This window comes from Anabrus simplex, chromosome 5 (assembly GCF_040414725.1).
Source record: "Anabrus simplex isolate iqAnaSimp1 chromosome 5, ASM4041472v1, whole genome shotgun sequence".
Classification (NCBI taxonomy): domain Eukaryota; kingdom Metazoa; phylum Arthropoda; class Insecta; order Orthoptera; family Tettigoniidae; genus Anabrus; species Anabrus simplex.
The window spans coordinates 392,577,980-392,713,023 of NC_090269.1; the positions used below are offsets into that span (position 1 = coordinate 392,577,980).

The following is a 135,044-nucleotide window of genomic DNA, read 5'->3' on the forward strand; positions in this document are numbered from 1 at the left end:
GGTGGTGTATTGTTCTATTTGTTTAAACTTATTATCTTATCGTTCGTGCTGTATGGTCAACTCATTATTCGGGATAATAATAATAATAATAATAATAACAATTATTATTATTATTATTATTATTATTATTATTATTATTATTATTATTATTATTATTATTATTATTATTATTATTATTATTATTGTTCCGAGGTATCTGTGGAACGGCAGAGGTGAAAGAAGGTGCGGGGGTGAACAGGTCCCAAAATACGAAATTAAAGTTAAGATAAAATTTAACAAGGTTATATTTTCTTTTAAAGATTAAGAAATAACAAATAGAACAGGTACTCAGTAGCCGAAACACAATTCGAAAATGTACGATTACAATGATTACAGGATTTGGGCTCCGAGAGCCAGACACACAGTTCTTGAGCTATAAGCCCAACCTTACGATATACAGAATTCAACAAAGGAGCAGAAGACCCCAATCATGCCTAGGAGCACTTGCTCCTGTTTACACGGTAAAGCCTCATCGAGGCATACAACAACTCAATTTTCAAGAAAGAGCAACTCGCTCTCAAAATTTAAGCCTATCAAAGGCCACACCAAACTCCACATTCAAGTTGTCCTCCAAGGACATGAAAACAGGGGTAAACATACCCAACCTACTGAGGCCTATCAAGTAAAGAAACAGAAATATTACATGGCCTCGACAATACCAATTTGAAAGGAGGCGAAGCTGCACTCCTAATACATTTTGTTTAAAACCTACTTGGCACTAGGCCGTTAATGCAAGGGCTAATCCCATACTAAAGAGGTGACTTATATGAGAAGACAATTTACATTACGCTAGATTGGAAGAAACGGTTGAGAAAATAAGTTCACCTCAAAGCAATATGAGTGGGAGCTCGAGAGGGTTAAGCACTCTCTATCCCAATTTATAGTTTAAACAGATAGAATTGATACCGAGTGTCTTTACATTTTAAGGGAAAGTTACATGGTAAAAGGCTTCGGACCTGCCCCGAGAGTTAAACTGCTGAGCTAGCCAGAAAAGAAGTTATTAAAAGGCCATTACCTTGTGGTTGAACTGCTGCCCGAAGAAAGAGGCGCTTCCCGGCCCCCTGCTACGTACTTTACACACTGAAGGATGTTACTGAAGTGGCGCGGAGACCCGAAAATCAGCAGTTTATATACTCTCGCGGAAAGTTCGAGGCGTTTCAGGAATGAGAACACCCTCCCACAAGAATTTTATTGGTTAGGGTTAAGCAACATATCCAAGTTGAAGAAGATACACCTGATTGGTCATAAATTAATTAAAGGAATTCGGGATTGGCTAAATTCAAACCAGGCGGAAGGAAGGGGTTAATATTGCCAACATAAACAATAACTGAAAGAAATTTAACAAAGAACAAAACTTATGAACACCAAAATTCTTCAAAAACATAGTTCTTTCACTTCGCACTAGGGTGCATAATTGTATTTCTTCAGTAGTGCCATCTGAAAGAGAATGTCCACACTTCTTACTACAGGCAAAACAAAAATACATCGAAAACGACCCAGTTCAGAAACTTCAAAATTTACAAGTAGTGACATCTTCTGAGAAACTTGAAAATTTACGCAGTAGATAAAGTTCAGACTTCCTCCAGTAAAGGAGTTTCAACTGGCGCAAAGTTTGAATTAGCGGCATGGGGGTGTACCACCCGGTACAATTATAATAATAAATATTATTAAATTTTGGTCTGTATGTTCCTTTCTAATTGTCTTCGTTCTTTGATATTGCGTTCTAATTGTGCTGGTATTGCGTGTGTTGCCCGATGTTTTGTTATGGGATCGTTATTTGGGTTTTTCTGGGGTCCGAATTATAAAGCCCGCACTATTCAAAATTAACTGAGCTTTTGGCGAAGTATTTAATCAAATGTAAATGTAATTGTGTATTGTCATCCATGATAACAATAATAATAATAATAATAACTTTCTTTACGTCGAGTCTGTGAAGAATTGAAATTTGCTTGTCGACTTTAATTTTATAAATGCCATTCGGTTAACGTTCTCTTGTCACATACTCCCATTGTTTGCGGTGTTAGCCTTTGTCATTTATTGCATCACACATTATCTTGTTTTATCTGTGGTCATGCGTTTAATTTTGGTGGCTTTTGACTATTTTTGTGGATTGATAGCTTGGCGTCGGTAACGACTAGCTCCAGTTGTGTGCGTCCGTGTTCTGATATTAACTGTGTAATGTTTATATTATTTTTCCCTTGTAATATTTGACTTTGTTGGGAATGTTTCTGTAATTTATGTATTTGTTATTCAGCTTCGTTTACTTACTTATGTAATTTTAATTCGCGGTTGGAACCACATTTTGTTTTCGTGTGTGTGTCCGTGTGTTGTGTGTTGCTTATTATTATTAATGTAGGAATGTATAGAAAATTTAAATTTTAAACAATTTATTGTAGTTACGAGCCCGTATTTCATTTATTAAGTGGGTATTATTTTAAGTATGATGATCATCTATTTAGTGATATTAAATTATGAATTTTTCTTGATGTCCAAGCAATTATAATTTATCAATTTGTTTGCAACCTTTTCAATATTTTAGTTTTTCAATAATTTAGTTAAACATTATTTATTAAGTTATTTAAGGATATGAGTGTTTTGAATTTTCCAAATATTATTTAATTTTTATTGAAAGGGTCTATGTAGATATCAGCTTTTCATTTAAGCCTATTTAAAACTCATTGAGAGGTATTTGCTCCTCAGTTTAATTTTCTTTGATTTGTGGGTTTCTAAAGATATTTAATTGTACACATGCGTGAAATGAAATTTAAAGCTCAATTTATTAATTAAAATATTTTTTAATTTAAATTTTAATCACGCTTGTTATTTAGTAGTTAGCGATATTGGCCTGACAAACTCTCAAGCATTAGTTTTAAGATCCAGTCGTATTTAATCCTTTTTTTTTTGAGTCCTCCACGCGTTATAATTTATGTTACTGTCCTCATCGTGGGTAATTTGTGATTTGTGTTCATATTGGCATTTTATGTGTTTTCATTGTTGTGTCCGTGCCTTTTGGGGTTGCACATACCATTTATATATATATATAAGAAAACGTAAAGCTCCAAAAATACTGTCTTAAGGAATTCGCCTCTAAATTATTACAGGGTCAGATAAAGCTTCGCCTACTCTAATTCTCTGAGATCTATTTTCTAGAAATATACCAACCCATTCAGTCACTCTTTTGTTTAGTACAATTGCACTCACTTTTGCCAGTAGTCTCCCATGAACCACCCTATCAAATGTTTTAGACAGGTTAATCGCGATGCAGTATTATTATACTATTATTGACATATACTATTACTGACATTCTTTGAAAGAATTTATTCTATTACATTACATTTTCAACCGTGATATTCAACAGAGACAGCTCCCGAATGACCTGGAAAGCAGATAATCAGCTTCGTGCTCTACATTGCCTTCGGTCTAGAAATGTCAGCATGCTCCGCTACTCACGTGTCCGAACTACAAAGTTAGTTTAATTCTACTGCAGTTACTGTGTACTACACTAGAATGGCACTAGATAATTGTAGGAGGATAATGAAAATACACAGTTGCCAGTCATTCGATGGCTTCAGGAATGGGATGAATGAAGCCCTATATATCTTGCGAATATGGGAGTTGTGTCGGTAGCCTGTCGAACTCCTCTGGGGCAATGATTAATAACTGACAGTTGAAATGACAATATACATAGGAGAGTATTGCTGCAATGAAATATAGTACGAAAAACCGGAGTACCCGGGGAAATCCTTGTCACCCCTCCTATTTGTGTAGCACAGGCGTCACATAGGGTGACCGAGATTTGAACCAGGTAACCCAGCGGTGAGAGGCCAATGCGATGCCCTCTGAACCATGGAGGCTATTCATGGAGAGCGAATAGTTCCCCAAATTTTCAGAGTAAAATATTCTTTTCTGATTTTATCTTATTTTACTTGTGTTTTCCTCTTTGAGACTTTTGCCAGTAGTCTCCCATGAACCACCCTATCAAATGTTTTAGACAGGTTAATCGCGATGCAGTATTATTATACTATTATTGACATATACTATTACTGACATTCTTTGAAAGAATTTATTCTATTACATTAAATTTTCAACCGTGATATTGTTCTTTAGATAATGTGTAAAATTGTATAAATCATTGTAAATTTATAACCAGTTTAATGGACTTCTCTATTAATTGAACATTAGATACATTTATATTGCCAAATGAGTTGATATATGTGTGAGGTTTTACCTTGTAAATTACTCGTTCAAATCAAATAACACCCTTCAGTTATTTCCTGTTGTGTTTCATATGTAGTAGACCGCACAACCCAGGTGATCTACATGTCTGCAGATGGTTCTGCCATGGAACTGGCTTTTTGTATTAAACATCATACGGAACTTGGCCTTATACTGCTAAGTAAACAGCTACCAATAAGCCCGCAGATAAAAGCTGAAGTCCTTCACGCCGAGGAGATTGCAGGAGTGCCAGAACATATTAATATCTTCAAGTGGGAATCTGAGGTGATCTGTCCGTCCTCCTAATGTACAGAGCTACAAGAGGATAAAATATCAAAATTCATTTCAATTTTTTTATTTAATTCAAGTGCCGGTATGTAAAAATATATAAAAATATGTGAACATAAATTAAATGTATTAATTAAAATATTTGAAAGCAATTGTCATTAAAACATCATTCGCAGAATAGTTGTTTATATCTACGAAACGACACAAATAGGTAAATATAAAATGGGGTAGACTGTATTGCAAGTTTCTTCAACCCATAACAATTGATGTGAGATATTATTTGACCAGTGAAAATTTCATTGAGCAGCAGTTTCTATATTTTACCATATATCGACTGTACCCACCGTACATTCCTTCTATATATCCTGAGGACAGTTACAACCTAGGAAAAGGGATAAACTCCACGAGAGAGATAATAGTTTCGATGTGTTCTGTTAAATCACGAGCCACCACTCAAGTCTGCAGTGCGAACAGCTGAGTGCTTAATTTTACACTATCAGATTGTACTCGTATAATATACTTCCAGTTTCTTTGCACATACAATACAGAATAGAATACAATATTATAGAATAGAATAGATTAGAATACAGTGGAATAGAGTAGAATACTCCCATCCACCAGTTTCCTGAAACTGGCCAAAGGGCATTCATTTATTGCAATTCATTAACTTTGATACACGCTTTTAATTTAATCTTCTTGTACTTATTTGACAATTACTACGTTAAATATTGTTCTTAAAGCTAATAATGCCTATTTGCATTGCAAAAATTATCATTCCATTTCTCCTTTCTCTTTGATTACTTTTTTCCTAGATGTAGTATAATTCTACAGATTCTAGGACAAACAGTTATCCTATTTTTCATTCATTTAGTTAATGCCTTCCTTTCTTGTTTCATTTTGCCAAATATCTTTCTAAATACAAAAATATTTTGATATTCTTCCCTACATAATCTATTCTTTGTTTAATAATTTAATAATGGTATAAAATTCTTTCCAGTTTTGACTTTTATCCACCAACCGTATATTTCACTTTAAATGCGTTTGTTCACCTATAGTTCCTCAATTGAAGCGCCTCTTCCGTTACTTCTCCACAAAATGAGCAACGGTTTTCTTTATGTTTATCTCTCAGATACTTATTTTCATGTACCCCAGTTAGCCAGTTCACTACACCTGTTAGTTCCCTATTTGAAAACAGTTCTTTCCTTATTCACGTAGTTTGAATAATTTCACAGAATTCCGATACTTTTCTTTAATCCTACATTGTATTCAGTACAAATCGAAGGGTTGTAAAGTACAAAACAAGAACGGCCAATCACACACCATGTTGCATAGATCCTTTCCTACAGACCAAGTATAGCTCAGCAGGTTAGAGCATCTGTCGCGAAATCTGAAATTTCTGGTTTTGGATCCTAAAATTCAACGTGAGCGTCTCAGATTCTACTTTTCTTCACCCATTTTTCTTTACTTTGCCGATGCACAGTGGAAAGAAGGGTGTATCTAAACATATGTAACGAACACCGGGGATGATACCTAGGATTCAAAAAAGAAATAATATCTCAATGGACATATTTTTAACCTTAATGAAGAAATTTGCTGTTCGTCGTCCGTTTAATTCACTGACGAGTCGTTTCCTGGTAGAGACCTGGCCTTCTTGTGGGGCTGCTGGGATATGTACCTCTAGAAGTTCGCCACACCACATAGTCTATGCAATACGATGCCCAAGCACACTTCAGTTTGCATGAGCGTAAGTTGCTTGTATTGGTCTGCCCGGTCTCCAGCACACTTCTCTCAGTGGGGAAAATTGAAAAATAGGCTGTACGCTACTCCCATTAACGAATCAACGACCTGAAACAGTGTATCAATAAAGACTCCGCTGCTCTTCGTCAGGAGCCACGTATCTACGGGCGGCTGCTCATGGCGGATACACAGATCATCTCCGGTGATATAGCAAATGACTGTCCTATTACTCCGTCGTATGTAACTCGGTAAAGTCACATGATCATGGGGACACTTGTTCTTGTTTGATCTCAGGAATCATACCTCGTTATTTATCACAAATTATTGTTATCACTGGAATCCAGTATAGGGGACACTGACTGGAAAGTTATCGGTGAACTGCGAGTGATTTATAGATCCTAATAATGGACAGGCGATAGGGGTCTGTGCTTAGATGGCCTTCATTTGAACCGCAATGGTACGTATAAGTTGGGAAGTTTGTTTTGACGGGTTATAGGGAAGTAAATTCATGAAATGCGGAGCGGTGATAAGGGTACAAGAATCTGGAAGTCTAGTAGGGATGACATAAAAGTGTTTGTGTTGAACTGTAAGAGTATTGTAAGTAAGGGATATAATTATATAATGTAATACATATTATATATACCAGGTGATTCTATATGAATTGAATCTTGGCTCAGAAGTGATATACCGGTAATCGACTGAGGAAATTTTCTCATCAAACTGGAGTGTTTTTCGTAGAGACGGGACACGAGTAGCAGGAGGGAGACTATTAATTCTGGTGACAGATTAATTTGTAAGCTACGAGAAAGTTAAAGACGAGGAACATGCAATTCTAGGTGTAAGGCTCGTCTATAAAGGTAACAGGCAACTTGATTGTTTTGGTACATACAGACCAGGAAAAGGTGACATTGAGGCGGAATTATTTGATAAGATAATCAGCTTTGTGGGAAACGATACATAAAAGGATGCGGGTATTCAATTCATTTGTTAATTGGGAACATAATGCGAATGACAGGAACTATGACCATGAAATGGCGAATAAGTTAAAATGGGAAGGTGAGCTGAATCAGAAAGTTTATCTGTCGTATTTCAACCCAGAGACATAACTATGGGCTTAATGAGGGGCACGTGCCACGAGCACCAACCTGCGATGGTGGGGGTGTGGGGCTGGTCACGCCCAGCAGTGTTTCAACAGGCTTATCCTCAAACGAAATGTGACGGGAAATTTTGGCTCTACAAGGGTCGTAAAATCTATCTACCCTTGAATGCAGTACTGCCTTGTCCATTACTGTCTTGGTATTCTGTTGCAATGTTCCATTGGTGAAGCTTCTGTAGCTCGGTGTTTATGTTTTGCTCTGTCTTTTGATTTTCATTTCGTTCTCTTGATTTGCATTCAGTTGGTATTCCTTACTTAATTTCATATTTATTAACATGCGAACTAGTGGACAGGACGAAAATTGTCGAAGAACTTTTGTGGGGTTGATTTAGAGCAGAAGGTGACAGAATGAAACAAGGAAGCAACTGAGAAGTAGTTAGCTTCATGTCATAACGATTAACAACACTCGTAGGGAAGTACACAATGTACACTAAAGCAAAATCAAATTTTGGATTCATCTTTCTAACAGACTCGCGAAATATGGATAGACTTATATCGTTTTGGATACAGGTAAATAGTAAGTCTGTGGGGATTGTAACCGAACCATTGATGGGCTTTTGGTGTGTGTGACGTCACAAAGCGCGGGCGATTTGAAAAGAGGGTGGGGTTGTGTGCTACAACTACCACGCCAGGTAGTGATCGTGTGCTGTGCTCTACTGAGCGATGTTTAAACTAAGTGGCTACGTGTGCAGACTTCCCAACCTGGTAGAGAGTGAGCCAACTGCACAGACACACTTCCTCTTAGCCGGCTGCCATTCCCTACACTAGCTCGTAGACTTGTGGCGCAAGGGCTACTTGGTAAGATGGTTGATACGCAGGACCTATATGGAAGGTTTTATGCTCTTTCATTACCGGACAGTTCTTTTAAGATGTTGTCATTGTTGATTCTTTATTAGCATAGTGACATCGTGGTAATCAGTCCAATTTACTTATGTGTATGGGGTATTTCTTTGATAACCTGTGTAACTGTAGTAGTATTTTAAAATGTACTCGCGTCCGGGAGAGGGTGAAAACATCCCTTAAAATAATACATTATTTCCTTAACCGGTCGTCGTTGAAAACTGATTTTTAGTTTAACATTTATTAAACTTTTCCTCTAAGCGGTTATTTATAAAACAACCCACGCTTAACTGTTTCTTTTGAAACTTCTGGGGTAAAAATGACTTTTATGAAGTCTGGAATGATACTCATGTGAATTTTATATAAAAAATTAATTGGGGGATGAAAACGCCCCTTAAATTAAAAATTCTATTTCTCCTAAACCGTTAGTCGCAAAAGCTTATTTTAGCTTAGAATTTATAACGCATTATCTTCTAACAGGCGATGCATATCAATTTACCTTCAGATGTTTATTTTGGAAGTTACTGGGTAAACATGACCTCGAACGTTTAAAATTCCTTAGGTGGTACTTTAAGGACGTTTAGAGGATAACCATGTAGCTCCCAATTTCAAAATCATATGGGTAATGATGTATCATTCTCTATAATCACGAGCAATCGGCATTTTTCTTGATCAAGTAATGTTACTTTCTTGTGGAATCCTCCACAAAATATGTTGACGGTAATTTTCGAGCTTACTGGTGTTTCTGCTGCTTTACGGGTATTGTAATCACTTCGATCATGGATCAGAATTTACTCCTGTTTTGCGTAGATAATAGTTCATCTATAGTCTTCAGCAAAACCTACAATATGTTTTAGTAATACCATACCCGTCATGGTAGCATCCACATTAATCATCCAGTTATTGATACCTTTTGAACACCATCCTGCCATCCGTAAGTTATTACTTTCATCAGCACTCAAGGAAGGATACAGTTTCATTGCACTTGTAATACCACCAGTCTTTAATTTATCTACGTCTTAACTGTTTACTTCATAAAGCGCTTCAGAAAAGAGAACGGCTAGACCATGGTTGTATAGTTGAGATATGCTCGGGCCAGTTCCATCCACCTTATCTATGCGTCCTTCGATATTGAGGTAACTTTCGTTAGATAGGGTGTACAAAACTTAGCTGATTAATAATGAAGCAAATTTCATCAATGTTATTAGGTGCAAACGTAAAACATTGATAAGAATTGAGGTCACATCGGAGTTTCTGTCGTCCACATAATATCAAGCATCTCTTCCATATTGCCGTAGTGGATTATAACCTAAGTCTGGAGAATTTGTCTATGCCCATCTGTTAACTTAGTTTCTCTTCTAAAACTTGTGGCATGTCTCCTCGATGTATAATGTATACAATGTCTTTTATATATTTGTTTCATACCGCTTTCAGATAAAGTTTTTAAGCTACATACGTATGATGACATGTATGAATGAGCTAATTATGTTTATTGATAAGCCTAATGGTGATGTCAGTAATGTATGTTATTTACAGGATGATAGAGCTCTACTGACGGTATTTCACAAAAGCATTAACTACTTTCTTCTGTAATGATTGTTACTATATTTTTGTGGATCAGCAGAGGTGAAAGAAGGTGCGGGCTGGAATGGGTCTAACTACAAGGCCGAGAGATGAATTAAAATTTCAATAAAGGTTATATTTTCAAAACAACAATTTTCACATTAAAATATCAGATTTTAACAAATAACAACAAGTCAAATCAGGTACAAGACCAAAAAAGCCTAGATTTAGAGAGACTTTAACAATCTGGGCCACAAGCCCTAATTTTTACAATTCCTGAGCTCTCAGCTCACAACCACATATCACCAAACGGCAGAAAACCCCTCATTACATCGAGCACTTGCTCCCAACTTTTAACCTCAAACCTCCCAGAGGCACTTTTCAAACACAAGACAGAGCTGAGCCGCTCTCAATTTTCCAAGCCTATTAAAGGCAATAACAGACTATGACACAAATTGCCAACAAGGCACCACTTACATCAAATGAAACGGGGGTATCTCGTACCCAACCTACTGGGCCTTAGCGGAAAGAACAGATTAATTAAATGGCCCAAAATACTAAGATGAATGGAGGAGTTGCTTGCACTCCTACAATGAAACCGTATAAAACCTAAGGGGCACTATGCCGGTTATACAGGGGCTATTCCCAAACTAGGGAGGTGACTTGTGTAAGAAAATTTAAGACATTAAGAGTAGAAAATCGGTTATGGAAACGTAGTCACCTCAACTCAAGAAGAAGGGGAGCTCGAGAGGGTAAAACACTCTCTATCCCCGATTTACAGTTAAAGTAATGAGAAACTTTTACATAAGCCGGCACTAAGTTACATTTTTAGAAAGGTAGGTTTACATTGAAAAGTTTTGGACCTTCCCCGAGGGCTAATCTGCTGAGCTAGCAAGAAATAAAGATATTGAAAGGCCATTACCTTGTAGAAGAGCTGCTGGCGGATGAAAGAGGCACTTCCCGCCTCCTGCTATACTTCCCTACACTAAGCTAGATGTTGTACGAGTGGCGGAGAGCCAGGAAAATCAGTTTTTATACTCTCGGGGAAGATTCGAGACCTTTCATGAATGATTAAGACACGCCCATAGTCGTTTATTGGGTAGCTTACAGTTACACATAGACATTGGAGAAGAAAGACGCCATTAGCTGAAAATTAATCACAGAAATTTACGATTGGTTAATTTGAAAACTGGCGCAAAGAAAGATTAATATTGCCAACCCACAAATGAAAGAACAATATTTAGTAAAGAACAAACGTATGAATACAAAATATCTTCAAGAAAAGTTCCTTCACTTCGCACCAGGGTGCATGATCATAGTTTTTGGTAGAGTCATCTGTGAGAGAATGTCCACACTTCTTGATAATTAGAAAACAAAAACAATTCGAAATTAACACAGTGACATCTTCAGATAAACGGCTGAATTAATTCAGTTTTAAAGTTCAGAGTTTCAGCTGTAGAGGAGTACCTTAAGGTGGAAAATTCAAATGTGCGGCGTGTAGGTGTACCAACCTGTACAGACCCCCCCCCCCCAAAGTCCTTCCAAGGGGTGACGCAGAAGAATGTTGAAGATAATTATTTTCCAAAACAAAAGTCCAAGTTTTGTTTAACCCAACTTGAAGAAAATTTTTGCCTTCTTGGTGATAGATTTGTTGAAGTACATGGAATAAACATTAATAGATAAAAAAGTCTCTTAATGTTGAATAGAAGAACAATTTTGAAAAAAAGAAAACAATTTTTTTTTCAAAGTCCTTTTGGTGGACGACTAGATAAACTCCAGACTTAGAGTGTCTTTCTTGTGTTATGCTGCCAAATACATGTTGCTACTTATAACGGCAAGACCAGCCGCCGCTGCCAAAGTCCAGTCGAGGTCGCCCGGACCCCTCAAGTACCCTGAGATAACTCTCTCCCGCACTATGAGACGGGTAGTTGTGGTGAAGGACGCCGCAGTTGTGAAGTTTGTTTATAGTCCCCAGATAAGCTTGCGGTTGGTGCGCCGCACTTCAGCCTGTGCCGGGAGATAGACTCCGGCGCTCCGTACATTGTAGGACATCACGGGAGTGGAGTGGGCCCTTACCCCACCACTGTGGCGGTAAGGCGCCGAACGGCTGCGGGCACTGAAACAATTAAATCTCGGCGGCAGAATTGTTGTTGACATCTGATTTCTTAATTTAGGGTACGATCTTGTAGGTGAGGCTGAGTGGTCAGCGGCGTAGAATTTTTTTTATTATTTATTTTTTTACAGCCACTGGTATGGTTTAGTAGGAGACGGGAGCTTGGTAATGGCCGCAAGGAAGAGACAGCAGAGTGACCATAGGAGAAGGTTTTACATATTTATACAGAGCCGATAAGAAAACATAGGGCAGAAGGCCTAACATTAATAGAAAATATAACCTCTACACCGTTGCAAAACACAGATGGCAAGTTAACAATTACATTACACCGGTTTCACCTGAGACAGGTGAACCCTAAAGATCCTCTCGGTGGCTGGATTGCTCACTAATAATGTTACCGGAGTTAAGAAATCCAAAACAGTGCTCGGCCCATGAAATCTGGGGGCTAGCTTGCCCGCGGGAACAAAGTTTTCGATCATAACTTGGTCTTCTACATTTAAATTGGTGGGGCTCCGTCCACGATCATATCTTTCCCTCCTTTTCATGAAAAACTTTAAGATTGACCTTAGCCTTCTTCCAAAGATCTCTAATATTATCTGGATCTATTGTATCGGGTAGAATATCACTAAATAAGTTACAAGATTGTGAGCAACTGCAACGTGACCTCGAAAATGTTGTGAGAATGACAGCAGGCAATGGTATGCTGATAAACGGGGCTAAAAGTCAGGTTGTGAGTTTCACAAATAGGAAAAGTCCTCTCAGTTTTAATTACTGCGTTGATGGGGTGAAAGTTCCTTTTGGGGATCATTGTAAGTATCTAGGTGTTAATATAAGGAAAGATCTTCACTGGGGTAATCACATAAATGGGATTGTAAATAAAGGGTACAGATCTCTGCACATGGTTATGAGGGTGTTTAGGGGTTGTAGTAAGGATGTAAAGGAGAGTGCATATAAGTCTCTGGTAAGACCCCAACTAGAGTATGGTTCCAGTGTATGGGACCCTCACCAGGATTACCTGATTCAAGAACTGGAAAAAATCCAATGAAAAGCAGCTCGATTTGTTCTGGGTGATTTCCGACAAAAGAGTAGCGTTACAAAAATGTTGCAATGTTTGGGTTGGGAAGAATTGAGAGAAAGAAGAGCTGCTCGACTAAGTGGTATGTTCCGAGCTGTCGGCGGGGAGATGGCGTGGAATGACATTAGTAGACGAATAGGTTTGAATGGCGTTTATAAAAGTAGGAAAGATCACAATATGAAGATAAAGTTGGAATTCAAGAGGACAAACTGGGGCAAATATTCATTTATAAGAAGGAGACTTAGGGATTGTAATAACTTACCAAGGGAGATGTTCAATAAATTTCCAATTTCTTTGAAATCATTTCGGAAAAGTCTAGGAAAGCAACATATAGGGAATCTGCCACCTGGGCGACTGCCCTAAATGCAGATCAGTATTGATTGAGGTTAGAGAGCGGCGTGTTGGATACAAACTTAAGCATCAAGGAAGCTGGAGTGAACTTATGAGATTCATGAACCGTCGAATTCAAAGCGAAAGCTAACCAGTGCAAGGACGTGTCCCACCTAGAATGATCATCATGATGATAGGCAATTAGAGCCGACCTCAGATTACGATTGACCCGTTCAGCTAGAGATGGTTGAGGATAGTATGCATAAGTTGTTACATGTGAGATGGATAGATCAAAACAGAATTTACGGAAGAGATTGGAGGTAAAGGCTGTAGCATTATCAGACACTAAATATTGACACGGACCGAAAGAAGCAAACGTAGAATTTAAGCAAGAAATGGTGGACTGAGCGGTAGCCAGCTTAGTCGGAAATAGCCAGAAAAATCTTGTGAAACTATCTACACACACAAGGATGAATTTGTTGGCATTCCCCTTTGATTGGGGAAGGGTCCTACATTGTCGATATAGAGGCGTTCCATGGGGCGTGACGCTTGATGAGAAGACAATAGCCCTTGCTTTGTGGACATGGTGGGTTTACTAAGCCAACACGATTTACAGGCTTTTTAAAATTCACGAATTTCACCGTCCATACCTTTCCAGATGAACATTTCTCGGATCTTTTCTCGGGTTTTAAAAATGCCTAAATGCCCCGCTAATGGGGTCTCATGGTAGTACTTGAAGATCATAGGTACAAGGGCAGCTGGAACCACAACTTTCATCTTCTTATCATGCCTCGACGGCAACATAAAACACCATTCCTCAATACATAAGGGACATGTTCCCCAGAAGAAAGGGTTTCCATAATAGGGGCCAGCGTCGGATCTTCACGTTGATATTTTTCAAGATCCCTAATCAACATGGGAGCATCCGTTAGTATGGCATTTACACCAGGAGATATGGACTCGGGAAGTGAAGAACTGTCTTCCTGTTCAAGGGGCTCTACATCATTGAAAAACATACGGCTTAGACCGTCAGCCACAACATTTTCAGTTCCTCTTATATGCCTGACATCAAATTGGAAGGCAGAAATTCTAATGGCCCAGCGGGCTATGCGACCAGTGAAACGCGGCCTAGCTAAGACCCAACTTAAGGCTTGACTATCTGTCTCCAAGTCGAACTTGACATGTTCCAGATAGAGGCGGAACTTTTCTAGTGAAAATAAGACTGCCAAACCTTCAAGTTCATAAATGGAATACTTGGCTTCTTGAGCCGATAACGTTCTAGACGCATAGGCGATGGGTCGCCTCCCTAGTTCAGTCTCTTGAAGAACGACTGCAGCCACCGCCGACGACGGCGCCTCGATTTGGGCGATGAATTTCTTCGAGAATTCAGGCATGGCACTAACGGGGGCATTACACAGAGCTAATTTGAGATCTTCGAAAGCGGCTTGTTGAGAAGGCCCCCACTCAAATTTGACGCCTTTCCTACGAAGTAAGTTCAAGGGCGCGGCTCTATTAGCGAAGTTAGGAATAAATTTCCTGAAGAAATTCACCATGCCAATGAATCTGGCAATACCATTGATGTCCTTAGGAGGTTTGAAATCACGGATGGCCTGTGTTCTAGAATGATCTACAGCCACACCATCGGATGACACAATATGCCCTAGAAATGACATGGAAGGCTTAGCAAAAGAAACCTTGGACAACTTCACCGTTAACCCTGCCTTACGAAGGCGACTCACGACCTCTTTCAGATGATCTAGATGTTCTTCAAAGGTCTCAGAAAATACTACGACATCATCAAGATAATGGTAGATACTCAAATTTGATGTCGGAGAAGACCCTGTCTAGCAGTCTCGTAAGCACAGCTGCTCCCGTGGGGAGCAGGAAAGGCATGCGGTTGTACTCATACAAGTTCCAATCCGTGGCAAAAGCTGTCAGATGTTTAGATTCTTCAGCTAGAGGGATATGATTATACGCCTGATTGAGGTCTAAATGATGAAGAATCTAGCTTTCCGAAACCACGAGAAACAAGAGTGAAGGTCTGGAAGGGGCACAGATTGTAACACCACCTTCCGATTTAAAGCCCTATAATCAAACAGGCCTGAATCCACCTTGGGGTTTTGGGACTAAGAAAATAGGCGATCTTTTAACATCTGATCTATGATCTCTTTCAGAGCCTTCATTTTAGGTGGAGATAACCTATAAGGTGGAAATCGAACAGGAATCGAATCCGTAACTTCAATCTTGTATTCGATAAGGTAGGTAACGCCAAAAGTATCGGAGAAAACCTCTGGAAATGACTGACACAACCTACGAATACAGTCAGCCTGCTCCTCAGTTAGATGTCTAAGGTCTAACAACATCTCATCCTGGGTAGGCGAAACAGATGAACATGATACAGAATTACATTTCAATAAGCGGATTTTACAATTACAAGCGAATTAGAAGGTGCACGACTTGCTCTGAATGTCGAGCACAAGGCCGATGTGAGACATGAAATCCGCTCCTAATATAATGGGACAAGACAAATGCTTAGGTACCAACAGTTTAACTTTCCAAGAAAATTTAGCAATCCTAATTTTGGCATACAGAAAACCCAAAATTTCTAATGGAGATGAGTTGGCCGAAACGCATTGAACCGAAGACGAACAATAATCAGGAAGTTTACAAACAGATTCTAATTTAGAGTACCACTCAGCCGAAATAATGGAACACACACTGCCAGAATCTAATAGAGCAGTAACAGGTTCATTATTTAACTCAATCTTGAGAAAAGATACAGGTGCGGGGGTATCCACAGCAATCCTAAGGCATTCTTTGGGACCTTCAAATGATAAATTAGAAGACTGAATTTTCCCTGAGATTTGATCGGATTTAACCGGGGCTGAGCCTGAAGAAGGTGGGCACGCCGACTCAGCCGATGCCACTAGTCACTTTTGATTATTGGTGATGCACGAAGGTGCACCAGAAGTTGAGCAGGAAGGGATGCTATTAGTATACGGGCAATTCTTGGCTATATGGGAAAATGAGCCGCATTTAAAACAGCCTTGGGAAGACACTGCTCCAATCCTTGTCCCATTGGGTCTAATCAAGGGACACTTGTTCCGAAGATGGTCAGGCGACCCACCAGCATAACATTAGCGGGGTGTGACGGTTCGGCGAGGTGGAGGAAGAACATTACTTAAAGATGGAGGGAGCTCCTTCGCGACACGCAATGTGTCCGCATGTCTAACTCCTTCTGCTGATACAGCCATAGCCTCTAACTCAACAAAGGTTTGAGGACGCGACGCGAAACACAAGTATGACCTGTATAATGGGGAAATGCCTTCTACAATAGCGTGCACAATTTGGTCTTCAGGAAAATGAAGAGCAAATACCCTCGTGTAGAATTTAATGTCTTGGATGAAGTCTGCCAGGTTTTCATCCAATCGCTGTACTCTGTAATAGTATCCCTAGCCGGGATGAAGATAGCTAGCAGGTGGGCATGGAAGTATTCAATAGGTGATTGTTCAGCAATGGCTCTTACTATTTTGTCTGAGAGGACACCAATGGAATGAGGGTAAATAATCTGAAGTATTTGACACGGAGAAAGAAAAAAAACATGAGCATGATCCTGAAACTCAACTAAAAATCTTAAAAATGCAATGAACTAATTAGTAGAGTAAACGGAAAATTTAGAAATACCCCTGAGCAACTTTGCTAATCGGTGAGGCAAAATACTGAACCCGGGTGACATAGTAGGTAACGGCCTGAGGGGTGGAGAAGCTCTTTCAGAGGGTGTATTATTCAACACAAATGGAGGGATGGATGTACGACGACCTCACTCGGTTTCCAATGGGGCAGATGTTTGTTGAGTTGCCACGGATTTTCTACCTCCTTCTCCCGTGGGAGGATTCTCCTCGCTAACTATGTTAACCAGAGCGGGTTGGTCGGTTTTGGGGGGTACTGCCCCAGTTAACAATAGGCTAACCTTACTGGACAATTTAGAAATGTTTTCGAGAAGAGCACTGGCCTCCTTCCCTTCAATGTCATTTAACTTAAGAGACAATAGATCAGTAACCGTATTATAAATGTGGAACAATCTAGGTTGTACACGTTTAAGTTGATTAGGTGATGGATCACCCCGTTAAAGAAAACTAACTACAGATGCTAGCACATTAGCATTATCAGTGATCGTGGAGAGAGCGTTGTCAATATTGAACCCATGACCTTTGTGCCCTAAGAACATTATGCATAAATCGACAATCATTTTAAAGTTGGATTCTTGATAGCATGGATTTGACACGTGACGAGGGGGTGATTACCTTCGTTCCCACGCTCTGGGGTACGTGACGTCAGCCACACGTGTCAACGGCGGAAGAATCTCAAGTCATTTTGTGAACTATTTCAAAGCGCGTGTACATGGCGTGACCCAAGCCAAGTCAAAAAAATATAGTGCCTATCAAAGGGGGTCAATCATCTCGCAAATCGAACCCGTAAAAATTTTAAATGTCCATGAACACTACCGCCAGAAATGTAGCAAGCATGTAGTCACTTTCAAAACTCTTGAAATTACAGTTTAGGTAAGTCAGAAAATTTATAGAAATTTTCTTGGCGGCAAAGGGAGAGATCCGAAGAGAGGGGGTAACTGCTATAAATATGAAGGGACGCCATTACGAAGTCTCCTTCTCCGGCATTTGTGATACAAAGCGGACGAAAAATTGTTGAGCTGCTCTGCGAAATCAAACCAACGAAAGTAGACTGAGTTCAACTGCAGATTTTAGCCATTGTGGCTAGGTCTTGTCTCCATGAGGAGATAGTTTTGTTGAGTGAAATAATTGTACCAGATAGGACGGTCAAAGTACTGAATAAATTCTAATGTGATTAAGTAATTCGTGTGCGGAAATAATTATAGTCTATCGTGTGCGCTCAACAAACAAGTGAAGGGTATTTTTTTAATGCTTTATTCCAGGAAACCTGAAGATATATAAAAATGGTTTGTAAAGCCATGAATGTAAAAATGGCTAAATAAAATGCCAGGGTCGCAGGTGAGCCCTATGAGGACATGAGGTAGGTGACTTTCCATCTTACTACCTCTTATATCTTGTCTCGTGATCTCTAAAGGTGTATTTGAATGGGGATATACGACGCAGTGGTCACCCCTACTAAGTTTGTAAATGTGAGAATACGACTAAAAGAGTCATTTGTTTTATTTCCCACTTGGATAAATTTTTGAAGTCTTGCGAGTGCCGTATAATGTTGTAAAAGTTATTGAATAAGGTTTCGAAGTGATATCACGTCCAATGTAGATCGTCATCCGTGTGAGTGTACTGCCTACATTTTGTGATGTCAAATTAAGATGTTCATTCGACGTAAATTTTTCCTGTCTGCAATCTGACGTTAATAATAATAATCAATGGTTACTCATTTTCAATCGAGTGGAAGCGCGCTGTCGGGTGAGAACCTAGGGTGATGAATTTGGTCACGGAGAGAAACGTTTTTCTAGGCTCATTTTAAACTGTGTCTGACTGACAATAAAAAGATCTAGTAGAATGTTTCAGTCATTTCTCGTAAAAATTTAGTTATTAAATACGATCTCATTTATGCGAAGTTATTCATGAGTAATGCATTGTGCCATATTAGACGTCGAGATTTCTAGTGAGGATTTTATTCCAGTTCTTGGTCGAAGATAATTGTGGAGCTGGTAAACAGAGGTTAGTTTTGTTGATATGAGATAACAACGTATCGCAAACCTCAGTGCTACCATCTTAACGGGCCTAAACCTTAGTGGTACCAATTTAACCTCACTAGCGTGAGATTTGAATCGGTAAACAAATCCACGTGCTTTTTTGGCAGGGTAAATAAATCCACGTGCTTATTGACAGCCACGTGCTTTTTGACAGACAACAACGTATCGCTAACCTCAGTGCTGTCATCTTGACAGGCCTAAACCTTAGTGCTGCCAACTTAACCTGACTAGCGCGAGATTTGAATCGGTAAACAAATCCACGTGCTTTTTTGACAGCTGTCATCCGCCATCTTTAATCCATAGAGCACAGTGCTGCCCTATTTAGGTACTTACCTTTGAAATGTGGTGTCGGATAATTTGAAATTAGCTTTTTGACAGCAGCCATCTTTAATCCAGAGAGCACCGTGCTGCCCTCTTTAGATAGATAATTTTGAAATGTGGTGGCAGACAATTCCACGTGACAGCAGCCATCTGTCTGTCAAAAAGCACGTGGCTGTCAAGAAGCACGTGGATTTGTTTACCCTGTCAAAAAAGAACGTGGATTTGTTTACCGATTCAAATCTCGCGCTAGTGAGGTTAAGTTGGTACCACTAAGGTTTAGGCCCGTTAAGTTGGTAGCACTGAGGTTTGCGATACGTTGTTGTCGATAATAGCTGTCAAGAAGCACGTGGCTGTCAAAAAGCACGTGGATTTGTTTACCAATTCAAATCTCGTGCTTGTGCGGTTAAGTTGGTACCACTAAGGTTTAGGCCCGTCGAGATGGCAGTACTGAGGTTAGCGATGCGTTGTTGTCTGTCAAAAATCACGTGGATTTGTTTACCAATTCAAATCTCGCGCTTGTGAGGTTATGTTGGTACCACTAAGGTTTAGGCCCGTTAAGATGGTAGCAGTGAGGTTAGCGATGCGTTGTCGATGACAGCTGTCAAAAAGCACGTGGCTTTGTTTACAAATGTAAATCTCGCGCCAAAATTCAAATCTCCCGCCAAAATTCAAATTTCCCGCGGGAGGAGGAGGTCTCTCCCGAGAGCCGGTGGGGGAGGAGGCGGCAGAACTGTCCAATTATTCTACTGTTAGTCGATCTTGCAAAAACGCGCTGCAAAAATAGTGAAAGCCTAGTTGTTTACCAAACGTAAGAACTCTTTCGTGTGTAAGTGCTGGATGTGGCATTCCATTCAGTATACGTTTCTAGTCGGTATGTAGATATAGAGGCCTTTCGTATATGGTGCTACTTTCGTGTATACACATTTACCTCGCAATTCAATCGCCTCCATCATCTCATTATGACGTTGACTTGCTTTCAACTGCTGCTTTGCCTCTTCTACAGCCTCGACAGGTCTAGGTAAAGCACTCTCGCCATCTACTGGAGATCAGAAAGCCGCTAGTCCAGCAATCAACGCTGGAAGGAATCCACCTCGTTCTGGTACAGGAATAATTCGAGCGCCTGTTCTAAATATTTTTTTACTCTGTTCGTGAATTGTATTCTCCTCGACTAGATTTTTTAAGCCACCGTTACATCCACTTTCCATCCTACTGTCTTCGTTTCCTTCTCATTCTTCTTCATCCTCATCCTCTTCATAACGTTGTGTTACAGTTTTTTCACCATTCCGCTCTCGTCAAAGCGATTTACGAACCGATTCTTACATCTTATCTCATTCGTCATATATGCTTGTCTTATACTACTTCATCATTCAATTAGCAGAACAAATATAAAGCACACTCATTACTTTATCAAATGGCAAACGCTTCCAGAATATTTACATTTTTGCATAGTCACTCAACCACTGTACTATATATGATTCTGCAGGATATGCTTAAATCTTGTTAGAAATATTTTCAGTTTTACGGCCGTGAGCAAGTACTACTATCGAATTACGTGCTTCCCAATTTTCTCACGATCTTCGGCGATGTTGTGGCAGAAGAACAAGACGTCATTCGTGAATACTCAAGTATGGTACGTCAAAAATTTGTATAATGCTTTATTTATGTCAAACCAACTCTCGTGTGCTTAAGCTGTTGATACGTGACAACGCAATATCATTGTGATTTTTCGACAAGATGAGCGCAACATGCGACTTGTGTATGCCAAAAATGATATAACTGACATGGCATTCAATGACTGTAAAAGTCTAGGTGTTACATATTGATCATGTCAAAGTCACGGCTTCTTAGTTTTTGGTCAGCATCAACACAGCAGTTACGGACAGCATTTCATCTAACACTGACATCATGTCAACATCAAACAAAGTGATTACGCAACGTATAGTCATCCGAAACAATATTCGACCTAAATTTATATAACTTAAACGTCTTCCAGGAGATACTGATTTCTTTCTAAAAGTGCAACTCGGTACAACTCAAAAATATATTCTTAACACTATCACATCTCCTGCGCCTATTTTACTTTCTGTTACAACTCAAAACATGGAGAAGCAGGATGAAGAGGAAGTATAGGGGTAGGAAGAAAATCTTACCGTCTCTTTACCGTCCAAGTAAATCATGTTTTAACTACATATGTCATCGCAGAAACACCTACTACATCAGAACAACATCTACCTTCCTTGTCTGAGATTAAGATTATACCAGAGTACCGTTATCATTTGCAAACCTTTATTCAAACACCTATGGACGCACCGACACAACCCGTGGTATTCGGTACGAAAGTAACTCTGTTCGCATCGTTGAGGCTGATGTTAAGTTTAACAGTGACAGTCTCATCTGTTAACGCCACTCGACGTAATTACTAGATGGCAGAATCTGTAAACCAAAATAAGAGTTGCTAGTGTCGAGAGTATATTTCTAATCTGTGTCCTTCACATCAACTCTCTGCCTGAGGTCTCAGTTGTTATCTACAAACCTCTCTTGCTCTATATGGACACAAGATACTGCAATGATCCCAACCTACTCCTAGAACGTTTGCAAGAGCTAAGAGTATCTCAAGATTCCGGCCACACAGGTCCTGAATCAGAGATTGTAGAAATAGAGGAAGAATTACGTTATGCGGGTATTATTGAGTAATTCCTCTACAAGGCAAGACCTCACCTGTGACGCTAAGCATTGCGCACGTGTTACACAAAACCAGCTCGTCACCCGTACCGGCATGGACGTGTCATTACGAGTGGAAAGGATGAACTATGGCAAGCTGTCTTAGAAGAAATGATTCCTTTATATCTCTATTAGTAAAAGGTATAACAATCTACTTATTATCATAAGTGTGTATTCTAAGTTTGTTCTTGCAGAACCCCTGACTTCTAAAACAGCAGTTCAAGTCAAGGACGCCTTCAAAGGTATTGTTCAACAATCAATACGCTGCCGATTACTTCCTCTAACGGATCATACTAAAGAGTTCCTCAACAGTATTTTTCTCCTCATCTCAAGTCAGTCGGCATTCATCTCAACAGCAGTCTCAAGGCATGTATTGCAGAACGCTTTACTCGTATGCTCAAACAATGATGTGGCGAGAATGTACAGCTCAAAGTTCTTATCGATGGATTGATCTCCTGCCTAGACTTGTGTTTACCTACAATCTGTCTCACCATGTTTAAGAGGAGTATGCAATATTTACGAGGTTTGGTTTAAACACGCATTCTCTCTTTGAACATCTGCACAAAAATTAACGTTGCTTAACTTCCATAGTTTAGGAGAAATGCAACAAGCATAACATACAGAGCTCTTGCTCATTATTAGCAATATAATTTGAGTATTCCTTATTCTTCCCTCATGCATGTATAAATATGTTACATCTCCCAGACTTAGGGAGGAAAGTCACTTGACAGAAGGGTTTGCGGAAAGAAGCAATCTGTTTCGCAAAATCCGTTCCTTGAGCATAGTATCTCAGTGACTGCTGCCCAAAACACGTGTCCACTTTGTTTCTGACATGGACATATCATTATGTTCTTTCTCCTCCTCTCAACGTGTTCGACGTGGCCTGAAAGGCGTAGAAAATGTGTCAAATAAACTCTGCCCTTGCGGTATCTTTTTCAACTCTGTTTCTTGGTAACTTACTTCAAGTTTCACTTTTCTACTACTACTCTGTGTTGGCACTCTAGTGAGCAAGGAACTTAACTAATGCAGGCACCTTGTACGTGCTGATACCTACTCAGAAACCTTGTACTACGATGCTCCGCCCACTAGCCAATGGGAGCTCCCTAGCTCGGGGAGCTGATTGTTGTTTAGAGAGAGCGGCCATTCTTCTGTGGTGAGCTGGAGAAGATGCATCCCGTGTGTACTTGGTGTCTAGTGCTTGAGCACTTTCCAAACTACGAGATGGAGAACGGCTGAATATTACACGTGAGAGGGCTCTCTTGCTAGCCCTCAACTTCCATTGGTATTTTGTTCATCATGAGAACGTCCACAGACTGTGTGTATTCATAATTTAAATCTATTTGTCTGCTCTTGAAAACAGTGTACAAAAATGGCGAAGTGGCGTCGTTTGGAGCTTCTGTTCTACTTTCGATATTTGTGAACTAAAGGAAAACTTTCAGATGGTGTGATGACGTCTAAAACCTTATTACGTTGAAGGGGGTCACTCTCGGGTATATTTTAATGAACTCTTTTAAAAAACATTGTATAAAGAATTATTGAAGTACACGTTGTTTTATCACGTGCTATAATTGTCATTGAAACCTTGTAATGTTGTTCTGAAGGTTTGGAAAATTACAATCTAAATTATTTAATAGGGCATAGCAATATGAAAGTGTATAAATTCTTACGTTGCTCTTAAGCTCACCAGAATCGGGTCAGGCTTTGAACTACTTACCTCTAACCAAGGGGCGGTAATTTATTTATTTATTATTTGGGAGCTTATTTTATTCTTTCTTTTCCTTCTTGGTCCTTTCGACCTAAATATATTTTTTTTCCTTGTTACTGCCTTCTTTTTCGGTGGGTATCTTGATTTTGCGTTGTTTCGGCGTGGGCCTGTTTCCATGGCAACGGATGTTGTGGGGTGATTGTTGAAAATAATAATATCCCTTGGTGGATTAAGTTTGTGTTGTTCTACTACAAAAGTTGAATGTCAGTACTGATAGAAATAATGGAACTGAATAATGATTTCGTTTTGTCCGAATTCTTGGCTGAATGGTCAGCGTTAAGTCCTCCTGTTCTGTTCCCGGCGGGATCGGAGATTATAATCGCGTCTAATTAATTATTTTGGTTCGGGGACTGGGTGTTTGTGTTCGTTCCAACACTTTTTATTCATATTCAGACAATACACTGCACTTCCAACCATCACAGAAACATGCAGTTAACATGTGATTACTAGACCTCGGATTTTGGGTGCTAAAATGTTATTTAGCTGCCTAAAATAGGCTCACGAATAGGTTCTAAAATATTTTGGCAGCTATAATTTTACGTATTTTAATAGGCGTCAATTTAAATACCATGTTAATTTTGCTAAATTGATAATAACTCATTAGGAAGAAATATAAAACAAGTTTCACTCACCTCTTTGATACAAACGTCACACAATATAATTTTATCGATTCTTGGTGTAAGGGCAAGTTCAGGCTTACAAACACAAAAATAACATACCTCTTTCTATAATGGAGGTTGTCAAACCTGTGTTTAAAAATTTAGTTAAAACAGATCTCCTGAAGAGGTGTGCAGGAAGCCACACCCAGAACAATTATGAATCCTTAAACTCCAAAATTTGGAGAATTTGCCCAGAAATGGCTTTGCAGGGCATAAAGTGGTAGGTATAGCAGTAAATGATGCTGTTATGACCTTCGATGATGGAATGCAGAGTAGATTAACAGTTCTTGAAAAGCTACAACTTGTTCCTGGAGAGTACTGCCTCCAGGCTTTCAGCCATATCAATGCTCAACGAGTCACTTGCAGCCTTATAAGAACTCAACAATCGACAAAGGAGGCAAGGAAAGTAAGGAGAAGACTAAGGATGTAAGAAGCATCCCAGAGAAACTCACAAGAGGGAATCATGTATGCATCAGAGATGTTCTAGAGTTCATTCATTTCAGTTGTAACTTTACTGCTCATTTAGCGCAACTCCAGTTTTTCAAAACTGTTTCGCTTGTATCATGAACAGTTTTAAAGATATGAGCATGAAAGTTTGTACTTTACATTACTTTCTGGTGTTCTAAAAAGTGAATTAATTTTGTAGTAATATCATGGCTAGATCCTTTTTTTAATATTTCTTGAAAAAATACCTAAAAATTAATGACAGGAAGTATTGTTTCAAAAAAATTACTTAAATATAAAATGTTTTAGAGAACTTAATTCAGTTTGATCCTCAATTACTTGGGAGTATATAAAATAAAAATTATTAGAATCAGTCCAAAATTGTGGATGATATGAGGGAAACGCTACTCTTGTGTGAAAAAAATTGCAAAATTTGAAATGTCCAAAAACATCTTTAACAATTTTAATTTTCTAAATATTGTTAAATATTTAGGTTTACAAGGACCTTATAGTCATGAATGCAAAAGTTTAGCTAAGAAGGCCCTGTGGAAGCTGTAAAAATTGAAATTGAATATTACCTATTTTAGATAGGTTTAAGCTGTATGTGCCCCTTAAATCAGTTCTTAGATGACTTCAATATACACCTCTAATCATTCATTACATTCATTACTCGAAATCATCTCAATGGTTTCTTGATACATTTCCCTAACACTTCGTATACTGCATATTCGAGTCTATTTTTTTAATTACTTCCCCTCTCACGCCTGTCTTTAACGCACTCAACATAGCTACTGTCTATTGTCATATTTCCCCTCCCTCTAGATCGCGGATCCACATTCATTTGTCATCATATTATATCAGCGTTACGAGATAAGGATAGTTGTTTCTGACATCAACTATCCCTTCCTCATTCCATGTCCCCAACACCATTTGTTCAGTTAATACTTTCACTCAGTCCAGCGTCCTACATTCCTTTAAATTTAACCCCCCAGTAGTTTCACCTACTTGTCTTTTCTATTCCTTATATGTCGACCCGGGCTTGTTCGTATTGTAAAAATTCGCTAAGGTGGGTCACTCTAGCGTGAAGTTTAGCAACCTGTGTCCTTGTGTGTTTCCTATATATCCCGTGCATTAGTTACGTAATTGGGCGAAAATTACAAGGAGCCCAAACAACATTTCAAGAAGCAGAAGCAGAAGGTACGTAAACGCTTGTACATGTGCTACGTTTTTTAGTGAACTATATCGTGTGCTTTGCAACCACTTTTTGTGTACAATCACACACTGCTTAACTTGATTTGCAAGTTCTTGTCCATCAAGCAATTCTGAGTACATCATCTGTGAAACGTTTGACGCAGCACACAAAATCACACCCCACCTACCCCATTCATCATCTTCCGCACACCCCTACTACTGATAAGGAAAAAGCTGATTTGTTTGCTGACCATTTTTCCAAAGTCTTCTCTTCCTCCTTCTCCCCTACACTCTACCATCCTGATGAGCCCATAATTAACCATTATAGTCATCCAGATCGTCCTGAACTTCAACCCACCTTTCATCATTATCCTAATATTGATTATATTCACCCACTCAATTCCCCTATTACGCCTCATGAAATCCGTACTTTCCTTAAACATCGGAAAAATACTGCCTCCGGATCTGATTCCATAACCTACCGTCATATCCGTGAAGCTCCACCCATTCTCTTCGATCTCCTCAGTTCAGTCTATACTACTATGCTTTATACTGGTATTTATCCTTCTCATTGGGGTCGAGCTAACGTACTTCTCTTCCTCAAGCCTGGCAAACCTCCTTCCGATATTTCTTCCTATAGGGCCCCGGAAAACTGCTGCACTGGTGTGTCTTGATGTCCATAGAGCTTTTGATACTGTGTGGCACTCCGGCTTACTGTTTAAATTGCGCCATTTACCGCTTCCTCTTACTCTTATTCGTTTTATTTATCACTATCTTCGCTCCCGCACAGCTTGTATCTTAATTCATGGCACCTCCTCTTATATTTTCCCTATGACTTCCGGAGTTCAACAAGGTTCTCCACTTTCACCTTTGCTGATATCCTTTTCACTCATGATATTCCCCATCCTGATCCTCCCCTCCGCCTGTATCAATATGGAGATGATCTAGCTATTCTTGCCCTTTCCACCACGACTAACACCTTAACTACTCAACTCCAAGCCTACCTCACTACCCTCGGAACCTGGCTTCAATCCTGGCATTTGTCCGTTAATCCTGTTAAAACTCAATTTATTGTTTTCCGTAAAAAATCCCGTCTTTGCCGCCCCCGTCATTGAGTTCTATTAACTATGTACAATACATCCCTTGCCGGAGGCTAATCTATTAAAATATTTAGGCATTACCTTTCAAAATAACGTCCAATGGAATCATCACCTTGATAATATCTATAAAAAGTCATTTTCTCGCTTCCGTGCCCTTCGTTCGCTCACTGGGAATACCTGGGGTCTTCGACCCTCCCATATTATCCATATATACACATCCTTTATCCGTCCTGTCGTCACCCATGCCTCCCTGACGTGGTTGACTGCTCATGTTCGACAGTATATTCAGCTCTTGAAAGTAGACAGACATGCTCTACGAATCGCACATCGCCTCCCCCTTGACACTCCCTCTGCTAACTTTCAAACACTTTATTTTTCCCCACTATCCTTGGTCACCTTCACTCTCTACGCCTCAACTATCTCACCAAAGGTACCTGTAATCACAATCCTATCATCACCGAAGCCCTGTCCTTATCCCCTTTAGCTGATGCCATTCTTAACGACCGTCGCACACTCCAGATTTCTCATCTCTTTCCTCCCCCCATCACTTAGCTTCACCCCCTCCCACTCTCTCTCCACCACTGTCCTGTTACAAGCAAAAACTGATTTTTTTCATTTCTATGATGCTCCTGCGCACAGTGGTGCAGCCTATATTTCTGCAGCACGACCAGTGTCCGTCTCTTGTTTTATTTTTTTATTATTCTATTTGTTATTATTATTATCATTATTATTTTTATCATCACAATCTCTTCTCTGTTTCTACTCTGGCACAAGCAAACGGATTTTCCGTCCCATTAGTTCTAATCTTGTGTTTATTATTATTATTATTATTATTATTATTATTATTATTATTATTATTTATGTTTTTCGTCCGAAGTGAGGACATATTGTATTATGCGACAGTGTTTCCGTTTCGTTTTTCTGCAGTGCCACAAGGTAGTGCGTGTGCTTCTAATTTCTGTTTGTTTTTCTCAGTGCATTCATTCGTGCCGATTGACATTCTACCTGCGGCACGTTCTTTACTTACGTTATGTGGACTTGATTAAGCTAGCAATTGGTGTTCTTGAACGTTATTCAACCGACTTTTCTTCCATATTTTTTATATTCAGTGTTGTCTTTCCTTTATTTCTGCAATTTCGTCTGTTATTTGTAACAATTGTCAGTGCACGCCATGCTCATTTCCTACTCGGTATGTTGTGAACTTGACTAGTGCAGCGCTTACGTTGTCAGTGCATTGACGCCCAATGGACTATATGAACTCTTGCTCGAATATGCTACGATGCAAACATGTTCTCTTCGTTGTATATTCATAATTTTGTTATCCTATTGACGTCCGAAACGGGGGAGGAGCTTACCGTCAGCTGTTTCCAATATGGCGACGAGATAGTGACGGGATGTAAACACGACAGTGATCGGGTGTGCGTCTGTAGGATTTATTAAGTGTTCAAAATGTCTTTGGTGTCGTATGCGCAACTGTTAAGAGTTGTCGGAGATTTCATGCGTCCATTAGTGGAAGGGGAAGAAATATTCAAGCGTAATTACTTGATATGTGTAGGTAAAAAGTTTGAAACAGAAGATGAAACTGGTTGTGTTTACAATCATTCCACATCGATTCAAAACAGCACAAAGTTAATGTTGTCTTGAACAAGGGGGTGAAAATGTGAAGTGCAACTGTATAAGTAAAGCGGGTTTGTCAGAGAAATGTTACCGCTGACACGCTGATTCACCTTAACAGTTAAGCTACTGTAGTTTTCCACTATTAGAGGTTTTGGAGTAATTTCTTAGCCAGGTGACGGGGGAGTTACCTGTTTTGTAAACTGTAATCTTGGAGAAGAAAGAAAATAATAATTCTACTAAGTAAATGTTGTAAAGCAAATAAATCTAGGCTTTATACTGGCTTGTGTTGGAACAGCCCACATAAACTTAAATGTTCTTCCATTTTTACCATCAGCACAAAAGTTAGAACTTAGAACCGACAATAATAAGTATAAAAAAATTATAAGTACCTACAGAATATGCAGAGCAAAGTTGGAAAATTATAATTTAAGAGTACTATAACCTCTACAGTCACAGCTGTTTGGGGTTGAAGAATACTTGCTTTGTCCAATTCTACCAAATAATTAGGTTATGGCTTCTAATTTAGGATGGCCGGGCGAGTTGGCCGTGCGGTTAGGAGCGTGCAGCTGTGAGCTCGCATCCGGGAGATGGTGGGTTCGAACCCCACTGTCGGCAGCCCTGAAGATGGTTTACCGTGGTATCCCATTTTCTCACCAGGCAAATGCTGGGGCTGTACCTTAATTAAGGCCACGGCCGCTTCCTTCCCATTCCTAGACCTTTCCCGTCACATCGTCGCCATAAGACCTCTCTGTGTCGGTGTAACGTAAAACAAATAGCAAAAAAAGCTAATTTATGACGGCAAAATACTACATATTTTCTTTCATTGATAGAAGTATTATATAGGCAATTTAAATTCAGTGCTTAATTACTATCAGTTAAAGATATTACTCACATGTAGATAGTTAATTTACTGTCTGCTGTTACACATATGAAGAAGTTTACAAAGAGCGGATAACATTCTATGTGCGGCACAGAAGTATTAGGCTACAAGTTTATCAGTATTTTTGATGTAGCTAAATCTTTGTGAATACAAATTAGAGATAATAACTATCAATGAGTACAATAAACCGTACCGGTACCTACGCTGTGGAAAGAAGTCGTCTTCACGAGAATGCAGACTGCGCACTGTCATGTATCGCGCAACGCGTTTTCCAATTGACAGCGCGGAAACCCATCTTTCTCTCTGAACTTTTTGTTCAGGAAAGTAGTGACCAGATTTCGCATCAGTTTTATACGATTTGCAACCTTATACAGAGCAGTACCTCCTCAAATTTGACAATTTTCTTTCTGTTTCCATCACGACGTCAATGCTTCGCCATGTAAATATACCTCACCAGTCACTATGTTGCAGCTTCAACATTCTACCGCGTGGCTGCGCCATCCAACTTTTCTGACGTCAATTCTGTACATATCTGTATAACGGTGTATCCTAATTCGTTATCCTCCTACTTTTCCCTTACGTATGTCTATACATACCACTAAACATTCGATTTTCTTTACATATATATATTGTACACGGCCTAAGAGCTACTTTGTATAGCTGACGACCCGCCTACCCATAGGGTGGGAATGAAATAACCTTCTAATAAAAAAATAAAATAAAAATAATCATCTGTGTACCAATAAAGAGAAGTTTGGTGAAATCATACAATGAAATGTGGCGTATGGCTTTTAGTGCCGGGAGTGTCCGAAGACAAGTTCGGCTCCAGGTCTTTTGAATTGACGCCCGTAGGCAACCTGCGCGTCGTGATGAGGATGAAATGATGATGAAGACGACACATACATCCAGCCCCCGTGCCAGCGAAATTAACCAATTATGGTTAAAATTCCCGACCCTGCCGGGAATCGAACCCGGGACCCATGTGGCCAAAGGCCATCACGCTAACCATTTAGCCATGGAGCCGGACAATCATACAATTATTTATAAGCATTGCGTCTGGGTGACATAACAAGCCCATAACCATTTTAACAAGGAGAAGAGGAAGAACAACAATCTAGAAGACATTGTTACCGGTAGTATTTTTTCGCACATTTATAATAGGTTCGAACTTAATTAAAAATGCGACCGGTGGTGTTTCAATAAATATCCAATTTCTTTCAAATAATTTAAGAAAAGCTAGGAAACAACAGATAGGGAATCTGCCACCTCGGCGACTGGCCTAAATGCAGATCAGTATTGATTGATTGAAGGTTATCAGATACGTCAGCCTTGTGTCGGTAGATTTACTGGCACGTAAAAGATTTATGGGACTAAATTCCAGAACCTCGGTGTCATCATCAATCAATACTGATCTACATTTAGGGCAGTCGCCCAGGTGGCAGATTCCCTATCTCTTGTTTTCCTAGCCTTATCCTAAATGATTTCAAACAAATTAAAAATTTATTGAAGGTCTCCCTTGGGTTATTCCAATCCCTAACTCCCCTTCCTATAAATGAATATTTGCCCCAGATTGTCCTTTTGAATTCCAACTTTTTCTTGATATTGTTATCTTTCCTACTTTTATAAACGCCACTCAAACTTATTCGTCTACTAATGTTATTCCACGCCATCTCTCTGCTGACAGCTCGGAACATCCCACTTACTCGAGCAGCTCTTCTTCTTTCTCTCAATTCTTCCCAACCCAAACTTTGCAACATTTTTGTAATGCTACTCTTTTGTCGGAAATCGCCCAGAACAAATCGAGCAGCTTTTCTTTGGATTTTTTCCAGTTCTTGAATCAGGTAATTCTGGTGAGGGTCCCATACACTGGAACCATACTCTAGTTGGGGTCTTACCAGAGACTTATATGCCCTCTCCTTTACATCCCTACTACAACCCCTAAACACCCTCATAACCATGTGCAGAGATCTGTACCCTGTATTTACAATCCCATTTATGTGATTACCCCAATGAAGACCTCTCCGTATATTAACACCCAGATACCTACAATGATCCCCAGAAGGAACTTTCACCCCATCAACGCAGTAATCATAACTGAGAGGACTTTTCCTATTTGTGAAACTCACAACCTGACTTTTAACCCCGTTTATCAACATACCATTGCCTGCTATCCATCTCACAACATTTTCGAGGTCACGTTGCAGTTGCTCACAATCTTGTAACTTATTTATCACTCTATAGAGAATAACATCTTCCGCAAAAAGCCTTACCTCCGATTCCACTCCTTTACATATATCATTTATATATATAAGAAAACATAAAGGTCCCATAATACTGCCTTGAGGAATTCCCCTCTTAATTGTTACAGGGTCAGATAAAGCTTCACCTACTGTAATTATCTGAGATCTATTTTCTAGAAATATAGCAACCCATTTGGTCACTCTTTTGTCTAGTCCAATTGCACTCATTTTTGCCAGTAGTCTCCCATGATCCACCCTATCAAATGCTTTAGACAGGTCAATCGCGATACAGTCCATTTGACCTCCAGAATCCAAGATATCTGCTATATCTTGCTGGAATCCTACAAGTTGAGCTTCAGTGGAATAACCTTTCCTAAAACCGAACTGCCTTCCATCGAACCAGTTATTAATTTCACAAACATGTCTAATATAATCAGAAAGAATGCCTTCCCAAAGCTTACATACAATGCATGTCAAACTTACTGGCCTGTAATTTTCAGCTTTATGTCTATCACCCTTTCCTTTATACACGGGGGCTACAATAGCAACTCTCCATTCATCTGGTATAGCTCATCCGACCAAACAATAATCAAATAAGTACTTCAGATATGGTACTATATCTTTAGTATATCCCCAGAAATCTGATCAATTCCAGCCGCTTTTCTAGTTTTCAACTTTTGTATCTTACTGTAAATGTCATTGTTATCATATGTAAATTGTATTACTTCTTTGGCCTTAGTCTCCTCCTCTATCTCGATATTAACCATATAACCAACAATCTTTACATACTGGTGACTGAATACTTCTGCCTTTTGAAGATCCTCACATACACACTCTCCCTGTTCATTAATTATTCCTGGAATGTCCTTCTTGGAACCTGTTTCTGCCTTAAAATACCTATACATACCCTTCCATTTTTTACTAAAATGTGTATGACTGCCAATTATGCTTGCCATCATGTTATCCTTAGCTGCCTTCTTTGCTAGATTCAATTTTCTAGTAAGTTCCTTCAATTTCTCCTTACTTCCACAGCCATTTCTAACTCTATTTCTTTCCAGTCTGCACCTCCTTCTTAGTCTCTTTATTTCCCTATTATAATAAGGTGGGTCTTTAACATTCCTTACCACCCTTAAAGGCACAAACCTGCTTTTGCATTCCTCAACAATTTCTTTAAACCCATCCCAGAGTCTGTTTACATTTTTATTTACCGTTTTCCACCGATCATAGTTACTTTTTAGAAACTGCCTCATGCCTGCTTTGTCAGTCATATGGTACTGCCTAATAGTCCTACTTTTAAGACCTTCCTTTCTATCACATTTATTTTTAACTAACACAAAAACAGCTTCATGATCACTAATACCATCTATTACTTCAGTTTCCCTATAGAGCTCTGCTGGTTTTATCAGCACCACATCCAGGATATTTTTCCCTCTGGTTGGTTCCATCACTTTCTGAATCAGCTGTCCTTCCCATATTAACTTATTTGCCATTTTTTGGTCATGCTTCCTGTCGTTTGTATTTCCTTCCCAATTGACATCTGGCAAATTCAGATCTCCCGCTACAATCACATTTCTTTCCATGTCGTTTCCCACATAGCTGACTATCCTATCAAATAATTCCGAATCCGCGTCAGTGCTACACTTTCCCGATCTGTACACTTCATATATATCAAGTTGCCTGTTATCTTTAGAAATGAGCCTTACACCTAGAATTTCATGTGTCTCATCTTTAACTTTTTCGTAGCTTACAAATTCTTCTTGCACCAGAATGAACACTCCCCCTCCCACCATTCCTATCCTATCTCTACGATACACACTCCAGTTCGGTGAGAAAAATTCTTCATCCATTATATCATTTCTCAGCCATGATTCAACTCCTATTACAATATCTGGTAAATATATATCTATTAAATTACTTAAATATATTCCTTTCCTTACAATACTTCTACAGTTCAACAATAACAATTTTATGTCATCCCTACTTGATTTCCAGTTCCCTGTTCCCTTATCACCGCTCCCTAGGCCATCCCGTTTCCCTGAATGTACCTCCCTATTACCCTTCAAAACAAATTTCCTAACTTATACATACCACTGCGGTTTCAAAGAAAGCCATCTGAGCGCAGATCCCTATCTCCTACCCACCCATCAGGATCTAGAAATTTCACTCCCAGTTTCCCACATACCCACTCCATAGTCTCATTTAAATCCCCAATCACCCTCCAGTTAGTATCCCTCCTACACAGTATTCCACTAATAACAATCTCCGCTTTCTTAAACTTCACCCGTGCTGCATTTACCAGATCCCACACATCTCCAACTATGTTGGTACTTATATCAGCTTGCCTTACGTTGTTGGTACCAACATGAAATACTACCACCTTCTGCTTCCCCTCCTCCCTCTTTTCTCCTTTCCTCAACATCTGCCTCAACCTAATTCCTGGATAACATTCTATCCTGGTTCCCTTTCCTCCACACACTTTCCCCACGTGTCTAATGACGGAATCCCCCATGACCAGAGCCTCAACCCTACCCAACTCATTTGATCCCCTCCCCTCCTGGTCAGCCCTGTCATTCCTGATAGCTGCAGAAGCTACTTCCTCCTCCCTTTTCTCCTTCCCTTGACCCTGTTCCACCTGTCTTTTCCTATCCTCTACTCTACATTTCCCTTTCCTACCTTTTCCCTTCCTCCTACTTCCACACATCTCACCAACAGTTCCCTGTCCCTCATCTTCCCTCTCTTCTACCTGGAGTGACTCCTACTGATTTTGCACAGACACCTGTCCTGAATTCTGATCCTGAAGAGAGCCCTTAGCCTGCAGTCTCCTTCCCCTTAGAACATTAGACCACCTGTGTTCTACAACTCCCCCCTTCCCTTCCCCTCCCGCTTGTACACCTACTGTAACCTGTACATTGTTTGAGGGAGTCCTATCTTCCTTCCTGTCTTCTGTGAGAATCCTAATTATCTCGCTCAAACTTTCCAACTCCTCCCTCATACCCCTCAATGCCTCGCCACACCCACAGTTCGTACAATCGCGCTCCTTAGCCATTCTCTACGGAAAAAAATTAAATTAAAAATAAAATAACTTATTTGCAAAAAAAATGAACGGAGGGATATATTGACTGGGATAGTACTCAAATATCACACAATAAGGTAATTAATATACGACTAAACTACAATACTACTTAGTCGAGCTCTATTTTTTATCCTACAACCCCTAACAGGATAAAAACTGCTGTTAATTACTGAATTCGAATGTAAAACACAAGAACTGCACAATTCCAAACTGCAATTAAGCCTATCCTAATTACAACAACAGTATTTTAGTACGAGTTTCTACGGATACCTCTACTACACCAGTACTACACAAATATTTTACAATAATAAAATAAGCACACTAAATTATAATAGGATATTACTCGTATACTACTGTACAGTACACTACAGTCATTTTAAACTACTTTCAGACGTATCCTAATTACAATACCGGTACCGTATGTCACTACTAAGCACAAACAGAAATGAAATTTGCAAGACCTACTGTACTCTAAGATTACAACGAAGCTCAATGCTTGGACAAATTATTATTAGTATTACGGTCTAATACACACGAAAGATAACGCACGAATATAGCAGGCAAGATACGGCACTATCTAAAAGTACTGTATCTATACTACAATGTATCTACACTACCGGTACACTAGACTGAGTTTATTTAAATGCTTAAGTAGCGAAAGGATTGCCGTATACGAAGAAAAACACGAATATAACTGGCTATATACTGTCTAATATATTATACCTTATCTTCACTACAATTCTACTGAAATGTGGTTATGTGATTATTACAGCTGGTGGATTACTATTACTTTTCCCTACTCTACGGGACGGAGAATAAAAGTGTCCTTAATTAGGCCTACTGAAAAATACTAGGTTGTCTACAATAATTTCTCAAATATTTCTATCAAAACTACTACTACTTCAGGGACTTGAACTGCAATTACTGGGATATATGAACTTTATTATTATTAGCTAACCGCTCATAAATACTGAAAGATCGAGGGAGCGAAATATAAATTACGGATACTTTAACTACCTACTCAGAAGTACAAATGATTGGAATACAAGTTCAACCGATTTTTATTTATATTTACTGACTACACTACTCCCTTTGTTCACGACTGTAGCCAACAATGCAATATTTGAATATGAGGAGTGACAATAATCAATAACAATACAACGACTGTTAACTATTACCGTGTAATCTCTTTAACTACTTTTTGAATGGAAGTTTACAGGCGTATCGTGTTTTTAATGTAGTAAAATTATTACCTTCGCGATAGTTTGGACGGATATCTATACGAAATACCGGAGAAATTTCGGCGGAAGTTACGGTACTATTCCTTAAGATAATCTGCCTTTGTAAGTATTATACCAACGAACCTACAGATATTCACAAATATTTTTAAAGTTAATATTACCTAAAGTATTTCCTAAACCTAAATTCGAACAAGGTACACCTAGCTAGCCTACTTAACCTAGATAACGTAATTTACTGAAGACCAACTGAATTACTTGTTATAAAATTTAAATAAATATCACTACTCCCAATTTCTACCAACAAGCACTAAACACCACTATATAAATAGCACTAAATGAATCACAAATACAAAAAATTAAGCTATTTCACTAGGTTTTAACTACTTTATCACTACAATAATGCAAGAGCTCTCTCAACAGCCAACCGTTCTCAAGCGCTCCGAAAACCGTAACAGTAGTTAGTGGAACGTAAAGCAAATAACATACCGGTAGTTATTTATTCCTATCAGAAAGTGAGTATTTTCCTGCTAAATAAAGTATAATAAATATAGTTCAGTATTATTCCAATGAAGTAGCGTGTATGCGTAACTTCCAGTCTGTGTACCACCAAGCCTTGTTTGTATAAAATATTTATTGGCGAAATTCGTCTTAATTTATTACCTGGTCGTCGTTCATTTTCCTGTTTTGATTTACACTTGATGGTTTGCTTTTCGTACTCAAATATGCGGTATATGAACTTGTGTTTTCTTTACCACATCCTAACTTCACCCTGAAGTAGGTAATGCGAGAGCGGTTCCGGGGTGATGACTCACATCGTGGGAAAAGGGTGTGTGGTTTTTAGTGGGTAAGAATCCCACTGCCAACCGTTCTCAAGCGCTCCGAAAACCGTAACAGTAGTTAGTGGAACGTAAAGCAAATAACATACCGGTAGTTATTTATTCCTATCAGAAGGTGAGTATTTTCCTGCCAAATAAAGTATAATAAATATAGTTCAGTATTATTCCAATGAAGTAGCGTGTATGCGTAACTTCCAGTCTGTGTACTACCAAGCCTTGTTTGTATAAAATATTTATTGGCGAAATTCGTCTTAATTTATTACCTGGTCGTCGTTCATTGTTCCTGTTTTGATTTACACTTGATGGTTTGCTTTTCGTACTCAAATATGCGGTATATGAACTTGTGTTTTCTTTACCACATCCTAACTTCACCCTGAAGTAATGCGAGAGCGGTTCCGGGGTGATGACTCACATCGTGGGAAAAGGGTGTGTGGTTTTTAGTGGGTAAGAATCCCACACACTTGTGGAGTGCGGACCCTTCACAAGTGTCTTTTTGGAGATTTTCCACAATACCTCGTAAAAAATATTAATTTTATTATTATTATTATTATTATTATTATTATTATTATTAGAGTACTGTAATACTGAAGTTACAAATGTCCTACCTTTAAACGGTTCATTTTCGAAGTGGTCGGTTTGTTGTATATCATTGATTGTGGTCTAAGTTCTAGGTCATCCTCCCTGTTTAATATTGATATGGATGAGCTTTTTTGGGACCAATCCCTATACTTCGTTCATTTTGAATGCGTTAAATATGTTATTTCTGTATGGTTTGCTTCATTAAGGAATTGTGATGTCTTCAATTTTTCCCTCAGTTACCATGTGCAGGAATTTTAAGTGAGCACAATTTAGACTACCGGTATCTGAATGCTGACATCGTATGACATGGGATGTATAATACTGTACTATAATTTATATATACAGTACTAGATGCACTAGATAGAACCTAATAAGGAAGTCAATTTGGTTATGCCTAGTGCGTGATCTCTGCTTATGCCGCAGATCCAATCTCATATTTAGCCCATGCATATGAGTGGTACATTGCCTAGATATAGTAAGTCTCTTAACTCATATATGCATAATGAAGCAAAAAAAAAAAAAAAAAAAAAAAAAAAAGCAGAATAGCTGCTTTAGGATTTATCCTTGAAGTGTGGCTGCAGCAGGCACCCAGTGTTACCAGCACAGCCAACCTATCACTAGAGTCTCTCATCTCACTCACCTGTGATTTCACCGAATTTAAGATTCTCATCTCATCTGATCAGGAAGAACTAAAATAAGAATTGGAATTCTAAATCTATTATTAAGGTGATCTGCTGGATGATGCATAGTAAAACAGCCAGAGAAATTGTTGTCTAATTCAGTGGCTGAGACACAGGATAGCAAACAGGATGTGTATTTCAAAGTGACAGATGTATTCAATGCACTAAACTCTGGCATATTTTAGCCATATTTTGAGTCTTTATAACATCAACCCTTACTGAAGTAAGTAAATAATTCTTTTTGAACCCAAAACTATAAATATTTATCTCAGCCCTGACTTCAGTTGGTTCTATTGTTCTTCAAACTGCCATATGAAAGGAGACCAATATATTTTTCTCATTTGAAACTTTTTTCAGTTATTTCAAGTCACATATGTATTCTTTTCTGCATATTCTTATTTAACATTAGCATCAATATGTTATCTAACAGAAAAAAGGTGATTGGTAAGATAACCCTTTCCTACAGTCCCATTTAACCTTTTCACTCTGGTGGACTGCTGTAACAGTTGTGTTGTATGGTAGACTGTTGGAGAAATTTGACATTCATGAGATGTAGCGGTTGTTCCGATAGTGTCTACAGACTAACAGAGGTACCTGCTAGAAGGCAGGAGCAATCTGAAGGTAAGGGTTAAAATGACCTTCATGCTTGTCATTTCCCATGTAATTCTTCTTCACGGCCAATGTATTAGCTCTCCTATAGGTAGCTTCAACGCTTGTTAGTAAAATATTTCATAATGCATGAGAAGCTATGTACTGCAGATGAAGCTTTATTCTCATGTCAGGTACTGACTTTAAAGAAAATTAACACTCAGCCAAGTCTGTGTCCAAAGCTATGGATCTAAAAGTACCTACTATGGGAAGCTTTGTATGAATGAAAACAACTAATCCATGCACAAATATATTTGACAGAAATATACGTATTTTGAAGGAAATTCGTCAACCTGTCATGACTCAATAATGTAAACATGAAATAGTGGAGAGTGGAAAGTATCCCATATAGCGGCATGACCAGCCATCGTAGGCAACCGTTCAAGGCATATGTTTTCACTTTGATGGAATGAAATGTTCAAGAAAATGTTGACTGCCTCTGATAAAGAATAGATATTTAGGTAAACAGAAGGGTGTTGCATCTTTTCCAATAGCATTTCAACTGTTTCCTCGTTAGTTTTCAGTCACTTTTAATTACTTTCCTGAGCAAACTTTGCCCACATTTGTAGGTCTTGCCTTATGTTCTATTTATCAGGGTCTGTATCACATACTTGCTCAGAGAATCAAAACACTGTGATGTCATTGTAGAAATGAGAGGTAAAACAAAGTGCATGGAACACATGCTCAAAACAAGCATTCTATTTGGCAAGGTTCAGTTGTCCCATCTAGCAGCAGTATATTAACCGTAACACTGTCCTTCATGTTTACCAGAAGACATGGCTATATTTCCAGCTTGTGATGATTTATGAGTTAAGAAAACCAAACCCAAGTTGTGCTCAAGTACTGTGTTCATTGTGTTAAATCTCATTTCAATATTGATCTTACAGTGAACAATATTGATCACTGCTGTAGATGTAGAATGCCTCATCAGTCAACATATGAATTGATACCTAGCAGTGAACAGCTAGAGTGGTGAGGTTTATGAAGGACGTGATCGGTATGTAAAAAAGAGTTTACTCAAGGGTATCAAATGGCTGATAACAGTATCACTTACAGAAACTTGTAAGGGTGTATTAAATGCAGTTAGTGATCATTGGGCATTACTGAAGTTTGGATATGGTATGGTCGCATTGTGGTTCTTCTTTAAAGTGAGACCAAAGGTTATATTTACTCAGTGACTGAACTGAATAATCTAATGGAATCTGCAGGATGATGAATTGCATGATTTATGTTTGCCATGTGTTTGATCATAGTTTTATCCAGATTTAATTGTTTTTATATTTTGCTTATTTAATTGTTTAAATACTTTCTTTAAGTGCATGAGTGTTTATGTGTGTGTTATGGTGCTAGTATCAGTCAGTGTTCTTTTTCTCCAGGAAGATGAGGCAAGTATTCATTGTTGCTCTCAATTTATTTGTAAGAATATTCTGCCATACAGTTAGAACCATGTCCACTACCTGGTTCTGGCTGCGGTGAGGGGCTGAACACTATTCCTTCCACCATTCCCATCCCATCACCACACGTATTCTATTGAAACAGGCCCTTCCCTCTAGATCACAGTGCTTACGATGTTTTCATATAAATGCCGTCTGTCTTCCTGCACAGACTGTTGAATTATGGGCTGCTACGTGTCCTATATATCAGTGAAAGTTTGCTCACATCTACCATCCCATCCTCTGTGGTAGCACTTGATTGCTGTGAACTTGTCCCTTGGGACAGATCCAACGGTAGGAAAGGAGGTTGAGTAATTGTTATAGAAATGATTTGTAAGTCATTGTATGTTGTTCAGCTGGGACCTGAGTTCAAGTTTGTTGAGATTACTGTTAGCACAGCAAAAGTTCACAGTGCATTTGTCCTAAAGCTTGTGGCAAAATGACTGAGATGTTGATTCAACCTCCTGCCTATCCATGCACATGTAATAATCATAGGTAGCTGTAATATCAACCTAAAGTATGAATTGGCCCATATTGGGAAATTCGTAGATGTGATGTTTTTGCATAACCTGGCTATCATTTCTTGAAATCCTACTAATCACTTATTTACAAATAATCACACCTCATATATTAATCTATCCTACAGCTAACAATCTGCAGAAGGTTGTAAATCATGGCCAAATTCCTATTCCATCAATCTCAACTCATGACCTAATTTTCTCAGTCTACTCCCTTTGTGTACCCAAGTACAGGCTAAACTTCACCACCTGTAGAAATATGAAAAACATTGATTTGGGTCACCTAAGGTATGATGCCTAAAACCTAACCTGGAATGATACTCTACTTCTAGACAATATTGACACAACTGTTGACAGGTTTAATGCTCTTGATTCCGGACTGCAGGACAAGCATACTCCCTAACTTCTTGTGAAAGTTTGTCACCATCCCTAACCATGGTTAAATGAGAAAATTGAAATTATGATGGCTCATTATGATGCATGTTTGTAGATTACAAGAAAATCTCAGTGGATGTAATCTCCAAAGCTACCCTATGGTTCAAAACTCAGTCAAGTGAGTCCTGAGAAATCAGAAATATAAATATTTGACTCTCATTCAAGTAAACTAAATACAAGTAACACTTGCTCACTGGGTATTTGAAAGGTCAGCAGCAACAGAGGGAACCAACAAGCTTAATACATATTTCTTAGAATATAGAATACCGCCTAACCCAATTACCTAAACAGGCATGGATATGTATCAATAATTCACCCCACAGCGTAATCGCCTATGGTTTGTTCTGGCAACCATATTATGAAGGTACTTTATTCAAGTAAATCTGCAGCTGTAATGTAGATAACATGTTTATACAATTTCATCCATACTATTATGAGTGCCATTTTCCCTGTTGTGAGATATTTTCAAATACTGTCTTAAAACTGTTGCCTTTTCATCATTCTGGAAATGTACACATGTTGTTTTAATACTGTTCCCACTCAAAGCCTGAGTCCCAACCATCATTTATCTCAGGGGGTGTTATGGTCCAAATCGATCTTAACTAATAAACAATAAAAAAATTATGAAGATATAAAATCTACAATTAAGTATATGGGCGGCATCTAATCAGTACTACAGGGTTGAACGGGACACTAATCATTAACTTTAATGCTCATCATAAAAACACACAAAAATATATCAAATCTGATCAAAGGGAAAAGAATGGAAGGCTCCGTCCTAGGAATTGGGACGGAAATTTTAAACGGTCCCTGTTGTGAGACATTTTCAAATACTGTCTTAAAACTGTTGCCTTTTCATCATTCTGGAAATGTACAAATGTTGTTTTAATACTGTTCCCACTCAAAGCCTGAGTGCCAACCATCATTTATCTCAGGGGGTGTTATGGTCCAAATCGATCTCACCTAATAAACAATAAAAAAATTATGAAGATATAAAATCTACAATTAAGTATATGGGCGGGATCTAATCAGTACTACAGGGTTGAACGGGACACTAATCATTAACTTTAATGCTCATTCATAAAAACACACAAAAATATATCAAATCTGATCAAAGGGAAAAGAATGGAAGGCTCCGTCCTAGGAATTGGGACGGAAATTTTAAACGGTCACCAAGGGTGTACTATTCTACAAGAACAAGAACCTGGAACTGTTTCCTTGCAAATGCTAAAGGAGCATTTTATTTATATTAAAATTGAACAAACACAAAATTCGTTGACCCTTATTTGCCGATAATTTGGCAAATCATTCCTGAAAATTTCACATATAAGTATTGTACACTGTAGACCACCCATCCACTTGGGTGGTTGAACTGTGGTTTTCTGAAGGTTGCATTTCGATCCTCGTGACGACACAATGACCATTTATGGTCATTGACCAATTACCTGTTGGCCAGGTGGGCGCGATCACATGAATCATGTCATCACCTCCACCTTTATTTAGAAGAGACCAAGCCGGGATATTAGAAAACCGTCCCCGGGTTCCTAAACAAGATATGCAATCGTTAACTAAAGGAAACGACTAAGGGAATCTAACATAATGGTCCAGATGTAGGGTTTTGCCATCACCTTAAACATCACAGACTTAACTTATTATCTACAACAACTTGACATTATTACGTTATTTCGCCGGCTGACTTCCCTAGTATCCGTCAACATCATCATCCGAAATAATAAAAAATATTTTTTATTATTATTATCAGTGGATATTATCATTATCATAACACTTAATCATCATTGATTTCATATTTTAATTTCATTTTACACCATTGTTATTATTCTCGGAAATAATATAATAAATTCTTGTTTTTCTTCAAATAATTATTATGATAAATTTATTTCACTTGTTACACTGCAGTTATCTATTATCATGTTTAATGCATAACCCTTTACAATTCCTGTCTAGTTTGGCACTAAGCAAACAATTTAAGATATGATTTACTTGGAATATTATTATTATTATTATTATTATTATTATTGAAAATTTTATATTTTAATTTCCAATCTGTAGAATTTAGTCACATATATTAAATCCCACATTAGCCACCAAGATCGGAATTCACATCGGTCAGAACACAACAACGGTATTCGAAACTGCAACCATCGTTTCGTACTGTCGTTTATTTATGGGAACACCATGTCCTCCCAAGACAAATCTCAAATCCCATGGCACCTTGGGCTGGGAATCTACATCCAGTCCCTGCGATTGCTAAATTATTCCTTCCTCTTCATTTGAAGTCCATTTATTCCACTGGAACTCTTCACAACATTTAATTCACTAATTAATCCTCGGTCCGTGGACTCTTCTGCCATTCATAACACCGGAATCGGCATATAATATCGACGTAGGCCTCGGAACTCATCTATTTCTTCATCAACACCAGTACGACTCGATTTCATCTCATGCCGGATTTTTGTCCCGCACGAATTTTTAAAAAATGGACTTAAACCGTTCTGGGCCTTCAACATAGCGTGACCATCATCTACAAGTGCCTCTATCGCTTCTAAACAAATTATTATGATTATTGTGGAGTCCAAAAACGTTAAATCAACCATTAATATTAAAATAAAATTTACTGCCCGAATTAAAGTCTTCTACGCCACATGTTATCTCCATATCTATATTACTTTAACTTGCAATCATTCTATCAAACTAGGCCCGTGCCATTATTCATAATGCATTATTATTAAATACTCATTTAGACATTACCCGTGTTCATTTATCACTTCGATCATTCTACTGATTATTATATTTCTGTCCACTGGCGAAACTTTGTGCCACACACAATCACTAATATTTACAGAGAAACAAACGGACCACACTCCGGTTCTACAACATTTATATTCACTGGCTACCCTCTACCTCTGGATAGTCTTACAACATGCCTTAATATTTACAAAGTTTACGACAACTGACCTTAAGTCAGACAAACCCTTTGGAGTACTTTAAAATGAATATCAATTTATCGCTACGTGAAACGTGCTCCCATACAATCATTAACACTTCAAGCACTTGAACAAACAAAATCAACCCTAATCCCCTCTACGAAATAATCTAAAATCTTATGAGTGCTTGATATAATTATTTAGATAGTAATTTGTCCCTTTGTCTACCTATATCTGAATTTAACGAGCCGGGAAGCGGCTCATTTAACAATCAAGTTACCATAATGAAAGAATACGATTCCCTCACGTTAACGTTTGCAATCTACAAATTTATATTGATCCGGTACTCATCTCTGCCTTGTACTTCGCCTAACCGGACGAGCTGCACCGGCCCCGTCCAGTTTATCACTGCATCCTACTGGTTTTCATGCCAGCTTGAACAGGTAATCCAATGCACTTTTCAGATTTACACATATTAAATTTTACGTTAAAACATTAACATTTTAACAATTTTACACACAGTAATATTGAAATGAAAATTTACACTTCAGGCCTTTTATCTGACCCGCCTGATTCATATTCTTCATTCCTTCCCGGCACTAAGGAAATTGTGACTCCTCGATATCACCTTCAACGGCCCGGCGCGCAGTCGTTCTTCAAACCCGGCACTCCCGTAATTGTTTGCATCCTTGTATGCTAACGTCCACGAGACTGACAAGGTATCATCCCGAATCTGAATGTCTACAGGCGTCTGATTATGCCGAACAACCGCGAGTGGTCACACGTAACAAGTACTGTTTCCGAGACAGAATATCTCACTCCTACCCGTAGGTTTTCATTTCGTTATTTCCGTAACTATCGGAACTCCTGATACTAGAATGTTCAATTCCGTAGCGCATACTAATTCACAAACTGGATCACTGGGCTAACTGGCATAGTAACAGCTCGAATAAAAGTTTACAAGTGAGTGTCTATACGCACTCGCGTAGTAACAGCTCGAACGAAAATTTCCAAGTGAGTGTACGCACTCGCGCAGTAACAGCTCCAACAAATTCTAATTGTGAGTGACTTCCGTCGCCCGGACTTTCTGTTTATGTTAATCTCACCCCATCTCCGAGTTCACGAGAGGTCACCTTAGAGTGAGCAGTTCCACTATCCTCATACGACTATTTGCAGACCTGCCAGTGGTTTGAACTTGGGATCCACTGATGTAATTATATTATTATAGCCTCTATGCCAAATCTCAACTAATTTCGTTCTTTGGTAATTAATATAATTGTGAATTTAGCTCCCATATTTTGGGCGAGAAATTTCGCGCCGTTTGTAGCGTCTCTTGCCTTTAGCCAATCAGTGAATAGCGTCCTTGAGTCCCCAGAATTAGGACAGTCAATCTTCGTTAATTAATAATTTTTAATATATGGTTATGCTTCTAAATTTCACCTTATCTCGAATTTGTATTCCATTTCCTCCTATAAATTTAATCCGTGGCGTTACCTCTATTAGTGCCTCTTAAAATACGAAGTTGGCGTGACTGCTTCTCCCTGGCGAATTTTACTATTGGTGCAAGCTATGAGGGAGTACGACCCTCTATATCTTTTCCTTTGAGTGCCAACTGTTTGCTCCCTTCCCGTCTGCACTCTGGTGTTCCCCTGACGTCATTTCCAGGAATCTGGCTGGCCGTCCTTTCGTTGTTCTGTTCTCACATCGCCCGCGGCTAGGGGACTTTCCACTGACTCGGAAATAACCACACCTTTCTCTTCCCAACTTGGCAACAATTTCTGAGAAAACTAATGCTGCTGGTCATTGTATTTCCTAATCTCTAGTGGAGACATCAGTCTGTGGTAGGATTCACAATACCTTCCGATTTGGCTTGTACTTACAATATATAAAGTAAGATATTCTTGCTTATGGATATGAAATATGTATTCCTCAATAATTTATTACAATTGAATGACGCAGTTGACACCCCCAACAGGGTGCAATACCTAAGAAACTTGATCCCAAACTAACTTCTGATTATTGACCAACTCCATATTCTCCCGGTTCTTCCTAAAGTTTTGGAACAACATGTCTTCAAACGTGTATTGGAATATTTAAATTACCGTTCTCTCCTTGACCCCATAAAATGGAGTTTCAAGAAGTGGTACAGTACTGCACCTCCTCTGTCTGATGTGACACAAGACATCAGACTTGGTATGGAAACATGTCTGGTTGTGTCTAAGACACAATAGCCTTACAGCAGTTAGTTAGGGAGATGGAATCTTTCTGATTTGACTCTTTAACACTGAAGTTCGTCATCATACTTGAAGACCTTGGCAGCGGATATCAATTCGTGATGGTATTTTAGAACGGAAACCCAGGAAAGTAGGGACCCCACAGGGAAGTGCTTTGGGACCACTATATTATTTTTTGTACATCAGTGTGATATCATCTAAAGCCATATTCTTACAACGTAAAGTATATGTAGATGACCTTCAAAGATGTACCCACTGCAAAAATAAATGGATTATCAGATGTAGTCAAAATTATTGCTGATGTGAAACAACTAAAGAAATGTGCATGATCAAACAGGCTTCTCATAAACCTGAGCAATCATTATCGGTTCTCAGAAGCTCCTATGCGTTATCAACAGTACACCTATTCCTCTTCTGCTAATAAACGATAAAACCATTTCTTACAATACAACCATGAAAATCCTTGCTGAGATTATGACATAAACTCTAAATTGGATGGAAATACCAAAAATGTATGTCGGATATTTTTTGCTTTGCTTCATCCATTGAAAATAAACCTGGTTGTCTTACCAGTGGACATGAGACAAAGGCTTATCCAGTCTTTAATTCTTCCTATCCTCTACTACTGTGATGTAATTCTGGATGACGCAACTAAGGAATGAACGACGAAGTAGCAGTGAGCTTGAACTGTTACCCCAATCCTTTTTTTAACTTGAGCTGTGATGTGCATATGACTCCTTACTATCAAGAACCTCACTGGCTAAACCATGAAAAATGTTGTGTCACGTGAATTAATTCGCAAACTCAATAGCAACTCCTTTCATAATTTAATACTCGTGCTGGCCCTACCCTTGCTATTCCTCTTCATTCTGCATTAAGTTTAAGAATTATTTTACTGCAAACTGTTCCAACTTTGAAATTCCCTACCAGTCCGTGATTCATGCCAAGACTACCTGTTGAAAGCTGTGCACTGTACAGCTGTGTATCTCTTGTATGTGTAGACCTAGATGATAGTTGTGAAATCTGTGTTTATTTTTTGTATGTTTTTGAAGAGTTATTTCATATTGGTTAATGTACAGTGTACTGTTTTAATTTTATTTTACAGTACATGTGAGAGTGTTAGTACAGTGTAACTCTGATAGATTATACATTTGTATATCTGTAGATAACTGTAGTAGATGTGGTTAAGTGTAAGAGAAGGCAAGGAGCCATAACTTTGCCACTTGAAAGAAGCAAAATAAATAAAAAAGAAAATAATAATAATCATAAAGTGGATACATTAAGTACTATTTATTATCTGAGGGGATGTAATACTAATTTTTTGTGTTTAAATAATTGTTTTCTTGAAGGAATTAATTCATATGTTTATACATGTAAATAATATCCATTGTGTAAACTGTCTATGTTTTTATTATTGTGTGATGCGCATGACAAAATTGTTTAATTTTTGCTCCTGCAATAATGAATCCTCTGTTGGTGATATGTGATCTTCTGTCTGTTTCTGTGCCCTTTCTGAAGTGCATATAATCTTGATGCACAGCATCTTCACTATTCATTTTTTGATTCTAACCTCTTGGAAAATCACATCATTTCTGCACTTGGTGGGCAGACATAGCTTTTTCCATGATATCTGTATAAGTATAGACCATGTCCATGTATTTCCTTAGATAAGGTATCTCTATGTAGAACTCTTCGCATTACCACTTGTACAGTAACACTCATTCTTCAAATATTCTAAAGTTATGCTGCACCATATGGTACACTGATGGGATTACAAGCTAGTATGTATGTAAGTCCAGTGACTGTTCTTTTGTTTCTGTGGTATACATACTTCATGCATGTCTGTGTTGCTTCCTTTTTTGAAGTTGAGGATGTGACATCAAGAGCCTCCTTCTGATCAAATAAATACACCAACTGTCTTAGGACACTGTTCATAAGGAAGAACTAGAGCTGATAGTCACTGGCTAAAATTTGAAAAATAAGTCCTTAATATGACATACTTTTGATAAATAATATAAGTAATAGTAGAAAACCATTGTTCACCTCAAATACAGATATTTGTAAAAATGTTTTGAACACATTACTGTGCAGCATTCCCTGTATGGGAATAAACATGGATAAGAGCTGATATAGAAAGAATGATAAAAGAAACCTCTGAAATATGCTGTTACGAAAATGTGTCAAACATCAGATTGGAAGTTCAGGTCATAAATAAATAGCTGGTAAGTAAGGTTGGGAAGGGGAGAAAGTTTAGCCAAAGACCTTAAGAAGAGACTGGTATCAAGCAAGTTGACCATGTGGTTAGGAGCATGCAGATCCTAGCTTCCATTTGGGAGATAGTGAGTTTGAACTCCACTATTGGCAGCCCTGAAGATGTTTACCATGGGTGGTTCCCATTTTTACACCAGGCTGTACCTTAATTAAGGCCATGACAGCTTCCTTCACACTCCTAGCCCTTCCCTATCCCATCGTGGACATAATACGTATCTGTGTCCGTGCAAAATAAAGGAGCTTGTAAAAAGAGAAAAGCATTGGTAGACTGCATGCCGAGAAACCCAGGTGTCTTACAGCTGACTTCAGTGAAGTGTTTGGGGTGGGCATTAAGTAGGGCATTGGTACACATTATAGTGGATGTAGATTCTAATACATATGAAGGCATTTAGGAGCTTAGCACAGGATATGGTGATATGGGCACCTATATCAAAAAAGTCTTTAGACTTGGAGGGGCACTGGAAATATAGTAGCATTGTCACTGGTTTCTCACCAATGTGCCTATGGTTCAGTCCCAGCCAGTGCATGTAGTATGTTTGAAATAAAAGACATGTACCTGTGTGATTTGGATTCCATGCATGACAGGAGGTTGTGTGGCTGTGATAAGGAAATTGACAGTCATGCAAAGCTACAGGCTTGCTTCCTTGCTTAATTAGTTTATGAACTGCCGGGCTGAGTGGCTCACACGGTTAAGGCGCTGGCCTTCTGACCCCAACTTGGCAGGTTCGATCCTGGCTCAGTCCGGTGGTATTTGAAGGTGCTCAAATACGACAGCCCCATGTCGGTAAATTTACTGGCACGTAAAAGAACTCCTGAGGGACTAAATTCCGGCACCTCGGCGTCTCCGAAGACCTTAAAAAGTAGTTAGTGGGACGTAAAACAAATAACATTATTATTAGTTTATGAACTTACTGCCCTAACAATGATGATGATGATGATGATGGTAGTGATATATTTTCTGTCCCTTTTTTCATTAGAAAGTCAGTGGAAGTGGTTCACTACTTAAGCTGATCCAAATACTTCAGTTGCTGTGTGAAATGGACCACAAAGTCAAGATCAAGGAAGAACCAGTCGGGCTTCAAGAAATAGCAAGTAGGCCTACATCATCCGTAAGTATGCTTCCGGATTGATTTATAATGACTGGAATTTAATTCATGTTCAACAATTCTGTGTTAACAATGTATATTGGAAATGAAATCTTTTAATATCCTACTCTTTTAATTAGTAAACATTCAGAGTTATTCTAGGTGATTCAGAACAAGAAACAAATTCTCCAACTTTTAATAGGTATTTATGCTGGTGTTTAATTGTTTTCTGCTTCCATTGCATGACACACCTAGGTGCTAGTTTGACTGATCTCTTGCACATTGTAACATGTCACTGTCAATGCCCATGATATCCTGGGTGATAGCATCCTTTGATGTCGTTCAGTGTTATTGAAAATTGAGGGTAGTTGTTGATATTGGAACATTTTATTCATGCCATTTTTATCAGGGATAGCTTAAACTGTCAAAATAACTGAGCTAAAGCACCTACATCTTACCTGTATGGCCTGGGTTTTATTCCCAGCAAGTTGAAGTATTTTTTACCTAAAACTGAGGGCTGGTTCAAGGACAAATCATTGCCAAGGGCAGAAATGCTGGCCTCCTCTCAATGCCAAGCTCTCATTCGTTTTGATTTATATCACTAGAGCACAGTGTTTAAACGTTATTCTCAAAGCCCTGTTTACGTTCGTCTTATGGTTCGGCTGAGCGGTAAATGATGTTACATGTGGCTCAGTATGAAATGCACCAGGGACTGAAAATTCTGTGATGGGCACACCGGCACCTTTTATCAGGATGGAGTGTAAAATTTGTAGTGAGGATCTATTTAAAAGAAATTCTTTTCATTTTGTCAGCAGAATTTTTTTTTTTGTTATTTGCTTTATATTGCACCGACGTAGATAGGTCTCATGGCGACGATGGGATAGGAAAGGTCTAGGAATGGTAAGGAAGCGGCCATGACTTTAATTAAGGTACAGCACCAGCATTTGCCTGGTGTAAAATTGGGAAACCATGGAAAATCATCTTTAGGGCTGCCGACACTGGGGTTCGAACCCACTATCTCCTGGATGCGAGCTCACAGCTACGTGCTCCCAACCGCATGGCCAACTCGCCCGGTGTCAGCAGATTTCAACACCATGGAAGAGTACAACATGTTCCATTATAGCTGAATATAATGTAATTCAAAGTGAAATTGTTCTTCAAAATCTATGACAGTTTCATTTACTCTTCTCCTACTGGTAGTCTGTTTTCCCTCTGTGCAGTTTTATAGTGTTCCACTTATCACAACCAAATGTTGGCACAGAAAGGGAGACATTTATTGCAGTCAATGGCCATTTCCGAAATAAATCACTCATTATTACAGAACTGAGTTAGAGAGTTCCTTCGCTGTTTGCACCACATTACATGGTATCCATCACACTTCCCGTTGGAGAGCAGACGGTTGGTGATAATTCTTGTTCTGGCAAACTTCACGGTGAAATATCTTCTCACATATGACTTAATTCATACAATTGTTGAGTTCCATCTCATGATATCATTGTCAAGATTGGAAATTAGCTTTCGGGATGCATGTGCAGAGAGCAGAAGTACCTTCAGCCTCTATTCTAGCACAAAGTAGGGCTGTGGCCTGCTTGCTGCTGGCTGAATAGCTCAGATGGTAGAACGGTGGCCTTCTGAGCCCAGCTTCACAGTTTTGATCCTCGTCAATCCAGTGGTATTTGAAGGTGTTCACATAAGTCAGATTCATGCCGGAAGATCTACTGGCATGTGTAAGAATTCCTGCAGGACAAAATTCTGGACCCTTGGCATCTTCAAATTCCAATAAAACTTAGTTAGTGGGATGTAAACCAATAACATTATTATTAAATCCCACTCTGGTGAGATAAAGTTTGCACAATGCACTGTGTCTTTTGGTGTTGTCCAGAAAAAAATTTTCCCGTGTATTTTGTGACTCAATCTCATCCATGATTTGGTCAGTATGATACTGACTGAGGTATTCACATTCCCAATACAGCCAGATCCTGTATGAATACAGTGTTGTTACATGCCAGACAGCCAGGCCCACTGAAATCTATACATGAACCTACCTGTGATCTTAATATCTTTATATAGGCCTACATTGTAAACATATTTATTATCAAATGAATCGACTTTTATACAAATTCACTTATCCAGCTTCCTTTGCCTCTCTTATCATCTTTCTGATCGTTTATAGATAAATCAGGAGAATCACCAGCTTCAAGCATGATGAAGTTATGCTGTTTTGATATTAGTGTAAATTTATTATAGACCATTATTTGTGGCTCTTCTTAAAATGGTTTCTATTTGGACTGAATTTCCCAACACAAAAAGAGAGCAAATGGGTATGTTGGGCTCACACCCATGTATGTAGTGTTCCCATAGCCAGAAATCAAAAGGATTCAGGGCAAATGAATGGGGAAACTGTGTTACTGGTATCTCCTGAACTATTCATTCACCAATGAAATGTTTGGGTTAGATGCTGTTTTACAAGATATATAAGTTGGGGTATTACCTGTTTATGTATGAAATACATCTGTTGTCTTTCTGCAAGGGTAAAGTTCCCAAATAGTGCATTTCATTCATTGTAGAAGTGGAAATTGATGAAGAGATATACCCCGAAAGCCTGCAGTTCACGAGATCGTGGATGATCTGCGTTACAGTTACTCATGGCCTGTATTCTCGATTTTCTAGACTGGGACCCCTCTCTCACTGTAAGATTGCTCCTTATTGTTCTCTTGCAGCATGATTAGACCTTGAACTGGCCCTCAGATTAATGTACAAGTCCTCAAACTTGCAGTGTATTAAACCCCAGTGCCTGTGGGTAGAATTCAGACTTGCTTACCCCTAGACTGTGAGGCGAGCACGTAGTGCTTTAGAATCTGAATAAAAAATGTTGTAACTTTAGTAAATTTTGATAAAACCTCCTGTTGAGTGAAAGAAAATTCACAAGAACTGATCATTTGTAGAACAAACTTCGACACCGTAAGGAAATTATTGGCATGGGATATGATATCCGCTGTACCGTATGTTTGCTTGGTAATAAAATTCATCCAATGGAACACAAGTAATGGCAAGGAACAAACATGTGACATACAATAGGATGATGATGACATGATATTCTGGGAAGATAAGACATTGTATGAGGATATTGGGATTGTCCTTCTCTTTTACTGTTGCTCTCTCTTTCTGTGCTGTCCTCTTATTGTATTTATCCTGTTGTGTTCTTTTTCATGTTCCTGTATTATAGGTAAACTCGTGTCCTCACCCCGAGGAGGTTGCAGCTCTTTTCATATTCACCTCCAGCTGCATATACTATTTTCACCACGTACAAGCCCTCCTGCCTTTCTTAAATGTCTGGCAGTACCAGCAATTAGAACCATTCCTCTGAGGAGGGCAGTTAATAGCGCTAACCATTATGCTACAATTTTGACGTGATGCAGTATTTGTTGGTTCATTTCCATTTTTAAAATTTTAACATTGATGGTAAAATACTGAATTTATTGAGGAAGTATGAAATTTATTTTGTCAGCAGTTGAGATATGGGCCAATCTGTTATCTGTCTATTACGTAGATGTAGACACTGAGGAGGTGCTCCATGTGGATACCATGCATCCTTGCACATGCTTCAGACCCTCTTGTCAGTGAATCCTGAACTCTTGAGATCATCCTGGCTGTACTCAGATTTGGTTGCATGTATTTTTTATGCCCCTGTACCATGCATGTTGTGGATAGGTTGGGCTCATACCCATGTATGTAGTGTTCCCATAGCCAGAAATCGAAAGGATTCAGGGCAAATGAATGGGGAGACTCTGTTACTGGTATCTCCTCAACTATTCATTCACCTATGAAATGTTTGGGTTAGATGCTGTTTTACAAGGTATATAAGTTGGGGTATTACCTTTTTATGTATGAAAAACATCTGGTGGCTTTCTGCATGGGTAACGCTCCCCATTAGAGCTGTTAATTCATTGTAGGCATGGAAATTAATGATACTCAGTTAATGTTTGCGGTAAAATGTACGGTCTTACGAGTCTGCCACACGATTCCTGCCGACACATTGATACTGAAGCAAACCTAATGCCATATCTCCATGATTGTGCGGGAAATTTACGTCTGCCTGCACCGATATGGTTTGGTAAATTAATATGCCATCTCTTGTGAATCCTGCAACTTCTGTAAATAAAATGCTGTCTGTGAACTGTGGATCTTCATTGTCCTAGCTACGAGCCAGTGGCAGAACTCTAATCTTGACATATTTTTCTGGTGGCCAAAGGGCTTGCACATGTTGGGTAAGAAAAGGATAATGTAACTGATTGTGCGGAACTGACCATACGAGTGTGTGGTTATCTCAATTAGCATCAGTTCTTCAGGAAACTTGTGTTTGAAGAATAATGTTTTTTAAGCCGCAATACATGCGTCTCCATCTCCAGCATTTGGACTGTGTGAATCCTACTGGATCTGTTCTTCTTGCTGCGAATGATCCCATGTCTGTGAGTCACCAGGAGAGCCTGCTGAATATTACTACAAAAGGAATGTGGAATTGTGGATGTTGTTCAGTGTGCATGTCACGGGCCTTTAGCTAACCCATAGTGGAATACCATGTCCACCATTTCCTTCAAGAAATAGTAAGACTCAGTTTCACTATTTAAATTATACACTCTGTACAGAATCTCCAGTTTTGCTCTGATACATTACTGCACTAGCAGCACAACCTCAACTCTACCAGTACAACAGTCAGTGCACTGCAAACACAATCAACAGAAATGAACACTGAACTTCAACAGGCAGATGGTCTATATCACCGAATGCTACACATACTTGGCACAGATAGGATGGCCCAAATCTCCACAAGTGTAATTTTTGGATACGTAATTTTAGGGTTATTGTGGCATTGAAAAATATTACCTCCTGAAGGAATGTGGGAGACATTTAACATTTTTATTCTTGTTATCTCTTTACTATAGTTTTTTTTATTTACTTTCTGTATTTCTTATAGCCTTCAGCAGATGTGAAGGATGAACTCATCATAGAAGAACCTACACTTGATCAACTTCTACCATATTTCAAAGAAGAGGAGATGTAAGTACAATTTATATTTTACACCCCTAACACACACTCCCTCTGTGTGCAAGTCAGCTTCAGGATACCAAGATTCCAGGTGCAAAGCTTTTCCAGGTAGTTATTCTGTTGAAATTTGGATCCTTTGTGTTGTGCAATGTCAGCAAGTTTACGTGACCAAACTCATGATAACTCAGCTCTTGATCCTCAAGAAATTTGGTGTACTTTGCTATCTATTGTCCCTTACAGTGTGATAGACAAGAAGCCAGCTGGATGCCCTACATTCCTGCTTATCTCCCATAGGCTCAGGCTTGGATTTCTGGTCTGGTTGCGTATATTTACTTTGATCCAAGAAGTAATTCAAAGGCCACTCAGCTTACATGATTACAGTTGTGGTGCTATTTGACAGTGAGATGGCTTTCCAGGTCCAAAAAGCCAAGAATAGGGCTGAGAAGATTGATTGCACTGACCAAAAATCACCTCATAATGTGGAGGCCGTGAGTCTGAGTAGTGATCGCTTGGTAGGCCAAGGTAAGCCCATTATGGCTGTCACTGTGGGATCATGTTTTTTATGTTTAGAAATTCTGTCCAATTTTAACAACCCGCTCGACTTATTTGATGTGACGTTCATGCGAATATTGGCGAGATATTTCCCTGCCGTGGCATACGTACTAGTTTATATTTTGATCACCCCTGGAATGGTTTCACTTTTGTGATCTTCTATAAATAGAACAGGAATGTGGCTTATATTCAGCTCTCCTTCTCTGAACATGTACCATAATACATTGTGCAGTTGTAGCCTCTGAAAGCACAAATTTTCATTAGGTGTCAGTCAGTCTCCTAGCCACAGTTCCAGGTGTAGTAAAGGCCAGTGACAGCAATGCTCTTGCTGAGTTATTGAAAGTGATTTGGAGGACAGTGATGACAATTATCATGATAATGAAGAAGAGATTTTAAGTGAAAGTGACAGTTCTTCCAGTAAATGTTACTGTGAAATTGTATTGAAAGTTCTGTGTGCAGAAGCAAAACATAATGACTGGGTTGTGGTTTAGTAATAGTGATAAACAGCCAATTATTCATCACTTTACAGGCTCTCTCAGGGTGTCAGGAGAACTGAGAGATAGATATTTAGATAATTCTCTATCGGAAATGCCTGTGTTTTTTGGAGTTTATGGACCTGTTGTTTTCCTACTTTGCACAGGAAACAAATATTTACACTACGGAACAATTATTGGATCCAGATAGGAGAAGAAAAGAGTACATGATATCAAGTGGTTTGACACTAATGAGGATGACATTAAGGCCTAGCTTTGCTCTCTGCATTCTGATATCCCTGGTTCATAAATTTTGAAACCTAACACCATGGCACCACCGCCCTGAAGGTCCTTGGTGGAGTTGTATTTTTGGTGGTATTGTTTGCAGTGCAATACTCCAAAAGTGATATAATCACTTCACATAACACTTCTATTTGAAGAACTGTTTATAAGTGAAAAATATTTGCTTAACTGTTTGTCATAGTGCAGTGCTGAAAGCCTGGAGCTTGCAGCCATAGGTCTGCCACAGCGGAGGGATTTGTGTTGTGTTGTCAGACTGCCCATAGCTGATCAGTCATTATTGTGGTTGGTGCTTGACCTAAGTGAGGACATCGAACTGATCCCGGGTCCTTAATAGTGCACAATTTTCAGAAATAGCAGTAAGAGGAACCATTTATTTGTTCACTGCAATAGCTGCTCGATAAATGGCCGAAGAACCTGCCCGAAGCTTTCGATGTCTGTTGTCAGAAAAATAAAGAACGGTTTTCGGACATGGTATGCTGGCAGTATGTAAAATCGCCATTATCAGGCTCATTCTTTACAGTTAACAGTGGTATGCCTAGTCAATTTGTGAATATTTCTATATGTAAATAAACATCTATCACTTTTCACCTTCATTGTGTGCAGTATTATGCGAGACCTTGATGGTTACAAAATACCCATGTATCGCTTGAAAGCTTAGACTCTACCCTCATATGTGTCAGTGAGATGTGGTTGTCTAACAAAATTTATGACTTGAAATGTTTCCTGACATGCTGATATTGATCCGTAAGGCCCATTGCCATGGCTGTGCAGCTGGAGTTCTAATTGCTGCCAAGCCAGAATGTCAACCAACTTGAGTTCATAACGTGGAGATAACAGGCGAAGCACTGTGGGTAGAAATGACATGCAACAAACATAAATTCCTTATTGGAACAATTTGTCACGCCCCTAAGTCATCTCCAGAGGTGAACTAATTCTTCTCTCTCTCTCCCTCTCTCTCTTTCTCTCGGTTGTGTAAGATGTACAACAAAATTACGATGCCATTTTTATTATCGCTAATTTCAATCTAGAAATTATGTTATCCATAAATTCTGCCCCTGTTTCAAATAACGTCCTTGGAAATAGATTCCTTTCTGCTTTCTGTGATTTATTCCTTCTTCAATTAATATTCAAAGCCATGCATATCACGTGAACAACACACTCAACACTTGACCTTTTCCTAAGTAACATATCACAATGTGACCAATCCCTTCATATTATTCCAGGATTCTGCGACATTCAGGCAATTCCTACAGCACTGTCCCATATGAATCCACCAGAACAGCTTTTAATCTTTCCTGAAAATCCTGGAACAGTCTATGCACTTCACTATCAAACTGCTTCCCTGTTCTCATATAAATAATTCACAGTAGATTTTTCCACCTATTCAATACTAAGTTGTATTTACAATAATTACATTACATGGGACTAGTTTCAACCCTACTCGGGGTCATCGTCAGCCACATTAAAACATACACTATACTTGGCAAAATCCTACAACATGTTTCAAATGAAAATGTAATATTACATGTGATGTCGGTGAGTAATAATTAATACTAGTACATTATACATGCTAAGAATTCTGGAACAAAAGTACAAATAAGTTGCTCTGTGTTGTACGTATGAAGGACAGGCTATTCTTACTCTAATATATATAGCTTAAATCAAGATAATAATTATTCAAAGTGTACAGTGTTTGGAGTGTAAGTATGTAAATTTAAAATTGCTTACACATATACAAATATTCAGTAGAGTTTTTGTAAACATGCGTATGGGAATGGAGGCATTCTTGTGTATGTTCTCTCTCTATCACCCCAGGCTTGTATATGTATAATTTAAGGAGAATAAACAGTAATAATTTATGATACTTATTTCACAATGGTGCACAGTATTTCTGATGGGGTGGTTTACTCTTGTTGAGGGCAATTTAAATCTAATTTCTAACCGATCACATGGGAGCATTAAACCCGAAGCAATCGGGTTAAATTAACTCCACTTTCCTCGATAAATCAGCAATCTACAACTTCCAGTTACAATGCTCAGTTGCCAGTTGCTTCATTCCTTAAATTCAGAGGTTCACTTGCTGATATCATGCACTTCCATGATGTATTTCTCTCTCGATAATTGAAATAATCAATTGACTGACATCCAGTGTTAATATTACCTCGTGTCTTGCATGTCAGAAGAACTGCATCAGCTGATTGCTTGTAACACAAGGCAACTCAATGATTGAATGGCACCTTATCTGCAGTCCTTACAATAATCCCAGATTAATGTGGGATTTGCAAATTCTGATGTGAATCATCAAAGGATGCAAAGTTAATGAATAAAAATCTGTTCAGTAGTCTCATTGCTAGTTTACATGGAAATGTTCTCTTACCACAGACATAATTGGAACAAGTTTCCAGAAGCAGTGGGAATATAATAGTTAAGGTGAAGCATGTCCTTTTTTACAAATTTTGGTGAAATTTTAAGAGAGCAGTTGTCAGAATCTTGAGCTTGTGTCATTCCACAAAGGAACATTTACTAAATCCAATCAAATGAAACTGATATAGCATAAGGGGGGCGCAGGCATTTACTTCTACTTCTTGATCATACTAATGATGTAATGGCCCTCATTCTCTTTAAAAGGTAGTATTTTCAAAAACATGACTGTAAGTGACCTCATTTAGTTCATCAGCAACATAGTAAATATAGAAAGAAGTGCTCACTGGAAAGCAGCAGGATTTGCAACCAGTCCCTCCACACAGAATGAGACAGTTTTAAATCAGCCATACTGGACAGTCAAGGGAACCTTTCAGCAATATGAAGTTCTATTGTCTACTGCTGCTGTCAGAGTTAGGGGCAGTAAAATTATTTTTTATGACTGTTAGGTGTCACTTGTTAGCAGATCTCAGATGAACTTCATATTGGGTAAGCTTGCTGATGCACTAGGCTTAAAATGAAGCCCATATACAATGCCTATCAGTGGATGCTGCAGAATCATCAACAGCGATACAGGCAGCCAGACTATCCATAGGATCTCCTGGCAATTGCACACAATGACATCAAAGTAGTAAACATTTTTTTCAGAGCTCATTAATGAGAAACATTGGACCAATCATTCTACTCCACCTTAATGTTTAAAATGTTAAAAAAGCAAAGTGTGCCTATCTATCAAAATTCTTGCTGGACATTGATATTGGCATCATTTGGGGATGGCATGCTTCCAGTGAAGAACATTTCTGAAGTGCAGGATAAATTACGGAGTATACCACACTTGGAGCAACTAACTATGAGGGGTAATGAGTTGGTACGTATGTCTGGAGCAACATAGATGAGACCTTGCTGATTTCTGAAAATTTGGATGAAGATATACATACAGTTATCATGTAATATTGCATGGCTTCACTGTCACAAATATTTACAAGCTACCCAAAACATTCTGGCCTAATTATATCTTGCACACTGCAGATTACATGGACAACTTCAACAGTCATCATAAATTTTGACTGTACTCTGACAAAGATTCAAGTGATAGCATTCTTGGACAAATGGGCCAAGGAGAACAATCGTCATGTAGATTTTGATGCCAATGATTAATGTACTTTCAGGTCCGCTGCAGGGTTCAAGGATCCAAATCCTGACTTACGTTTTGTTAGCTGCAATGAAAGTGCTATCCCATGAACGTCATGGAAAAAGTGTTAGGTTTCTATCCTCACAGCGAATACAGACCTGGAAGTATTACGGTCCTTGTCATACAATGAACACCACATGTCTGATGGAACATCCAGAAAGATGACTGGACTGAGTTTTCTGTGTAAGTGTGTGAACAACAGCTAAAGGGTATATGCCATGAGGATACCATAAAGAAGGTATACCAAGATGGAATGATGAAAGTGAAATACTGTACCAACACTTCCAATGAAGTGGAGACCCTGATATAACAATTCAACATTGTTGAATTTTAACTTGTCTCCCAGGCAAAAATGGACAAACACAGTCAAAAAAATGGACATTAACCACTTCGACAAAGACAGATTTAGTCACCTTAGAAAATTGGGAAGATCATTTAGATTGTTTCTTGTTTCAAGGGGCCTAACATCTAGGTCATCAGCAGGAAAGAAGTCCAGCAGTATGCATAAAACATTCTGAAGTGTCACTGAACCAAATTGCTTCTCACATCATTAATATAACTAGAGTATCTCCTGATAAGAAATTTACCAGGTACATTCGACAACAGCTGCACAACATGAAATTGACTCTTATCTCACACATCCGATTCTGCATGTTCCTTCATGTTTCCAGATATTGACTCTAAATGCTCTTGGATTCACTTTCAGATTCATATACTGGTAAGTGCTGAACAATGGCAGAATTGTCTACTAACATCCTGTTGACTGGTCATTAAGAAGGTAATGATTAATTCTCATTTTGAAACTTAACAAACCAAGCAACTAGGCAGAAAGCTGTCCCCCCATAGCCTTCTTACCTATTCCTGTAAGCTCTTTGAAAGGCTTGTCTATAACAGAATGAGTAGCACTGTCTTAGAGCATATTGCATCTGATGAGGCAGGCTTCAGACCAGAATATAATTGCTATGACCAAGTGGTATCTCTTATATCCTGAAAACATCTGTGGTGTTGTTGACCTGACTCATGCCTTCAACATTTTTTGGACTTAATAACATGCTGAGTGGTTGGAATATCCAGTTAATTGTTGGAGGCAAGATAAGTCAGAAGAGGAAGTTTAATGATGGATTGACCCTAGGATCAGTTCATTCACCATTACTGTTCAACATGTACATATCTCACTTTCCTGACACTCTGGCCAGAAAATTCTCCGGAGCCAAAAATTTGGCTCTAGCCATACAACAAAAGCAATTGGAAGAGGCAGAAAGGTTGCTGACCAACAACTTATCTAGGTTGGATACTTACTTCATAAACTGGCAACTTCAACCCAGTTTTGCTTTCATTTGAATAATAATACGGCAAACATAAAACTCAGCATCAGTTTCAGCAGCAGAGTCCTTCATCATAATTGCAACCCAATGTATAGTTTCAGAAATTGAGGACTCATAACAACATTTTCCATAAATTATGTGGAACTACTTTTGAATCTTCAACAAGCACCCTGGAATCTTCAACCTTGGGTTTGGTGTATTCAAGTGCAGAGTATTATACAACTGTTTTGTTGAACAGTCTTTACATAAGGCTTGTTGATACCCAGTGCAATCCAGTCACTCTAGTTCACTGTTGATTGATATAATGCCACCTGATTTGTGCAGATCTACTGTCCTTATAAATGAATTCTGAAGGTTCTCATGGACTCCCACATAGAGACCTGCCACTTTTACATTTTCAGAGACTACAGAGATGTCTTCCAACACTGCATGTGCTGGTGATGTGGTTGCCAGGTGTTTTAAATCTTTTTAAGAATGGGAAGTTTGACAGGGAGTAGCAAGAGAAGTTCACCTTTATTATCGTCTTGTCAGGTGCTAAATTGCAAGTGTATTTCAGCTACCTCGCAAGACGTGTACTTCCCTGAACAGAATCAGATTGGGCCAAGGCAGGTGCAAATAGGCAGTACACAAATGGAACAAGCTGCCTACACCAGACTGTGCATGTGCAGCTCTATGCCTAACTATTCACCACATTGTCTTCGACTGCAAGGTTTGCGCCTATTATGGCAGCGAAGAAGACTTGGTGGTGGCAATTCCAGACTGTGAATGTGGAGCTCTATACCAAACCATTCACCACATTGTCTTCGACTGAGAGGTTTGCGCCTATCATGGCAGAAGAAGACTTGGTGGTGGCATCTCCAGAGGCTATGCTGTGGATTGTGGTACTGTTTAGCACATGTAACCTTGCTCAGTTCGTATATTAGTATGCATTTGTTGTTGATAAACTTATACCGGCAGTACGATCAGTGCTGTTTCAGATCCGTGGTCAGGTGCCACCTTCAAGAATTGATTGTAACAATTGGAACTTTCCTCAGTATTTTTGTAGCTTATTGCCAGTTTAGTCATTTGATGTGGCATGAAAAATGTGTTGATACAAGATAGACACCTGCTTCCAGAAGGCACCAACATTATCATTCCTAAATTATTACCCCAAATGATACTTGAAAAGATTAAATTTTAAATGAGATAGCAATAAAAGCAATGTTTATTGTAATTGTTGCTATCGACTTCTTAAGAGTATGTGAATGTGTGTGCAAGTGCCAGCAATTGATTTTAAACTGTCTCATTCTCAATGAAGCTTAGATGTGTAGCATTCTTTAAACACCATGTATTCTCTAATGACCTACCTGTTGGAATTCTCATTATTGAGCTGGACAGTTATTGTGCTCCTGGATATGACATAAGCAGTGGCAGTATCAATAATCTCTCCTGGCTGGCCTCTCCCTTCTCTGGAGGTACTCCCTTGAAACAAGCATTATCGTCACCTTCATACAGCCTGAAGTGTGGCCATGTAAACTCCCATTGTCTTCCTTGCATCATTTTAAAATTGTAGCACTACACAAAAGAACTATGCATTTTTGAAAGCTTGCTGACTCTTTGTAGGTAGTGGTGGTGGAGATTATTGTTTTCAGAGGAAGTACAACTACAATCCTCCATGTTTGAAATTGATCGATATGATCTAAAACATTATGATTGGTTAGATGGAAGGCATGGATGCCGGGCAGCAGTTTTTTGTAGACATGACCTAAGGAGCCAAATTTCATGTAGGTCATCCCAGGGTGTTCGAACATATCTGGAATTCACATTTGTTGAAGTAAATATTAATAGGCAAAAAGTGGTGATTTCCGTAATGAACAAACTGCCTGGTGTGAGAATTCTAAACACAACTACTAAGTATCCAGGCAAATAATTAGTGTGGATGACTTTAACCTGCTTAATATGATCCATGGCAGCAATCAATTTGTAGCTTTTTAAATTCCCATAATGTAACTATTCTCATGGTACAACCTACTAATTACTGTACATGAATCCAACTAACCATTCATCACACACTTATCATTCTCAGTAAAACAAAAACCCAGGTTAAGTAATAACCCATGGGCTAATCCATGTGCCATCAATTCTGACCAATGACCATACATATTTATCTTGTTCTCTGAGAGTACCAAAGTACAAACTTAACTAAACAACTGTCAGAAAAACGAAGCATGTAAACTTGGAGTTCTTGAATTATGACAGTTATCAACTACCATGGGGCAATATGCAATGTCTAAATGAAACATTGTTTAACACAATGTTAAATGTCTTCATATAACAAATATGCCCCTGAACAATGGATAAAGTTTTCCCACTCTTCTTGACATTGGTTAGATGATGAAACCAAGACACTGTGACTTGTCATTTCAGTGTTATAAACAAACCCTACAAGACACACTTTGGACCTTATTTCATCATAGGAATTACACAAAACAGTTGATAAGAAACAAAGTATATAGGTATTTCCATAATTTAGCTAACAATTTACTTTCTAATTTCACTTGGGATGAACTTCGGGCCCTGAGAATAAGGAACATCTGGAGCGACAGACAAATCCTGTCTTAACATTTCCCGAACTGAACTATTGAACCTATACCACATAACTGCACTGATTCACTGTCCTCTAATTCCCATACATCATTCACATTTCACTGCCTCACAGAGAGTCATGCTAAAAATGTCTTGTACTCTTATTAAATTAAATGCTCTATGTGCCAGTGTGCTTCCTAGTATTTTCACAAATAACTTTATGAGTGCTGTCCTGCCTGTATTGGCTGGCCCTGTGGTGTAGGAGTAGCAGGCCTCCCTCTAGTCCAGAGGCCCTGGGTTCGAATCACGGCCAGGTCAGGGATTTTCTCTTGACCTGAGGGCTGGTCAGGGTCACTCAGCCTACATGATTAGAATTCAGGAGCTATCTGACGGTGAGATGGCGGCCCCAGTCTCGAAAGCCCAGAATAATGTCCGAGAGTATGCGTCATGCTGACCACATTAATCCTCATAATCTGCAGGCCTTCGAGCTGAGCAGCAGTCGCTGGGGAGGCTAAGGCTTTGTTAAGGGTGTTAAGTGCCATGGGGTTTGGTTTTCTTGGTCCTGCCACATTGATGAACATTCTAAATTATTTTGTAAATACAGTGTTTCCTCATGGCTGGAAAACAGCTAATATTATACCGGTTCGTAAAAGTTCAGACCACCGAGCTCGATAGCTGCAGTCACTTAAGTGCGGCCAGTATCCAGTAATCGGGAGATAGTGGGTTCGAGCCCCACTGTCAGCAGCCCTGAAGATGGTTTTCCGTGGTTTCCCATTTTCACACCAGGCAAATGCTGGGGCTGTACCTTAATTAAGGCCACGGCCGGTTCCTTCCACTTCCTAGGCCTTTCTTCTCCCATCGTCGCCATAAGACATTTCTGTGTCAGTGCGACTTAAGGCAAATAGCAAAACAAAACAAAAAAGTTCAGACCCACAGTCACTCTCTGAATATCATCTTATCTCCATAATCCCTGTGCTTTCTAAACCCTTTGAACATTTAGGATATGATCAGTTTCTGGAATAGCTAAATAAATATGCTCTTTTTGACCCAATGCAGTCTGGATTTAAGAAGGGTCACAGTTCTGTGCCTGCACTTTTGAATGTTAGTGAGGTAATCAAAAATGCTATGAACAAACAAGTGCTCACTGTACTTAACCTTGACTTCAGTAGAGCCATTGACGCTATAGAAATTCACAATATTGTAGCGAGTTGGTGGGGTAGTATGATCAATTAACACTAGACTGGTAACTTCAGTTCTAAGATTTATTAGCTACGCATTAAACTACACAAGACTACACACAACTTTTGCTCATAACACAGACTTATGCAGTTCGCGCACTCTTTCCCCCTTCATTTCTCACTTGTTCTCACACTACACAGTTTTACACTCACACACAAGGTCCCGCGTCGCACGGCTACACGTTCTCTCCTTCGACGACAGTCCGCACTGTAGCACACTAGTTTGATAATCACGGCAGTTCACATACTGCACTACACTGGCAGTCGCCCACGACTGAACCACACCAACTTCTAACTCAGTCCAGCTCTCTAACTCCAGGCAGGTCGTTCCTCTCATATATACCTGCGCTGGCTCTTCTAGAATCGTCCGGATGCTGGATGGATCCAGGAACATCGCGAGATGGAACACTCCAGATTAACCGTGGAGTCATTTCTTTACTCCTCTGCTACAGGACCACGAGCGAAAGCGAGTGGGCTTGCCTGGCCTTAAGCGCTGCTAGTGATTGGCGCAGTTGAAGCATAAGTGGTGGGTCTATACGGTGCCGGGCCGAGCCCTGTGCCAGTTGAAATGGCGGACGCTATGACCATTACATTGCCCCCTCCTCAAGGCTGCTCGTCCCAAGCTGCTCCATATACTGTGCCAAGCGATCCAGGTGAACAACCATCATCTTCCCTCGGGGAGGCCACCGGATTCGATAGACGACGTCGTTGATCCTGGTGACGATTGTATATGGGTCTTCCCATTGTGGCTGCAGTTTCGGTGATTTCCCTTTCGTCCGCACCGGACGGTACAGCCACACTCTGTCACCTTCTTGGAAACCGGCAGAGTTCGCGAGCATGTCGTAGCGGGCTTTCATCCTGTCGCTGCCTACCCTTAGATGATGTCGGGCATAATCGTGGATGTCGTTGAGCCGATCCACCAACTCCCATGCATAGTCTGTCGCTGGTTGCTGCTGATCTGGTGCAGACCCGAACATTAGATCGCATGGCAAGTGGAGCTCCCTTCCGAAGACCATGTTGGCAGGTGTCATGCCCGTCGTCTCATGGGTGGGCGCTCGATAGGCCATCAAGAAGACGGGGACCCTCTCGTCCCAGCCCTTCTGGTGCGCCGAAACCAACTTCCTAAGGTGCTCTTCGACGGTTTTCATAAAACGCTCCTCCATACCATCTGACTGAGGGTGAAGAGGCGTCGTACGTGTCTTCCACACTCCTAAGCGTTGCAGGACCTCTTGCATCAACCTGGACTCAAGGTTTCTACCTTGGTCGCTATGAAGTTCCCTCGGGACACCGAATCGACAGAAGAAGTTCTTGACCAAGATGTCGGCCACTGTCGATGCCTCTTGGTTCGGAATGGCGTAGACCTCCGGCCACTTTGTGAAGTAGTCCATAGCCAGGAGTAGGTAACGGTTTCTGGCGTCAGATTCGGGGAATGGTCCAGCGACATCAATGGCGATCCTCTCGAATGGTGCTCGAACGTTGTTACTGCATCATTTGGCCCCTACTCCTGGTACGTGGACCTCGGCTCGCCGTGCAGGTGTCACACAGCTGGCACATCCTCTCAATATCGTTCCTCAAGTGCACCCAGTAGTAACGCTCTCGGGCACGATCTAGTGTCTTATTCACTCCCAAGTGGCCGGCAGTAGCGCCCGCATGCAACTCGGTGAGCACCTCTTTTCTCATGCTCCTGGGGATTATCAGCTGTGCAATGTGCTTCTTCCGTCGGTTGATTCCCACGTGCAGGTAAGTACCTCGTTACTAACCATGAGAGACGACCACTGGGCCCAGTACCCCTTATAGGTTGGACTGCGATCGGCGATGTCTTTCCATTCCGGCCTCTGCCCCGACTCTACTTCTTGTAAGATCAGCCCGATGTCGTCGTCCTTCAGCTGCTCCCTCCTGAGGGCGTCTCGATCCCATCCTTCAGCGGCGGTGGCCCTCACGGTCCGGACGTCCACGATGCCTGCCTGTCTCTCCACTTTCTGGCAGTGTGTACAGTTCGCAGGGCACGGTCTTCTCGATAGAGCGTCGGGGTTGCAGTGCTTCTTTCCTTGTCGCTGCTCGGTGGTGAAGTCGTACTCCTGAAGGCGTTGCACCCAGCGAGCTGTCTGACCTTCCAGGTTTCTGAAGCTAGGGAGCCAAGTCAATGCGGAATGGTCGGTGCGCAGGCGGTAAGGTGGCCCATACAGATACTTGTGGAAATGCTCCAAGGTCTTCACGATGGCCAGAAATTCCCGACGCGTCACGCAGTAATTATTCTCAGCTTTTGACAACGTCTTGCTGAAAGAGGCGATCACCTCCTGGCCGTCTTGGGCTTGTGACTGTACCCCACCATTTCCCACGTCGATGGCGTCGGTATCGACAATGAACTTCTCCCCAGGCTTGGGATATCCGAGGATGGGCGCAGTACACAGCGACTCCTTCCGCTTCCGGAACGCAGCCTCCGCCTCGCTTGACCATTGGATACACCTCCTCTCCTCGGTGAGCCGTGTAAGAGGCTTTGAGATGTCTGCGTAGCCAGCTATAAATCTGCGGTAATACGTGCAAAGGCCGAGAACACTCCTTAGTTCTCGCTTGTCCTTCGGCACCGGCCAGTCACTGACAGCTTCTAACTTCTCCAGATCCGTGGCTACTCCCTCCGATGACACGATGTGGCCCAGGTAGCGGACCTCCTTCTGGAACAGCGGGCATTTTCCGGGATTTAACTTTAGGTGAGCCCCACGTAGCCTCTCGAACACTTTCCGCAGGTTCTCCACGTGCTCTTTGAACGTGCGTCCCACAATAATGATGTCGTCCAAAGTACACGAGGCAAGCGTCGTGAGTTAGCCCTCTCAGCGGGCCACCATCAGTCGCTCGAAAGTTGCCGGCGCGTTGCAGAGGCCGAAGGGCATCACGGTGAACTGGTAGAGCCCTTGGCCGGTTGAGAACGTCGTCTTCCCCTTGTCTTCCGGGTGGAGCGCTACTTGCCAGTATCCAGACTTCAGGTCCAAAGTCGAAAACCACTGGGCTCCAGATAATGTGTCCAGGGTGTCATCTATCCGCGGTAACGGGAAACAGTCCTTCTTCGTGACGTCGTTCAACTTCCGGTAATCGACGCAGAAACGGTGTTCACCGTTCATTTTCTTCACCAAGACGACTGGCGATGACCACGGGCTGTTCGACTCCTCGATGACCCCCCGCTGCTTCATGTCATCTAGCATCTGGTCGATTTCCACCTTCTTCGCCAGGGGTACTCTACGAGGTGGCTGTCGGATTGGAGCGGCGTCGCCGGTGTTAATGCGATGGTACACTCTGTCCGTCTTTCCGTAGTCACCTCCGGTAGCAGTGAAAATGTCCTGAAACTCATGGATTAGTTCCTTAACCTCCCTGAGCTGTCTCGCCTCTAAATGTTTCCGGGCGTCGGATATAATCTTCCGGAGCTTATCCAATCCTTCGCCTCTTTCCAGGGTCTGTGCGTCTTCGTCGTCCACTGGTACGACGCACGTGACTGGTTCACAAGTCCTAAGCTCGGTCCCGCTGGGTACCCACTGCTCCCGTGACGTCGAATTCAATATTCGTACGGCACGCAGCTTCGTGCTGGAACGAGCGTCCTGGCCAGGTAGAGTCCTTGATCAGTGGTCGGCGAACCGGGTTCCACGAGCACGCTGTCCCCTTGTATGAGTTCCTCTAACCGTGCCATCATCTCGCTGTTGGCTGGAATCAATTCGTCGCTGGCCAACGTTAACCGCGCTACTCGAGGTTGCGTCCCTGGGCGTCGCAGCATTACCTCTCGTTTGCCGAGCCACAATACACGTCGTCCCACGACAACAGTCGCCTCGTATTTCCATAGCGTGTCTAGGCCCAGGATGACCTCATCCGTGATGGCGGCGACGAAGGCCCAGACTCGTAGGCGTCGTTGTCCCAGCGACAGTTGAAGTAGCGCCTCCATCAAGACAAGGATGGTGTCTCCTAAGGCCGTTCGCAGCAGATAAGGGCGGTGGGGTTCCCTCTCTGGCTGTCCCTCAGCGATGTCCGGCCTGGCGATGGTCAATGCCGCCGCCGTGTCTATCGTGACTCGGCACGGCCTGTCTCCGAGCCACCCGACGGTGATCAAGCTGTCGTCGCTCCGCTCGGTGACCACATTTGGCGTGAAACGAGGGGACGGTAGTGACGGTGCCGACGATCCCCTCTCCTTGTCGGCCCTTACTCGTTTCCCTGATCAGGAGCCGCCTCCATACGGCAGTTCCTCCGCAATTCCAACAGGTGATGTTGGTGCGTCGAAGTCTCAGCGGCGGCGTGCGTCGTTCTTCCGTAACGGCGCAGGTCTCCGGCGCGTCCTCGCTTCTCACGGCTCGTATTCTTGGTGACGGTGCCGCTGTTCCCTTCACTGCCTCCACCCTCAGAACTAACGTCAGGGCCTTTCTGTGGTCATGCTCCCCACTGAGCATCAGCTTTTGACGGATCTCAGCGTGGCGGAGCCCATCAATGAATGTATAGGCTGCCTCCCGCTGAATGTGGTCCAGAGGCAGCCCATCCAGAGCCTTGTGGGCTAGCTGCTCCACATCTTGCGCGAATTCTTGCAGCGTCTCATTAGCGCGCTACGTCCTCTTCCTTAGCTGGACTTGGTAGGGGGCTGCCAGCTGGTGGTCACCATATCGGCTGTCGAGCGCTCTAACGATCTCGTCGTAAGTGGTACCCGGCTGTAGGCTGTGTAGTACTTCCGCTGCTGGTCCTTGCAGTCCGGCAATCAGGTACACGGCCCTTTCCTCCGATGTCCAACCGTTGTGCCCGCATACGGTCTCGAATTGGGCCCGGAAGGTCCGCAAAGATGTCCCGTCGAAGCGCGTGGGTTTTACTTTCCCGGCTCTGGAGCCGCTGTCGCTGCAGGTGGCCCTAGCACGAGTCTCCACGGCTGTCACTCGTACGCAGGGCATTTACTTCTTCTTTCAGGTCTCGAACCCCTGACTCCACAACCTGCGGTATTTCTTTGATCTGTTTTCCAACCAGTTCCTGTACGTCCTGCATAATGTCACACTTTAATTTTCTTTCGAGGGAGCGCATTTCGTCTTCTAATTTACCTTGTCCACCCTTAAGTTCATTTAATTCCAGTTTCAGTTCGCTCTTAATTTCGTCCAGTTTGGATGAGAGTTCGGTGAACTTACCGAGGAGAGACTAAAACTGTTCGCTATCCACTGCTACCAGTCGATCCCGATTCTGACACCAGTTGTAGCGAGTTGGCGGTGTAGTATGATCAATTAACACTAGACTGGTAGCTTCAATACTAAGATTTATTAGCTACGCACTAAACTACACAAGGCTACACACAACATTTGGTCATAACACAGACTTATGCAGTTCGCGCGCGCGCTCTCTCTCCCTTCGTTTTTCACTTGTTCCCACACTACACAGCTTTACACTCACACACAAGGTCCCGCGTCGCACGGCTACACATCCTCTCCTTCGCCGACAGTCCCCACTGTAGCACACTAGTCTGACAATCACGGCAGTTCACATACTTCACTACACTGGCAGTCGCTCACGACTGAACCACACCAACTTCTAACTCAGTCTAACTCTCACTAACTCCAGGCAGGTCGTTCCTCTCTTATATACCTGCGCTGGCTCTTCTAGAATCGTCCGGATGCTGGATGGATCCAGGAACATTGCGAGATGGAACACTCCAGATTAATCGTGGAGTCATTTCCATACTCCTCTGCTACAGGACCGCGAGCAGAAGCGAGTGGGGCTTGCCTAGCCTTAAGCGCTGCTAGTGATCGGCGCAGTGGAAGCACAAGGGGTGGGTCTATACGGTGCCGGGCCACGCCCACTGCCAGTTGACATGGCGGACGCTATGACCATTACAATATGGTAGAGAAGATACAATTACTATACAGTGGAACCTTGGATTGCGAGCATAATTTGTTCCGGCAACATGCTTGTAATCCAAAGCGCTCGTATATCAAGGCAAGTTTTCCCAAAAGAAGCAATTGAAACGCGGATGATTCGTCCACACCACAAAAATATTTATTGGCATACCATTTATGAAACAAAATATAACTTAAAAGAAATTAAACTGCACTTTGCCTTACAATAGAATCATTGTTGGTGTGAGGGAGGCGGGAGATGACATGAGAAGATTTACTGTGTAGCACGAATTTTACTAACGGAATCACTGGTATCTGTTGGCTCACTGGAATTGTTTTCTTTTCGTGCAACTTTAACGAGGAACCTGTCCAATGACTGCTGCTTTTGCCTCATTTTGAGGATTTCATGAAAATGTGACATAGCATTGTCATTGAACTGATTCGCGCTCGTGCTGCTACAGCGTTATTCTGCTTATGTTTTTCTACAAAATATTGCACCGTTTCCCACATATTGCACTTTTTCCGAATCTCAGTTGAAGTGAGATATTCAATTGACTTTTCCTCCCCCTTTTCCCACGCGAGATCTCCTCCATAACCTCCTCCTGTTGTTCGCGATGCAGGCCCATCAGTTCGTAGGTACATAGTTCCTGGCTATGTTCTTCCAACAGCTCTCTAATGCCCACATCATTCACCTCCAACCCCATAGTCTTCCCTAAGGACACAATGTCATCGACAATCGGCGGCTCACTGTCAACAACAATCCCCTCAAAGTCACGTCCAAGAACACAGTCAGGCCACAGCTTTCCACAAGCGGAAGTGAGAGTTCTCTTGGTGACTCCATCCCAGGCTTTATCGATGATCTTCAGGCAGTTCACGATGGGGAAATGCTTTCTCCCAAACTCTCGCCGGGTAAGATTTGTTCCTTCAGCCACTTCGAAGCTTCGCTGAAATAGTGCTTTTGTGTAGAGCTTCTTGAAGTTCGAAATGACTTGCTGACTGGAGTGGTGGAGTAATGTTGGAAGGAAGGAACTTAACCTTAACGAACTTGAATTCCTCCAGTAAGTCGTCCTCAAGGCCTCAAAGCCTGTAGGATAAGCAGGAGCATTGTCCATAACCAGTAAGAACTTGAGTAGCGGATTATATTCTGAAATATATTTCTTCACTACAGGACCAAGGACCTCGTTCATCCATTCAACAAACGAACAAGGGAGGGGAAAACATAGGCACACGTGACGCTCGTATTGTGGAACCTCACTCACTTATCAAGTTACAATTTATTTTAAATTTTTAGCTCGTCTTGCAAAACACTCGTAGACCAAGTTACTCGCATTCTGAGGTTACACTGTATTTCAATCCATCTCTATTTTAGTTTTTATTTGAGTTACCAATGACGGCAGGTAACAGTAAACGAGAAGGCCTCTAAATGGAAAATGAAATTCAGTGGCCCCTTACTTTCGGTATTTATATTTATGATGAACCATCTGTGATGGGAAACAACATGCTCCATCTCCCTGCTGATGATCTTTTATATATATCAACACTGTGAGACTTTAGATTTAGGTGAAAGAATAGAAAATATTAAGAATGACCACTCAGTTGACTGAGTGTATATGCACAACAAAATGCTGAATGCCACAAAGACTCATGCACTTAGGATCAGAAAGATTACTGAGCTGCCCATCCTGCAGAGTGGTAACAATATTCCTGACATGAAAACATGTGGAAATCTTTTTGTAATAATTAACTAAACACTTGATTGTTCTTATCATGCAAAATAAATGCATGAAAATATTTATGAAGTGCTCTACGCTATTAAACGACATGGAGATGTCATTCCGTATGAAATAAGGGCCATACTAATACAGACACTGGTTCTCCCTAGTCTTGATTATTGTGACATTAGTTAACATGTCAAAGGGACAAACTCGTAAAATTTCAATGAACACTGAACTCTCACCTGTAGTTTGTTTACAGTATCAGGTATGATATTCATGTCATGCTATAATATTCTGCTCTGTCATGGCTGTAGCCTGACAAATTTCAGCAGGTAAGCATTTTATCAGTGGTGTTTATTGTGTTGGCTGGAAAGCAGCCACTGTACCTTTCTTCTAAATCCACCTTCTTTCCATTTGAGTTCCTTCCTTGTGTACCACATAAATAAAGATAATAGGTTATTTGTGGTGACTGGCACCAGATGATGGAATTCCCTGCAGCTCATGTTATAGAAACTAGATCATTATCAAGATGTGAAGTTTTATGCTGAGACTACCTGCTGAGGAATGCTGACTGACTGGTTGAAGAATGAATAAGCGTGTGTCTGCTGGTTAGTTGCTTATTTTTACCGAGCTCAATAGCTGCAGTCACTTAAGTGTGGCCAGTTTCCAGTAATGGGGAGATAAGATAGTTGGTTCGAGCTTGACTGTCGGCAGCCCTGAAGATGGTTTTCCATGGTTTCCCATTTTCACACCAAGCAAATGAATGAATGAATGAATGAATACTGATCTGCATTTAGGGCAGTCACCCAGGTGGCAGATTCCCTGTCTGTTGCTTTCCTAGCCTTTTCCTAAATGATTTCAAAGTAATTGGAAATTTATTGAACGTCTCCCTTGGTAAGTTATTCCAATCCCTAACTCCCCTTCCTATAAATGAATATTTGCCCCAGTTTGTCCTCTTGAATTCCAACTTTATCTTCATATTGTGATCATTCCTACTTTTATAAACGCCACTCAAACTTATTGGTCTACTAATGTCATTCCACGCCAATTCTCCGCTGACAGCTCGGAATATACCACTTAGTCGAGCAGCTCTTCTTCTTTCTCTCAATTCTTCCCAACCCAAACTTTGCAACATTTTCGTAACGCTACTCTTTTGTCGGAAATCACCCAGAACAAATCGAGCTGCTTTTCTTTGGATTTTTTCCAGTTCTTGAATCAGGTAATCCTGATGAGGGTCCCATACACTGGAACCATATTCTAGTTGGGGTCTTACCAGATACTTATATGCCCTCTCCTTTACATCCTTACTACAACCCCTAAACACCCTCATAACCATGTGCAGAGATCTGTACCCTTTATTTACAATCTCATTTATGTGATTACCCCAATGAAGATCTTTCCTTATATTAACACCTAGATACTTACAATGATCCCCAAAAGGAACTTTCACCCCATCAACGCAGTAATTGAAACTGAGAGGACTTTTCCTATTTGTGAAACTCACAACCTGACTTTTAACCCTGTTTATCAACATACCATTGCCTGCTGTCCATCTCACAACATTTTCGAGGTCACGTTGCAGTTGCTCACAATCTTGTAACTTATTTATCACTCTATAGAGAATAACATCATCTGCAAAAAGCCTTACCTCCGATTCCACTCCTTTACATATATAATTTATATATATATAAGAAAACATAAAAGTCCGGTAATACTGCCTTGAGGAATTCCCCTCTTTATTATTACAGGGTCAGATAAAGCTACACCTACTCTAATTCTCTGAGATCTATTTTCTAGAAATATAGCAACCCATTTGGTCACTCTTTTGTCTAGTCCAATTACACTCATTTTTGCCAGTAGTCTCCCATGATCCACCCTATCAAATGCTTTAGACAGGTCAGTCGCGATACAGTCCATTTGACCTCCAGAATCCAAGATATCTGCTATATCTTCCTGGAATCCTACAAGTTGAGCTTCAGTGGAATAACCTTTCCTAAAACCGAACTGCCTTCCATCGAACCAGTTATTAATTTCACAAACATGTCTAATATAATCAGAAAGAATGCCTTCCCAAAGCTTACATACAATGCATGTCAAACTTACTGGCCTGTAATTTTCAGCTTTATGTCTATCACCCTTTCCTTTATATACGGGGGCTACAATAGCAACTCTCCATCATCTGGTATAGCTCATCCGACCAAACAATAATCAAATAAGTACTTCAGATATGGTACTATATCTTTAGTATATCCCCAGAAATCTGATCAATTCCAGCCGCTTTTCTAGTTTTCAACTTTTGTATCTTACTGTAAATGTCATTGTTATCATATGTAAATTGTATTACTTCTTTGGCCTTAGTCTCCTCCTCTATCTCGACATTAACCATGTAACCAACAATCTTTACATACTGCTGACTGAATACTTCTGCCTTTTGAAGATCCTCACAAACACACTCCCCCTGTTCATTAATTATTCCTGGAATGTCCTTCTTGGATCCTGTTTCTGCCTTAAAACACCTATACAAACCCTTTCATTTTTCACTAAAATTTGTATGACTGCCAATTATGCTTACCATCATGTTATCCTTAGCTGCCTTCTTTGCTAGATTCAATTTTCTAGTAAGTTCCTTCAATTTCTCATTACTTCCACAGCCATTTCTAACTCTATTTCTTTCCAGTCTGCACCTCATTCTTAGTATCTTTATTTCTCTATTATATTAAGGCGGGTCTTTACCATTCCTTACCACCCTTAAAGGTACAAATCTGCTTTTGCATTCCTCAACAATTTCTTTAAACCCATCCCAGAGTTTGTTTACATTTTCATTTACCGTTATCCACCAATCATAGTTACTTTTTAGAAACTGCCTCATGCCTGCTTTATCAGCCATATGGTATTGCTTAATAGTCCTACTTTTAAGACTTTCCTTTTTATCGCATTTATTTTTCACTACCCAATGCTGGGGGTGTACCTTAATTAAGGCCACGGTCGCTTCCTTCCATTCCTAGGCCTTTCCCATCCCATCGTCACCACAAGACATATCTGTGTCAGTGCAACATAAAGCAAATGGCCAAAAAAAGGAAAAAGAAAGTTGTGTAATTTTAGAATCATTTGGTAATAGGATTCATGGAATAAGGTTTCATTATAGTTGTGAGAAAAACAAATTAGGGTATCATTATCATTATTTCTTATTAGTGATTTAAGCTCACTATGGAGTGCTTATGACTAGTTCTTTTTAGATGTTCGTTATTGTTCTCAATACCTGTTGAGTCCTGCTATTACTTTTCTATTCTTTCCTGTTAAGAGGTTTTTGAGATTTAACAACTTTTGGTAGAGGAGACCACGAGTTTATCATTTTACAACATTTAGGGCTCTCTGAGACATCAGTATCACATCCTAGTGTAAGGTATCAACGAAGAGTACTCAACTGTTGTCGCTGACAAGATCAACTTAATTATGTTTCAGAACATCAGAAACTATATTTGGTATAATTTGATGTACTAGGACTACTGGAAGTGGAAGGAGAGTGTTGTATGGAGTGCAAAGAAGGGAGTAGACATGGGACAGCTCTTTGATGAAGAGGTTCTTGTTGGCAAGTATTAAACTTATTTTACAAGAAGAATTCACCGATGAAAATTATATTGAGTGGGGATCTTGGGGATGATCCAGCTTGAAGATAAGACAAATTCAGGAAGCGGTCCAGCAGTATGTGGCAGTGGCTCCTTGTATTATCCTTCACCACAAAAGAAGACTGGAACAAACTTTCCTGAAGGTTACTTGGCTGATGCTTACAAAATCTAGACAAAGCCATCAAGAGGATATGATCTTCCACAATGCTGCCCTCCTGTAGTATCCTTCGGGTCTTATTCACTACTGTGATGGCACAATAACAAATAAAAAACAAGACAGTTTTGCAAAACTTTGAAAAGTTGTTGAAATGACTTCGCATAAACAGGAAGGTGCTACAAGAAAGAATAAATAACGACGTACGTGATCAGTTCATTGCAGTGCAAAAACAACATGAAATTATACATGACTGATGCTACGAATCTGGTCGATGTCTTTTAAATTCTAAATTGATGCAAGCAAAACGTTGACATTCAAAGGTTCCAAAGAATGTCTGCAGAGGTTCGAGAGAAAAACAAGATGGTTTCTTGCAAGATCACGTAAACATTTGGCAGCCAATCTATTGGTGATACCGCTGATATAGAAGAGAAAACTGTTGAGTTTGCTATGGAAGTAACATTGATGAGTATAATTTTACACCAGAGCAGGTAATTAATGCAGATCAGTAAAGATTTTGTGAAGAGTTACATTCTCGGAGAACTCTTGCCATTAAGGGAGCAAACACGATTTGTGGTACCGAGAGTTTAGTTGCAGAAACCACCTGTTCATACATGGAAATGCCTGTTATTTTCATGGATATCATCCCTATTCCACACAATTATGTTATCATTTCGAAATACAGTGGGATATTTCCAACAAGCATGACACTTGAATTTCTCAGTGTGAAAGCATATGCTATCATATCATCGAACATGAAAAAACTGGATTTGAAAGTGTTCCTGGAACAAGTGTTATTTCCGGATTTGTATGACAGAAATAGACTTGTTATTGTGGTTGATTCTTCGACAGGAAATAAAGATGATGTTGAATTTCACAAGAAATTGATCCCTGCAAAATGTACTGGATTGGTGTAACCAGCGGATGCTTTCTTTTCCGCCCATTTAAACTTATGTACGGTTTATCACAGGTAAAATAGTTATCGTCTACGGTGAATTTCGTGGCAGCCTTCATTCGAAGTGCTCACTGTGAAAGTTGTTTAATTCTAGAGCACGGATTACTTATCGACCTTCATGTTTACTGAACTTGAACTGCCATGGGAGCATAGTGTGCTTTATATCCAGTATTTAAATGTTACTGAGTGCATTAGCTAGCCAATGTACAATATTCCGCCGTGTTTGGACTAATCTTCACGGGGATTCCTGTACTTACGTGTATTCATATTCTATGTTGGGCAGCTCGTATCTCCTATGTTTCTTGTCCATAAGAGCTGTAATTTGCTTGGTATGCATATTTCAATATTTTCTGTGCGACACTGGCGTGCATTTCAATGTCCCGTTGTATCGAATTGTGGTTTAAGCTTTGATTTTCATGCTTCTTTTAGCTGTAGTTTCAAAGGAACACTTGTAAGAATATTCGTGGACATATTAGCTTGCATTTGGTTTAAAAAATCAGGTTATCATAACATTTTAGTAAAACACTACAACGTAGGCCATATTCTTTGTCGCCATTGTAAGGTCTAGGACAGTATTAGCTGTAGTTGATGTGGAAGCGTCGGAAGTTAGGAAAAAGGCCGTCATCTGCTTGTTATCTTAACGATTCTCCAAGATTTCATCAGGACTAGTGGTTTCCATGTTGCATATGGCCACTGTTAAAGAAAGCAATTAAGACATAGACTGATGTAATACATGGTAGTGAGTATGAACTTCTTTGTATTCTGTACTATATTTAAGGTGGCTCTGTTTGATTGCACAATAAAGCTATGTAATTAGGTGGGACTAAATTGTGACATAATAGAATGCTACACTGGCATGATAACAATGAACAAGTTTAATACGTATTGTTACATTCATGAGTACCGGAAACGTACGTCAATTTCTTTTCCGTAGGAATCTCTGTGGCACCATTTCTTGTAAATCTCATTACCAACTTACAAAGTTAACTGTACACACACATTCACACTAATCCTAATAATTTAAAAAAATCATAGACCAGTTCCAAATCATCTTTCATTCACGAGTACATAAATTTCCTTGCCTTGGAATACAATATGACATTCAACAACACACAAAAGATAATTCTCACTTCTGCAGCGCATTCTCTCTCCTCTTGCTTTTTAGCTTAGCGATCGTCGCTTGTCTCTTTGTTCAGCTGAGGGAGTTATTTCAACTCCTTGACTCGTAATACTGCCCCGTCCTCAAGACTGTTCCGTCCTGGATCAGTTCGCAACCAGTCTTTGATTACCCGTTAGTCAAGGAATTTGCTCTTTCGTATGGTGCTAGCCGATTTAAATGCTCCTCCTTTTTCATTCCCCTGGAATGTCTAAGGATATTATATATGAAGTCTTTGACACCTCGTACGGTCCATCCCGTGAACGTTGGAGTTTAAGTGGCAGAGCTGGCCGCATCCGTGGGTTAAAGAGAGACACCAAATCCTTGGCTTCGAACCCACCTTCAACCCGCGCGTCGTAGACATGTTTTATTCGGCCAGTAACAGCTTCTTTGTTTCTTCGATCGAGTCCGTGAATCTGACCCATTCTTTCTCTCCAACACCTCATGTAGTCATCCCCAGTCATCCAGTGCTCGCCGGGTCTACTGCCAAACTTCAGATCGCAGGGAAAACGCATCTCCCGCCTGAAGAGAACACTGGCCGGAATCTGTCCTGTCGCTTCATGGACCAGAGGCCGATATGCCATTAAAAATAATGGCAAGTGTTCATCCCAGTCAAGTTGGTTGTCGGATACAAGGTGTTTTCCAATCGTCCTGTCCATCCGTTTAGCTTTGTTGGCAAATCCGGGTACGAAACATCGCTAGTGGAAGCATAGTCCTAAGAAACTTCGGAGTTCATGAGGACAGGCCATTCTTTTGCTGCACGTATCTTCTCTGGATCTACGACTACACCGTCTTTTGAAACGACATATCCAAAATAACTTACATTTCTTCCGGAAGAAGTGGCATTTCTTTAGATTCAGCTTCAGGTTGGCTACCTGCAGTCGCTTAAAAACTTCCTCCAGGTTCGATAGGTGTTCATCAAAGTCTTACCTATTTCAGTGAGGTCATCAAAGTAAACGAGACAGGTTTCCTACGACAGACCTCGGAGTAATGTTTCCATCAGTCTTTCAAACGTAGCTGCAGCATTGCACAGTCCAAAATTCGTAACGTGCGGTGCCAAAGTCCCGTACCAATTGAGGACGCTGTCTTCTATCTTTGGCCTCCATTTCTGCTCGCCAATATCAACTTTCCAAATCCAGTATGGAGAACACTTGAGATCCAGACAATATGTCTAGAGAGTCAATTATCCTCGGTAATGGATGTCTTTCACTATCTTGGTGTTGAACTGTCGCCAGTCCACAAAATTAGGTCGACCCGTCCTCTTTCTTTATTAAAACCACCGGTGACGTCCAGGGACTACTAGACTGTTCAGTAACACACTGCTTATACATGTCTGTCTAATCGGTTGTACATTTCCGGTGTTTATTTTATATTTCACGACACTCGTCCTGAAGTACGGACAGTTCTCCATTGCGAAGACATGTTGATATTTGAAGAACATTACTTCGACTTTGACCTTTTGATCCTGCGTCATCTTAGTATGTACGATGCTTCGGTTAATTTGCAAAGGGTATCCTTCGTATTCTCCACACGTAGAATATATAATATCGGATTACAAGAGGCCACCTGAGTGCCTCTCTTCAATGATAGTGGTAAATCATTTAGATTCATCATTCTGATTGGAATAGGCCTATTAGCATTTAAACCTCTTCCCTCTAATACTGCTGGGCAGACTTCGTGTTCGGCGACGGGCTTGACAATTCCCGTCACTTCTCGTTCTATGTTGTGGATTTGACCCACATCACATTATTGCTTCTGGGATGAAGAACATCGTCTGTACTTTAGACACTTTGAAAGGTCGGACTGCTTCATCCGCGATGAAAGTCTTGATTGCGAATTTCAAGCATCCTCGTTTCAGATCCAAAGTGAGCTCAGATTTAGTCATTACATCCATGCCAAGAATAACATCTTGTGTGACATGAGCCATTATTACTCGATGTTCTATCAACTTGCTCCTCTGCCCGATGTAGAATTATTTCTCGCTGTACGTGTTCACTTGGTCTTCGGTTGCGGTTTTCTTAAAATTGTCGTAGGTTTCAGGTCTTCTTCTACGGTGTCCTTGACTACGTGGGTTTGGCCAAGATGTCCAGAAGCGAAGTACGAACAAAACCATTCACTTATCCGTCGACAAAAATACTGTCTAACCGACGCACATGTGAAATTATATGTACCACCTTTCTCGGGGTAGGAGGGCTGACACGTGGTGCTTGCCCTTTAGCACCGGCCCTTTGTAGTTTTCCTGAAACTTTGAGTCTTTATGGCAGCGGCTACTGATATGCCCAAGCTCACCACAACTCCAAGAGCGAATCTCCCGCCTTCGAAGTTGTCCATCCTCATTGGAGTGGGTTATCAAACACTCCCCTCTACCTTTCCGACTGGAGGTCCCTCTTCATCCAGCCGTCGAAGCTGCTGTAGATTTGAGGTCTGGGTAGCAGTTTCGAATTAAAATGCATGAGCCACCGCATTATCTAACCTATTTGGGTGCGTCAGACGAAGAGCTCGTTGCAATTCTTTCTCAGATATATCCATTAAAAGGGACTCTACAGGGTTTTAGCTGTTATATGAAATCGTTTGTAGGTGAATGATAAGTTTTAGAAGAAAGACACGCGATGTCTGCATAAAATACTTGTTGTGTCTCGCCACGTTTCAGACGTCTGCTAAGAATGGTAAATTTGTTGAAGTTCTTTATCACCCTATCCCATCTCTAATCGGGCCACCAGAGAATTGAAATTACTTTGCTTCCTGTCTGGAATCGCTGGGAGTATATCCAGCGCATCACCTCGCTTCGCAATATCCGAGGCAGTGACGTTTTCTTCTCTAGTGAACCCATTGGCGGCGGCTGCGACTTAAAATTGCCTTCGATACGTAGACCATGGAGATTTGCGAACATAAGGTGGTGGTTTCACATGAACCGTCCCGGCAGCATTCTCTGCTTTTTCTGAATTCAGCGATATGCCTGTTCTTTCGTATAGACTTATTTTCTGGTGATGCAAATCGGTCTTCTGCAATCGTTGTTTTACGCTCTACATCAGTTTCTAATTGTTTTAGTGCTTGATCATTTTCAGTTATCTTAGATTCTACAAATCCATATTTTTCAGCTTGTTTCTGAGAAGAACATTTCGCCATCTTTTTCTTGAATGAACTAAAATTTTCGGCTTGTGTTTTAGACCTATTTACGAACTTCTAAATTTTGCGCAAATATGTTAGCATCACCCGCCATTTCAAAATGTCTTTATCTGTATCCGTACCTTCTGCTGCTATTTCTGCTCGAAGTCGTGACCGTGAAACGGCCTTCGTTCCGGAAATATCCTCATCACGTTCTTCCAGCTCGCACTTCAGTTCGGCAACTTTTAAATAGTTCAAATTCACTTTCATCAAAGCCATCTCTCCTTGTATTGTCTTCCTTATATCATACTATCTTTTAACGGTCACGAATTTCAAAGGACTATCCCACTTCTGACACAAGTTTTTACATTCGTTGGTTCCGGTAACTTACGTGAATTTCCTTTCTGTAGCATTATTAATATCACTCTACCAAGAAAACTGTACACTGGGCGAGTTGGGCTTGCGGTTTGGGGCACGCAGCTGTGAGCTTGCATTCTGGAGTTATTGGGTTCGAGCCCCACTGTCGGCAGCCTTGAAGATAGTTTTCCGTTTTTTCCAGTTTCACACAAGCTAATGCTTGGCCTCTTCATAACGTAAGGCCACGGCCGATTCTTTGTCACTCCTAGGTCTTTCTTATCGCATCGTCGCCATAAGACTTCTGTGTGTCGGTGCGACATAAAGAAAACTTATTCACGCTAATACTAATAATATTAATCAAAATAACATACAACAATACTCAAATCTCCGTTCATTCACAAGTGTATATATTTCCTTGCCTTGGCGTACAGCATGACATTCAAAACGAACGATAAATTATTATTCCCATCTCCGCCGCACATTCTGACTCTTCGAACTTTATGCATAGTGATCGTCACTTGTCTCCCTTGTCCAGCTGAGTGTGTTATAGTTGTTTGTGTCACAGTACATTATATTTAAAAAGTATTTGCCATCGTTGAGCAGATCTTGCTGACTGTCGGCAAAGAATGCTCTCAACTTTATTACAACTTACAACACTGGGATTCTCTCAAACGACAACAAGGGCTTTTACAAAAATTAAATACACGCCTGCCACAAAACACAATGTGGTTGAATAAGATCAAATACTCCAAATCATCAGCCGTCCCTTATGAAGGAGTGTAGCCTTTTACGGATTTCAATACATAAATATTTGACAGGTGTATGAGCTTCTCCTTTCTGGTAGACTACTCCTCCTCGTTCGTTCTTTAAATGAGGTAGTCCATGAGCTCGTACATTACTAAACTGTAAGAAGAATATTGCACTTCATATTATGATGTTAAGCATTTGAGAGAAAGGAGGCAACACCTTGTAACAAGCAAATGCTTTTGAAATTGACGACTACACTCTGAATTTGAGTGAAGATGATGTTCACCCTCAGGAATTTGATGGTGATTAGTAACGAGCTCACTGCATGGGGTATTAGTAAATGAAATGTTTAGTATCCTTTCCTCTGTGTGAGACTTGTAGTGAGGTTGACTGTTGAAATATTGGTCATATGGTTTCAATTTGTCACTGTAGATGTACAATATTATAGGTTAGGATCCACCTTTCAATACTCCGTAATAAGATGGTAAAAAGTAGTTACAACCTGTTTAATGGGACCGGTTTCAACACATTTTAAGTGTCATCATCAGCCAATTTGCGAAGATCTTACAACAACTAGCACATTGAATACAGGCAAAAAATTAACATTGTATCATAACGTAGCAATTCAGTAAATGTTCAAAACACAATACTGTGATTATTGTGTTTTGAACATTTACTGAATTGCTACGTTATGATACAATGTTAATTTTTTGCCTGTATTCAATGTGCTAGTTGTTGTAAGATCTTCGCAAATTGGCTGATGATGACACTTAAAATGTGTTGAAACCGGTCCCATTAAACAGGTTGTAACTACTTTTTACCATCTTATTACGGAGTATTGAAAGGTGGATCCTAACCTATAATATTGTACATCTTATTTCTCTATTCAATACGGAACAATAATGAAGTTTTTAACTTTAAATTGTCACTGTAGATCGAGCCCAGATGTGAGCCATGCAGATCACCCACCTCCGGATGGCGGACGACATCTCAATAGACACATAGAGGTTCGTTCCGTCATTTGCGATCACTGCGGTAAGCTGTTCGGTAGCGACAGCAGCCTGTCTGAGCACGTTGTGATCCATACGGAACACTTCCTTCACGTTTGCGAAATTTGCCAGAGATGCTTTACAAATAGCAGCAAGCTGATGGTGCACATGGGGTTGCATACAAAAGAAAAGAGATTTCAGTGCTCAATATGCCTGAAAATATTCAGAAGTCCGTCGGCTTTGACAAGCCACATACGGACGCATACAGGCGAGAGGCCGTTTATTTGCAGTATTTGTGAGAAATCCTTCAGCAGGAAAGTCGATTGTAGCACGCACCTGATAAAGCACACAGGAAGGGAACCGTACGCATGCAACATTTGTGGTAAGGCCTTTAGCAGGGCAAGTGCTCTAACTATACACTTGCGGACTCATACAGGTGAAGCGCCGTTTTCATGCAATACGTGCGGGAAAGCCTTTAGACAGAAAAGTCACGTAACCAGACATCTGCAGAAGCATACAGGTGAGAAGCCGTGTTACTGCAATTTGTGTGGCCAGGGCTTTAACGATAAATACGATATAACCAGACACATGCGGACCCATACAAAAGCGAGGCCATTTTCCTGCAATGTTTGTGGAAGGGCCTTTAGCCGGAGGGACCATCTTACGAAACACCTGCGAACGCATACACGAGACAGGACAATGTATTGCAATATATGTGGCAAGGGCTTTAGCCAGAAAGCCGCCTTAACCAAACACTCTCGGTTACATACAGGTTAGGAGCCATACTGGTTTCTCCCAGAATCGCACGCTGTTGAAACGTATACGGAAGCATACACGTGCTATGCTAGAAGGCATTAAAAGTGCTGAGTATTGCTATAAAATATCAATTCTTGCACCTTGAAAGTGCCCTTGGGCTCTCTCATTGGCGAGAAGCCTCACTGCTGTATGTTTCTTGGCAAGCCATTCGTTCGCCGCACCATGCTGTCCATAATAATCATAAGAATGATAAAGAAAATAATTGATTGAAACCTCTGGCTGCCGAATTGATCAAATAAAGACAGTAAGAATGAAACATTTGAAAAATTCGCGTATTTTAATAACTTCTAATATCCCACTTACTCTCATAATGAATACTCCACTCACATGCTCAGTAAGATTAAAAAATAAGGTATAAAAAATAGTCATAATTTCAGTGAAGAATCAAGAATTTAGCCACACACTTCACTTGGAGAATTTTTCATGTGCACGAGCTGATCACGCATTTTATGTGCATTAAGTGGCTTGTATCGAAATTGGACATAATAAGTAAATATATTGTATTTTAAAATATGTTTCTATTTACCATTTAAAGCTTTTTGGGTAAAAATAAGTTGCATTCCGTTTTGTTTCCCCTAAAAGCAGTAACATTTATGAAGTTCCAAGTATAATTCTTCTCTTCAGGTATTTCATACACCACAGTATGGACATCAGAGAGTCAACTTGCTAATAGGTAGAAATTTTACCTACGACGCCAATTTAACCCTGCGAAAGTCATTCACATTTTTATGTTGAAAAAGTTCACATTTACCGGTGCATTTATTAGGAATAAGGACGATTTATGGATGTTGTGTGCTCTCTATTCTGTGTTAAAAGGATTATTAACATATTAAAGCAGATGGATGATTTGAATTATTATATTCATGTCCTTATTGTTTGTTTTGTTTTGAAGTTCTCTACAAACGTCTTTTCCATGTTTTCTGTTTTAATTCTGTGGCTTTGTCTGTTAAAACTAGAATGAGTGCGGAGAAAGACGTCTCTACATCTACGGATGTTGCAGGAGAATACTTCAATTCGGGAGCGAGTGTAGGTGTTAAATATTCTGGTGGAAACTCATTAACTGAAGTTTTATGGAAAACCTTCCAGTTCACAATTCACGCCCCCCAAGAAGCAATCCACGTGTTTCTAGCTTCTTGACTGATATTGGTATGATTTCGAGGTGTTTCTTAATAGATGCATGTGTCTTTCAACTGTTTCCTTGCCAAAAGAGTTCAGGCATTAATTACTTAACTTTTTTAATATTGCTTGTAGAACAGGTTAAAATATGTAAAATAAAAGTCGAAAACATGCACAAGTGCGAGATTTGAAATGTATGCCCCAATATGTTATATATATGTACTGAACCCAGTTGGTTCATGTATTTGGTATATAATTGTAAAAATTGTTTAGAAATAATATTATATGAAGCAAAGTCTGTATGGGAAGCCGGAATCATGTTCTAATCCAGCCTGCTGAATTTATAAGTCCAAGAGCGCACGTGTCAAGGTTGGCGGATATTACACAAGAACGGAGGCAATGGAATCTTCCACTCTAGAGAGAGAAGTGTAAGAGTTGGCGACAGAGCTATCCAAATCTAGCTGATGTACCCGTCCTTCGCTACGGGATTCTCAGAAAGGCCGCCTTTGTGGTTTTCTACCTGAAGTCGCCAGTAGGAATGTAACAATTAAAAGCAATGTTATCGTACAAGATACTCGATCAAATGAAAAACAGCACATTTTCTCACTTTCAGCGAACAGCACTAAGCTGCCGATCTAACAGTCGAAGGTTCCAGTGCTGTAATGACCATACCGCAGACAGCCGTGCACACTTCTCTGCCATTATTCCGTTAAATATGCACACTGCTCATTCCAGTCAGTGCCTCAGAGTAGGGATTGAATAGTTCGAATGCTATGATGAACCCGTTTGTTACGTATCAGTAGTATCAGAAAATTTACGAAACAGAGCAACAGCATGCTCAAGAAAGTTATCTAACCTCCAAGCTATTTCCCGCCAATATTCATGCAGGCTGTTATTTTCAGTACGACCGGGTGATTTGGGCGCGCAACTGTGAGCTTGCATACGGGAGGTAGTGGGTTGGGACCCCACTGTCGACAGCCCTGAAGATGTTTTTCCGTGGTCTCCCATTTTCACACCAGGCAAATGTTGGGGCTGTAACGTAATTAAGGCCAGAGCCGCTTCCCTCCCACTCCTAGCCGTTTCCTATCCCATCGTCGCCAAGTGTCCTACCTGTGTCTGCACTACATAAAGCAAATTTAAAAAACTCCTATACAGCAGTAATCCCATCTATCGGAGATGAGCGGCAGCAGACACAAAGCACATCTCAACAAACAATGGTCAATGTAATGCTTTGTTGATCAATGTTATGAGCTTTCTGTATTGTTGGCCTTCACATTGTTTTCTTTCGACTCTGTAATATTAGGGTGTTTTATAAAATTAATTATAGACTAAACTGTAGTTACTTTTTCCTCGACATTGCATAACGATTTTCATTAATTTATGTTTACCCATTTTCTCGTGGCAGCGCTGAAATGGACTTAGCAAAAAATCCAAATTCATGAATATCTCCGTTATCATAGCCGGTACAGTAACAATGTATAAGACATAAATTATCGGAAATGTAATATTATATAATTTAGTTATATACTAATTTGTCAATAGGACCACTAATAACAAATATTTGATTATTCAATTTTAGGACGGCTCCTAAACTGCCATTTCACTCAAAGTGATTAAAATTATTTATGGCTTAGATTGTACCGACTTATTCTCCGACTTTGCATACCGAGTTTCATTTATATAGGACAAATAACATTAATATTTGAGAATTAAATTTTAGGCCTTCCCCTAAACTACCATTTCTCCCGGCGTGAAAGCGATTACTTACGGCTTAGATAGTAGCGACTTATTCCCGGACTTTACATACCGATTTTAATAAAATTCTCTTCAGCCGTTTTCTCGTGATGCGTGTACATACAGACAGACAGACAGAAATTATTGAAAAGTAATAAGTGCATTTCCTTGTTAGTAAGCACATATCCGATAAATAAATACCATTCTTTTAAAATTCTGAGCAATGTACCGATATAACTCTTATTTTAGATATATATAGATTAAGTTGGGAAGACTTCTGAACCAGCGAATCGAAGGGAGCGCGCGAGGAGCGAAGTGATGCAGTAGCAGGGACTCCAGTGGGAACACGCTCTAATATTACCTGAAATCCACTAGATGATAATATAGAAGAAGAATAAGACCTCCAAATTGTTAGAAAAAGTAAACTGAAATATCCTGGTTAACTCATGACATCGCTATCGCCGCAATACGAGGTTCATTTACCATACTCCGCAACCATCTATATAACACTTGAAGAAACATACATCATGCCACATTCCAAATTTGTTCCAAACCTATTCCTGAGCCTTGTGATGGGTATTTCCGTCTGGCATATTAGCAAACTTAGAAGACAAAATACTGTGTAGTTGATATACTTTGTCCTTGTGGCAGTCTCCTCATGGGGCAAGTTGTATTAATCAATACTAATTAATTTATGTGACTACTGGAAGCAGAATATGGTGAAACTGGTCAGGGGATCGCCCGGATGCTGCGCCAGGGGGAACGCGGACGGAAGAACGCCAAGCAGGGAAGAAGACTCTCTTGTGTGATCGCCGTCGGAGGAACGCGGACCTGAGCATTTCTTGACTGAATGAATAATAAATTGCTAAAGTAGAACTTAATCCACCGGAATTACTCCTATAAGGGAATTAGATACTCAAATTGTCATACATTTGAAATATTAAAAATCGAGCGCTGATAACCTCTTCGCCGTGCAGCTGTAAACGTGATTATGAGTGAAATTTCTGGACGCGTTTGGAGTGCGGTTGATTATCGAATCGTGGATTCTTGTCGTGATATAATTCTGACAAAAATGTTATGGAAATTGCACGCGTGTGAGAAGTTTATAAATTTTTGTATAATTTGTAATATAATTTAATTGTAATTTTTTGTGTATGATCAGTGTCAAACGAGTGCGGAAATGTGTGTTATGCCGTATGCAAACTGTGTTATGAACATGGACTTAAAGAGAAGAATCTTCACAGAAGGTAACGCCACCGTCATGATGGTGTGAGTACAAGGTCGGTGGGCTGATTTGATGGCCGCGATGGTGTGTGGTTGAACGTGGAACGAGGCCAAATTAAGATGAGTACATTGTAATTTTATATACTTTATATATGCATGACCAGTCTGTCATTTAAATTAGTAAATATCATCTTCTTGCAGACGATGGTTAAATTTCATTTTTATTTTAAACGTAGCAAGGGTCAGTTAGGATTAGATTGTTCATTTATAGTACTAATGCCTTGGGGCGATGAGTATTTTTACATATGATTTGCGTGTGTTAATGTTCTTGTGATCTTTAAAATATTTTTCATAAGCATGTGGTTGTAATGTAGTCTTCTGGAATAATATAAGCGTGTGATCTTCTGAAATAATACTCTTGAGTGTGAATATTATGATGAGGATAGATGGCATTTAGTACCATTTTTAGTAATTCTTGGGGCATATTATTTATAGTAAGTGGCATGTTAATAGAATATTCATAATCTTCGAGAAAGTTCATTAATATTGAGTTTCGGATATGAACTAGGGACTATCTACAGACATTACAGTGAATATTAAGATTGGTTGTAGTGACTTGGAGAGAAGATTTGGAACAAAACATTCATTCATTTAGGCATTCTCTTTCTCATTCATTCAAAATGGAACGTTCATCTCAGTCCACCAATTCATTCGCTCACTCATTCATCAATCAATGCTCTCTCCCCAATTAGTGGCTATCCGTGAGCGGGTAGAAGAGTAATATTCACTCATCCATGACCACAATTCAATCATGAATTTATCCATTCACTAATTCAAGCAGGCATTCGCTCATTCAGTACGGTCATAAGATATATTATAATTGTGGAATAACATTATGAGACTTGTGACACAAAAGTAAGCACTAAATAAGCTTAGTAAGGGGAAGATACATGTTATACTCGGACAAAACACATAATATTTAGTAATGATCAAATAATACTGTTCTAAACAAAATCGATTTCTGGAGCAAAATGTGTGGTTGTTATAGTAATTTTAACGCTGAATTCAAATATGTTTATACTTTTCATACTTTAGGGATAGTTTAAGAGTAATCCGATATTTAATTTATTTTAATATTTTCATATTATTGCATAACTTTAATTTAGCCACAGACATACTGACATAAATTTGATTAACGGGGCCTAGAAACATTATAATAGTAACAGAAGGTGATAGTTGAAGTGCACATATCTTATTCTCACTTTTTAACAGTCATTCATGGGAATGTTTTAAAATGTTCATAAAAATGGGAAATATGGACAGAAATATGTCACCACATAGTTTTGTGTCTTATTTCTTAAATTTGTTTTCAGAATCCTTCTTACCCCGAATTACACTCCAGCCATGATTGACCAACATTGTGGGCATTCATGTCCCTTCATTCCATTTCTCCACGGTAGCTCTGTCTTTAAGAAATCTTTCTCCATGCTCATCTGATATATCACTACATCTCTCTGGAAAGAAGTCCAGATGAAAGTACAAGAAACGTACTTTCGAGGACATATTGCAACCTAAATCTTCATAAGGTTTGATTGATCCTTTATTTCAGAGACTCTTTATATTTAGGGTCTTTTCTACTTCCAAGGAAGTTTTGTGTTACTCTCTTGAAACATACCCAGGCCCGCCTTCTTACGTCAGACATACAGACATATCGAAGGGAAATCCAAAAGAAGAGAATATTCAAAGAAATATTCACTCGGTATATATGAAAAAGCAAAATACGAACATTTTAAATTGATAGAAATCGTTGCATATTCACTGTGATTTTAAGGTTAACATGCCACAATATCTGAACAATAACATCAATGTCTGAAAGAGAATTAGAATAAAGTTAGTGTTGCACTATTTAATTTTCTTTTTATAAAAGTACCATATTTGTCGCAAACAGTGATACCACATATCCTATATAACTTCAGATGAATGGGAAACTATCTCTGATAGTGCCATTCTTATTTCAGGTTTCAATTTGGCAATGTAAATTCCTTTAGAATTACATATTTTCATATAAGAAATAAAACATTTGTAGAATAGTGCAATTGTAATTAATTGTAATGTAATACAGGTATATAATGAATTGCAATAAACACTCTCTCCCCAATTTCAGGTGATCCTCAACTAGAGTACCGGAGTATTCTATCCAACATGAAGGGGTTGCACTTAAGAGTTTATAGAACTATTCATATGGTTATGAGCAGATTTAGGGGTATTAGTAAGGATGTTAAAAGATATTGTATATATGTCCCTGGTAGGAATACAATCTAAGTATCGTTCCACTGTGTGGAACCCACACCAGGATTACCTGAATCGAGAATTGGGAAAGATCCAACGTAAAGCTGCACAGTTTTTTTCTAGGTGATTTCCGAAAAAATAGTTTTACGAATATGTTGTAAAATTTGTACTGGGAAGACTTGGGAGTAGGACGATGAGCAGTTCATCTGAGCGGTATGTTCTTAGATGTCAGTGGACTGGTGACACGGAATAATGTAAGTAGGCGAATAAGCTTGAATTGAATTTTTAAATGTAGGAAATATCTTATTATGAAGATCAGTGTGATTTCAAGAGGGCAAATTGATATTCATTAATTGGAAGATGAGTTACGGATTGTAGTAATAGTCTTATAAATAAAATTCTAGGGATTCCGCTGTTTGTAATGTCATTTATTTCTCCAAAGTTTGATATGTTTATCCATTTTAGGTCAATTCGTGGTCAAATCAGTAGTGTTTAGCTTTCATGTCTGTTTTTATGTATGTTTGTTTGTTCCAGCATCACGAGTAAAAGGCTGAATAGATCTCATCCGATCTTCATATTTAGAGCCTATTCGTCCAGGAGAAGTTTTCTGAATGTATAACATTTAAAAATCACTGAAGAGACTGGGGGTTCAAAGGAACATTGGGATATATTTTTTCAGTTTCCTCTTATACTACTGATTATATGTTGACCAAACTCCATACTTAGTCTTCTCATCTAGGATCAGGTGTTCCACATGCATATCGTTTAAAAAGCCCTGAACAGACTGAGGGCTATAGGAAAACTAGTAGATTGTTTTCAAGATTCTATTACACTCTACATTATGTTGATTATATCTCGACCAAATTTCATATTTGGAGTCTACTCATCCAAGGCCAGGTTCCGATAAGCATATCATTTAAAAATCACTGAACAGGTTGTTCTTTTTGGGAAGACCAGAAGAGTTTCTTTCAATTGTTTCCTACCCTACTGATTATATATCTCGAACAAACTTCATATTTAGAGTCTACTCCTCAAGAAGCAGGTTTTGAAATGTATATCACTTAAAAACTACAGAAGAGACTGGGGTTTTATACGTCGTCTAGGGGAGCGTTTGTAATTTTCTTTTACATTATTGATTGTATATAGACCAAACTTTATTTTACAGTCTACTCATCCAGGAGCAGGTTTCGATTTGCGTATCATTTAAAAATCACTGTAACGACTGGAGGTTTATAGGAATACCAGGAGAGTGTTTTCAATTTTCTCTTAAACTATTCAGTATAAAATATGAATAATACAATGTGCTAAACACCTCTTCATTTTAATTAGTTTTAATTATTTACAGAATGTCGCCTAATCTCCAAATGACGGAGAAAAATACTATTTTCTACGGGCTCCATGCTCTGCAGCCAGTGTAGGACACACTCGCAGACCTATAGTTATTTGAATCATCCATAACAGGAGAAAATCAGAGGATGCATAATATTTCGCTCGACTTGAAAATTTTCTGCACCTAATGTAAGTGAACACCTGTGTCTGTCTGTCTGTCTGTCTGTCTGTCTGTCTGTCTGTCTGTCTGTCTGTCTGTCTGTCTGTCTGTCTGTCTGTCTGTCTGTCTGTCTGTCTGTCTGTCTGTCTGTCTGTCTGTCTGTCTGTCTGTCTGTCTGTCTGTCTGGTTATCTATATGTATACTCCTAAAAATGGAAAACTGCTGGACTTATTTAAACAAACCTATGTATTTGAAATCTACTCACTCAGGATTGTGAAATCTGGTGCACATGGTAATCATATGGTGTTGGTATATATAGGAAGATTATTCACAAATGTTTGAAAAATTAGGGGTATGAATTTATGTGGAAGATAAGTGAAATATTTAAAGGAGGAAATTTTGATGTGAGTGCTTTTAAAGTGGAAGATCTAATTCACTATAAGCATGACCTTAACATCCGTTCATGTGTAAAGAATTTTCTCGATGTTTTATAACGTGCTGTCTGGAACCAGACAATCCTTCACACCTAAGAACAGGGAGAAGCCTATTGTGATATACCGCAAATCAAGCTGAAGTAAGGTTTAATCATTCCAACTTCAGTGGAGAATACATTTCATTCTAAATTAAGCAAGTACTTTTTATCAGGCAAGGAATTCCTTCTTTACAATTATGTTAATCTAAAGTATATAATGTCTGAAAGAAGTAGTATTTCAGACATTATTTTGGCACTGTATGTTGCATGCCACATGAATTATATATTTAAAAATATTGGATTTCCTCATTAAATATAATTAAAACAAAAATTAAGAATGTATTTGTATTGCGTTATCACGTCCTTTAGGCAGTTTTTAGTCCTTTTTGATATTATAGCTCTTTTTATAGGGCTTTAACTTCCGAGTCGTAGTTGTTATCAACAGAAGGCAATTTCTAGAATACGTTGTTTTTTGAATGAGATGTCCGTTGCACAGTCGTTTTTTATGAATTTTAATATTATAGAATACCCATGAAGTTCTCAGAAGTTATATCTCCACTATAACGGTTTCATTAAATGGACCTTCAGGTACACATAATTATTAATGTCTGAAGGTCATTTCCACAAAATATGCCGTGGATTACATACAGAAATTATGATCGTAGAAAGCACTTTTTGAATATTCCTTTCTCCCTTTCTTTCTTAATCCGTTTACCCGCCAGGGTTAGTTTTCCCCTCGGACTCAGCGAGTGATCCCCTCTACGTCCTCAAGGGCAGTATCTTTGAGCGTGAGACTTTGGGTCGGGGGAATGCAAGTGTGTAGGATGATCAGTACCTCCACCAGGCGGCCTCACCTGCTATGCTGAACAGGGGTTTTGTGGGGGGGGGGGATGGGAAGTTCGGAAGGGAGAGACAAGGAAGAGTGCAGGAATCGGCCGTGGCCTTATGTTACGTACCATACCAGCATTTGCCTAGGGGAGAATTGGGAAACAACTTAGGGATGGCTGATGCGGGAATCGAACGCCTTCTACTCAGCTGGCATCTCGAGGCTGAGTGGACCACGTTACAGCCCTCGTACCACTTTTCAAATTTCGTGGCAGAGCCGGGAATAGAACCCTGGCCTCCGGGGGTGGCAGTTAATCACACTAACGTCTACACCACAGAGGCGGACTTTTGAATATTTGATCTATAAATAGTTTGGGAATGATTGAAGATTACAATATATCCACACTTTATATACTACTGCGCACTTCAGTGATTAGTCTGCAAGCATCTGTGCATTCACTAAGTCTCTCCATAGCACTAGGGCCTCGTTTAGTTGCACACCTCGTATAATTAAAAGATTAAAAACTGAATTTACAACCCTTTGGCCTCTCTCTACTTCCCTTATCCGTCATGGCCGAGTTTTGATTCTTCTATGGTCACAGAATCTTTACAAGTTCATTGCTGACCTAGCCTTTATTCCTCATTCCGTGTGCCTTTCTGTACAATGATGATGATATAATACTCGTAATAATATTATTAATAATAATATTTAATCATTGCTTCTTTTTTGGTGGTACGCAGTACCAGCACCTTTTCCTCGCAAAAAAAAAACAATGTTCTAGCCAAAGAGGATAGAATAGAATAGAGATGAAACTCAATGATAAATTTCGGTTCCAAGCCACTTGGCGCTAGTAGTTTCAGTCTCTTTTCCAAGATAGCGCCACAGTGTGCATTCTGGTGCAATACCTTAGTATTACTATCAACAGATAGCGCGGGGAATTAACATCCGGTGCAGTGACGCACATCCGGATATGCTTACGGCTCCTCCCCCCTCCTTTCCCTGCCCCTCGACGACATCATCCTAAAACGGCGTTAATAATGTAGTTCTACTACTTCCATGCCCAATACATTGTAATTCATATATTTTTATTTCCAAGTACTTACTACGTTGTAAATAATGATCTGATACCCCTAGTTTGTATGGCATACTATGTTACTGAGAACATAACCACACACCTCAAAGCAGCTTTAACTTCAAATGAATGATTGACACATTAACACAAAGCTGATATTATAACAAATAAGAAATCCCTTCGAAAGCAAGACAGCAGAGCACACCATATGCAAGACAATGGGGTATCACATCAATATCCAAGTACCACATGAAAATAAAAATAACAAAATTAAATGCACTGAGACAGGAAATATATAGAACTACATTAATAGAACCATTCAGCTTTCAGCCCCCGATGTGTACTCAAACAGGAAATACAGGATTTCAGGAGGACTGGCGAAGATATATTTCAAATAAACAAGCACAAGGAACTAAGATTTACAGCACAAGCACATGAGCACATGGAATTCAAACAACACAAATACTGTAGCATCATGGGAACTATCGATTAAAATCGATATAAGTTCGAACAAGGTTAATCGATAGGGTAGAGTCGAATTCGATGCAATTCAGCAATATTATCTCCACAATGCTTGACATTTTATGACTAATTAATTTGTTAGAAGTGCCCACTGATTGAGGTTAGACTTGAAATACTTGAAATACTTCACTTCGAGACAAACTGCCTTTAATTATTAACAACGCTCATTTCATGCTTACTTGCGTGCCATCTACAGAACGTGTATATAACTATTTGCACGTTATGAATGACCTCCAGCGCCATCTAGAAAAAGAGACTGAAACTACCTGAAACTAGCTACAGATTGGAAGCAAAAGCCCTATTAGAGTTTCACCCCCCTGGTTCTAGCCATTCACGCAAGTGGCTCAATATTGAAAAAATCCAAAGAATATGAGATAGGAAGTTTATGTAAATAAAATTGTATAACATATGCGAATATAATTATTACTTATTCCTAAAATCATCAAATCTTTTCTTAACCCGTGAGTGGCAGCCAGCCAAACTATAACACGAGTGGTCGTACGTGAGACACTCTCACGTTGAACTTAATTTAAATTAAATATATCTTCCACAATTTTGCGGGGAGTAAAAGTGAAATGAATTACTGAAGTGAGACGCAAAGTCTGCGTTATACATTTTAGAAAAAAATTATCCATGATTAGCCCTATATTACAGAAACCAATTAATACTTAAAGGAAATTATTCATTAGTTCAGTCACATATCAGTTCGTATTATTCAGAAGAGTACTGGGCTGAATGGCTCAGGCGGTTAAAGCACTGGCCCTCTGAGCCGAGGTTGACAGATTCGCTCCTGGCTCAGTCCGTTGGTATTTGACGGTGCTCAAGTATATCAGCCGTAGATTTACTGGCAGGTAAACTGTGGGACAAGATTCTGGCACCTCGGCAAGTAAAAAGTAGTTATTGGGACGTCAAACCAATAACATTGTTATTAATATTGAACCCATTTGGTTCATGTCATTGGCATATAATTGTCAAAATTGAATGGAAGTAATATTATATGAGGCAAAGTCTGTACGGGAAGCAGGATGCATGTTGTAAATGAGCTTGCTATAAGTCCAGTAGCACACGTGTAGAGTTCGGCTGATATTGTATAAGAAAGAAGGCAATGGAATATTATACTCTAGAGAGAGAAGCGTGAGACTTAGGCGACAGATATATCCTAAATTAAGTTGGCAGAACTTTCGAACCAGCGAATTACAAGATAGCGCGCGGAGAGAGAAGTGATGCAGTAGCAGGAACACCAACATGAACGCGCTGCAATATTACCTCAATTCCACAAGAAGATATTATCAAAGGTGAATAAGACTTTTACATGAATAGAAAAATGAAATTGAAATATCTTGGCAAACCTTTTAATTTAAATATGTGGCTACTGGAAGCAGGATATGATGAAATTGGTCAGGGGATTCCCTAGATGCTGTGCCACGAGGAAAGCGGACCGACGGACGCCAAGTGGTGAAGCGGACACTCGCTACTCTCCTAACTTCGGGACGATACGGTACGGAAGTGTATGGTGATCGCCGTTGGAGAAACGTGGATCTGAGCATTTTCTGACTTAATAAACAATAACTGGCTAATGTAGAACTTAATCCGCAAGGGTTATTCCCATAAGGGATCAAATATTCAAATTGTAATAGATTTAAAGTATTAGGTATTGAGTGCCGAAAAAACCTGTTCGCCGAGCGGCAGCAAATGTGATTAAAAATTAAGTTGTGGGACACGTTGGAGTGCAGTTTATCACGGAATCGTGGATTGTTGACGAGATTTAATTCGAATTCACTGCTACGGGAATTGTATGCAAGTGAGAATATTGTATTTTTGTGTATGATTTGTAATATAATTAACTTGTATTTTTCTTTGTATGCTCAGAGCATCAAAGGTGTGCGGACAACGTGTGTACGAATGTACCATACGTAAAGTGTGTCAAGAACAGGGACCTTAAGAGGAGATTTTTCACAGACGGTGAAGTCACCGTCATGATGATATGGGAACCGTGCTGGTGGGCCGACCTCATGGTCAGAGTGGTTTGTGGCTGAACATGGAACGAAACCGTACTAAGATGAGTACATTTGAGTTTATTTGATTCCAAAATGCATGATGAGCAAATTAGCAAAATTTTTGCATGTGATGATTAAGTTTCATTTTTTATTTTAAATGTAGCAAGGGTCAGTTAGAGTTAGGTAGTTCATTTATAGTTCTAATGCCTTGGGGGAGTGAGTACTTTGTATATTGAGATGCGTGTGTTAATGTCATTGTGATCTTTAAAATATTTTAAAATGCGTGTGTTGTGCTATATTATCTTCTGAAATGATGTAAGCGTGTGGTGTTGATCTTCTGAAACGGTACTCGTGTGTGTGGTTATATTTAATCAGGATAGATGGCACTGAGTACATTTTTAGTAGTTATTGGGGCATGTTAGTTGTATTGCGGCATGTTGCATGAGTATTCAGACTCTTCCAGAAAGTTCATTGATATTGTGCTGCGGATATGAACCAGTGACCATCTAAGGGCATTTCAGTGAGTATTTAGAGTTTTATTCATCGATATGTGACTTGATTTTGTCAGGATGATGATAGGTGCTGTGAGTTAATTTATATATTTTATATACTTCACCCTGTAGTTTATTTTCGAGCTTAGTTGAGATAAGGTACTTTAAAACACAAAAAGCTCAGTGAACCAATGCTAATATGGAACGAGGTACCGTAAGAATATTGAAGATAAAGAGATTAAGTGTTCTCGATGAATAATGATGTGAATCCTGGTGGGATTTGATTATAGGCTAGACATTATGTATTTGAAATGCAAAGAACAATTGAGATTAAAAGCCCAGTGAAGGCTAAGTTATTTGGAGTACTATGATATTAGTGTGTTGCCAGATATATTTGCTGAAACCGCGAAGGAAATAAATGTGCTCAAGTTCCAAGATACGATTTCTCTACTGCTCTGCGTTTCGTGTTAAAAAATAAACCCCGTTGAAATAGGGTCAAGGGATAGTTACAATGTCATTTATTATTTGATTCTGATTGACGAGTTAGGTAACCGCACATAGAGATTTAAAGAGTTAAAATCATTTGTAATGCTCTAATTAAAGGTAGGAATTTTTAGGTCACTGTGATGTCACTTCTGACGGTCGTTACTTCGACTCTCCACCAGGTCAATGGATTTAGGATTTCCTGATGGTTATTATTGGTGAATGAATTTATTTTGTTGTTCATGTGAATTTGTTTATTGCATATTTTTGGCCACGCAAATTCTGATTTGTGGTTGTAATGATTTTTGATCTGTGGATTTAATTTCATGTGGTTGTCATGTTTGAAGCAGAGATTCTGTCCCACTGCTGTAGACTCAGTGTAGATATAAGCTTTAGGGGGACTTTGTGTTAGTTGTAGGGTTCTTCGCTATCATGTAGCAATTGAGGCTTTCACGGCCGGCGTTACAAATCATGTCAGCGTTTTCCGGGCTTGTAGGCCGTGGTCCAGGAGCGAGTGAATGTCCCGACGTTTCACCGAAGAATGCGTTCGGCATTGTTAAGGGTTCCGACTGACTTCGATAGCAGCGAAGCTCTCAGTGGAATGAGAACAAGGTACCGTAAGAATATTGAAGATAAAGAGATTAAGTGTTCTCGGTGAATATTGATGTGAATCCTGGTGGGATTTGATTATAGGCTAGCTTTGCTGCTATCGAAGTCAGTCGGAACCCTTGACAATGCCGAACGCAGTCTTCGGTGAAACGTCAGGACATTCAGTCGCTCCTGGACCACGGCCTACAAGCCCGGAAAACGTTGACATTCTTCGCTATCAGTTTTTTGTTTATTTAGTGTGAAATATAAAAAAGCTGATTATATATATATATATATATATATTGAGTTAATATTTCTCAGTAAAAATCAAATGATATTCGTAATATTCGTGTCTGATATACTCGTGGGTCCGGATTTGTTTCATGTTAGTTGTTTGTACATGGGAGGTATACAGCCATGATAGAAAGATTAAGATTTAATATCGATTAAACAATTTATGGAAAGAATAAATGTAATTATATTTTGTATTGAAATGTGACTCAAATGAAGTTGATATAGATAACACAGGTCAACCATATTTGGAAAAATATTAATACATTATTAATAACGAAACACGATAGGTGGTAATTAAATGAATGAACTAATTAAGTTGACATCGGCAGTATCTTGTTATAACGAAGTTGTCAATATGCATTTATTAAGTGATGCGAAATATTTCAATCACTCAGTATGCATTTATCTGGATTTGGAGTTTACGAAAGTTTTTTTTTTAATGTTAATAATTTTATGAGTGGAATCGGATTAGCTTGAAATAGGCCGACTTGTTTAATTCAACATATAAAGCATTGATGCTAAGTTGAAACAAAGATTAAGTGGGTCAGAGCGATTTTGTAATATTAATTAATTATTAAGTGTTTCAGCTGACCTAGTGTGTGAGTGATAAGTTTTTATAGTGGAGTGTTATTCAAATGTAATTTATTTTCGGTATATTTTTATTTACTTTGCCAAAGTTCATTTTTCAATAACTTTGTTTGCAACAAAAGTTCTCATTCATTCCTTCTCTCCACACCCTTACCTTATCTTTCCTGCTTAGTAACTTAAGTTTAGTTATTTCTTTTTAATCGAGGGTATCTCTGGGATCACCCATATAGCGACCCTGGGATTATTGCCGGCACCCAATATCGAAGGCTGGAAGGGTAGAGGGTTGAATATAGAACTTTCTGACAGTGTCAATGCTAATGTAGGAATAAAGCACAATAGATCTTCTCTCTAATATTTGAGTTAGCTGGAGTTTGTAACAGGGCTTAATACCCAGCATTCTTCATTGACTCATAACTTTTGGAGACTCATTTTCAGCAACTTTGTTCCGACTAGAGCAGGGGATGCTTACCCTTCAAACGTGAATCGCGTTACTCACGACAGTTATCAACTCAGCTAGATGAGGGAACAGTCACCTCCCTTGCATCACTGAGAAGTGAACTCACAGCACAAACCGCTTTTGATAAGACTAACCTAACGGTATCCGCATTGCCGTTAATATCAATGTAACAGCAAATAACTAACAAATAGCTAACCGTTATAGCTAATCTGGAGTTACTGTAGGTTTAATTTCAACTGCTCTCGTTGTTTTTAAATAATTTGAATCTATATATATAAATGTCATTTAAAAAGTACACAGTGTGTTTAATTCATCATTATAAATGTCCTTTAATGTGTATGTATGTGGTATGTATTACATCTCCTCCTAAGCCATTGGAGCGATTTACACCAAACTTCATACATTTCTGACTTAGTATCAAGACACAATCCGCGTCGGGGTAAGACACTCCAAGTACACTTACGAGCGGGTGGGGGGGCGAGGGGTGTGAGAGATAAAAACATTACGAAATAGTGTCAAATCCATGCTTTTCGGGGTCGTTGTGATGAATAGTGGCACTCCGGAATTATTTAAAGTCCAAGTTCACCCCCATTTGGGGTGGAGGCAAGGGGGGAGTGATATATCATATTAATCGAAAATAGTGTCAAATACATAATTGTCGGTGTCGCTGAGATGGATAGTGACACCCCGGAAATTTTTAATGCCCACGTTCAACCCCATTTGGTGGGGGCGAGAGGGTGTGATATATGAAAAGTAGTCCAAAATTGTGTCTAATCCATAGATTTCGGGTTCGCTGAGATGAATAGTGACACTCTGGAATTTTTTTAACGTCCATGTTCAGCCCCTTTGGGGTGGGGGCGGGGGGAGAAATATATCAAAATAATCCAAAATAGTGTCGAATCTATATATTTCGGGTTCGCTGAGATGAATAGCGACACTCCGGAATTTCTGCAAGTCCAACTTCAGCACCCTTTATGGGTGGGGGCGACGCGTGAGTGATTTATAAAAGTAATCGACAATAATGTCGAATCTATACCTTTGGGGGTTGCTGAGATGAATAGTGAAAGTCCCGATAAGTACAAGTTCGACCACTTTGGGGTGGGGGCTTACAAATATTACCTACCATCTCTAACAAACACTTTTGGGGCAAGGCGCCCCTATAACCTCTCAGGAAGGGGGTGATATACAATCTATATTACCTACCATTTGTAAAAATACTTTGAAGGCAAGGCGCCCCCAATACCACTCGCGAAGTTGGTAAATATTTATTTATTTATTATTTCATTTCAATATAGGCACCTGAGTCAAGGATCTTCTTGGTGCAATACAAATAAATTACAATGGCAGCTATATTCACAATGTAATTACAAAATAAAATACAGTAAGTATGTAATTTAACATGATGTAATAGATAAGATAGGAGAAAGCTTCCTAACCATACTACTTCAAGTATTTAGTTACATTACTCTTGAAGATAGATAAAGTTGGTAACATTTTTATACTTTTTGGAAGCGAGTTATACATAGTTATAGAAAAATGCCAAAGAGAATTTTGACCATAACTAGTGGAATGAATCTGATTGTAGTGAATATTATGAATAATAATGCTTGTTTCATAATAATGAATCTGTGAATTAGTAATTACTGATGTGTTTGAGCGGACCAATTTGTTTTGAATTTTATAGATCATAATTATAGAAGCCTTTATGCGGAGGTTTGGAAGTGATAATATATTACAATGTTTATACAGATCATTAGTCGGTGTCAGAATGGGCAGTTTGAAAATTATTTTTAGTGCTCTCTTCCTAAGGACCTCTACCTTTTCAAATAATTCTTTATTACAGCATGCCCAGACATGTATCATATAAAGGATGTGGCTTTCAATAAGAGCATAGTCAATACCCTTCAACAACCCACGAGAGAACTTATATCGCAATCTACTGAGGATACCAATCACAGGGATAATTTTATTACAAATGGTCTCCACGTGATTACTCCACGACAGATTTTCATCTATAATCAGTCCTAAGAATTTAATACTGTGTACGTTCATTACTCTGTGATTGAAGAAAAGCAGATTTTTATCCAAATTTAATACACGTAAAGGTTTGTGAAAATTTATGTAGTTTGTTTTTGTTAGATTTATCGTTAATCGGTTGGAATTAAGCCATGTTTCAAGCAATTGAATATCCTGCTGCATATTTTGTTCAAGTTCCTGATTGCTAGAGCCTGTATAAAAATATTGGTGTCATCAGCAAAGATGGATAGTCTTCCATTTAATTTAAGGTGACCAATATCATTAATCAAGATAATTAACAATAAAGGCCCCAGCACAGAACCCTGAGGCACACCAATGGATATCACCTTTACATTACTCTGAGTATTATTACATGTAACAAACTGCTCCCTATTAGAGAGGTAGTCAACAAACCAATCCAATGCAATACCTCTAATGCGTGCTACTTCTAATTTATGTAATAGAATTTTATGATCAACTGTGTCAAAAGCCTTTTTAAGATCTATAAATAAGCCAGCTGCTAATATACCTGAATCTAAAGCTTGTTGTAGTTTAATAATAATATCCTCTATAGCATTATTTGTACTCGAGTGAGGTAGGAAACCATACTGAAATTGATAAAAATATATATTATTTAACAAAAAATCTAATAATCTTTTTTTAACCACTTGTTCTAAAATCTTAGATAAAGGAGGTAGTACTGAGATTGGTCTGTAATTACTTACATTAAATTTACCCATGCCTTTATAGATTGGTACAACTCTGGCGATTTTCAGTTTGGCTGGTACTTTACCCTCTGATAGAGATTTGTTAACTAATTTTGTGATGTGAGGTATAAGAAATTTAGAGAGTCTCTTTATAAGAGTATTACTAATACCAAAACAGTCAACACTACAACTGTTTTTAAGATTATTAATTATTTGTTCTATTTCATTTTCATTAGTAGGGGTTAAAAACAAGGAATTAGATGGGCCAGGTTCAAGGTGAGGGTATTTACACTGAGGAATGTTCTTAGCTAAAGACAGACCCATATCAGTGAAATAGTCATTAAATATAGTTGAAATTTGACTAGAGTCAGTCACTAACTTATCATTTACTTTCAATTGTATTTCTTCATTGTTACAGTTATTAGTTGTTAAAATATTATTAATAACTTTCCACTGATTATTTGTTCTGTTTAACCTATTGATATAATAATTATTTTCTAGATCTCTTTTCATTCTAGTAACCCTGTTGCGTATGTCTTTATAGTCTTGTATTAACTGCTGTGAAATATAGCCACATCCCATACTAAATCTCATCTGTTGTCTTTTAATTTTATAATATAAATTATTTTCTTGTTTGATTAAATTTAACAGCTCTAAAGTAAACCATGGGCAAAAGGGTCTAGCTTTCTTATTTAGATTAGGACTTTCATTTTTAACTAAAACAGTACTTTCTTTAAAATATGTCATTAATTTATCTGTTATGATATCCGAGCCATCCTCTTCATTTATAGTTAACGGCGTTTGAGACTTGTATTTTTCCATAGATGGGACATGGTATTTTGTAGGCTGCATTACATAATTTCTTTGTGTATTCATTTTGGGTGTAATATTAATATCCAAAATTAATAAATTGTGATCACTCAGATCATTTATTATGTTATATATTTTGTATTTGCAGACTCTGTTTACGTAAAAATGGTCCATAAGTGTACTAGTTGTCAATGAAATTCTAGTAGGAAAGAGAGTGTTACATGAACTCTGATTATAACACCCACACAGATTCTGAAGCTCAGCAAATATATGACTGTGTTCTAATTAATTTATATTAAAGTCACCAACAGTAATACAAAATGTTTTGCCACCTTTATTCCAAATACCTTCTAAACATTTTAGAAAATCTTTCGAAAATGTAGTATGAGGGTTATATAATGCTACTAAGTGAATGTCATTCACAAAACCCTTTATCTCAATTAATAATATATTATATGAACTAGCATTACTGTTAATAGATAATAATACATTAGCCTTATACGGTTCCTTTATATAAATGGCAATTCCACCACCCCTATTATGTGATCTAGAGCAAAAGAGACCATCATATCCATTCAGATTGAAATATTTTTCGGTTTGTAACGATATATTGTGACCGTATAGGCACAATTAATATTTATTTCAAAGGATATGCTTGGGAAGGAAGCTTGTAGCAAGCTTTCTTTGTATAGATGTTGGGAGCAGCATCAGGTTGTGCAATAGGACGCCCGCCAGACTGGAGCCGTACACACCCAGGGGGTGGCTTATGGAACCCCCGAACTAGGCACGCGTCATCGAAGAGGCAGCAGAAGAACACTATTTTAGCGACTCCATATTGAAAACAAATGCCAGCGTACAGCGATGCCAGAGCGATCGTGCCAAATTTAATGCATTTTCGGCGTAAATAAGGCTTGATTAGCAAAACAGCATCCGTCGGAGCAGTGTGCAGAATTTTGGTTGAATTATGAAGTCAGGAGTTCTGATAGAAAATACTCTCCAAGCGAAAGGCGTTGGTAAACAACTTATGTAACTGGCTTGGCGTACTGACGCTTAGTGTAAAGCCAGATGCCTTCGGGGATTCCCTACTTCCCCTCCAATGTGATCAAATTAATTACTGGAGATCCGCCGAACATATTCAACTCCGCACGGCATAGCGCACTTGTGCATAACCAAGTCATACAATCTAGCGTATTGCGAATTTCAACAAGCTGGTTTATCCAGGAGAGATCAGAATAAGAGAGAGGACGAGGCACGCTGGCCACCCCTATCCCTGGCTTTGCTATAAGTTGTTGCACTTCCTAGGGGAAGGTAGTAGTCGAGGTCGAGCTTCAGAGGAGGAACCACGGTCGGTTCGCGAGCGATAATTACCTCTTCTTTGTCTGAATAAATGACACAAAGCGGGAGTGAAGTTTTAAAACTGTTTTTCAAGTGTGCAGTGATATTAGGAAAAATAACTGTATCAGAATTAACATTTGTGCGACATCCGACCCCGACATAAACGCTAAATGCAAAGAAGTATATTATAGGTTGTAACTGTATCAAATTGAGTACGCCGTGGGGATCAAACTCCGGACGTAGAACGCTCATCACGAGGTTGATGTCGATAGCAGTGAGGAAACTCATTTTTCTAGGAGTATGATAATCATTAGTGACGAAATACTATAAAGAACGGTCCTTGTAAATTTGAAAACAATAATCACCACCAACGATCTAGCCAGAAATTTAGAAGGACGGTTGATCTATATCACGGGAGTAAGAGGCGATAGACTTGGGAAGCAGGAGATCGTGAATGTTCAACTTGCCTAATTTGAATGCAACAAACTAGATGAGGTGTTTATCATAATTAGCAGCACGCAACTTGCATCGATCATAAAACGATAGAGGGGAGTTTGAGGGTGTCGTGTGATCAACAAGTGTGCGAGATTGTGAAAATATAATTTCAGAGATCTGTGTACCAGGAATATGGATTACTCCAGCAACATCATCGAGCGCCTAGAACTCAGGACTGTACGAGCCAGCGACATGAAGTGAGCACCGATGGCAGGCCCCCGGAGGACCGAGCTGGCCAAGATGGACCAAAACCGTTGAGTACCGAACTACTTTTCTTCCTATGTTAGTATTTCCCTTCGTAGATAAAGTTAAAGTAAAGATAGGGTTAAAGATGATGTAAATTGATAGGTTAAATAACCCGGAGTGGTCGGAAGACCCCTTGTTCATTTTGATTCAATTAGATATATATGGGAAGTGTGTGATCCAGTAGTAATGTATAGGTTTTGGGACCCCTTTTAGTGCCCATATTCGCATGCCATACTGGTTTTTGTTTATTAGTGCTGAGAAGGAATTGAAGGGGAAAAAGGAGTAGAAATTTGTGTAGATTAATGGTGTGGATCTCATCTGCGTAACTGCATAAGACGGGCCGGATTAGCAGGTGACAGTTTCTTTAACAAGTGCCCATTCAGAGAAAAGAGGTGGAATAGATGACAGCACTATATTCGTAAAAGTAGAAGCAGTAGTTTGTTTGCATGCTAGTATATAAGTTTTGGCTGTAACTGAAGATGTACGAAAAATGCTATGCCGAGGTTCGAACACTATCCTCCTTACACTAGTGAGGTTACTCGTAGAAAGTCTGTTTAAATTATTATTATTATTATTATTATTATTATTATTATTATTGTCATTATTTTCTTAATGTAATTTGATCGGTGATTTTATACCGATATATTTCGAGCAACAGGTTAGATAATTTATTATTATTAATATTATTATTATTATTATTATTATTATTATTATTTTCTTCATGTAATTTGATCGGTGATTTTATACCGATATATTTCGAGCAATAGGTTAGAGTACGGTAGGTACACAATCTCGCCTCAGAAGGCAGAGAACAGGGAACATTGCCGGGGTCGGTGGTTGACGGTATTGTGGTAAATTTTATGACGAAGAGAATGTGCGATGAACCCCAGACCTCTAGAGATATGAGTTAATTTGATGTAAGTTAACGGCTTAATTTGAGAAATAATTCTGGTGTATTGATAGTGTATGGGCTGGCTTGAGCAATGAATGGATTGCGCCAGTGTCAAATGAGTTAAGTTTTATAGACACAATGTCCTAATGTAAGTGGGTTGAATAGTGTCTTTAGTCTCCGAACAGTGGAACGAATGTCTGCCGTGAGTTATGACTGAGAGGGGAGAGTCTGGAAAGGGGAGGACCAGACACAAGCAGAAAGGTTGGTCGTTCTAACAATCTGCTTTCTCTTGAGAATAAAGATAGCAAGTTCTTTAATTACCACGCCGTAAACCATGGCCCACAGAGCAATGTAGATGTTTCTGTTGTATGACAATGCTCACATGATTAGGGTAAATTAGGGTTTGATTTCAGGATCCTAGATGGAGACAAACATGGTCTCCAGTTCGAACCTCGCTTGCACAAAGACAGAATGGCTGCTTGCACGAGTAGCAGATTCTACGAGATGAAATACAGCCATTGATATTTTGTGATTGTGTATAATATACGTTTCTTTTCAGGGTGTAATCTTGATTTGTGTTAAGTACTGTTCTGCGCGAATTTAGACTTCGTTAAATTTCACTAATAGTTGTTGTAAGTGACGAGTTCGTTGTCAAGCCTGTGTTCGTTTAATTTTAAATTTTATTTCATTTTTCTTCTAATTCGTGGAGACGCGTAACCTTTGTTTTCTTTTCTATGATTTAAGTATAGCATATGATTATCTCTCCGGGATACTTTTATTCATGTATAGATATTTGGTGGCGGTAGATGTAAGATAGACGACCACTCTGGGGTTTAGCTGAGTTAGTGTAAGTAAATTTTAACTTAGTGATGTGGGATTCGGTCCCAGGGAATACTGGCATTTGGAGTAAATGGTTCGTAACTGTAAATAGGTAATATTTGTTATGTTTGATTTTTGTGTAACACTCAACAGTTTTTAATGGTCAACGGGTGATAGACAGACAAAAAAAAACAGTGGTGGAAATGTAACATGCTTACGAGTATGGTTATCCCTCGGGGATATGTTTGTTTTGTTTTACGTAAAATTGGGTATCCATCAGATGATTGGTCTGGATGGAAGTTTTCCTTTCATTCGAAATGTTATTAGGAACTGTGATCATCCACGTAGATATTCCTGCGGAATGTGGATGAGGTTAGCCGATGGATAGCAGCACGGATTTTTCCATCGCTAAGTGATTATATTTAATGTATCAAATCTATATAAATTCTACCAAGGTTGTAATCTTATTTGTATGATGTTTCAACGAGCGCCTTAGTAAATTGGAGAAACTTGTTTGTGCCTATCTCTACCGAAAAACAAGCATCCAAAAACCTCTTCCGTTCATTGTAGGCCTTTAAGATAGTTTAAGTTTGATAGCCGCTATATGCCGCGAACGGTCTTCAGCCCTGAGGAGTCTGTGCGCAGACCTCAGGAACGGGAGAGTAGCTTTGACCTAGCTGAGCCGCATGGCCGATAACTTCTCATGTGAGTGGATTAAATATACAATCCCAATGAGGGGAAATCGGCACAGGCCGAAAAGGTCCCTTGACTATCGACTTCCGTGGAGCACGGTCCCATGTGTTCGTGACCCGAAAGGGTTGATTTGTTGTCACATGGTCCCATGAGTCATGGGGGACGGTGGGAAAGGTCCCATATGAAGCCCTCCGTGTTGGCATTTTCGGCATTTGCGTGTAGGCATTTTCGGCATTTTCGATAGGTATTTTCGGATTTTTTATCTTTTTGTCTTTTATTGGGCGCATGGCACATATGCCTAAGTTAAAATATATAGGAATGGCCAATAATGATAAGGAACTGATTTAGTTCATATTTTGGATGCACGTAATTGGACCAGTAGGGAAATATGAATGACAAAGTAAATAATAAAGTTAATTTGAGAAGTTTTCGGTAGGTCATGGTTATTATGGCAATAACCATGACGGTCATTCAAAGCAATGGACGTACCCGGAAGGTAACTAAGGAATCAATCGAGTCCAGGAAACAGTAAAATGCTTTTCCAGAATATGGGGAAAAATGAATATCGATGCCCTTCAGGTAATCGAATTCGCGGGTTCGAGTCGGATGGTACTGTGTGATATAGGCCTCATTGCTAGTAGTGAATGTTATTTATGTATTAAAGTAGATTTCTCGCGTTTCAGCAAGGGTAACCACAGGCCCTCGAACTCAGTATAAAATGGCAATAAACTAGGTGTCGAACGGAAAGTCTTGGGACAGTATTACCCATTGTATCAGGTGTATCTGCCTCAAGATTGGACGAATGACCTGCTTTATTGGCATATACCACCAGTGTTGGTAACTTTATTTGCGCGGATTAATTTATTCAAAATTGATTCTTGATGAAGAAGGCTATATTTTTAATCTTGATTATGCTCTCGGTGAAATAGGGGTGTATAGGTTAGGCAACTTCGAGTCAGCCGTATTTGAGGCGATGTTTTGGAATTAATGTTTTGATTTTGAAAAGTTTTCGAAGTTGACAGGGGGGAAGCAACCTTGAATGAACCATGGTTTTGTGTCTATCAACCCCGACCCTAGTCCGAATCAAAGGGGGTCTCATTTGAATGAATACAGTTGTGTTAAAATGGATATGGAACTAATGAAGGAACTGTTGCGGGAGTTGAGTGAGGAGATGCCGGATAATCTAACGGAAAAACTGAATCAAACCAGTGAGGAGATGCAGGCCAAACTGAATAAGAATAGTGAGGATATTCAGGACAAGTTAACGGAAAAACTGAATAAGAATAGTGAGGATATTCAGGACAAGTTAACGGAAAACTGAATAAGAATAGTGAGGACATTCAGGAAAGAATGACGGAAAAACTGAGTCAGGCTATTGGAAATGTTCAGGAAAATATCAAAGAAATGATAGACCAGGTACAGGCAGAGTGCAAGATAGGAAGGGGAGAAATTAATAAGCGGTTAGAGCGAATCGATGAAAGGCAGGACGAATTGGTAGAACAATTGAGAGTCGATCGCGAAGGCTGTATTAAGATAACCGAACATTTAGAAGAACGAGTAGGGAGCGTAGAAGCAAAGCAGGAGGAGGTAGATAAGACCATGAACACGGCAATTGAACGCATTGATTGTGTTGAGGCTCAAAGCACAAGTATCGCGGAGCAGTTAGACCAACATATGAAGGCGACAGTTGAATACAGGGAAAATCAGCGTAGGGAAACGGAGGCAATCACTAGGGAAATCTCCAAGACCCAGTTGAAGCTAAATGAGGTATGCCAGAAAACTGAAACGTTACGACAGGAATTTGCCGACACGATCGAATTGCGCGTAGCAGAAGAAAGAGAGCTAACGTCCGAAAAGATGATCGCAATTCGGGACGAGATCGACAAGAGGGACGATAAAATGGTAGACAGGATCCAGAATTGGTCACATAAGACCCAGAAGGTCAAACATGAAGTAGACATCCACGACGCCATGATTCAGGAATTAAAGGAAGAGTTTGGAAAAATAAAACTAGGGAAGGATTTTCCGGAAGTTGGGAAGGAATTTAGCCCAATGAAACCAAATCAATTTAATCCGTTCGAAGCAAAACTCGAATCCGAAGGAGCTGGACTCTTTCAGAAAATGAATATGAGTCAAGATCAGATAGCGGGGACACCAGGTCGTAACTCAACATTGTTTCCTGTCGAACCCATACCCATCTATAACATGGTGAAGATGGCGGACGACAAACCGAAACGCTTCAAACCCGGCGGAAATATGACGCCCAAGAAATTTCTGATCCAGATGGACGGTTACATGAGCGACAACCGGATCTCATCCGAACGAAAATTACGGGTTGTCGAGAAATTTTTAGAAGACCAGGCCCTTGTATGGTTTCAAGTGTTTCGATATTGCTTCGATGGGTACGAAAGCTTCAAAAGGGCATTTTAGACAAATATGGGGGGATGCAAACGCAGCAGGGGTTGCGCCTCGAACTATACTCACGTCGGTACTCGATGACGGGACCAACGCGCTTCTGCGAATACTTCACAGGACAATTAGTGAAGATGAGGGAGTTGGACAACCCTCCGGCAGAAGGCGAACTATTAGCAGCACTCACGATACAGTTTCCCGCTGACGTGCAGCGTATTTTATTTGCCGCTGATGTAAAAAAAGCTGTTGAGATGGAGCAAGTGTTACGGCACCTTGAGCAGACGTCAGGTGGCCAGCACATGCGGACCAGGCAGACTGAGATGGTGAATATGGTGATCTGCCAAGAAAGTGCTAATTCGGTCAGTCAGAAGACCAAGGTACTAGTACACGGGAGCTGCACGCTGCAAATAATGTTTCAAGGGATAATAGGTGGAATCCTCGTCCGTGGAGAGAGATAGGAGAAGTTATGGTCGGCCATCCTATAAAGGGGAGAGTTGGATCGGCGACCCTTTCCAAAATGGCAGCCTAGAAATGATAGGAACCAGCAACCACGGGGAGATTATCGTCAGGGAGACCAGAACGACCGTAGGAAGGAATCACAACGGTACGTTAAAGAATTGCGCGAGGCGCGAAGTAATGGTGATATATGGGAGCAGCCCATAAAGCAACTCACCCAATCAAATGAGTGTAAAGGGGCAGAGAGCCTTGCGTTGCAGCAGCATAAGGCGAATCAAGGGAGGTTGAACCCCGGTGCGCCAGAGTATGAGGCCACTGAGGGGAGTTGTCTTAAATAAGCCGAATTACTAGGGGAGCAGATAGCCGGATTTTCGGAAGCTACCGATCCTCAGGAGACGTCATGGACCGTCATTACGATAGACACATGGGTGGTGCAAGCTGACGATTTACTGGAGGAACAGTTGAAAACAGACGTCAAGGTCATAAGAGAACTACCCATCGTTTATATCAGGTTAACGGGGTCCGAGTTCGTTGTCTTGTGGACACGGGAGCCAGCGTGAGCGTTGTTTCTAGAATACTATTACAAGAACTTCAATCCAAAAATGATATCCCGGTTATCCCAATATCAAACGTCAAAGTTCGTGGAGTAATTCTTGACAGGACCACGATCTGCAATAGTCAAGCGTATTTGGATCTGGAGATTGGGAAGGATATTATTTCCCATCCACTTATCGTATTATCCAAAATTGAGTATAATGTTATCATCGGTTCAGATTTCCTAAGGGAATATAAAGCCCAGATCAATATGGAATCTAACGAAATTTGTCTAAAATTGGATTCGGCCAAAATTGAGATAAAATGAAATGATTTTGAAGACTTAGGAACCGAGGAAAGAATTTGGACGACACAGCTCTGTTCAGGAAATACGGAGGGAAAAGAAAACTGGATAGGATTGGACGGGATTTGCCGCAGAGTTTTTGAGGAATCTGGAACGACAATCGCAGCATTGGAAACAGACGAAGAACCATCATTGGATTCAACCATTCAAGGAAAAATTCATGAGGCCAAAATTGGGGAAAATGAAAAGGATCAATTACTCAAAATTTTAGAACAATGCAAAGAAGTTTTCGGTTCACGACCAGGGAAGATCCCAAACTTCCAATATATAGTAAACAATTGGGAACCATTTATGCAACGCCCGTATCCGGTACCAGAAAAGTATCATTGACAAAGTCAGTCAAATAATTAGCCAGATGGAGGCTAGTGGTTTGATTATGAAGTCCCCAACGCCTTTTCTGAACACGCTCGTAATCGTGGAGAAAGCGAATTGGTCTCTACGCGTTTGCCTCGACGCGAGGGCTATAAATAAACGCTTAGTCCTCGAGTACGATCAAGCCCCTTGTATCAAAGACATCCTGAAGAAATTTCGGCATATGAAATTGTTTACCGGGGTCGACCTGACTTCCTCGTTTCACCACGTAGAGTTGGACCCGAAAACCAAAATTTTGACTGGATTCATGTTTGATCAAACGACTTACGTCTTCAACCGGCTCCCATTTGGTATTATGAAAGCTGGATCGGCTCATATCCCAGCTCTCGATAGAAATCTTAGCGACGAAGTAAAGGCATTCACTGTAAGGTACATTGATGAGATTTTGGTGGCATCTGAGACAGTCGAGGGTCATCTCGAAAAGATCAAGAAGCTCCTGCTCGATCTGGATCGAAACAACTTTAAGGTCAACCTTTCAAAGTCACAGTTCTCTCAAAGGAGTATTTTATTTTTGGGACACGTGATTGATTCTGATGGCGTGATCCCAAACCCCGTTAAAATTCAAGCAATCCAAAAATTTCCAAGACCGACTAGGGTCAAGCATGTTCGGCAATTTCTAGGGATCTGTAACTTCTTTTCTGATCATTGCCCTGGGTATACCGAAGTCGTAGCACCCCTCCAAAATTTGCTAAGGAAAAATAACCGTTGGAAGTGGGACGAGGAATGCGAAGCTGCTCTCAATAAGACGAAGGAACTCCTCGCCAACAGCGTTAAATTAGGGTACCCAGATTATTCAGAGGAATTCATCGTGCAAACGGACGCATCGAAAATTGGGGTCGGTGCCGTGTTGTACCAAGAAGACCCGGAGGCACGACCAAAAATAACATATCTGGCATTCATGAGCCGCAAATTGAGAACTCACGAGCTCAAATACACAGTAACTGAACTCGAGATGTTGGCTATCGTCACAGCCCTAGGTCACTGGCGGAAGTATATATATGGCTTCCCCATCGTCCTACGGACAGACCATCAGGCGTTAACATTCATGCTCAAGTCGACAATGACGAGCGAAAGGGTCAATCGTTGGTGTCTTTTCGTCCAGCAGTTTGATTTAACAGTAGAGCATTGCGCTGGGACGAACAATATTATCACAGATGCATTGAGTCGAAACCCGGACCCCAACGAAACATCCATTTTTCACATCCAGTTAGAAGATGAAGACCAGGCCACTCTAGAGAAGTTGAGGACTATAGGGGAGGAGCAAGAAAGATATCCGGAAACGGGGAAATTGATCGAGTTCTTTAAACGGAAATTACAACCGGCTACCGCCGAGTACTCAGAAATAGAGAAAAAGGCAGAACGATACAATTACCTCAATGGGATTCTACACAAGTTTGTCGATGATAACCACACCCAATACAGGATAGTAGTGCCGCCCGTCTTACATGAAGACTTAATCTGGTTGGCCCACCGAGCCATTGGTCTCGCCGGGATCGACAAGGTTGTATCCACGCCAAAGGAAACTTTCATCTGGCCAAATTTGAGGAAGATTGTCCGCCGTGTATTGATGACCTGCGATATCTGCCAGCGGGTGAAATACAACACCTTTTTGCTTAAACAAATGCCGCGACCTTTGTTGCCGAGGAAGCCTAAAGAGCTCTTCGCGCTAGATTTTTACGGTCCTTTGCCCAAGGCACGACGCGGAATGCAGCACACTTTGGTTTGCGTCGATGTCTTTTCAAAATTCGTCCAACTTTGCCCTGTACAGAAAGCGAATACTAGAGCTGTCATCAATCAAATAAAGAATAAAATCATCCCGAGGATGGGCAAACCGGAATGTATATTAACAGATCACGGTTCCCAATTCACTTCCGGAGCTTTCAAGAGGGATATTGAACGGCTAGGGGTGAAGCATCATTTGAGTTCGATTCGCCACCCCGAATCCAATCCAGCTGAGCGGATCATGCGGGAAATAGGAAAATTATGCCGGATCTACTGTTCCCGTCAACATTGGCGATGGGTGGACGTCCTTCCTGTTATGGAGGAATGTGTTAATGGGACAGTCCACGAGTCAACTGGGATGATCCCAAGCGTCGTTCATTTCGACGAAATCCCCAAGAGACCTTGGAATAATGCGATCCAATGTCCTCAAGACCCCCGATTATCCGCGGAACTCTGCATCCAAACGACGGCGGAATATTTGAAAGAGCAAGCAGAGAAACGATTAAGGCGATTGCGTGGAAAAGTTACCATCGTCCGCTACGAGTTGGCGAACTTGTTCTTGTCAAACGACCAGCGATTTCCGATCCCGCAAATAAAATCTATCACAAGTTTGCGGAGCTATACATTGGACCGTATAGAGTCATCGAAAATCTGGACAATAATTCGTATAAGGTCCAGAGCATGGACGGCACAACTGAGACTGTGTACAACGCCGAAAATCTGAAATTATACCATCCTCCAGGAAGCGGCAGGGTCGACGCAAATCACGTGGACGAGAACGCCGAAGAAGAGGAAGATGATCTGGAGAGAGACGACGACGAGGAGCCAGTGGACGACGAAGAAGATAGTCAAGAAGATCCAGCAGTCCGCGTAATGAAGGTGGAGAAACAAGACGATTTGATTGATCAAAGTTGCGAGGAGTGCGTAGAGCTATACCAGAGACGCGACATTTTGGCACGAATATGCTTCGTACTGCATAGAGAAAATGTACAGTTGACGTTAGAATCACAGATGCTTAAAGCGCCTAGAGGAGATTGTTCGTAAGGCAGATTGGGTAGTAATTGTTCAAGAAATTCGCAACTCCGTTTCAAATTTCTTGAAACCAACGGAGGGGCAGATGTGACCGTATAGGCACAATTAATATTTATTTCAAACGATATGCTTGGGAAGGAAGCATGCAGCAAGCTTTCTTTGTATAGATGTTGGGAGTAGCTTCAGGTTGTGCAATAGGACGCCCGCCAGACTGGAGCCGTACACACCCAGGGGGTGGCTTATGGAATCCCCGAACTAGGCACGCGTCATCGAAGAGTCAGCAGAAGAACACTATTTTAGCGATTCCATATTGAAAACAAATGCCAGCGTACAGCGATGCCAGAGCGATCGTGCCAAATTTAATGCGTTTTCGGCGTAAATAAGGCTTGATTAGCAAAACTGCATCCGTCAGAGCAGTGTGCAGAATTTTGGTTGAATTATGAAGTCAGGAGTTCTGACAGAAAATACTCTCCAAGCGAAAAGCGTAGGTAAACAACTTATGTAACTGGCTTGGCGTACTGACGCTTAGTGTAAAGCCAGATGCCTTCGGGGATTCCCTACTTCCCCTCCAATGTGATCAAATTAATTACTGGAGATCCGCCGAACATATTCAACTCCGCACGGCATAGCGCACTTGTGCATAACCAAGTCATACAATCTAGCTTATTGCGAATTTCAACAAGCTGGTTTATCCAGGAGAGATCAGAATAAGAGGGGGGACGAGGCACGCTGGCCACCCCTATCCCTGGCTTTGCTATAAGTTGTTGCACTTCCTAGGGGAAGGTAGTAGTCGAGGTCGAGCTTCAGAGGGGGAACCACGGTCGGTTCGCGAGCGATAATTACCTCTTCTTTGTCTGAATAAATGACACAAAGCGGGAGTGAAGTTTTAAAACTGTTTTTCAAGTGTGCAGTGATATTAGGAAGATAACTGTATCAGAATTAACATTTGTGCGACATCCGACCCCGACATAAACGCTAAATGCAAAGAAGTATATTATAGGTTGTAACTGTATCAAATTGAGTACGCCGTGGGGATCAAACTCCGGACGTAGAACGCTCATCACGAGGTTGATGTCGATAGCAGTGAGGAAACTCATTTTTCTAGGAGTATGATGATCATTAGTGACGAAGTACTATAAAGAACGGTCCTTGTAAATTTGAAAACAATAATCACCACGAACGATCTAGGCAGAGATTTAGAAGGACGGTTGATCTATATCACGGGAGTAAGAGGCGATAGACTTGGGAAGCAGGAGATCGTGAATGTTCAACTTGCCTAATTTGAATGCAACAAACTAGATGAGGTGTTTATCATAATTAGCAGCACGCAACTTGCATCGATCATGAAACGATAGAGGGGAGTTTGAGGGTGTCGTGTGATCAACAAGTGTGCGAGATTGTGAATATATAATTTCAGAGATCAGTGTACCAGGAATATGGATTACTCCAGCAACATCATCGAGCGCCTAGAACTCAGGACTGTACGGGCCAGCGACATGGAGTGAGCACCGATGGCAGGCCCCCGGAGGACCGGGCAGGAAAGAAGAAAAGTATGCGAATAAGCTTAAGTGGAATTTTTAAATGCAGGAGAGATCATAATATGAAGATAAGTGTGATTTCAAGAGGGAAAAGTGGTATTCGTTTATTGGAATATGAGTTAGGGATTGGACTAATAATAAATAATAATAATAATAATAATCGTATGGCCTCAGCTACCTTGTGCAGACATTTCGATTTGACGCCATTTGGCTGTCTGCTCGTCAATTTACTCTAGGCCCACTAGATGGCAGACCCAGTAAACCGGATCTCTCTTGGGCGTCTATGGCTGAGATATAATGAATTTTGTCGGGTAAATGTTAAATGTATCACCTGAGATCTTTTACATGCCTACATCGTACGACATGGAGTATCGAATGGACATTTTTCCGCCCTTCAAAAATCCGACTACCTCTGCCGGGTTTGAACCCGCTATCTTGGCATCCGGAGGCCGACACTCTGCCACGGATCCACAGAGAAAGATATTTTAGAATATTTCTTCTTTCATTCTTTATTTCTTAACCCGTTTACCCGCCAGGGTTGGTTTCTCCCTCGGATTCAACGAGGAATCCCACCTTTATCGCCTCAAGGTCAGTGTCGTGTAGTCACAGTCTAATATATACAGTCGCGAAGCTCTGATGATATTTTGCATCCGATGCGACTACAGCTCTCCAAGCAGCGAGGTAGATGCATCTTGCTAGCAGACAACAGGGAACGAATTACCACTAGTCTAAAATGGTCATAACTTCTGAACCATTCATGCAAATAATGTCCTGACAAGTTTATTGTAATCCATATGAAATAGTGGAGGAGGTCAAACAATTTATTTCGAAGAGGAATTCGAGGATAATATCGGAATATTTATTTAATCTATAGCAATTATTTTTCTTTACCGCGGACTATAATATAAAATCGCTTCTAGAGGGCAACCGGTTCGAAATAGGTATATACCATCGCGGACTTTTTTGTAGAGGTTTCTATGCTCTACAATTCTTGCGCTTACACTTGGGGTCTATCGTTGACAGTTCAGGCAGCGAAAGCCAAGAAAGCAAGCGACCGACCGACATCGAACCTGCCAAGTTGGGCTAAGAAGGCCAGCGCAGCGCTCTATCATGATCGTAGTAATAATAATAATAATAATAACTTACATTCAAAGAAAGTGCCCCGAGCAGAGAGCTAGTAATAATAAGGAAAGTGCCCGAGCAGAGAGCTAGTAATAATAAGGAAAGTGCCCGAGCAGAGAGCTAGTAATAATACAGAAAGTGCCCGAGCAGACAAATAATAGTAATAAAGAAAGTGCCCGAGCAGAGAGTGGTAATTATAAAGTACCCGAGCAGGGAGCTAATAATAATAAAGAAAGTGCCCGAGCAGAGAGCTCGTAATAATAAAGAAAGTGCCTGATCAAAATGCTATTAATAATACAGAAAGTGTCCGAACAGACAAATAGTAATAATAAAGAAAGTGCGCGTGCAGAGAGTGGTAATGATAAAGTACCCGAAGTACCCGAGCAGAGAGCTAGAAATAATAAGGAAAGTGCCCGAGCAGAGAGTTAGTAACAATAATAACTTACATTAAAAGAAAGTGCCCGAGCGGAGAGCCAGTAATAATAAGGAAAGTGCACGAGCAGAGAGCTAGTAATAATAAAGTAAGTGCCCAAGCAGAGAGCTAGTAATAATACAGAAAGTGCCCGAGCAGACAGATAATAATAATAAAGAAAATGCCCGAGCAGAGAGTGGTAATGATAAAGTACCCGAAGAACCCGAGCAGAGAGCTAGTAATAATAAAGAAAGTACCCGAGCAGAGAGCTAATAATAACAAAGATAGTGACCAAGCAGAAAACTAGTAATAATAAAGAAAGTGCCCGAGCAGAGAGCTAGTAATAATGAAGAAAGTGCCCGAGCAGAGAGTTAGTAATAATAAAGAAAGTGCCCGAGCAGAGAGCTAATAATAACAAAGAAACTGCCTGAGCAGAGAGCTAATAATAACAAAGAAAGTGCCCGAGCAGAGAGCTAGTACTAATACAGAAAGTGCCCGAGCAGAGAGTTAGTAATAACAAAGACAGTGCCTGAGCCGAGAGCTAATAAATAAAATAAAAGTGCCTTAGCAGAGCTAATAATAACAAAGAAAGTGCCTGAGCAGAGAGCTAATAATAACAAAGAAAGTGCCCGAGCGGAGAGTTAGTTATAATACAGAAAGTGCCCGAGGAGAGAGCTATTAATAATAAAGAAAGTGCCCGAGCAGAGAGCTAGAAGTAATACAGAAAGTGCCTGAGCAGGGAGCTAATAATAACAAAGAAATTGCCCGAGCAGAGAGTTAGTAATGACAAAGAAAGTGCCTGAGCCGAGAGCTAGTAAATACAAAGAAAGTGCCTGAGCAGAGAACTAGTAATAATACAGAAAGTGCCTGAGTAGGGAGCTAATAATAACGAAGAAATTACCCGAGCAGAGAGTTAGTAATGACAAAGAAAGTGCCTGAGCCGAGAGCTAATAAATACAAAGAAAATGCCTGAGCAGAGAGCTAGTAATAATACAGAAAGTGCCTGAGCAAAGAGCTAATAATAACAAAGAAGGTGCCCGAGCAGAGAGCTAGTAATAATACAGAAATTGCCTGTGCCGAGAGGTAGTAATAATAAATGAAACCCCCGAGCAGAGAGCTAGGAATAATAATAATAATAATAATAATAATAATAATAATAATAATAATAATAATAATAATAATAATAATAATAAATTTCACAGTGTTACAAAATGAAATGATTTGAAGACTTTTAGTTTGAAGGGCGTTTGTAATGTAGTTTTGCCTCCTGTTTTTTAATCTGAAATCAAATTTTGTGAATCACGTACGGATTTACATAATTTCAAATTATGTATTTACTTAATCTATAACATCACATACAGCGAAGTTTGGGAATTAAACACCAGTAAAGTAACTATAACTAAAAAAGAATGCAGAAAACAATTTATAATTTACGTTGTTTGTGAACATATAAAATTAAATTCTACAAATGGCAAGTCCGGGATACAATTTTCATGACTTAAACTCTCTTCCTTTTATGCGAAAGTGTGATCTTCGTGATCGTCTGACGTGTTGCTTCTCCGAATTGTCCCTCTTCGTAGGCCATCAATAGTCAGCTAACATCCCAGCATTCCACCTGACCTGATAACGTCTTTCTATCTCTTTCATGTCCTGGTGGAACCGCTCCCCATGTTCTTCACTAAAATCTGCTAAGTTTTCAGGGAAAAAGTCCAGGTGACTATGAAGAAAATGTAGCTTGATACTCATATTACAACCTAAATTTTTCATAGCCATCAACAACATATCTTCTACGATTTTCTTGTAATCCGAGTGCTTCCTTTTCTCCAAAAAGCCGTTTATCACATTCTTGAAACCTATCCAAGCCAATCTTTCCTCAAAGGTCATCAACACCTCAAATTTTTCATCTGTCGCAAGGCTCCGTATCTGTGGTCCCACGAAGATTTCTTCTTAGTTTCGCATCAGACAGGAAGTAGAATTTCTGACAGACGTACCGGTACTTAAAACAGTCACCATCTTTATTCAATCCCTTTACGAACTGTTTCATGACACCTAGTTTAATATGGAGAGGTGGCAGAATGATTTTTCTCGTTTCACCAAATATGATCTTATTATATTCTTGTCACCTGGATCCATTGTTGTTCTAGATGACCATTCCTTTCAAATCCAGTGTGCATCACGTCTACGGCTGTCCCACAGGCAGGGGAAACATGGATACTTTGTGTAACCTGTATATAACTTTTGGATCACCTTATAAAATCCGTTCGTGCTCTGAATACTTAATTGCCGTTAATAACATTGCGAAGGTTTCGTAGTTTTCCTTCAAGACGTAAGAATACGCTATAGGTATCGAACCATACTTAATGGTGATATGTAAGAGTACAGCTTTGATATTGTTTACGGTTCCATCTATAAATAACCTCCATTCATTCTTGTTGTATGTAATCCCGTATTTTGATACTACTCCCTCAATGATCTTACAGTAAACCAGAGGACCCTCTTCAGTAAAGTACTCACGAAATTATTCTTCTCTTGTTCGGTACTAGAAAAATGTTGTACCTGGAGCTAGCAGTCTTTTCTCCTTTAAACGAGAACCCAGCATTTGTGACAACTCCTTTGAGAGACCCAGATCTCTTACCAAGTCGTTTAGTTCACATTGAGTAAACAACTCTGGTTGTAGCTCTTCTGTGGTTATCAAGATTTCTTCGCTGTCACTAGAACCAGACGATGATGATGATGACGATGATGATTGCAGGGTTGCTGGTGGGTTACGCACAGGAATGTCAGATCCATGTGATGCAGGTCTGATTGCTGATTTCAGGTTTGGATATGCAATGCTTTTATTACTTTTCTTGTTATGGCCTTCAACTTTTACCATAAAAAATAACAATCATCGGTGTGATTTGTTTGCTCTCTCCAAACCATCGGAATTCCAAAAGGTAAATACTTCTGCTTCCCCTGAGTCCATTTTCTGACCCCGTAACACACGTATGACACACGCTGTGCAGCGCAAACCTTTTATCTCGGTCGCCTGACTTGACGCCGAAATATGCCAGGTAAGCTTTCTTTATGAATGAGGTTATGTTCTCTCTTTTCGATTTCAAAGTCAATCAGCCGCAAATGAAACAAAAGGAGTCTTGAGGGACTCGCCATTTGTAGACAGATTTGCACTTGTAATATATATTAAATAGCTATTTAGAGAACGTTTCCAAATGAAAATAAACCAGTCGCAGTGTTCATCTGTAAACATAGACATCAGACTGTCGATTTTACAGCAAATGATCGTTTTCGATTAATCTAATGTACATATTTTATCGATCAGTGCACTTTTTTATGCGCAAAATTAAAAAAGGAAAATTACGTAATTACATAAAACTGTGGGTGTCATAGGAAATCTGATACCATATTTGTAAATAGCACTAATAAGTGATCTAAATACACCCACTTTCACGCAAAGCCCGAAAATGATGTCACCCAGATTCAAGGAATGTGCCCAAGCAGAGTGTGGTAATAATAAAGAAATTGCCGGAGCAGAGATCTAGTAATAATGATGAAAGTGCTCGAGCAGAGAGCTAGAAATAATGAAGAAAGTGCTCGAGCAGAGAGCTAGAAATAATAAAGAAAGTGCCCGAGCAGAGAGCTAGAAATAATAAAGAAAGTGCTCGAGCAGAGATCTAGTAATAATGAAAAAAGTGCTCGAGCAGAGAGCTAGAAATAATAAAGTAAGTGCCCGAGCAGTGAGCTAGAAATAATGAAAGTGTTCGAGCAGAGATCTAGTAATAATGAAGAAAGTGCCCGAGCAAAGAGATAGTAACAATAAAGAAACTGCCCGAGCAGAGAGCTAGTAGTAATAAATTAAGTGCCCGAGCAGAGAGCTAGTAAGAATAAAGAAACTGCCCGAGAAGGGAGTAATAACAAAGAAAGAGCCCGGGAAGAGAGATAAGATATAAAAGGAAATGCGCGAACAGGAGCTAGTAATAATGAAGAAAGTGATCCAGTAATGAGCTAGTAATAATAAAATAAACATTCAAGGTAAGTGCCCGAGCAGAGAGCTAGTAATAATAAATTAAGTGCCCGAGCAGAGAGCTAGTAAAAATAAAGTAACTGCACGAGCAGAGAGCTGGTAATAATAATGAATGTGCCTGAGCTAAGAGCCAGTAAAAATAAAAAAGTGCCCGAGCAGAGACCTAGCAATAATAAAGAAAGTGTCCGAGCAGAGAGCTAGTAATAATAAAGAAACTGCTCGGGTAGAGAGCTGGTAATAATAATAATGAATGTGCCTGAGCTAAGAGCTAGTAAGAATAAAGAAACTGCCCGAGCAGAGAGCCAGTAATAAGGAAAGTGTCCGAGCAGAGAGCTGGTAATAATAAAGAATGTGATCGAGTAATGAGTACTAATAATAAAATAAACATTCAAGGTAAATGCCCGTGCAGAGAGCTAGTAATAATAAATTAAATATTCAAGGAAAGCCCGAGCAGAGAGCTGGTAGTAACAATAAATTAAACTTTCAAACGAAGTGCCTGAGCGCAGGGCTAATAACTATAAAGAGATTGCCCGAGCAGAGTGCTAGTAATTATAAAGAGATTGCCCGAGCAGAGAGCTAGTATTAACAACGAATATGCCCAAGCGGAGAGCTAGTAAAAATAAAGAAAGAGCCCGAACAGGGAGCAAGTAATGACAAAGAATGTACCCGAGCAGAGAGCTAGTAAAAATAATGTGCCCGAGCTGAGAGCTAGTAATAGTAAGGAAAGTGCCCCAACAGAGAGCTAGTAATAATAAATTAAGTGCCCGAACAAAGAGATAGTAAAACTAAAGAAACTGCCCGAGCAGACAGCTAGTATGAATAAAGTGGCCCAGCAGAGAGTTAATATTAATAAAGTGTCCCAGCAGAGAGTTAATATTAATAAAGTGTCCGAGCAGAGGGCTAGTAATAATAAAGTGCCCGAGCACAGATTTAGTATTAACAATGAACGTGCCAGAGCAAAGGTTAATAATAACAGAGAAAGTGCCCGAACACAGAGTTTGTAATAATAAAGAAAGTGCCTGAGCGGGAGCTAGAAATGGAAAAGAACGTGCCCGAGCAGAGAGCTAGTAATAATGAGGAAAGTGCCCGAGAAAAGGGCTAGTAATAATAAAGCAATTGCTAGAGCAGAGAGCTAGAGATAACAGAGAAAGTGCCCGAGTAGGTAGCTAGGAAAATTAAGAAAGTGCCAGAGCAGAGAGTTAGTGATAATAAGGAAAGTGAACGAACAGAGACCTAGTAATAACAAAGAAACTGCCCGAGCAGAGAATTAGTAACAATGAGGTGCCCGAGCAGAGAGGTACTAATAATATAGAAAGTGCCCGAGAGAGAGCTAGTAATAACAAAGAAAATGCCCGAGCATAGAGTTAGTAATAACAGAAAAAGTGCTCGAGCAGGGAGCTAGTAACAATAAAGAAAGTGCCCGAGAAGAGACCTAGGATTAATAAAGAAAGTGACCCGCAGAAAGTTAGTAATAACAAAGAAAATTCCCGAGCAGTGAGCTAGTAATAATAAAGAAAATGCCCGAGCAGAGAGCTAGCAATAATAAAGTGCCCGAGCAAAGAGAGCTAGTAATAACAAAGAAAACGCAGAGCAGGGAGCTAGTGATAATAAAGTACCCGAGCAGAGAGCTGGTAATAACAAATGAAGTGCCCCAGCAGAGAGTTAATATTAATAAAGTGCCCACGGAGAGAGTTAGTAATAACAAAGAATATGCCCGAGCAGAGTGCTAGTAATAATAAAGTGCCCGGGCAGCGAGCCAGTAACATTACAGAAAGTGTCAGAGCAGTGATATAGTTATAACAAAGAAAGTGCCCGAGCATGGAGATAGTAATAACTATGAAAACGCTCGAGCCGAGAGCTTGTAATAATAAAGAAAGTGGCCGAGCAGAGAGTTAGTAATAACAAAGAATGCGCCCGAGCACAGAGCTAGTAATAATAAAGTGACCGAGCAAAGAGCTAGTAATAACAGAGAAAGTGCCCGAGCATGGAGAAAGTATTAATAAAGGTAGTGCAAGAGCAGAGGGTTAGTAATAACAGAGAAAGTGGCGTGTGATAGGGCCCCTCATGTACACGATTTATGCTCTCGACTCACCGGATTGTGTAAATTCGACCATGGCGCAGTATGCCGATGACACAGTCATTTACAGAGCCATGAAAAACAGTGATGATATTGTACAATTCCAATCGGATCTGGATAGTATAGCTCTGTTCTGTGGTGTGAGGTAAATAGATTGTATATAAATATTAAGAAGTGTAAATATATAAGACTAAGCAGAGCTAAACAACCACTCCAGAACCAACCTACTCTATGTGGAATCCAACTGCCGACTTCTAACTCCATCAGACTGCTCGGTATTCACATTACGGACAATCTGAAATGGAATAAACACGTGGAGGAAGTGAGGTGTAAGGCTGTAAGGCATACCGGGCGCTAGGTTTCGTCCGTAGATGTCTCTCGGGAGGAAGAAGTAAAGCCCTACGAACGGCTTATATTTCGCTTGTGCGGCCCATACTATTATATGGCCTTCCTTCCTGGCATCCAACTACAACGGAAAATATGAGGAAACTAGAAGGTATCCAGCGACGAGCAGAACGTTTAATTAACAAACACATCCCCTTAAACACAGCCAGGTCATTGCCACCAGTGAACTCGTTATGTACACAAATAGATGTAGCCTTCCTTAGGAAATCCCTGACAGACAACACACACCTCTGCCCTTTCCACCGCCTGCAGCTCAATTACCGCTCTGTTAAAAGAGGCCAAGGAGTTACTCTTGTCCCTCCCTTTGCTAGAACAACCTCATATTTAAATGGGTTTTACTCAAGGGCTGCTCGTACGTGGAACCTTATACCATCTGAGGTAAAGCTACTTCCACAGTCGATTGTAGCCCTGCATACGAAGCAGACGTGTGTGCGGAGTGCTGAGTGTTGTGGCGTAAGCATAATGGGAATAAGCATAGAACTCTACCGAGCGGTCATCGGCCGATGGAACAATCGAATAAAATATCAGGTATGTGGTTTAAAATGTGATATAAAATACTCTGAAATCATGCTGGCAGCGTTAGTGATTGCTGCATTATTAGTAATTGGAGGAGTGGAAAGCAACCCTGGGCCACTGAATTGGGAAGATATAGCTAAGATCAAGGAGGTGATAAAAGAGGGCAGCCAAACAGACACAACGAGGGAGCTCATTATGGCACAGAACAAAGATATTCAGGATATGAAAGACAGCCTTCGGGGTGATATGGCAGGTATAAAAGAATCTCTAGATAAATACCAGGAAGAAATGAAAATTGCTAAGGAACACCGACTGGTATTGGAGCAGCGCACACGGGAGCTGGAGATGCAGGTCCGGAGATCAGTGCTTGCCCAACGTAGCAGATGTCTGGTTATACATGGGATTAAGGACAATAGAAGCGAGGACAAACTGGCATTACTAGATGCTGTGTTGGAAGTGTTCACACAAGGAGTGAAAGTAAATTGCACGGAATCCGATGTGGACGACGTGCAGAGAATAGGAAGGATCCAAGGGAACAGACCGATTAAAGTACAATTGGTATCTGGAATGAAAACTCACCAAATTCTCCGGAATGCCAGGAATTTAAAAGGGACGGAAGTCTGGATCCAGAGAGACCTGGGAATTGAAGAAAGGAAAGAGATGAAAATCCTAAGATTCCACTTGGGGAGAGCAAGAACAGAGGGCCTTACAGCGTTTATTAGAGGCAAGAGACTATTCATCACAGGCGACGGTTGGAGAAAGAGCTACACGCCATCCCAGCTGGAAGCCCTGGCGCGAGGAGGAAGTGCGGTACCGGCGCAACACGGAAGAAAGAATGATGACGTGCAGGACACAGGAGCAGAGCTCGTGTCGCCAAGGTTGCTGACACCTACTGACAGTGAGGGCGTTGCCACTACTACGGAGAGACGACCTGTAAGTAAATGTTTAACACCTGATGAGGAACCGGGTAATAGCTCATGTACTACTCCGGTAGCTGAAAAAAAAAAGCAGCTGCAGGACAGAGGACGATAAGAAAAAGAAGCAGGGACAGAGCTTGAAGGACTTATGGGCTAAGAAGGGAGTGTTCTCAGATGGAAAAGGTAATAAACGGGAAGGAAAGAAGTTAGGGGAAATTTGTAGTTCCCCTCATGGAAGTATAGTACAAATTGATAAAACAATAAACACACGTAGTAAAACAGGTAGTGTCTCAGATAATAGGAAAGTGAAATAACTAGCATTGAAAATTGGTTTTGTAAATATAGAAGGCATATTAAGTAAACTGGGGAATGATGGAGTGTCTGAGCTTGTGGAAAATTTTGAGATATTTGCTTTTTTAGAAACATGGATGCCGGAAGGAAAAATTTTAACATGGAAGGGCTATGTTACGAGAAGTGTAATAAAAAGAAAACGAGGGACTCGAGGGAGAATTCCGGGAGGAATAACACTTCTGATAAAGGAAGAGTTTAGTAGTCAGATAGAAGAATTGCCTAACGATATGCAAGATGTAATTTGGATCAAACTTAAACTAGAAGGGAGTAAACAGAGAGACATATGCTTAGCCTTTATATATAACCATCCGATGGGGTCACCATATACCAATGTGAACTTTTTTGAGGATTTAATAGAGGAGATCAACCTAATGAGAGGTAAATATGAAGAAGCGGGAATCATTATGTTGGGGGATTGGAACGCACGAATTGGAGAGTCAATTCCCGCATATAGTAAAGAAAGAATAGAGCCAATGAGAGGTAGCAGAAACAGTCGGGATAAGGAACGTAATGTATATGGGGATAAACTACTAGAACTATGTACCGCAGAGAATTTATATATTCTAAATGGATGGTGGCGGGGAGATGAAACGGGAAAGCTAACATATATTACAGCGCAGGGAGGTAGTGTAATTGATTTGGTTGTGTGTACGGGAGATATTTTAGAGATGGTAAAGGAAATAGAGATATTAGAATGGGCCTAATCACATCATTCCCCGGTATCTGTTACCCTAGAAGTGTATGAGAAAGAACAGGAGGAACGTAACACTGTAACAGAAAAAGATAATATTAGGATAATTAATAAATACAAGTGGTGCAAGAATACCCCAAAAAGAGTAGAGTCATATTTAAAGGGAGAAGAATTCCAGATAATTAAGAGTGGAATAGAGGTTGCGTTACTGAGTAGTAAGGTGGACTTAGCGGTAGAACTGGTAGAGAAACCCTTTAAAACTATAGCTCATGTGAAAAGGAAACAGAATAATAATAATAAAGATAAAAGGAAAGGATGGTACAATGATGTATGTAAAACAAAGAAAATGGAGGTGATTAGAGCCCTAAAGGCATATAGAAAAGAGGGGGAGCCTAAGGTTCGGGCACACTATTGTAAACTAAGAAAAGAATATAAAGTGTTGTTAGTAGAGCAAAAGAGGATATGGCAACAGGAGGAGGCAAAATTAATAAACATAGACTGTAAGAATAATCAAAGTGATAAGGTATGGAATAGAATTAATAAAATAAGTAGAGGTGAGAGAGGATATGCCAATGTTAAAATTGAGAATGGAGTCTGGATTGATTATTTTAATAAATTGCTAGGAGGACAGGATACTTGGATAAATAATAGAACATGTATGGATATCTCGAGGGGCTTAGAGATTTGTATCCCCTGCTTAGATGAAGAAATAACAGAATGGGAGGTTTTAGAAATGATTAGAAAGGTCAAATGTAGGAAAGCGGGGGGCTTCAGTGGTATAACTAATGAATTTTGGAAAGAAGCAGTAAAAAGTCAACAAATGCTGGAAATATTAGTAAAATTGTTCAATAGGATATTTGATTCTTTGGAGTTTCCTAAGGCATGGCAGACAGGTATAATATGTCCAATTTACAAGAAGCGTGGGGAGAGAAGTAATCCAAACAACTACAGAGGTATAACACTATTGGACTCCCTAAGTAAATTATATACAGGAATTCTGGCAAATAGACTGATGAAATGGGCGGAAGAATTCTCCATCCTCTCGAAATATCAAAGTGGTTTTAGAAAACGCAGAAGAACAATAGATAACATCATGATTGTAAAAACAATAATAGATAAGTATATAAAACCGAAAGCAGGAAAATTATATATATCGGCTATAGATTTTGAAAAGGCCTTTGACACAGTCAGCAGGAGTGCATTGTTCGCAAAATTACGCCTATTAGGGGTATCTAGTAAGATGGTACAAGCATTGGAGGCAGTTTACCGAAGGGTGCAATGCAGTATAAGGGTAGGTGATGGGGTAGCATGTGGTCAAATAGATTCTTTATTGGGTTTGAAACAAGGATGTAAGCTATCTCCTATTTTATTTCTGTTATTTATAAACGATATATTAAACGGACATGGAGGTGATAACTGGATGAGTCCAGTTTTAGTAAATCAAGAAATACCAGGCCTAATTTTCGCGGACGATGTCCTGCTGATGACGTTAACGGCCGGAGGCATGCAAAAGAGCATTAATGCTGTGACAGAGTTTGCTAAAACGTGGTCATTAAAAATTAACATTTCCAAGACGAAAGTTCTGATCTGTAAGAAAGGCTGTAAACGAGCGAAGAATGAACAATGGACGATTGATGGTTGTCAAGTGGAGGTCACAAATAGATTAGAGTACCTGGGAATATATATAGCAAACAACGGGAAGTGGATCCATCAAATAAAACAAGCCAAATGGAAAGGTCTTGCAGCATTATCAGTAATTAGAATTCTTGAAAATAAATTCCCAAATATAGACTATAAGATCCAGAGAAATGTCCTGCAAGCCGTAGTTAAAAATCGAATGCTTTATGGAGCTGAGCTATGGGGTGTAGAGAAAGAGTGTGAGATGCTGAATCAGGTTATAAGTAAGTTCTGTAAAATTGTAATGGGGTTACCAAATTGTACAGCAAATTGTGAAGTAAGATTAATATGTGAAGAAAATATCCAAGTAGATGTTCTTAAGAGAGTTCTGAAATATCTGTTGAGATTGAAAGGAAGAGAGGGTGGCGAGCTTGTGCAGATCGCATATCAACATCAGAGAGATAATATCCAGGGAGAGTATTGGTTAACGAAAATCAGAAGTATATTAGATAGGTTGGGATATGGAAGTTATTGGGAGAGGTTGGAAAGATCAACGAATAAACTAATCATTAGACGACTCAGAGATATTCAAAGACAGTGGTTGGTATCCGAGTGTAGAAGCAAGGCGACCCTCTCAGAGTTTATTAGGATAAGGCAGGATATGAACATAAATATTGTGAGTGTGAATAGAAGAGAAATCAGGGGTTTGATATGGTGGTTAATGGGAATTTACAAGAATAGGGGATGGATTAAAGTGAAAGATGCAACAAGGTGCCTTCTCTGTGGTGAAAACAGAGAAGAATTTCACATGTTGAAATCATGTAAAGAAACCATAGCGGTGAGAAAGAAATTTTTGAATAACAAGGAACAATATATGATAAATGAGGATGAGAATGGCTATAGGATTATTAAGATGATAAGCAAAGAATGGTATAAACCTGGTAATCTCAGTAAACTGTTAATTGTAATTAGAAATTCATGTAGAAGAGTGTTGAAAGAGCCTACAATGAGGGTAGGTCATATTACGGATGGATGATTGTGTTGCGAACCGATTAGTTAAGAAATTGCCAATAGGGCTATGTAGTAAAAGGAATATTAGTATATGTAGCACTGTAAAGTCGATATGTTAGTAAGCCATAACGTAATTAACTGTCAAACTGTTTGTAATGAGACAGGGCCCAATGGATATAATGTTTCATCCTCAGCTGCTGGCGATCCGTGGCTGAAGGTTGATAACATTCACTCATTCATTCACTACTCATTCCACATATTATTCATTCAATCATTTATTTAATTCATAACTAGGGCTCTCTCGCCAGTTACTGGTTATCCATACTGGGAGGGATGAGTATTTTTTCCTAACATGCATGCATGAATATCCATATACCCATTCATAAATCCATCCATACGAGTTTTCTCAATACAGTTAGGGAATTGGTAATTAATTAATCAATTAATTCATTTATTCATACACTCATGTAGATAATCGTAGGCGTGGCCCTTGCATGTGGAATGGCGATCCGCCTGTGCAAAGGGCACTATTTTAGATAGGGAATCATAGCCAATTAATTAATTAATTCATTCATTCATACACTTATGTAAGGCTATAACCGAAGTAAAGCTACTTCCTCTTCCTCACTTCCTCCGCGAAGTAAAGAAAATGTGTATGTAAATATAAACCTATATGTGATGTATATAACTTGTATAAATTAGAATTGCAAGAAGGATGGGTGCAAGTACAGGTGTATGTGGGTGAATGTGTATGCGTGCGCGTGTGTGAGTGGTTGTGAATGAGTGTGTACACAGGGGTCTGAGTGAGAGTATAAATGGCTGGGTGTTCTTACTCTAATATTTTCAGGATAAATCAAGATAATTATTATTCTAAGGGTACAGTGTTTGTAATGTAAATATGTAAATTTAAAATTGTCTACATAAGTTTGTATGTAAATATTCAGTAGAGTTTATATACACATGTGGAGATGGAGGCACTTCCGTGTATGTGGGGCTTGCCCTTTCTCCATCTGCCACCCCTAAATTGTACATGTACAATTTAAGGAAAATAAATAATAATAATAATAGTATTAATAAAGATAGTGCCCGAAAAAGAAAACAAGACCCGAGCAGAGAGTTAGTAATAACAAAGAATGCGCCCGAGCAGAGAGGTAGTAATAGCAGAGAAAATGCTCTAGAAAGGAGCTTGTAATGATAAAGAAAGTGCCCGAGAAGAGAGTTAGTAGTAACAATGAAAGAGCCCGAACAAAGAGCTGGTAATAACAGAGGAAGTGCCCGAGCAGGGAGCTGGTAATAATAAAGAAAGTGGCCGAGCAGGGAGTTTGTAGTAACCAAAATCCGCCCGCGCAGAAAGCTACTAATAATAAAGAAAGTGCCCGAGCAGAGAGCTATGAATAAGAAGGAAGTGCCCGAGCAGGGAGCTAGTGATAATAAAGAATGTGCCCGAGCAGGGCGTTAGTAATAACAAAGAATGCGCAACAGCACAGGGGTAGTAATAATGATGAAAGTGCCTGAGAAGAGAGCTAATAATAAAGGATGTGCCCGAGCAGGGAGCTAGTAATAATAAAGAAAATGCCCGAGAAGAGAGCTAGTAATAATAAAGTGACCGAGCAGAGAGCTAGTAATAATAAAGAAAGTGAATGGGCAGAGAGTTAGTATCAAGAATGAAAGTGTCCGAGCACAGAGTTAGTAATAATGCAGAAGGTGCCCCAGCAGAGAGCTAATAATAATAATAAGGAAAGTGCACGAGCAGGAAGCTAGCAATAATAAAGAAAGTCCCGAGCAGAGAGTTAGAAATAACAGAGAAAGTGCACCAGCAGTGAGCTAGTAATAATAAAGTGACCGAGCAGAGAGCTAGTAATAATAAAGAAAGTGAATGGGCAGAGAGTTAGTATCAAGAATGAAAGTGTCCGAGCACAGAGTTAGTAATAATGCAGAAGGTGCCCCAGCAGAGAGCTAATAATAATAATAATAATAATAATAATAGTAATAATAATAAGGAAAGTGCACGAGCAGGGAGCTAGCAATAATAAAGAAAGTCCCGAGCAGAGAGTTAGAAATAACAGAGAAAGTGCATCAGCATTGAGCTAGTAATAATACAGAAAATGCCCGAGCAGAGAGCTAGTAATAATAAAGTGCCCAGGCAGAGAGCTAGTAATATTACAGGAAGTGCCCGGACAAAAAGCTAGTAATAACAGGGAAGGTGCCCGAGCAGGGAGCTAGTATTTAAGATATTCACCGAGCAGAGAGTTAGTAATGACAAAGAATGCGCCCAAGCGGAGTGGTAGTAATAGCAGAGAAAATGCCCGAGCAGAGAGCTTGTAATTATTATAAAGAAAGTGCCCGAGAATATAGTAATAACAAACAATGTGCTCGAGCTGGGAGCTACTAATAACAGAGGAAGTGCCCGAGCAGGGAGCTAGTAATAATAAAGAATGTGCCTGAGCAGAGAGTTAGTAATAACCTAAATGCGACCGAGCATAGAGCTAGTAATAACAGAGAAATTGCCCGAGCAGAGAGCTTGTAATAACAAAGAAAATGCCCGAGCAGAGAGCTTGTAATAATCAAGTGCGCGGGATAGAGCTAGTAATAATAAATAAGGTGCCCGAGCAGAGAGCTAGTAATAATAAAGAAAGTGCCCGAGCAGAGCGTTAGTAATAACAAAGAATGCGCTCGAGAAGAGAGTTAGTAATAATAAATAACGTGTTCGTGCAGAGAATTAGTAATAACAAAGAAAATGCCGTAGCAGAGGGCTAGTACTCTAATAACAAATAAAGTGCCCCAGCAGGGAATTAGTAATAATATAGAAACTGACCGGCAGATTGCTAGCAATAATAAAGGAAGTGCCGGAGCGGAGAGTTTGTAATATCAAAGAAAGTACCCGAGCAGCGTGGTAGTAATAACAAAGAAAATGCCCGAGCACAGAGCTTGTAATAATCAAGTGCCCGAGCAGAGAGCAAGCATAAATAAAGAAGGTTCCCGAGACGAGAGTTAGTAACATCAAAGTAAATGCCTGAGCCGACAGCTAGTAATAACAAAGAGAAAGTGTCCGAACAGAGAGCTAGCAAGAACAGAGGAAGTGCCCCTAGCAGGGAGGTAGTAATAAAAAAGTGCACGAGCAGAGACGTCGTAATAACAAAGCATGCGCCCGAGTATTATTATTACAAGCCTTCTGCTAGGGCATTATCATTGTTATTACTACATCTCTGCTCGGGCACTTTCTTTGCTATTACTAAAGCTCTGCTCTGGCACTTTCTTTAATGTTACTGGTTCTCTGCTCGGGCATTTTATTATTACTAGCCGTCCGCTCGGGCATTCCCTTTGTTACTACTAACTCTCTGCTTGGGCACTTTATTAATACTAAAGCTCTGCTCGGGCACTTCATTTGTTATTACTAGCTCCCTGCTCGGGCACTTTATTATTACTAGCTCTCTGCTAGGGCACGTTCTTTATTTTTCTAGCTCTCTGCTCGTGCATTTTCTTTCTTATTACTAACTCTCTGCGCGGTCACTTTCTTTATTAATACTAGGTCTCTGCTCAGGCACATTGATTATTATTACTAGCTCTCTGCTCGGGCACTTTCCTTCTTATTTCTAGCTCTCTGCTGGGGCACATTCTTTACTGTTGCCAGCACTCTGCTCATGCACATTCTTTATTATTACAATATATCTGCTTGGGCACTTACTTTATTATGACTGACATTCTGCACAGGCACAATGTTTAATATTTCTAGCTCTCTGCTCGGGTGCTTTCTTTGTTATTACTAACTCTGCGCCGGCAGTTAATGTATTATTCTTAGCTCCCTGCTCGGGCACAATGTTTATTATTACCAGATCTCTGCTCGGGAATTTTGTTTATTATTTCCAGCTCTCTGTTTGGGCACAATGTTTATTATAACCAAATCTCTGCTCGAGCACTTACTTTATTATGACTAGCCCTCTGCTCAGGCACATTCTTTATTATTACAATATCTCTGCTCGGGCAATTCCTTATTTTTACTAGCTCTCTGCTCAGGCGCATTCATTATTATTACCAGCTGTCTGCTCGGGCATTTTCTTTATTATTTCTAGCTCTCTGCTCGGACACTTAATTTATTATTTCTAGCTCTCTGCTCGGGCATATTATTCATTATTATCAGATCTCTGTCGGGCACTTACTTTATTATGACTAGCTCCCTGCTCAGGTACAATGTTTATTTTTACCTGCTCTCTGCTCTGGCATATTCTTTATGTTTTCTAGCTCTCTGCTCGGGCAGTTTCTTTATTATTGCTAGCTCTCTGCTGCTCGTGCACTTAATTTACTATTACTAGCTCTCTGCTCGGGCACTTTCTTTACTTTTACTAACTCTTAGCTCAGGCACATTCATTATTATTACCAGCTGGCAGGTCGGGCAGTTTATTTATTATTGCTAGCTCTCTGCTCGGGCAGTTTCTTTATTATTACTAGCTCTCTGCTCGGACACTTTCTTTATTATTGCTAGGTCTCTGCTCGGGCACTTTTTTATTTTTACTAGCTCTTAGCTCAGGCACATTCATTATTATTACCAGCTCTCTGCTCGTGCAGTTTCTTTATTTTTTATTAGTTCTCTGCTTGGGCACTTAATTTATTATTACTAGCTCTCTGCTCGGGCAGTTTCTTTAGTTTTACTATCTCTTTGCTCGGGCACTTAATTTATTATTACTAGCTCTCTGCTCGAGCACTTTCTTTACTATTACTAGCTCTCAGCTCGGGCACATTCTTTATTTTTACTAGCTCTCTGCTCAGGCACATTCATTATTATGACCAGCTCTCTGCTCGGGCAGTTTCTTTATTGTTACTAGCTCTCTGCTCGGGTACATTCTTCGTCATTACTTTCTCCCTGTTCGGGCTCTTTCTTTATTTTTACTAGCTCTCCGCTTGGGCATATTCGTTGTTAATACTAGCTCTCTGCTCGGGCAATCCCTTTATAATTACTAGCTCTCTGCTCGGGCAATCTCTTTATAATTACTAGCTCTCTGCTCGGGCAATCTCTTTATAGTTATTAGCCCTGCGCTCAGGCACTTTGTTTGAAAGTTTAATTTATTGTTACTACCAGCTCTCTGCTCGGGCTTTCCTTGAATATTTAATTTATTATTACTAGCTCTCTGCTCGGGCATTTACCTTGAATGTTTATTTTATTATTACTACCCATTACTCGATCACATTCTTCATTATTACTAGCTCCCTGTTCGGGCATTTCCTTTTATATCTTATCTCTCTTCCCGG

At 39.8% G+C, this 135,044-nt stretch overlaps 1 protein-coding gene across 2 annotated transcripts; it reads left to right on the plus strand.

Moving 5' to 3' along the window:
- The first annotated feature begins 37,191 nt into the window (after window positions 1-37,191).
- LOC136874979 (uncharacterized) lies at window positions 37,192-85,860 on the plus strand. 2 transcript variants are annotated; one of them, XM_068227945.1, is made up of 5 exons: window positions 37,192-37,287; window positions 49,893-50,024; window positions 54,976-55,058; window positions 83,705-83,777; window positions 85,532-85,860. In XM_068227945.1, the coding sequence occupies exons 2-5, from the start codon at window positions 49,953-49,955 to the stop codon at window positions 85,610-85,612; spliced, it is 309 nt and encodes a 102-aa protein (XP_068084046.1). In that variant the 5' UTR covers window positions 37,192-37,287; window positions 49,893-49,952; the 3' UTR covers window positions 85,613-85,860. The 2 variants fall into 2 exon arrangements, with proteins under 2 accessions (XP_068084046.1, XP_067004790.2); XM_067148689.2 differs by lacking the exon at window positions 83,705-83,777.
- The last annotated feature ends 49,184 nt before the right edge of the window (window positions 85,861-135,044 follow it).

Excerpts from the sequence above, each read along its gene's own strand:
- LOC136874979 (XM_067148689.2), top strand. The coding sequence starts at position 49,953 with ATGGACCACAAAGTCAAGATCAAGGAAGAACCAGTCGGGCTTCAAGAA. Across the intron at positions 50,025-54,975 it reads CAAGTAGGCCTACATCATCC|CCTTCAGCAGATGTGAAGGA; the intron begins GTAAGTATGCTT and ends TATTTCTTATAG. Across the intron at positions 55,059-85,531 it reads TATTTCAAAGAAGAGGAGAT|AATGAGTGCGGAGAAAGACG; the intron begins GTAAGTACAATT and ends TGTTAAAACTAG.